The sequence below is a fragment of the Coturnix japonica genome, chromosome 1 (assembly GCF_001577835.2).
Source record: "Coturnix japonica isolate 7356 chromosome 1, Coturnix japonica 2.1, whole genome shotgun sequence".
NCBI classification, from domain to species: domain Eukaryota; kingdom Metazoa; phylum Chordata; class Aves; order Galliformes; family Phasianidae; genus Coturnix; species Coturnix japonica.
This window is the reverse complement of record NC_029516.1, coordinates 93,483,696-93,616,910: the sequence shown is the minus strand read 5'-3', so window position 1 is coordinate 93,616,910 and position 133,215 is coordinate 93,483,696. Positions and strand designations below refer to the sequence as shown.

Below are 133,215 nucleotides of genomic sequence, written 5' to 3'. Positions count from 1 at the left end.
GGGAAGGCTGAAAGGTGCACTGTCAGTAATACTCATTAATAGGAATGTCATTATTACAAAATGTTAACAAAGTGTAACCCTTTTGTTTACATAGGAATCATAGAATTATGTTTGTACATCATTGAAATTAAATTAAAAAGATAAATAAATGGGCACTGATCTCTCTGAGGTGACAAGCGATATAACCTGAGGGAATAGTACAAAGCTGCATTGGGGAGGTGGGTCAGATTGGGTGTTAGGGAAAGATTCTTCATCAGAGAATGTTTGGATCCGGAACAGGCTATGGGTCATGACACTGAGCTTACTTACACAGATCAAGAAGCATCTGGACAATGGTCTCAAACATGGGATCTGATTTTTGGGTGGTCCTGTGTGAAGCCAGGAGTTGGACTCACTGATCCTTACGGGTCTCTACAACTTGAGATATTCTATGGTTCTATGGAAACAAAAAAGAAATTATGAAACACGCTGTCTGTCCTGCCTTGTGTTTACATGCCCTGTAACTTCCACAAGCTCCTTTTTCAATGGATGCTCTATACTTAGTTTCAGCCTTCCTGAGAATTTTGGGGCAAAGTTCTTTCAGATATTACTTTATTCCTACACAGATTTATACCCAGTTTCCGGAGAGTTACCATGAGAGTTTGGTGGCCCTGCTAGGCAGGGGGGTTGGAACTACATGATCCTTGAGGTCCCTTCCAACCCGGGTCATTCTGTGATTCTGTGATTCTGTGAGAGTGATAATGATAATCAAATTCTTCTCTATTTCCACACAGACATGTGAGCTGGTTCCATCCCCTGCCTTTTGAACTGAGGAGAACTTGAACACCAAACTGTTTAGTTTCCACTACAACCTAGAAAGGAATTTTTCAGTGTCTTTCTTCAATGGTCATTACACCAGATTAAAACTGATAACAGACAGGAAGTCCCTGCTCTTTATTGATTCATTGTTTTTATTGTTAGCTTAAGAGTGGGTTCTCAATGGCACTTTTTTGTTCGTTTAGTTGTTTTTTTAGGTGGGGAGTGGTTGCATTTCACAGGCAGGTTCTGTGTTTCCTTGTATACTTTCTCCAAGTCTTTTAGCTTCTGCTTTGAAAGGTTTACTTTATTAGGGTTTGTTTTTCATCAGTTCTTTAGGAGAAATCTTCCTCACCACCCAAATAAAAACCTGAAGCACTGCAAAAGTAGATCTGCAACTACAGCTGGAATAGCAGTTCCATGTTGCTTATTCAAGGGTTCCCGATTGCTCCAGCCCTTGAAGAACTGCAGTATTTACTCTGTAAACTCTGCATGCAGGTGCAAAAGCCTGTGAAATAAAAACTGCCTTTTCCTTGATGGACGGCCTTTGAGATATGTATTAACACCTTGTCTAGATTTGCACCAGGTGGAAGTCAGTTTGTCTTTTTGCTATAGGTACATAAACTTTAACCACACTCCAAAGCGACACACCTTTCATTTTACTTTTACTTGTTCCTGGATTCTTTAAGAGTGTTCAACGTGGGCCAAGTAATAGTTGCCATTTGTAACTGATAACCACACAGAACAAACAAAAGCAACTCGAACAAACAATCTACTGTATTGTCTGTACATGAGATTTAATCAAGCAGTGCTTTCTCTGAAAGGCCGGCAGCAAACAGAAATATGTTCCTGTATGAACATCCACACTAATGGCCAGATTTTCATTATAAAATAGCACAAGCTATTTATTGGCAAAATCTTTCAGAACAAGCATTTTATCATTATATCCAAATAGCATCTTGACGCTTGAGATGTGAGTACTACGAGTTCTTACATCTTAAATAATAATGCTTTCTGAATCTAAGTTTTTCTCCTTGTTCTTAATGCTTTGTACAATGACTTGTAGTTCTCACGCCCTTGGACACATTGATAACTCCCAGTCCCCAAGTGCTCAGACACCAACCAAGCAGCTTTAAAGAACCATTTGGAACTCTTACTTTGGCTTGAAAACTGTCTACCGAACCTTGGACCGCACCCGCCAAGGAGGGATCTTCATCTCTTGTTCCCAGTGCTAAGGATGACGCAATGCTGAGTTCCCACACAATAGCAAAAGAAACGATGGTGTAACAGCTTGTTTCTCACTCACAGCCAGACAGAAGAAATGAATAAATACTTTCCTTACTGAAATTAGACGCAACTGGAAAAATGAAAAAAAAAGAAAATATATTTTTTTTTTTTTCCTAAAAAGGAGAAGTAAAACCAGCAAAAAGGAGATCTGGGAAGTAAGCCGACAAAATAAGGAAGTGTATCTTCCTGCAGATTAATAATGATAAAATCATTTTAAACACTGTATGCATTGAAATTACAAATGCTCACAGGATTTGTGAGCATGAGAAGAAATAATGATAAAAGGATGTAGTTAAAAGAAAATGAAGAACGACATCCCTTTTTCTGATACGTTTAAGACATGAAGAAGCGTAACTATCACTATCTTTTTGCTTGTGTCATTTATTGCATCAGACACACCAGTCTCAGCTCTTGCTGCTTTGTGGCTAGTTTTCACTATGCTCTGCTTTGTCTTTGTAGGGTAATGGCCCAGATAGATGAAAATGATGTAATTTGCAGAGTCAGGTTTTGGGTCAAACATGCACAGGCTAAAACAGTAACATTCAAGGGGACCTGGGCAACCTGGTCTAGCATTAGATATGGAGGTCAGCAGACCTGCATGTGGCAGGGGGATTGGACCCTGATGATCCTTGAGGTCCCTTCCATTCCAAGCCATTCTTTGATTCAGCAATTCTATCTTTAATATGTGTTAGACTTTTTCTGCAGTTGCCTTCAGCTCCTATGCTGAAGCTACTTTCATAGCGCTGAATCTTGGCTAATAAATTCTCCAGTTAAATTGCAACACATCCCAACACAAAAAGGTGAGACTCATCCCACCTATCTTCATCCATCATCTGTCTACTGTAAGAAATATATTTACGTTCCTGTTCAGTTCATGGAACCAGATAGGCATCTCCACAGGGTAATTTTCCCCTTCCTATGGCAGATGTCTGAGAGTGGGGTGATGAAACTCCTTTTGGAGTTTTGCCTGCCTCACTCCTCTGTGTTGGGAACAGAGATAACTGGGTTAGGTTCAGTGGATAACCCTCAGAGGACTACAGGTTACTTCAGTCTGCTCCTCGATCCACACTTCTGCTGGATGCTGGGATCAGAATATGCCAAAGGCATTGGAAAAAGTCACTGAGAAATGCAAATGCTAAGGACTCATCTGCCTTTTGTGTTCAGTTCTTTCTGAACATGACACTTGGTGTCAAAAGAGGGTTTCTGTCTCTGCCCCCATACCTACGTTGTGATGAAACAATGAGGCATATATAGTGTACCCAGCATTTCTAATCATGAGCCCAATGAGCAAACAGACCACCATAGTAAATCAGGTGTACTGAGCTTGTCCCAGACAACTACTTCTCCATGCATGGACTGAATGCACTGTACTGCACATGGATCACCTCCAATGCCTTCCTGGAAGCTCTCACCACAGTGCCGTAAGCACTGAAACAAATGGATGCATGCACAGCATTCCAGCATCTCCAGCAACATATTTCCCATGCATGCATGCAGCAGCTGTGCTGCACATGTGCACGGCAGGCATGCGTGGTGGCAGGTGGTGAGGGGACAGTTTACATCTGGGGCTGGCCTGGCCCCACCACAGTGTCAGTGCCATTGTCCCCCAGGGGGACCTGCAGGAGGTTGGTGCAATGGCTGGAGGCTGGGGCACACATCCACATCCAGTACGGCTTCTGCAGCAGCCATGCAGAACACCACGGCGTTCGCATTCTTCTAACTGCAGCCCCAACCACTCCCTCCTGTCAGCTTGCAAACGCAAAAGCTAGTTTTTAATCTACACTTAGATTACATTTCCTATCTGAAAATCTAGCTATCAACTAGCTAAAGTCACATGTAATGTATTTAAGTAAAGAAAACCCCCGGGCTGTGTCAACATGTATAAGCTGTATATCTGCCTCATACTTGAAAACTATTTTTAAAATCATTAAATAAATTCTTCTAAAAAGCCTTTGAAGTCTTCCTACATTTTCTCACCAGTACGTAAGCAGCCACGCTGATTTCTTTCCCTACTGTCTCTTGCTGTGTGTGGGGGGTACTGTTCTAATTCTTAAAAGCACACATGCTTATTTTTCATGGTTTCTTGCTTACAAAAGTCTTTTGTTTGTTCTGGGAAAGCCTGCTGTTACTCACAAGGAAATATCTGTAAATTCCCTGTTTATATGTTATATTTGTGTGTGTGTTGGGGAGCATCAGAGATCAGATGGTCTGAGGGAGGTGAATGAGGAGCCTGGCCTCTGCAGACTGCTGAAGGAGACCCATCCACGTGTTTAGCTTGAAAGAGGACAACAACTGATTTATTCATGAAAAACTAGATTTGCTTTCTCGGAAACTTGGAAAACAACTGTTAGTGGTTTTAATTTTTGTCTGACAGAAATGGTTAGTCTGAGGCAACTGGGAAAAGACCAGAAATGTTCAGGAGGTGAGGTGGGATGACTGCAGCCAGACTGCCCAGGCCACACATTATCACACATTGGCTCTTTTGAAGTTGGAGAGGAAACTCTGGTGTTTGTGGGAAAGGCGGTATATGTTGTCCAGAGCTTGATGAGTGTTTTCAGTCTCAAGTAATGCTGTGGCATAGCAGCTGTGTGGATTTGAAATGAATTAGTTCAGTGCATCAGGAAACCACGAAGTTTGAAACCTGCAGAGGCTGTTTTCAGCCAGATGTGGATCTGCAGTCAGATCTGTGGAAGTGCTGAGTGTTTGGGAAGATGCAGAGACCAGGTGAAACACCTCATATGGGGGTTCCCCTTCACAAACTATATACATAACACATCACATCTTTTTGATGTTTCCTTCTCCTGTGACCTCATGCTGGGTAAGAGAGACATCACCTCAAAAAAGGCCCTCAAGTGGTGCTAGAGAAAGAAGAGCCCATCTGTTTTCTTTAACACATGTTATAGTCTATTGATAGTCTCAGTTAGCAACTTGAATGGCTCCTTGGTTTAGAGGGGCTGAGAGCTGGTAGCTCATTCTCCCATATGTGTCTGGCTTGGGACGCTGTTGTAGCTCTTGCTCAAAGCTACTCTGACTGCACTGTCTGCTCTTAGTGCTGTGTTATCAGGGATATCTGGAGTACTGGGTTTGTTGCTCTTCCAGTAAAATGCAAAATCTCTCCCCTAGATTAAAGCCTAAGAAACATTCGCTATATCCACAGGAGGAGATACACTGAGTGGTCCGAAAGTGACAAAAGTATTTGTGAGTGAGACTCTGGAAGGTAGGAAAGAAACGGCTTCTCTCTCAAACACATGCAGATTCAAAAGATCTCCACAATACTTGAAACATTAAAACTTTGGACCGATTCCCTAAGAACTGTAGTCATACCCCTGAGAGGAGAAGGATGTTGAGTCATAGTGAAGAAAGGAAAGAAAAGCGGAATGTTTTTTCTATTACAATCGTTACAGAGGTCAGACGCAACCAAGACAGACGGATGAACAACAAAAACACTGGTTAAGTGATTCAGAAGGGTAGGTTTTCTGGAATTAGCCAGAAACATCTCAAGGATTCTGAAGAAAATGTGGAAATGAATTGTCATTCCAGTGTATCTGAGCATATGTGCCTTTCGACTCTAATGCCTGAAGAAGGATTCAGTTTTAAGTGATTTGATGGAAACCTTGTGAAGGGCTTTCACTTCAGCTGTCATGAATATGTCAGTAGGGGAAGTCATCCTGCCCCTGTACTCGGCATTGGTGAGGCCTCACCTCGAGTACTGTGTTCCGTTTTGGGCACCTCAGCACAGGAAAGACATGGAGGTACTGGAGCAGGTCCAGAGAAGGGCAACAAGGCTTGTGAAGGGCTTGGAGAATCAGACCTACAAGGAGAGGCTGAGGGAGCTGGGGCTGTTTAGTCTGGGGAAAAGGAGGCTGAGGGGAGACCTTATATCCCTCTTCCAGTACCAGAAAGGTGCTTACAGTGAGAGTGGGGCAGGTCTCTTCTCACTAGTGACAAGTGACAGGACGAGGAGAAATGACCTCAAGTTGTGCCAGGGCAAGTTTAGGTTGGATATTAGGAAGAACTTCTTCACAGAAAGGGTAGTTAGGTACTGGAATAGGCTCCCCAGGGAGGTGGTTGAATCGCCATCCATGGTTGTGTTTCAGAGCCATTTGGATGTGGTACTCGGGGATATGATTTAGTGTAGGGTTTTTAGAGTTAGGGTACTGGTTAGGCTGTGGTTGGACTTGTTGATCTTCAAGGTCTTTTCCAACCTGGGTAATTCTATTATTCTATGATCCTTTGCAGTGTGGTATAACATTGCCTTTTTATAAAGCAACTAAGTAGGCCACCCTTTTGCTCAAATAAGTTCTTCATTCTGATCACCCAGTTTGCTTTTGTTACGCAGGAGGATTGCAAAAGTGAGTGATGTATTTGAAGGCTTGGTTAAGACTGGAAAGCCTACCAAAATTAGGAAAGAACATCATACATTCAACTACTTGGCTAGGTTTTAATTTCACAACATGGTGTTGTTGCTGTAACCTACCGCTTCTATATTGATCATAGGATTACCTGCCAAGAAGAGGTTGACTGTTCAACTACTGTTACTGCATCTTTCTGAAATTAATTTAAAGAGGGAAAAAAAAAAAAAAAAAAGATTTATTTTTCTGAAGTTGTATGTTTTCCTATTTGTCATAACAGAGGAAAAAAAATTGATTCAGTGCCTGCTTCTGTTTAGAACTGCAAATTAAACTCCCCACAACAGAAGCCGTTCGGTTTCTGGTACTGATTACCAGGTTGGAGTCTCATCTGAGAAGGTGGAAAGATCGCAAGTCTGTACGTCAGTGTGGTGATCCAGTGGGAGGGGGCAGCCCGCCCAGACCCATCAGCCATTGATCTGGATTTCCTCCCGTGCTCAGGCAATTGGCCACTCAGTGCATGGTTCCCTTGGGTGTGACTGCGAGCCCTGGTGAGTCACGGTTCAAGTGCACAACTCATACCGAAAGGAAAATGAGGCCAGTTTTAACTCTGCTTTTAATTTTGTTTCCAGCTTAGTTCTGTGAAAGTCACAGAGAGCCCTGAATTGCTACATGCAGCAAAAGGTAACCCAGCAATGCAGAGAAGACACAGGAGTTACGACCACCAGCGTGTCAAAAGAAATACGTACCTGCATGTACTGGGTCTGCAGCTGTATTTCTCATAGGGCAAAGGAGGATCTTCTTGAAAGTACTTTGTAAGGGAGTTTACCTCAGGAAAACAGTTTCTTATCCATTTTTCTCTTAAAGAATCACAGAGAATCTGAGGCTGGCCAGCCCTCTGGGTCCATCTGGCTCAACCTCTGCTCCAGCAGGGCCACCCATCCCTCAATTATTTGTATACATTGATGAGACTCGTGTGAGTTTGTCCATGACTGGGATCAGCTACCAAAGAAAGGCTGAAGAAGGCCCAGCTGCTGAGTCAGTGACTAAGCTGATTTATCTATTCAGCAAATACCTCTGATGCAGTTTCTGCTACATTCTAACGACTACAACGTTTTTTGAGGCATGCTTTGGGTCAGAAAAATGTGTAAATGTTACAGTTAATGTCAGTGTAGAGCTTGGATTTTTGCCAGGCCTTGGACACCGTCCCATGCAGAGCTTATCTTGCCTGGGAGGATTTCAAGAGACTCTACAAAAACACCCCCAAAAAGTCATTGAATACTTATTTAGACATATTGGATCATAGTCCGGTATATTTCTGTATGTCCTGAGCTATTTGTTCAAAATCCAGACTGTACAGATGTATCTTAGGCTAGAGTAAAAAGCAGCCTGCATGTTGGTGATAGGTTCTGATGTGTATTTTGCATCTTCCCTGAAATGAACCCCTATCTCCTGCCTGCAGAGCTCACGCAGGGGCTTCAGTCTCCTGAAAAATACAGTTTGCTTCCACATTGAGTGCTCTACCTCTCAGAAAACATTCAGAGGGAGGGGTGTAGATTGCTCACAGGAGCTGTGCGCTGCAGGGTGGGTTGGACCAGCACAGTGCCTGCTTCTCACCTCCCCCACACAGGAGCCACTTGGAAAACTTGGGATTCTGGTGTTTGTGTGGAGTTATGCAAGTCACAGTCAAGCTGTTTAAATCTCCGTGTGCAGCCCCAGCAGAACACGGCAGTGTTTGGTGCTGATAAGATATGAGTCTGCAGTTCTGAGTGCTTGTTCACAGGCATTCCTACCACGTGAGAGCAAGTTCTTGCTGAAGAAAATGTGAATGCCTTGCACCCTGTGATGATGTTGCAAATCAGAAATAGTTGCAGTTACCTCATGCTAGTTCCCTCTAAGGCAGAACAAATCCTAAGGTTCCAGCTGGATGCTCATGAATCACTATCTTGGGAAAAAAAATGATACCACCTGTCACATTTCATCTAAGCTCTCAGAAAATGGGGAGAATGTGCTGAATGAGGCAGTTAGTGACGGCGTCGTACAGGGATTATTACTACATGGCACTGTGAGTTATGATATACTTAACGCACATTCCTTTCTAGCAGGGAAACAGCAGAAACTGCACAGTGTGAGGAGAAGAAATCTGGATGTCATTGTCTAAGTAAGAAAAACACGTAGAAAAACAGGTGAAGTAGAAATGAACACAAAGCAAATAGTTGCTATCAACTTCAAAAGTATGTGCAGAAGTTGCCTGTAGACATGCAGGAGTTAAACAGGGAGAAATGAACAAATGGTCCATGGATGTTGTTAAAAACACTTCTGGAACAAAGTAATAAATGGAAGATCAGAAATCAGGATGGCAGAAGCAGTGCAACTCCAGGTAAGAACACAGGCTTTGGGACCAGGGTTTGTAGTATAGGAGACTGCTTATGCAAGATTACCCAGCTCTAGGGCTGTGTGCTAAATACTGCAAAGAGAGAGATGGAATATAGTACACATAGTGTCCCTCCTCTGGTAAGACATTTAACATGTGTCATCAGGTAGATAAGTCATCCAACTGAGATCTGTATGATCAAGCCTTTAAAAATCTATTGGACATTTACACAGCTGAGTTACATGCCAAGAAATATGATTCTATTAAATACAATCCTGTGAAATATCAGGGGGTTTTGTTCTCCATTATTTTCATTTGCGTTATTCTAGCACTGCTTGGTGGGACAAATGCTCATCAATAACCAATAACAACCCATTTTACTGTATTTGAGTAACTTCATTTTTCCCCCCACTGCAGATCTTTAAATAAGGCTTCTAAACCTGTCCAAGTTCAGCTAAAATAGAAAACAATATATAAATAAAATACCGTTTGAGACTGCAGCCATTTTGTCTTTCCGCTTTCCCTGATAGAGATCATGTGTCATAACTGTGTTTATTGGTATTAGTGGCTGTCTTTCTACCGATAAGAAATGTGTAAGTGCCTTTATGTTGCTGGCAGTTGTATTGGTAAGGGCACGATGAGTAAGCTTCACATGATTCTATTAATACAAAGTTGCCTGTCACTGATAGCAGTGCTTGCTGTTGCATAAAGCAAGAGATACTGTCAGATAACCACTTCCACACTGCTGGGAGCTCCTCCAATGAATGCTGCTCCATAAGCTTTGTTCTAAAAGTTCTCCCTTGTGCAGTGCCACAGAAGGCTTTTTTCTGTCCGGACGTGAGCAGCTTTGCTTGTTTTTTCGTTATTTGCCAATTGCAGTGGAAATGATGCAGCACAAAAAAACTGCTGACCCAAGAGTCTGTTGTATTTTCTAGGTACTTTCTGGTTTTGAAATAAAACTTGAGGTTATCGCAAGTGCTGCAGTTGTTCAAATTCAGCTTCTGCCAAGTCTTCACACCGCTGGTGCTTCTAAGAACAGAGAAACCTACCTTAGAAGCTTCTTCACAACTTGTATCTTGCTATTTTCAGTATTAAATTTAGAACAGTGTCTAAATGAAATGTCTCATCAATGTGCTCCTTCTGGAGAGCTAGAAGATGTCAAATATGAACTGGAGAAAAAGGAGAGGAAGGAAGCTTCACACATCATCCAGCTGAAGTATTTTAAACACACTGTTCTTCTGGAATGGTTTTGGCAGAGTCATGAATAACAACATCATCAGTTTCCAGGAAATCCTCTTTCCAATAGTTCTCAAGGCTTTTTGTGCTGCTCAAACAGCTACTCCCCTGAGCAAATCACAAGGATTTTACTTCAATCCATGCATATCGTTTTAAGTGTATAACCAACAGGTCATTAAAATAGGCCATTAGCCATGTGAAAATTAACTTGGATTAAACAGATGCTTTCAGGGTTTCAAACAGCAATGCAGGACACGTGGCCAAATACGCTAAATAACTGCTAGAGTCAAGATGTATTTGATTTACTGGTTTGATAACACCAAAGCTTAGTCTGAGATAGTCCAGCTCCTCTGGGTTTGAAGGGGTTCAAGCAAGGAGGTTCTGTCTGAGTCCATTTTAAAAGTAGAATGTGTTACTGAGGGTCATAGTTAGCGGGCATGGTGGGGGTGGGTTGATGGTTGGACCAGATGATCCTAGTGGTCTTTTCTAACCTTAATGATTCAATGATTCTAATCTGAGCAAGTATTACAGGGTGCATATATTAAAAAACTACAATTAGGGAAAAGCTGCCCATCAAGAAAGTAACAGCCTGTTAATGAATTGAGGCAGCTACTATGTTGCTACCAATAAATTCCACTATTTCTAGCAGTTTTGGTATGGGCATGAAATTAGCTTTAACAGAGAAGAAGAAACTCTTGTACAAAAGCAGGGCTACACTGAGATGATAGACATTACTACCCTCATTTCTGCACATGAGGTTCCACAAGGAAACAGTCCTGGAGGGTGTTGCTAGGAAGCCCCAGGAAACCTATGTAAACTGTCACAAAGTTTACAGTGAATATCTTATTTCCTGATCTCTATTACTCTAATGAGATAGAATAAAAAGTCTATTTTCATACTGAGGTGTCATCAAAACCCTCTTTGGGTCAAAGAGTGCAGGAGAGTAAAGTTCATAGGGTATACTTCCTGTATTTCTTAGCTCCAATCACCCAGTAATTTCTTTCTTCAGCACGTTAAGAAAGCAGTGACCAATACCACCCATCTGCTGCCCATCTCCAGAATTTCCATTTGTTCCACATCTGGTCTGCAGGTCTTGAAGCCTTTTTGGCTGCTTTTCTTTGTTACCGAATGATGCCTGTAGAGCCCCGGTAACCAATGCTTTCTCTTTCTGTTCTCTGAAGGCCTCTCTTCTTCCTGCAAGGAGCAGAGCAGCTCCTTCGGCTCCACTTTCCCCTATAAAACCTGGAGGTGGTTCAATAAGGAAGGAGTCACACAAAATGGCTGCAATGTACATGGCACACAATAGGGCTTTATGTCAGACCTCTAAATTCAAGAGAGCAATAACTACAGCTGCAGAGACATACCAGAAGGATTTCAAGCTCTCTTTCATGTTTGTTTAGCTCTTACCCATGCCATACCTGCTTCTGTGGTGCTGTCAGAGCAGCTTATTTATATGTCTGGTTTCTGAGTGGGGGTTTTCAAATGAAGACAAAAAAATTAAGTGCTAAGGCTATTCAGAATCTGAGTTTTAGGTAATTTTTACATCCACATAGCATGACTCAGAGTACCAAGAGATTCATTCTCAGCAGTATTCCCAGAAGTGTTAAGTGCTGAGAGCCAAGTTTTCAGTGAATGAATGGCTCTTTCATACATACACAAGATGCAGTAAGTAAGAACCCTGTTGAGACCCATCTGATGGGGGACCGGACCCCAAGGTCCCCCATACAGTCTGTGGAAAAGTAAAAGACCACTGTAGGAGACACTTACCATTGGATAGATGCTATTGACTGTGTTCTCAGAATAGCAGCAGCCCCACTTAACAAACCATCTGATTTGCTCACGTCTTTTTTGAACCACAGCACTTTCTGTGTTGTCCAAGGCCCTCTCAGATGTCAGAAGAAATCTTCACATGACCTGAATTTTCCTAGATGAAGTCCGGCTTGCTGCATTGTAACATTTTTCATTTATTTAAAGAGATCTAACATTCAAAAAGTCCTGAGGTCCGGTTCCTGACAATGAAGCTGTGGGAAACTACTGTATGATGATTACTCAAACATTAATCAGTTTTCAGTAGTTGGCTTAAATTACATTGCGAGTAATCTAAGCCCATTGAGGACTAGTCCTCTTCTTCTAACCTCATCCTCTGGTTGGTATTGACTCTTGCAACCAAAATGGCATTTATAATCGCATGGCTAATTAAATGGGATCGGTAGTTCTCAATTATTGTTTTTAAATGAGCCCTCAGTAATGCTGCAGTAAGGCTGAGACCATCTGAATATGATGTGTTTCATAAATCCTCTGCTCATTTCAGACAGAGATTAAGTAATCCTTACTCTTGAAATAGGAAAGTGTGTCATCAGACAAAAAGCTCCGATGCTTAAGATCATACTGAAATAGTCATTCTGTTTGTTCAGCTGTACATATCATGGTAAGTCTGAGCTCACTGCCTATCTGTATTATAAAGGCACTTTACTTTAAATCGCTTATCTTTTCTAAGCATATGCTTAAGTACTCCTGGATAGAGAGAAAAGAAGAAAGAAGAAAGGGAGAGGGGAATGAAGGGAAAGGGGAGGGAAGGGTAGAAGGAAAAGATTTGCTTTTGAGTAATAGTGATCAGTGATGCTAAAACAAATCAGATATGTAGCAATGGGTTCTAACCAGGTTTAAAGACAGAATCTCCCTCCTTCCTAGACCCATCTGTATTTGAATGTGACATCTTCCTCCTTCACAATTCACAGTGACCAAAAGAAGGATATCAATAGCATGGGTAGCAAACCAGAAGACAAAATCACAAACAACAATATCTGTAGTCATGTGTACCAGTCTGAAATATGCATCTGAGGAGAGCAATCCATGTGCTGTACAGTCACAAAGATATCAGTCCTCTTGGGTTAAGGAACAAGTTCATCTAGAAAACAGGTTAGCTTCAGTGCAACATGCATACTGAAGATTTCTTATGCTTATTATAAAGCCAAATGTGAGTATGCATTCACGTGGAGGTCAGAGAACACCCCTTTATCCAGGCACCCCTCCCAACACCTGCATCCGAAGCAGAGGGAACATAGAGCTTCTCAGAGACAAGGGTGCCACAGTCACATTTTTTCTCTATCACACCCCGTCGAGAACAATTTCTAGATGTGTTTTTAGTGCTTTGTAAATATTTGATATCTTTTTTTTTTTTTTTCTATGTTTGCTTGCTTTTCTTTAAACTCATAGGTCCATATACTAACTCCACGGAGTCACACCATAAGCATTGACACAGCTGTAGTTGTGTAGTGAGAATGAGTATGACCACTGCCGGTGGGTGGGACCTACTCATCGCTTCAAGTAAGGTACATGTCTAAGAGACTTGTTAGATATGGACACTGTGCTCCACAGTAAGTGCAGTTTTGAGCCAAGGCCTAAATGTAGTTTGACATGTTGGGCCTTCTGGGCTTCGCTGATTACTTACGTGGCATTCTCACTCGCTTAGATGAGAACTCCTTCACTTCAGAATCCATGTTCAGCAATTTAAACCTACTTTCTCACAGTAAAAGAACAGTGATTATTCTCTTTTGGGTAGTAATAGAACACTCTCTTGGTAAGACTTTGAATTAACACTTTCTTGAGCTGAGATTACAAGATTAGGAGATCATCATAAACATCTGATAACACTGCATGTAAGGTCATATTAGGAGTTACACAGCAACCACAAACTACAAATAAAAATGTTGTCTGCTGCCTTTTGTAAAATACCGCACTGCCTTTCTTTATGCCTCCTTTTAAAATGCCATGTAACCAGAGTTTTATCCCTTTCCAGGCTTAGCCAGGTGAGGAAACACAAACCTCTTTTTCTCAACTAAGGAGGAAACGTGAAACAGTTATAGTAGCAAAGCAAACTTATTAGCACACTTTTTCCGCTCTTTTTCCTTCCAAAAACCTCCTGTGGATCCAATATTTTTCCATCAAATACGGCTGTTCAAATGAACTGTGGGCTGTGCAGGAGCTACCGAACTCATGGCTTGCAAAACAATCCTCAGATTCCAGCACAACCACTTTGTGTCATTGAAACTTGACCTGTGACTGGAACATTGCCCGTGCATGAGGGCTCGCTTCCTAAGTCTGGCACTTGGGATGTTCAGATTACTTATCCTGAATAAAGAAAGAAAAATAACAGGACAATATTGCATAGATATATATATATTTAACAAGTAACTCATGAAAACAATGCTGTATGTGACTTAGTTTACCAACATGAGAAATAATTAGTAGTTATTCTATAGTCTTCTTTAAAGTACATTTGAGTCTTAATTTTTCTGCTATTATATAAATACCTTTTGCCTAACAAGTCTGCAATCAATTAGTACTGGATAGTACTTTGTAAAGCTGTTTAGGCCAGATTTCCAGGCAGGAATCCACACATATCAATGTAAATCCAGCTGAAGTCGACAGAACTACTTTGGACACGTGTATGACATATAAGTACTGGGAACACTCTTCTCTAACATGCCAGGACTCATTCAGCTTGGGAGTTTACGTTAGCTGCTGTCCAATGCTTTGCTGAAACTGTACCCCTGTGTAAGTGTTTATAGTATGTCATAAAAACATTGGATATCGCTCTTCAATAGCTTCATGGAGCTGTGATGAAGTAGTGAGAAATTGGTATCCTCTCCTCAACTGGATAAAGTAAAGAATTAGTGGCTATAACTACTTAAATACATAATCAAAATTCCACTTGGATGAATATAATTATATAGTGAAAACATTTACTCAGATGTCCGTATCCGCTTCTCAAAGACATTGGTATATGTCACGATATCCACTAGAGGGAGCTCACACAGTCACATTACCTTCTGCAGAATTATGAGGCGTTATTTAAAAGGTCATAAATAGATTTAGGCATAATTTTGAACACATTTTAATGAATGGCTGGATGTAAATTAGTTTCGCTGGGAACTTTTATGCAGATTTCTTTCTTTTTTTTCCTTTGGAAGAATAGTCCTTTTTGGAAATCATTTCACAGTTTGTGTATTTCTTTTCAGTAGTAAACCAATCTTATCTGGCACTTACTGTGTTCAGAGTAATGCGTCGAATGACTCAGGCTGCAGCCGTTCAGTATCGCTTTCAAGTCCTACACTCAGGAAGTATGGAACCCAGCAACAGAACAAGGTGCAATGGGCACAAATGTAGCAAGTTCCATCTGAACACAAGGAAAAACTTCTTTACTGTGAGGGTGACAAAGCACTGGAACAGGCTGCCCAGAGAGGCTGTGATGTCTCCTTCTCTGAAGATATTCAAGACCAGTCTGGAGGCTTCTTGTGTTATATGCTGTAGGGAACTGCTTTAGCAGGGGTTGGACTCAACGGTCATCAGAGGTCCCTTCCAACCCCTATGATTCTGTGATTCTCATTCTCATTCTGGCTGCTGTTAGGAGCTCTCAGGGGTTGATGTGCTCCAACCAGCCCCACACAGTGGGGCAGCTGACAGGCACACGCCAGAGGAAGAGCTGGGAGCCAACTGCAGGGACTGGGCTGTGGAGGAGGGCTGTGCACTGGCAGGGAAGTCACAAGGCAGAAGTGGGAGGTTTTCCCTCACGGAACATCACATCGCTCTCTCTTCACACGGGTCACTGGGGGTCTAGTTAATACAACTAACAATAACACTGCACTTTTGAGTTGGTAGTGGGAAAAGCCGACTAGTGGGGATGGGTTTATTTTAGTGCCAAAGAGCTCTACCTTCAGAGTAGTTTTTGCTATATGTAGTTTGTAATCAAAGCTGTAATTTATTTTTAATGCAAATATATTCATTAGCATAGATACGTCTGCACCAGCATATACCGATGCTGGTTATTCTTTTTTTGTATGTGAGAACCCTCTGCAAAACTATAAGCTTTTTTACCATGGGTAGTTCTGCTCACATTAGGCATATAACATAGAAACAGTAAAAAAAAAGACACATAGCTCTTGCAGTGAGTCCAGAGGGGGGCCACAAAGATGATCAGAGGACTGGAGAACCTCTCCTATTAAGAAAGGTTGAGGAAACTGGGCTTGTTTAGCTTGGAGAAGGGAAGGACCTGGGGAGATCTCAGTGTGGCCTTCCAGTACTTGAAGAGAACATATCAACAGGAGGGGGAATGGCTGTTTATGAGGGTGGACAGCGATAGGACAAGGGGGAATGGTTTTAAACTGAGACAGGGGAGGTTTAGGTTAGATATTAAGAGGAAGATTTTCAGTCAGAGGGTGGTGACGCACTGGAACAGGTTGCCCAAGGAGGCTGTGGATGCCCCATCCCTGCAGGCATTCAAGGCCAGGCTGGATGTGGCTCTGGGCAGCCTGGTCTGGTGGTTGGTGACCCTGCACATAGCAGGGGGTTGGAACTGGATGATCATTGTGGTCCTTTGCAACCCAGGCCATTCTGTGATTCTATGAATATTTGCATAATGTAAATATTTGGAAGTAAATATTCCAGTGTAAAATATCCCAGTATAAAACCCCCAAGAAAAGCTTTTTTATTTTGGGCTGAGAATAACCATTTGTACACCCCTCCAATGCCAGCCATAAAAAGCAAGCAAGCCAGCAGTCAGAGCATACAGCTCACTTACCAGTTCCCCTTCTTACAGCTCTCATATCCCTGTGCTCACCCTGAGCACCCAAAGGACAGTCTTGCATCTGTCCACGCATTTATTACATCAGCACACACATCCTTGTTTCATTTCCTTAATTTATCTATTAAAGTTTAATGCACAATTCAGACAAATAACTAAATCCACAGATACTTGTTCTCATATTTTCCTAAATAGTTCAGAGAAGGACAAAGCACCTCAATGCCAGTGGCTGCAAGCTGGCTGAGCACTTTGCCGCCATGCCCCAGCACCCAGTCACAAAGTGTCCTACAACTGGAACTGTTGGAAGACACGTGACAAACACAGTGATCATCAGACCATGTCATGAGATCACCAGTCAACTGGATGTGCACTCTGGACTTTCGCTGTGTTCTCCAGAAGGGGTAAGGATGCATGGGCTATGGATGAGGGAACTGAAGGAACTGAGGTTTAGAAGTGGGGAACTGATGATGGTCACATAGAAATGCTGAATGACTCATGCTAAAGCCCTTGCTTTCTACAGCTTAAACCACTAGACTATGCAGTCTAGAAAGCCTGGGTTGAGGTATTTTGTGAATGATTGCAGTCTTTCATTCATACGGGTGTGACTAACACATGATACGCCTTTTAAAGAACTCTGAAGAATCTATTTCAAGAAGGTTGTGGTTTTTATTTTTATTTATTTATTTATTTATTTTTTAATTTTAAATGTTATTTGAACAGCTTTTTGTGCATCTGAAGCATCATCTCTAAATCAAGGCATCCAAGAGAGGAAACGATGAAGACCGCCCATCCAACTTTACCTTGCTTCCCTCTCTCCTCAGCCTGCACCTGGTCTGCTGTAGGATCCCAGTGCTTTGTCTTTCCTCAGGCAAGCCCAGCAGGATAAGCAACTGGGGGTAGCTTTTTGGTACTTGGTATTCTCCTCCTCATTCAGAAATGACCCCGGGGCTCCCTTATTGCACACCTTTCAGCGCTACTTGAAGACAGTCAGGAGTATCTGTATGGATTTTCCAAGGATATTCATAGAATCATTAGAGTTAGAAGGGATCCTTAAATGCCATATGATCCAACTCCTCTGCAATGAACAGGGACACCTACAGCTAGATAAAATGGCTCAGAGCCCCATCAAGCCTGTACTTGGGTGTCTCCAAGAGTGGGGCATTCACCACATCTCAACTCACTGTGTTCACCACTGCGTTATCGTGGGTCTCCCACATTACTGTTCCTACACTGCAAGATGCATTTATTTTCTTTGTATATATGTGCTTCCACCCCTTCTCTCAAATACAACTGAGGCACACAGATTAGAACACAAAGTGCCCGTTAATACAGCCTGTTTGAAGATACACAGAGTATGACAGACTGGGGCATTTAGCATCAGAGAGCACTTTAAGAGTTGTTAGTCCAGTTTTTGTGGGTATTAATGCTCACTGATTTGGGAAATTGGAGCCACAGTGGGTTCTGCCAACTTTCCTTATAGTCAAGCTGGCCAGAATCAGCTGTCCTCCTGCTATGCCTATGACTGAAGCAAAATTTCTCTCCCTGAGATCCTCTCCTTTAGTCAGTGCCCATTCTGCACTCTTTCAGGGGAAGACTGGCTTAGCTCCCCCCACCAGCAGCTCCCCTGCCCCTTCCAGTGCTGCAATTCTCAGCATCAAGCAAACTCAGAATGTTAGGTGGGGGAAAAATGAGCTCCATGTCATGGTCACAAGCACGTCGGTGGCAACAAAGCTTTTTAGACAAGGGAGATGATGCATTTCCAAAGATGATTAATCCACAAAAGCAACCAGAATAGAGAGAACCTCAGAAAGGGGAACATAAAAAAGAGAGAGAAAAACAAAAAAAAAAAAAACAAAAAAAAAAACTGCTGCAGGTTCTTATCTTCCAGACCTTTCACACGTAAAAGTACCATAGGATCTGGCTGCTTTGAGACCACGTGAGTCATATCCTTGCTAACTGGGATGCTTAAGTTAAGCTTGTTCAGCACTTGTTATGATGGAAGGAAGTTCATAATAATAGGAAATGGATAGCACAGGTCTTGTTTCTTTAAATTCATTTACTTCGCCTCTTTCTTAAGTGGTCTGAAGCAAATCTATTTGTCATTGTAGCGGCATGTTTATTTTTGCTAACCTGAGTAATAGCAAGGAATACACTTTCTCTGTGCAACAGACTGTATCTGCATGGTTTTACATGTTTAGAAACTCCTGCTATCTGAGCCTTTTCCTTAGAAAACTTCACTTGCCTACTCTCCTCTCTTTGAATCACGCTGTGCAGCCCGCTGTAGGCAACCTGTTTTAGCAGGGAGTTGGACTTGATGGCCTCCAGACATCCCTTCCAACCCCTACGATTCTGTGATATTGTGATCCCAGATTCCACAGCATCCAGTGCTCAAATCAAAATGCTGGAGCCTGCACAAGGTGTGTTAGCCATCAGAAAGGCTTTTCAAGCATTCCCACGTTTGACATCCCAAATGCTTTTCATTCACTATGGTATTTTTTCTCTCCAGCGTTCGCAACATGGAGTGCAAACTGGGTCTTCATATAGCAGTGGGTTCAGAAAGAACAGAATTATAGAATCTCTTGGGTTGGAAGGGACCCGTAAGGATCATCGAGTCCAACTCCTGGGCCACCTGAAATTCAAACGCTGTCTGAGTCCTTCTATAAAAACCTGTGTCCAGACATGTCTTGAACTCCAGCAGGCTTATGGCCTTGACCACTGCACAGTGTTTTACTGCTCACACAGTACACCAACAGCAAACAGGCACATGTGATTGCTGGTTACCCTTTACATCTCTGCTGGGGTGGGGTGACAGAACAAGTGCTGTGCGTATACACTGCCCTGGCATCCCAGATAGAGAAGTGGGCTGCACTGCCATGATCTCCTCATGCTCTCCTGTTGCAATGTGAAGCACTGGCAGCAAATCGGGGCCTACCTCCACAATGTGCTATGGGGAACACAGCTCATGCTTCAGTCTCTGCTGCCAGAGTCACTGGGGTGACAAAAGACTTCCATACGAAACATACAGATGAACTTAAAACCTAGGAGGTTAGTGATAACAGTCACACTTAAAGTTATGGCAAAAATCTTAGCTGCATAGTTTCCAATTACTAAGACATCTTAGAAATGACGGCAAATCTAGTTTGTATTGAATTCCAACCCCATGAAGACGTAACAAGCCGAGTTAACGATCCGAGTTAAAAAAAATACAGGGAGCGTTAATAATGTTCAGAACATAAAACATTTTTTCTATATTTGCTTTTAATGAAAAAAATACTGTATGAATAGAAATGGAAGTATAACAAAGAATTTCAATTGAATTAGGAAAATACAGGGATAAATAGAGCAAGTAAAACAAGCATTTTAATTCCAGGTTATTTGTGTATCTCAGAACTCTTGTCTGTACTTATAGTTACTTACGTTTCCAAACAGACCAGAAGATGAGAACAAAATACCCTCATGGTACGTTTACTGACATGTTCTCAGTTACAGCTATGATGGTAGCTTTCATATGTTAACTTTTCATTTCTCATATGGCAAAGAGCACGATAAAAAAAGACTCCCAGGTCATCTACATTTGGGGAAGGAAAACCTGATCTCATCTGTTCCTTGCAATTTCAAAACTTGCATGTTATTTGCTGTCAGCACTCTCACTTCATAACTAGCGACTGGGTTAACTCAATTTTAATGTACAACTTACCTGATTTTATACCACAGCGCAAAGCTGACACGGGATAATAAAGTCTAGTTTTTAGCCATGAGGAGGTCCATTTTAAGATAACTTCCAAGCACTTTAGGCATGAGGAAAATAATTTAAAAAATCTTCACCAAACTAAAATTAACATACGCGTATTCCATATATTAACATTGTCCCTGCTGTATGCCTTAGTATGGTCCAAATTCCCAACACAGAGACTATTTATATCATTTTCTAGTGTGTCCGTATCTTCTTAAATTGGAAGAAATATGTTTAGAAAAGAAACCTGATCTACTAGAACATATAATGGGGATAGATTAACTTCAATTATGTTACTTGAAATAAAATATCCATTATATAATGGATGAAATATCCATTATATTAAGCTACTGGCTGGCAAGCATTAAATTAAATATAGACTTCTACATACTCTGTATCTGTAGTAAAGTATTATAACATATTAAACAGACCTTTATTTTAAAATCTCTTTCCAGCACAGGATCAATCCTGTATTAACTGCCTGACATAAGCTAGTTGCGAGTTATGAGGATCCCTGCCTTTTTTGGTACTGTATTCTGAGCTTTTCCAGTTGTTCTACACACTGCGTCTGGGCCAGCTTCAGTGTTCGGTTCTCCTCTGTCAGTTCTGCATACTCCTTGGCCAGCTGAGCAGCATCCATGCTTTCTTTTTCCACTTGTTCCAGTCTGGCAATCAGCTCCTTTCTGGCAATAATATCAAAAAGAAATCCACAAGGATTAGAAATACGTACTGTCATAGGTTAGGAGAAAGCTGGAGTACTCCTTGTTGGTACAGAGTTACCTGAGCTGCTGTGAAATACACACCTAGGAGATCAAACCTGCAAAAAGCTGACAACCTACAAGCAAATATCTCTACCTTCATTAAGAATTCACCACACAGCCGTATGGGGAGGACCGACATCTTAGAGACTGAATGCCAACATTCTGCCTGTATAAGAAGAGCAGCAATTTATTTCTCTCTGCCATGCCAAATATATTTGAAAGCCATCAAGGATTTTTGATGTTGCTGTTGTCCAGCCTGCATATCCAGTTGGTATATTCTGTGAAGCATGCCTTGTTTTGCTTTCTCTACTACAAAGAAAAAGGATACCAGCTAACACTAGGCACACAGATCTGAAATAACCCAATTGCTTCTTTTCTGTTTTCATGCTCAGACCTTACTTCTGCTGCTGAAGCATGGTCACCAACTGCAAACCTGACCTCTCCTGGCCTTTTTGAGAGCAGACACTCAAGAATTCAAGCTGTTGCTCCATCCCAACTGGAGTCACCTGGTGCTCTGTGTTCCCAGATTTGGCCAGAAGTTGCAATTTCCTGTAGACCATCAGCTGAAATTCTCTCCACAGGAGTTAAGATAGTGGAGGCCTTAAAAAAAAACATACTGAGTGAATATGGGGTATCTAATCGCACTCCACTTAGTTACCCAGCAGATTAGTCTGACCTCTGTTTTATTTCCCTTTCAGTCAAATCATTTTTCATCTCTGCTACAAGAAGTCTCTTTTAAAGGGCTCTTGGCTCTTTTGATCACTCTATCTCGGAGATTAGTGAATCTTTTTTTAACTCTTTGGAGCCCTGTGACATTCTCACTCACGCCAAAACAATGCTTGCAGATCTTCTGTTGGAAGATGTAATGCCATCACAGCAGTCTGCTTTTTCTGTAGTCTTTGAAGGAGTCCCCTTTCTTTTGTACAGGAAATTCTTACATATTAGTGATTCCTCTTCCATAGGTAAGAGTATTCACAAAAAGATTACATTTCAGTATTTGCTGATCGCTTGCATTACTTACACCTGTAAAACCACACCACTTCTAGCAGTAAGATTTTAGGCACCTGGGTTTTCAAGCAATTGTTCTATCTGACCTTCTTTTAAGATTAATTTAATCTTCCTCTCTCTTTACTACAGCTCTGAGAGATAGCATCGTTTACCCAAGGCTTTGCTGATTGTTTACAGACACAGTTACTGCAGTTCAATGAGTTGTAAAAGAGCCATGGCAGACCCATTTCTCAAAAAAATGCTTCCCGTATAAAAAAGAAATAGGGAAGAGTTAGCAAGCTTTACAGCACTTTAAATCATCCCTAAGTTGCAGCATATAGAAGCCCTCCTGTAGCTATGTTTCAGCTTTGTTTTAGACCACTGCTGTAATGCACAGGTGCTGCAGTGGCACAGGCTGCCCATGGAGGTGGTGCAGTCACCGTCCCTGGAGGTGTCCAAGAGCCGTATGGATGTGGCACTGAGGGATGTGAGCTGTGGGCATGGTGGGGGTGGGCTGATGGCTGGACTGGGTGATCTTAAGGGTCTCTGCCAACCTTTAGTAGGATTCTGTTAACATTTGGCATGATGTAGTTGTAAAAATTTTAAAAGCAGCAAAGCCATTAACAGATTATTTTTTCCTTGTTTAGGTTGTGCTCTATCTACTGGTCTTCATATTAGGCTAGATGAACTGATCATGCCACACAGTTTGACATTCCAGTTCCTGTCAATGGCGCTATTGAACACACATAAAAAAAATGCAGGTAAGCTTTAGAGAGTGATAAATGTATTTAAGGGCAGTGAGATTTTGCTAGCTTAATCACTTCAGACCTGTCATCTTCCACTGGAAGATTTTTGTCTCTTAGGACCAAAACAGCTTTAGCAGCACTTTCTTGCAATTATCCTACTGGTGCAGTGCAGGACGGAAGGATTATATGACTCTTTTTTGAGCTGCAGGCTGCTGACTGAGAAGTCTTCTAAACCAATTAATTTGGAATAATTATTTTCTCACTCTTTATTAGGTTCTTACAGGGAGGGGCGGTGAACACAGTAGTAAGTAATCAGCAGAGTAAGAGCAGATAAACCTTTTCCATGGGAAATTTTAGCACTTGTGAAAGAAAGGTACTGCCTACCCTATTTGGACTCGAGCCAGAAAGCGGCACAGACAGACAGTGTACAAACTCAGACAGCTCTATTAATGAATGCCAGTCCTGATTTGATAAGGCTGCTTGCAAGCATGGTTTTCATGCTGCTATCTAATAAAAGTCAAGCGGCATGGATTTATTTATTTATTCATTGCAGAGACTTTGCTTTGCTGTTGAAGAAAGCAAAAATGAGTTAAAATCAAAGTAAACTCATTTCCGTAGTCCAGACTCTAGGACCTCCCTTCCTTGCCCTGAGGTAGTAAAATTGCCTTCTTCTGAGTCAGCAGAACCTACTTATTCCCTTCCCATCAGGATCAACACCTGTTTACAGGGTAGGGTGATGTTTCAGGCAAATACTACCAGCCTGCCACAGAGATCTAAAATTAGAGTACCAGGGAATTGCTAAATGTTATGAATGGTGTGGTTTACGAAGCTTACAAAGGATGAGGACAGTAACTAACATTTGCTTCTGATCTAATCCAGGATTTGAACTTAGCTCTCAGAGGTTAAAGAACACCGTACTAAGCTCTTGCACCATCTAGCCTTTGTTATGGATGCCTAATAAATAGATTTATCATTGTGTAATCTGAGTTTGCTGTTAATGGTTACCCTGTGTTTAAATATTAACAGCACTTATAAGGTTATTTTCTAAAATGGTGTTGATGTACTTGAAGCTCCGAGACAATCTGTAATGTGCACTTTAAGTGTTCTTTTCTGGGGAGGGGCTAGGGTGGGAAGAGAAGACCAGTGCGATTTGCATCATAAACCAATAAACCATAAGCAATAACGGAGAAGCAAAAAATGAAAAGAAAATCAGCATGATCTTAGGGAAATCATTGCTTTAGTCCCGGTCTTAATGACTGCCCATGCAAAGAACAGAATTACTTTATGGTAATATTCACAATGAACAAATACCAAAAGTGATAGACAAAGCAGATATACTTATCTCCAGATAAAACTATTGGCAGATAGACAGATAAACCAGACTCAAGGAAAACAGCTTTCACAGTGCAAAGACACAGGCTTGTCTCTCTGCAGTTGTGAACAATGTATTCAGGATCACGCACGTGGTACAATGCACGTCTTCCCAGCTGACGTGTTCTGGTGGCCATAAGGTCATTTACTTTTCCCACATTTGACACGGCTTTCACGTCAGGAAATCACGAGACCCCCGTATGGTAACTGTTGACTGAGGAGACTAACCTTGCATGTTTAAAGTCCAGTAACTAATTTTTAAACAGTGAGATAGCCTGTTTTAATGTAAATAAAGCTAATTCTCAAATATCAGCAGATAAGAGGTACGTAAGTATTTCTTACTACAACAGGGCAAGTTGTGGTTTCTCTTTATATTTGAAAAGCCTTTTTTTTTTTTTTTTTAAAATTTTCTACTGATTTGGCAACTTAACAAGTATTTTGGATGCATGTAAGTTAATGAAAAATCAAGTCTGGATCAAAAGAAAAACAGAAAGATAAAAGGTTGTTTTTATGCCTTTTTCTGCAGTACCTGGAAGTCTGATGAGGACTTTTCTTAACAGCACACATCAAAAAGTGTACCTGGAGGAACTACCTGAATTTGAGACCTTACAAACACTCCAAGGTCACAATAACACATTAAAGCGCACAGAAGGCTCGCACAAAATTCAGTGGACATCTCCACTACAGTAGTGTAATATGTGTAAAGGAAGGAAAAACAATCATAACCATGGCAAAGAAGAAGTGTGATCCTAAACCAGGTGGTGGTCAAGTGATATTTTCTGGACACTTATATTAGAATTGTCTGGGGGAGGAAAAAGAGAAAACCAGCCAGAGCTAAGAATATAAGATATAGCTAGCAACCATGGCAACTCTAATATTTAACTACATAATCCAGGGTCATTATCTAGTAATAGCTATATAACAAGTGCTCAAAATAACCAGCTATCCCATCCCTTTCACCCAAACTTAGATACCCCAAAACATCTGTTATGGAAATACATGTGTGTTTCTGGAACATAAATTAAATAACATTCTGTGACCTAAATGTGGTGTGTTCTCACTTCCCCACCCTTTTCTTTCTTTTCGATCATGTCTCCCATTCCAGACTGATTTTGTCCCTCCTACTTCATATCGCTGGCATAAGAGGGAAGAGTCTGAGCGAAGACTGCAAACAGAGCTATGATGCATTATATTAGCGAAGCAAATCTACTTAATGTTCTCTTAAATTCTTTCAGTTTCTTGCTTCTTTTTGTCCTTTTACTAACTTCAGTCTACCTTCTCACTTGCTCTGCCCTCCGATTATTCCATTTTTGAACCTGCAACCTCCCTTTCACATTTCCCATTTTCTTATGAAATAGTTGTCATCTTCTCTGTCACTCCTAGTCTAGTAGATTCTCTTTCCATCTGGACTGCACACAAAAGAGAGGGGCAAATAAGCTCTGTTCTAGCTCTGAAGAAAAGCAACCCCAGTCATTTCACAGTACTGCCTTTCAGTACTCCAGCCATGGATAATCCACGCACTACAGGGAGAGACAAGTCAAACTAAGAATTGAAAACTATTGAAAAGTTTCAAAAATAGTAAATAATTGTTGACCATTTTAAAATAATTTTATTAATCTTTCTTTTTCTTAAAGATGCTTCCTTTAGAAATACACCTTTTTGTTTTGTTTCTATACATAAAATGTTACTCTGAACTTTAGAGGCTGGAATAAAACCACCAAACCACCACACCTCCAATAACTCTACAGACTCAGGTTGATTTTTCTTTCTCCTAGCCACCAAATTAAATTAAGAAAAAATGGTATTTTCTGCTTTGCACCTGACGACCAGCATCGATATTCTGCATGCACAGTGTTACCAGTAACATGTGCCAACATTCCCAGGTGGGACTCAACACTTGAGTTCCACGGGTGAACTGACTTGTGAAGAAGAAATTCAGAACAGTAGCAGGGCCTTCAGCCAACAGCACTTCTCATTGTCTTTGGTAAAAATGGAAGCTGAAAGGCACTGCACAAATTATTTGTCGATATTACAAAAGATTCTTTGTCCATTTTATCAAATGGCTATTTAAAAGATATAGGCAGGTGTATTAAGCAAATGTGAATCTACACTTCCATACATTCAAATTCAAATTCAGAAAATTTAGATGCCTGTAACATTTCCTGATCTGCTCACAGTTCAGAAAGCTACAAGTCTCCACATTTTCCATTTGATAACTGTTCTTTAGTCTAAAATCTCTGCATCCCACTGGGCTTCGTTTAGAAAAGACATAGCATCCTTCTCTTCTGAGAAAGGTGTTCTCAATATGCATGTCACCCTGGCCATCATGATCCACTCTTAACATCTTCAGTTCAGCATATGATAACCTATAAATTTCTTTTGACTTTCAAACTGTTACTATTGAGAACAATTTTAGATTCAAATGACTCACTGCTAGACAAAAAATTTCATGTATGTCTTGCTTATCTCTACGCTCATATCCCTTTCTGCATGGTTTTACACAAAAAATAAATGTGTTCAGGTCATGCATGGTTACATGTGTGTAGAAGTGTATTTCCTAGTAACATTTTAATACACCTTCCAACTTCAACCAAACTTTACAGGATAACAATGTCTCAGTTTCTCAAAGGTTTAAAAAACAAACATACTGCTACTGAAAAGAAAGACACCCCAAGGAAGAAAAACAATACCATGATCCCTCCTCCAAAGCACTGAAAGATGGAGATCTATCTGGAAGGAGAGAGGGACTTCATAAATAATTCCCTGGAGAAGAAGTTTTAGTTGGTACTCGCAGCTTTTTAAACCACAAAACCAAATACCTACAGTGCACCTACCAGTAGGAAATAACAATCTTTGATCCTAATGCTTGTTGGTCTATTTAGATTAAAATATTTGAAAGGTAGGGAATGGTGCTGCATGGACATCTTTCATGTCCAGGCACTTCATGACTACACAGCATGTGAACACCTGGGCCACAGATGTGCAATTAGGAGGCTCATAAGAAGGATCATAATAGAATGATATTTGCTGTCATATTCAGCTGTTCTTGTATTACTGTATTTTCTGGAGCATGAAATCTTATGTCCACAAAACAAGTTCAGCAGAAGTAGAAATATGGAAACTTCCTCACACTGTTCCACTGCTCGCATCCACTAGTGAAATGAAAGGAAATGGCAGCTTGAAGCCCTTTAATTCATCCAGAATTACAGCAGCTGAGAAACTGTCTACTGGTCTCAGAGGCTGATTAGGATATTTTTTGAGCTCAAGTAAACAGTTCCATGCATGCATCTGCCATTTTCAAGGAGAAAATATTTCTAGTGTAGCTAGTACCTAAGATTGCAAAAATGCACTCAAACAGCATTTTCTTTTTCATTCTTGCAAATGCAGAACATTTATATTAGTGTAGTTTTCAAGAGTCTCAAGACAACTTCGTAAATGTGCAGTGCTGATTCAGTAATGCATCAATAACAACTCATTTGCATTGGTGGGCTCCAAAATACAATTAGTCTGCGGCTATAATTTGAGTTTATGTCTGAAGTTAAGCACCTAAAACTGCCATTTAATATTTTATACTCAGCTGGCATTTACAGAAAGGATAAAAACATACGGTTCCCCCTGATTCCTTTGGTTATTAAATAGACACGTAAACAGCTTATATTAGATGATCAAATTTGACAAATCATTGTAGATTTGTTTGAACTGTACATCTCTCTATGTGTTTGTTTTTTTTTTTTCAACGTCAGTTACTTTCCACTGACCAAGTTTAATTAATGTTAAATCAAGTGCAGTCACTGAGAGAATGTGGTGTTAAGATTCTTCAAGTTATCATTTCTTCTTTTTTTAACTTCTGTGCCAATATGTTAGCAATTGAGTGCCACGCAGATGCTGCAGTTGAAGAGGATTCTGTACTGGGAAACCTCATCTGTTCCTGGGACATTAGGCAACAACTAAGCAAATTTTGTCTATAGCCATCAACTAACTCTGATAAAGACAAGCATCACTTTCTTACTCTACAAAGTTCGGTTTCACAGTGATGTCTCACTATCTTATAAGACCACAGGAGTTCACCAGTTTCCAGTTTGCTTTTGCAGCTGCAGACTCCCACAGTTGCAAACGTGGCTGAACTATATGGTCAGCTGGTGCCAGGACTGCTGTGACACATCTAGTATGGTTTCTCCTATAATCAAAACCCTCTCTGCTAGAGCTAGAGCATGTTCAGAACTATAGCCTTTCTTTCACCTTTAACTACAGCAATCACTAAACCTTCATGCAGCATTTGGAAGAATGGTTCTGTGGTTTTATTTTCCCAAGAAACCTCAGATATCCACACGGAGGCAACTCTCCTTGAGGAAGGCAGCACTTCTTGAAGTCACCCTCAATGTGAATGTCAAAATAAAAAAGCATTTGAAGTAGAAAGTCTTCTTCGCAGCAGCTGCTATTGCTTTTTCCTCCCTCACAGAATACCTTTTGTCAGTTTCTTGTGGAAAGAGCCCCAGAAAACCCACTCTGTCATTTAATAGTCATGTGAAGATGACAGGGCTATGAATAGAGGCCATAGACAAAAAATTACAAAATAATTTTAAAGCCTCCCTCCAGCTTAAGCACTCTGGATGTAAGCATCTAAAACGTGAATGTACATAGATATGACACACAGAAAAAAATTTACTAACACTGTCAAGTAATTGATATCAAACTGAGGATCCATTATGCTTTTCATTAAAACATATAAAGTTACATTGGAAAAAAAAAGCAACCAACCCTAAAAATAACAAGGTAACTGCTCCAGGTGAACTAGACTGCTATAAAGTGTCCCGATGCTGCCAATGAGGGTTTTAAGGGATTCTGTATAACTGATGGCCCAAAGCTCTGACAACTCTGTGACCACAATGGTCCCAGTTAATCCTAACCAAGGGCCTGTTGTGCTGCACTGTGACTGTCACACAGAGGAATAAGGTCACAAAGTGTCATCTAGGACCCCTGCATTTAGAATGGGATTTCACAAGGAGAACATACAGCAACAAATACAGTGGGAAAGTTACTCACTTTCTTTCTTCCAGCAGCGCAATTTCTTTTTTCACCTCATGATACTCTTCTGCTATTTTGCAGTGTTGCTTGTACACCTGCATTGATTCCTTAGAGTCATGACATGGAGGCAGAGGCTTTACGAAAAGAAGAAGAAAAAAAAAAAACTGCTTTTGAATGCAATATTAGGAATAAACACGTGCTTCGAAAGACAGAATCGTCTGTTCATCTCTGGGAGAATATCTGAGAACGAAGTTGAATACTTTGAGAAAAGCTGCTATATTGAAAATAAAATGAGAATAAAAGGTGTGGAAAGTTATTGACTAAGCACCTTTTTTCATAGAAGCACTGCTTCTTCCAGCTCATTATTAAAATGGACAAGGCAGTCAATTGAGACACTAGAGCTGATTCTGCTAGATTCACAAGGAGTTATACTGGTAAAGCCAAGATCTCATGGTGTGTGTGACCAAGCAATACCTCAGTCTCTAAGCAGCCTGCTCAAGACTGTAGGCAGTTTCTCTGCATCTCTAGTTCCTGTAGAAGGGGATATACTTAGGTAGCAGTTATGAGAACATTGGCAAAGTGTGTCCAGTTTCCACAAGAGGAGCATGTGAGATTCAGAGTAGAAAGACGACAGGAATTAAAAAATCTGATAAAAAAATACATAGTGAAGTTATGTAAAAGCATTGTACCTCCTCACCTGTATAACTTATTATTATTAATAACAATACATTATTACAGAAAGATTTGTTGTTGTTGTTCCAGTGCATACTAAGTACAGCAGATTATATCTCCCTGTCCTAGGTCTCCTCATAAGAATTTCAACTAAGAACTTGAAAATGCAGTGTGGTTAAGTGTCAGTGTATTTTGTTCCTTAAAAGAGTACAGCTTAATTTGGGCCTCAAGCTTGGCTGTCACATCTTGACCACAGCACTTTCAGGAAGTGTATTATTTTTAAGTGATTAGCCATGAATCAATTGACTGTAAATGAAGTCCAAATAGCATGCTTGAGCCACCTGTTTGAAGCAAAAGGAAGCACTTAAAATAGTTCCTTCACTGACCAGTAAAGGAACATCCAATGGCCTTTCACGATATAAGCAGATTTTTACTTCTTGTCATTCTATTTTGGCTCTTATTTGTAGCGTAATATTCCTTCGAGTGCATTCTTAGAAAAAGACAAGCACAAGTCTCCAGACATTTCCTATCTATGATCTCGCAATCTTGTGTTGTAGCTAAACTGGAAATGCATATTTTATCAAACATAGTCAGAGATAAACATGAAAAATGTTCTTATCAAAGAGGCAGATTGTGTTGGCTTGAGATGTATACCAGTGCAAAAATGTCACCAATGTCTGGACCTCTGAAAGTATTTGCAGATGGTATGTAGTTCCGCATTGAAAATTTAAAACAGACAGTCATTTTCCATGTTCTAAATGTAAGAAATGCCACAGCAGAATAGTTTTCATGGCACAGTTCTGAGCTTGGAGAATTTGGGACCCCAGGGAAAGGGCAGTCCATTGCTTGGTGAATGCGGTCCTAGGAATGGGCTTTTAATTGCATTTCAATGTGGATGAGCAATAGCACCATTCATACAGTCACCCAAATAATAACCACAAATTTAACAGGACAGAATATAGAAGTCTCGGCGCTCTAATCCAAGAATGCAAGGGTGAGCCAAAGTAGCATCTCTGGTATCTACCAGAGATCAGCAAACAACAAATGCATCATAATAAAACAATCTTGAACAATACCCAGTGGGGGAAAGTCCCCAGAGTGATACTTCAAAGAGGAAGAAACCTGATTTGGCTTTCAAAATAGTTTCCGCAAAACTAGCTGGTTTAAATCAGTTTAAAAACTAAAACAACATTCGGTCTCTGTATTCCAGCTTCCCACTCAAAAGATATATTTAGAGAGTTAAAATTATCAAGTCATGCTGAGGCTTAATATCTAATTCCCACTTAGAACCAGTTGCTGGCTTTCAAACTCCTACCATTGTTTCCTCTTCAGTGCCATTTTTTTCTTACATTGATATTTTATCACTCAAAATAAACAGACAATAAAAGACACAGTTTACTGGAATTCTGTTCATACAGTTCTGTTTCAGCGTTGAAGGATGCTCTTACACACTAAATCAATAACTTTAGTTCTAATTGTGAAAAGATGCCTATTTGGTACATAAAAATTAAGGCAGCACATTTTACTTTAAAATGTAGATTTGATAACACTTTCATATGACTGGATATTTTGGTTTGCTCTTTGGGAAAAATGACATTTCTAAGAATGGTCTTGGAGATAATACCTACAGTTCCTATGAATAATTTCTGGGCTGTGGTACATAAAACTCAGGCTTTTGCATCATTACTTAGCAAGCAGCTGTACTGTAATCATAAGAGATGTAGAGGAGCAACACTCTGCTTTTTTGCTGCTCACTGTAAAAGACAAAGCAACACATAAGCACAGGGAAATTATTTTAGCCATGTCAAACAGCCTGCTTTTTGCCACAAACAAGGGTACAGGGAATTAATGTTCCAAAGGGGCACCTCTGAATTGGCTGAGATTTACTGTGCTGAAACATTTCCATAGAAAAGAAACGAATAACAGCAATGTAGCAGTTACTGGACTTGCCCGCAATCATCTAAACAAGACTGGGAGGAATGTGCGAAGATCTGAATCCAGCCCCGTGTTATCAGAATCAAATTCTGCAGTCCACGGGCATGTCATGTTGTTAGAGCAGCTCAGGTCCCCTGTCTCAGCCAAGGGTCTGCCCCAGAGCTTCCACAAGATTAGAAATTATTCTGTTCTTTCCAGTTCTGTTTTGCTGAAGATAAGTTTGCAGTTTTTTCATTACGCCAGCACTGGCTTTCATTCAAACGGTGCTCCTTTGTCCTGCCTATTCTACCCCTGTGATGTGCTTACAGAGAGCTCTCATTCACTTTCCAACCCTACACCCAAGCTGCACTCCTCTAATCCCTCCCAGACAAAGCTTTATCCTCTAGCTTGTCCTAGCAGTCTCTGCTCTCTGTTCCACCTCCAGTGCCTTTCTGAATGCCTGTGACCAGGCCACATGAAGCCTCACAGTGCCTACGCTGAGGGCAGTCCTCTGGCAGAGAACTGACTTCCTCATTCTAATCCATGAAGTCTGTAGGCTATTTTTTGGTAAGAGCTCTCTAGCTTCCATAGGTGACAAATGACAGAAGTCCTTTAAAAAGTTCAATTTACAGTAAGGTTTGGTTTTTTTTTTTGTTTTTTTTTTTTGCATTCTGATACTTCAGGAAGTATCTTGCCAGTCCATAATTAATATATATAAAAGCATACCTGCTACATAAGCAAAAAAACCTCCTGCCAAAGAAAGTTATATTTAATGGCAACAGTTGCTACTTTTAATCCCGCTTATTTCAGGCTTCAGTGTCATCCACCCTCATTTTCCTGCGTTGGCAAAATATGTGCACACAGCATCTCTGATTTGGTTTTCAAAGCTATTACAAAAACTATAGCTCACACTAATACTGATGGTCTTATCCTGCCATCCCTAATTTTCAACAAGGTCTGATTTTGCTTGTATTTTATGGAATGACCCACCTTGACAAACTTTCTACAGAACTCAGCAAACAGACACTAAGAGATCCTACTATAGGCTATTCTGTTACTGCACATAGGTGCATACATCTGTACTGGACATCTGCAATGTCTATTTAGGTTTTCATTTCAAATGCAGATACAAAAGGCATTGAAAGATGATATGTAAGGATAGTTCGTGAAAAGACAGTTAAGAATTCGAGCTTTCTGCCTCAGACAGACTGCTCTAATTACCTTTGCTGAGCAATTGTTTAATTTAGTTTTGTGCATTTTTACCATGATTTTTTCACTTTACAAACTACATTTTCTTCCTTGCCAAATGAATATCAGCATTCTAAAGTCACAGAAGTTCACAGCCAAGTGAGTAGTCCATGGTGTCAATATAGTATTCAGAAACTTTAAAAATCCATTTTTTTATGCATTCATCTTTGTTTGTATTTAGTTTCTTGTTGTTGTAGGTTCTTGAGAAAGAAATCAAGACTTGTTTCTGGGAGGTTTAAGGAAAAAGATTGTGTCATGCATTTTTACCAGCTGAGCATGCAGACTCAACCAGAAGGCAATCTCTAGCCCAGGTCTGGAGTGCTGTAGAGCTGGTAAAGCAAACCCAGCTAAACCATTCTGGAAAAAAACAGAAAGCCCAATGACAACATTTTGCATGTGGCCCATTTTCATTAAACGGCCTTGTACTTTCATGTGATAGCTGGACATTGCAGTTCCTTTTTGGTAGCAACTGCAACTCTCCAAGCAATTTCAGACAGCTAGTCTAGGATATATCCAGTCTACTCTACTTTTACTACAGAAATAAGCAGCTCCATTTCTTTCAAACAATTCAGGTCAGCTGGATGGAAGCAACTGAGAGTTCTGCTTTTGTTGCCTCAAAGATTTTCTACACTTTTCCAATCACAGACAAAATAAACATGGTTTCTGATAAACGCTTGTGTCACATCCAAACTGTCCTTTTCACAACATTTTCCTCGCTTCTTTTGTATAGGCATTTCCTTCTAAAGCATGACAAACTACCCCTTGACTTAACAAGCTGATATTAAGAACATTTGGAGTCTTATCTCTGCCACGGGAAATTTTATGGTCATTCAACTCTACTGGATTTCAGGAGATTTGTCATACAAAATACGATACAAATGCTTGTCTCAAGCTCATGATTTCATGAAGGATAAAGAGCTGCAGAGAATTTTGTGTATCTGTATGGGATTCGTCTTCCCTATTTAGAATCAAACACCCAGATGGAATAAAGGGTTTCTTGGAGAAGATGAAGATGAACCACAGGAAATGCTGGAGCAGGACAGACAGCAGACAGGGCCTAGCAATTTAAGTTTTTACTACCAGATACATTCATCTACATTCTGTGACCAGAGCAACAAGGCCTTGCGTGCTGCTGTAGATGTCTAAATCGATTCAAAACCAGTAGTGAAATGTTTGTCAGAGAGGCCACGACCACCGTGCTGTTGATGAAGGCCTGGTTTAGCTCTGACACAAGGCAAAACATTTCCCAGCAACAAACCAACAAATGCGGCAAGCATAGCCTCCATTCACCTTTGACTACACTGCTTGTACAGTGCAGGGAAGAACACAAACCCCAAGCCAAAATAAGCAAGAGCTTTATGATCAAAGTGTTGCTTTTCAGTGGGAAGACAATACATTCCAATACTGCAAACAAAGGACGGCCAAATTAAGAACTTATTAATACGAGTTTTGTTTCATTTTAGCATATAAGGAACTTCTTTATATATTTTATTATAATAACGAAACTCCAAAAAAGACTACTTTTTTCTTGTCTATAAATTGCTCTGTTCTCATATATAGAGCTACCGTGTCTGATTGGCCATACATAATACTTCTTTTTTTTTTTTTTTTTTTTTTTAAGGGCGAGGAAACAAGAACAAAACTTTTGAGTTAGAGAACTGGTACCGTTTTCTTACATGTTACTTCTTGAAATATTTTCATCTCACGTGAGTGGAAAAAGTACCATTCAGAAAGGTAATTGGAGAAGGTAACATTTTTGTCTGAACATCCCTAGTTGATCTGAACACTGGACTGACCATTTTTATTCTTCAGAAAGCAGCTCTGACTTTCAACTAGCTTCTCCTCCAGTAAGAGTTCTTACGGAGCATTAAGTATTTGCAGTTGGCCTCCTAGAAATACCCTTCCTCCAGCCAATCCTACCTCCACCTCTGCATAGCTGGCAGCAGTGCTTGGACAGCAGGCACGATCACCCTGCCAGGGGTGGCCACACTGAACTCTGCCCTGCCATCTGACACCAGTGCCCAGGCAGGAGGCATGGCAGGACTGTGGGAGGAAAAGTGGGAACACTAGGTAATTCTGCTCAAACAGCCAACATGACTGCCAGCGACAAAGATAGAAAGGCAAGGGCTTGAAGCCCAAAAGAGAGGTGCAAATTGCTTGGTACTCAGGCTGTGGTCTGCTGCCTGCATGCATAAAATACTAAGGCACTGATTTTCCAAGTGGCTCGGTGAACTTACATATCTTTCAAGCTGCTTTCAAAATCTAACCCGAAGATCAGTTAATTTGGGCTTTTCTTTTTAAAGGTTTCAAGGTCTCTCCAGTTTTCAAAAGTACACAGACAGACTCATTTTTTTTTTTTCCTTTTTTAAAAAGTTCCTAGTGTTGTATAGACACCTACCCTGCATATATAGTCTTTTTCTTTAAATAAAATACTAATGCTTTTGACTGTATTCACAGCATGGTGATGAAAATCTTGTGGCTCTATATGTGATGTTTTTATTATACAAATATGTACCAACATTCTTACAAACTCAAGTATTTCAGGCAGCTACGCCATGGTTGATTAAAGGGCTTGCTGAGATGTGTGCTGATTTATACTAGCTAACTGTGGGATACAGAAAAGCACAGATAGGGTGACAAAGGACACCACCATTCACTAATTCAGTACTTCTGCAGGTCACGGTGAAGTCCATGTGGTTACAGTTTGCTTCTGCAGTATGGGAACTACCTGTTTCAGTGCTGGCAAGGTTCCATTAATTGAAATTGCAAACATATGCTCTTCAGGGCAGACATACCCTGTGCAAATTGGATCACACTAACTGAAAAATGTAACTAATAAGAATAGTAACTAGGTTCATTATAACTTTATTACACTCAGTATTAGTTTGGAATTTTAAAGCAATCTAAACCTATTTACATTAAATGTTTATAGCTTTGTGATCTACATTGATGAAAGCAAGGAAAGTAAGGTATGTGTTGCTAAAGCTGAATGTACAGTCACCTATACATAGCTCAGAACCCCATGATAACTAGCTGCTACCAGTTCAGCAGTAAGACATCTAAATATAAATATGCACATAAGCTTGAAAAGCTAGTGGGTGAAGCAGTACCATTAACTTTATAATACTGAGTGCTTAGATCAGATATTCCTCTTAAGGCATTGTTTGAATTACCTCTGATTTATCCCTAAAAACAGTTAATAAAGGATAATAAGAAGAATACAACCTGAATCAAAGCCTTCAATAGTTCTTTGAACTTGCTGTCATCTTGAAATCATGAGGGCAAGGGAAGTTTCTTTTGAAAACAAATGTTAGTTACTTAGCAGACCAAGAGGATGCACTTTGTGGTATTGCTGCAGAGTGTCCTTAGAAAACTTTCAGTAAAGAAGTATTATTTATCCAACACACTTGAATGCTTCCAGTCTATTTCAGCCTTTCATAAAATTACACATTTAGAACACATTACTTACTCCAGAAATGGGCCGTAAAAATCCTAATAAAAAATAATAACCTGGCCTTTAAAGTACCTGCATCTAACACTAGTAATTTTGTTTTTAGGTACCAACAGCAGTAATGACAATCATACTTTGCTGTTTTAGAGCAGTCTCCACTTACTGATTTCATTGCTCTTTAACTTTCTTTACAAGGAATTTAAAAGTTATTAACCTCACTCCACAGATCAACAGAGGGATGAGGCAACTTATCCACGATCACACAGTGTGCCACTGACCGAAAAATAAAAGCAGGTCATTGACTTTCTATCCAATGTATCTGCCACAAAACAATACAGATTTTCTGAAATGGAGTTCTTCTGAGGGAAGAAAAAGTTCAGTTGTCTCTGCTGCCCTTTTCAGCTCAGACTGTAAGGTGCTATTCATTCATTTAATCTTTCCTAGTTATGCCCAAGCAACCTGTCGCTATTCCCAGGATTAGAGGGACAGAACAAGAAGAGTCTCTGTCATCCTCCATTCCTTCCTCAGTCATCCTTTTGATGAGAGCAGCAGGAGAGAAAATTCAGTCCTTTAAGTCAGCAGCCCTCCAGTGTTGTCTCACTCATTGATGGGGACAGGAAGGATGACATCATTGGACAACACGGTCTGCTAATGCCTTTCTCAATTTACACTCAGGAAACAACTGCCTTCATATTGAAATATCAGAGGAAGTCTAAATGCTCCTGGGAAACAGATGATCTAAAGTAGCTTACAAAGGCCAACAAACACTCCAGAACTGCCAGAGAGGAAAAGGAAATAATCCCTGGACACGGAGCTGGCCCTGCGCCTGGCAGACCATGGAGCTGCCATCAATTGCTGTCTGATTGCCCAGCAATCAGGGCTCCACTGACATCATACATCAGAGTGGACACAAAGGAGTTCACCTCTTCGGTCTTTTACTACCTGCAGACATCTTCCAGGGCAACTGTGTAGCTTGCTGGCCATGCAGTATAAATTCAGTAGTTTTGACAACTGGCCTTTATTACCCAAGAATTGAGATGGGATGGCACTGCAGAATGCACCTTTGTGTTCTCCTTGGGATGCTTCAGAGAAAGCTGATCACCAGCCTTAGCATACTGTGTGCATCCATGGCTCATTTCCTTTCCCATCAAAATCACAAAAACTCCCCCCATTGCTGTGCAGTGGTACATGCTGTGTTTTGTGAAGGAATTGCAAAAAATAGAACAACAACAACATAAAAGCATATGAGACTATTAAAACAGTTATTTCCCTGCAATTGAATTAAAGACGCTGAATCGCTTTTCTGCAGATCTTAAAAAGACAGTTTATTCCTCTATGGAAATATACAGTCTGATTAAATGTTCATAGTTTAGAGAAGCACCACTGAAAACTTTCATCTTAGTGTAACATCCAGAGTCTTTTAACAAAACAAATCTAGTCAGTGTGTAGTAGAACTGCAGTCAAAAAAGAAAAGGTTTACCTGTAGCTGCTGATCTAGTTCTGGAAATGCCAAAGGGAAGGAGTTTTCAGGAGCATCATCATCTAGAAAGTACAGATGACATTAAAAGCCAGTATCAACCAATAAGCAGCATTTCAAATGATCTGTTCAAAGTAGTTCTAAATTGCATATATTCACAAACATCTCCATGTATATGCTTATCTTTCTATACTTGAGATAGTGGATTCTTTGATAGTATCAGTGGGTGGGAAATAAGGAAATGTTTGGGTTCTAGAAAAACAGAAACCCTATTTTGTTGTGTTGTAATCAGGAAACAAAACAAAACCAGTTACAGAAGAACAGTAAGACAATTTAAGAACAATACATTGAAACAATCTTAGTCCCTTAGCTATCAATTGTAGTGCACAATAAAGAACCTTCCATAAACAGGATCCTTACTGTGAAAGAGTTCATCACTGGAATGAAAGGGAAGATACCTTCCCTATCACAGTATGATGACTTACCAGGGCTAAAACAACAATAATAGAAACCTTTTCTCCCACCATCCAAAGACATCAGTGTGAACAAGAAAATAAAACTGTCACACCAGTAAATAGAAGATAGTTACCAACACAGATATGACTAAAGTGAGGAAGCGCCACAAACTTCTCCATACTGTAAAGAAATGTCATTACATTAACCTGTGTATTGTAATCCTTCCCTACTAGAGTTAGTTCATTCATGACAATGAGCTGAACTTTGTTTTTATTTATTTCTTTATTTTTAGTACAGGCTTCACGCAAAGGTGGGACAGAGTGTGCCAGTTGCGTCAGTGCTGTGGTGTGGACACCTGCCCACTAGTAGCTGGACTGAGATCAGAAATATGAATCATACTACGTAGTGTCACAGCTAGCCACCGCAATATTTCTTTCTCAGTGACTTTCACACTATCAGTTTTGCATTGGATTGTGATGACGGTTTATGTATCTTACTACAGGTTATGGGAGGTGAAGAGAAGGTTACTATTAGCCAACTTACAGAGTCGGTTATTTGCAATGTGTCAATATAAAACAAGGACGGCTCTCACTGGAGAAAACTGCTATCATAGGTCAGATCCTGTAAACTGCTTTATGCTGACAAACCTGCACACCACAAATCCCCAAAGGAATTTAAAGAACTATATGTCCAAACAGGTTTGAATTATTTTTTCCAATACTGTTATCTCTTTATCCTGCCATCAGTGGTCATACAATAAAGTAGGCTGAGGAAGCAAGTAAACTAACCCTCTATACCCAATGAAGAAACATACTGGCTAACAGACAGACAGAACGTTACTTTTAACTACCTCGGCCTGAGATGGACACCGCTAGGAAGGAATGCCCAGAGGAGGGCAGGGAAGAAAAATACAGCGATGCAGAAAGGAAAAGCAAACATTTATGAACCTCTGCACGAAACAAAGCAAAGAAGTATACTTTGATGGGGTAGGTGTCTTCCTCATAAAGTCACACCCACACACACAACTTCCATTTGTGCACCATGTCCCATATGTGCCTGTTATACAGAATATTTAAATGGCTTTTATTTCAGAGTTGTATCCTGATGATATGCAAGTGTTTATCTTTAATTTTCTGTTGCTTTCTTTCACAATATTTAAAAATAGACCAATACTCTAAAAGAAGAAAGATGAATCATATGACAGAGCTAAAAGGAAGGACAGAATAGGACTCAGTCAGACGAGGGGTACAGCTGCTCTACAGATATTTGGCCGAATAGCTGTTGAATATTCTGACAGAGATACTGGTCCAGAGGAATGGTCCTATTTGTTTTGACAATTCCAGTAGTACAGCTTCAGTACAGTAGCAGTAAGGAGGGAACTCACACAATTTTATCTTAAGGAAAATCAAACAAAAAGTCACCTCAGAAGAAGAGACATCAGCCAAAAAATACTTTTTCACTGAATCAGATATTAATAAGAAAAAAAATAATGTTGTAGAATAATAGAAAATATTTTGGATTGCCCTCAGGAAAAGAAACAAACAAATGGTAAATAAGGTTTGAAAATATTTTAGAAAGGATTGAAGGAGAGAAATTAGTGTAGAGGAAATCCTTTCAATAAGCAGATGTTCCGTACTTATTTTCTGAACTCAAGTGACTGAGTCAATGGTACTAAAAATGGAACATATTGGTATCCTAACCATTAAGGCATACCATAGTACATTTTATAATGGGCCTGCCCTAGCATCTATTGAACAGCTGCTAGGGTTTTTTTTAGTTATGCTAGTTTAAGACTTGTTTAAATCATCCTCTCAATGATGCTCACCACAGCAGATAAGCTGGGGACTTTGGTGGCTTGAGATTTTTCTGAGTTCCTAATTCTCTTGGGCTCCTATCAAAATTTTCAGCTTAAGTGTTTAGCCCACAAAACCAAACAGATATCTCCACAGCTAACTGCAAGCTCGTTTTCCACAAAAACAACAACAACAAAAAATTCCCCATAGCTTCCAGTGAAATTAATTACTTCTTCAGGTTGGTCTGTATTTCACTGTTGCCAAAGTAACAGCCACAACAACAAAAATTACTTGGTAAAAATAAAAACACATTCAGATTTCACAAAAGAGGAAAGCAAGTAACAGCCATTATTCACTTCATAAGATTCTTTTAAGGATATGCACTGAAAATCAAGAAGCAAGAAACCCTTGCAGTTTCTTCTAAAATAATTACTACTGCCTCAGTGCACAGGGGAACAGACTAAATCACATTCCTTTTGCTTTCCATTCAGTTGAGCTCAGACAAAGCATCAAAGCCAACTCTGACCATTCCTATAGCAAAGCCAGTAACGTAATAAATGAATGGCTAAGCTGCTCAACCTCTGTTGTCCAGGTGAGCTCTTGTCTCCCTGCTGATCACATCTATTCATATAAAGGTGATGATGGATTTATTATAATGGCACAGAGATTCACTCAAGCAATCGGATTTAGAAAGCTGAACTATATTAAGACTGACTTTCTTTGCACAAAAGGTGTATTACCTATTAGTGATGCATTCAGTCCCCCAACATACACTTAAATGCACAACACACACATACAAATGTGCATTTAAGAACAAATCACACTTTCTGGAAAGCTTATTTAACCATGTTTTGGCCTTCTGGAAATTTCAATACCACAGACTTCCATGGTTTAGTCTGATAAGTAAAATCCCTCACATTCTACTGTCTGACTGACAAAATGCTTGTTACAATGAAGAGTAACACTCCTGTCTCTTCCTATATAGGGATAACTTTGGGATATATATATGTATATGTATTGGGATATGGGTGACATTTGATGAATAAGTACTTAAAGAACAACATCTGATTTGTTTGCAGCATGAACTCACAAATTACAGTATCTCTGGGATCTTCACAGGGATAGCCAGAAATAGAACATAAACACTTAAATGTGTTAAAAGCACATTAAGGTTGCTAAATCAAGCACTCAAAATTTAGGAAATGCCAATCACAACTCTGCTTCCTCGAGTAACTGAGTTATGATCCAGCCTTTAATTATACAATCAGATACTAATTTTCTCTCCTACATGTGTGGGCAAGTGCATTCAGATCTCTTCCTCCTAAATTAAAGAATTAAATTGGTAACATAAGCAGGCTGTTATCCTGTAAGTGGATCAGTCCTTGCACAGGAAAAGTTCTCAAACCTGACTGCAACTGACAGTTGGACACCACTGGAAAACTGTGTTACAGGGGGTCCAGCCTTGGCCCTTGAGGGCAGTGAGGCCCAGTAGCTACAGTGCTGGTTACTGACAGATGAGCACAGACTGATTGGGTTCATCCTGGAAGGCTGTGTGGCTAAGTGACTGGGACTTGGCACCACTGTGTGAAACTCCCTGGGTTCTATTCACAGTCCTGCCCAAAGCGACCTTACGCAACCCCTCAGTTACCTCACGCATAAAATAGTGAGGAATGGTCACTGCCTGACCCAGGAATAGGCTATGAAGGCTTGCTCAATAATAAGAGTTGCAGAGCTCCCAAAAATAGCACAGCCCATAACACAAGAGGTAAGAGCAAAACCCTCCTACTCAGTATACCTTCAACTGAAGCCTAAAGTGTCCTATGAGGAATGTACGGCCTCTGTCCCATTGAGGGTATCTCACGTAGGCTCCTAAGTTCCCCAAAATACAACAAGTAGGTACTTCCTATCCTAATACGGTCTTGCACATAGGGTTTATTAAACATTTGGGGCTGCAAAGACATGCACGAGCCCAAACTAAAAAGTGAATGTGGTGCAGTCTTCTTATGTTGTTGCCCTCCAATAATTTCTTATTTATATCACAAAAATGCCCATAAAACAAAACAGTCTTACCAAATCAACTATAAAAGCAAAAGAAATTATTTATGGTCACTAGCAAAACAAAGGCAAAAAGATGAATAAAATAAGTCATTTGCTATGCTAGCACAAACACTGTGTCTTTCCACTGTCTGTCAGTTTTATTAAAAGAGGTATATTTTGCCTTTGTTATTGGTGATTTTTTTCCCAGAGAGTGCTATCAGATGTAGAGCAGTAATTTATGACCACATCGCTACCAGAATTCTTCTGTTAGATTCAAGCTTTTATTCTGGAAGGGAAATTAAAGATATATTTACCTACACAGTTTTTGTAGAACTACCTTACAATACATATCCAGTACACTACACTTAAGAATGTTCCTGTTTTAATGATATGATCAGTAAATAAGATTTAATGACATAAATTAGGATATACTGAATTTCATTGGTTTAAATAAATTGTTGTTGATAAATTAAAATGAACTTTCTTTTTGGGGCCACTTACTTAAATTTTGGAACATCGTATTCAGTTTAACTTGTATAAGTTTCTCAATTGATATAAGATAGACTGATACTACATGTCTCCAATCTGTTAATTTAAAACAGTACCTTAAATCAAACTGTTGCAATATGGTGTGCAGGCATACTCTGGGAAACCTACATTTGATGCCAGCTTAGTGAACTTGAATAAAAGAGCCAAACATAGATATCTATATATACAGTAATAAGTGATACACAATAAAACTGTCATCTTATATAGCACCCAAATCAGCTGCTGCTCTTGGGACTTTTAAGGAACTGGTTTGCCAACACTCATATTAACATGTTGCACAAAGCAGAAAGCAAGGTGTTGACTGACAAATAATATAACACAATTAAGTTATTTCTTGTGTACTCAAGATAGGCAAGCTCCCGTCTTGTAGGTCAGTTAACACAAAGTAATCTCTTCTCATGAGATGAGAGCAGTTTCTCCTTTCACTGCTCCTCACACCCAGAGCTTGGTTACAATCCTAGCCAGTGAGATAATCACCACCCAGAAGAAACATTCCATTTCCCCTTTTTATATCTAGTTATGCTGCAAGTTCCTCCAAGTAAGCTGTGGTACAGCCCCTGGAAGGATAATACATCATTACTTGGTGAAACCTATCACTCTGTCTTTCAAATGAGATAAAACTCAAGGAAAAGTTTAAGTCAGGGAGATTCTGTCACAACTTAGTCTTGGTGAAGGATTTCCTGTACGTAACCATCTCATCTTAAAAAATGTGCTACATGGTTCTTTATACTATCTTGATCTGACTATGGTTTATTGTGAGTTTGGAAACCTTACAAAAGTTTCTTAGCTTTGCCTTCTTTGAATATATTAAACTTAATAGTATTTAAGAACAGTAAATGTAATAATATTTATAACGTAAAAGGTAATAATATTTATATGTTACCTCTAAAAGAAGGAGTAGAAATCTTGTGATGTAGTAAAACAGGGTTGTCAGTTTAGACCTCTTACTAGCCCCCAAGAAGGTGTCATGCAGAGAAATATATGGCACTCACTTTACTGGTTGCTATTTAGTTTTATCCCTACACTAAGATTGTGGATTGCATATTGCTGGAACACTTGTCTATATGTAATAAATGACTCAAAACTATGGAAAGTTTTAACAGAATGTAACAGAAAAATATTACCTTTCTGCAACTGAGATTCCTTCTGTAAATGTTAAGAGAGGCTGAAATTGTTAGCAGGATAGAGAAGTAAAAAATAAATATGATGCAATGTTAAGGAAGCTAGGCTTCCTGCCTTTCATGTCCCTCTTCTTCCAAGCTATTCACAACCTTGTTATTTCCTATTGCCGTCTCCTGTCACAAACCACTCTACCCTCTTTGATTTTCCCATGGTCTCAGCTTTCCCTGACTTGCTTTCAGTGTCTCCCATAAGCATTCTCTGTCCGTAATTCATAAGATCACTCCCCTTTCTTTTCAGTCTTTCTCCAAGACCTAGATTTGACAAAAATCTTGTAAGACATGTACCATGCCACTATATCTTCAGGGGTGAGAAGGACTCATTATTACTTTCTGTAATAAAAGTGTAATTAGCATGTCACTGTCATTTATGAAAAGAGGGCACATAGACAGCCACATCTATTTCCTTATATTTCTTCTCCCAATCTTTGTGGGTTACTCATCTTTATAAACTGCAAGTTATGTGCAGTAATAGAAATGTTTGTTTTGAAATCTTCTTGCATAAGGGATGATATTTTATTTCAGACTTATCACTGTAAAATGGTATTATGCAATAATTAGCTAGGGGATATAAAGTATATTCTACAATATTTTTTAAAATGAGAAAATGATATCCAAGCTAATACTATTCTCAGAAAGCTCAGGAAGAGACCTCACATATTATCCTGTCCCATAAGGCACTCGTCAGCAATGGGTTTCAGTTATCCTTATCAGAGATCCTTAGATTTCACACCATCAACAAATCTCAGACAGTGACTCACCTTTATCAACAGCTCAGTCAACTTTATTTAAGATGCTTCCTAGCTTCCATTTTACATTGTCACACCCTGATTTTTTATTGCGTTTCAACGGCTCTCCAAATCCTAACAGTATTTAAGATACAAACTAAGAATATTTATTTATTCTAAAGTCCAAAGGAGCCACTTACAGACAGAGCATATCTGAAGAAATTAATGCTCAGTCAGCACTAGCTGACAGGATAAACATCAACAAAATTTCTGCTGCTTTCTCAGAGAACATGCCATGTGGGGCATCCGTTTCCTGAAACCTTTCACCAGGCTGGGCACGTGTGGCACTTTCCAACCTTCCTGTTGAAGGGAAAGTCTCTTCCTGTTCTACCCTCACTGGCAGTACAAAATGTCCCTTTTCTTTTATTATTTTAAAATTGCCCGAAAATCAAGCATACTGTAAACACAAATAATTTTGATAGTTAATTAAAATCTTAAGTCTATCTTCCTCAAACCACTGGGAAGAAAATATGTATATATATATATACACACATATGTATATATATATATGTATGTATATATATATATATGAAGTTTATGTATATACATACATAAATTGTCAGTCAAACACCCTAGTCTAATGAAATTATTAACAGAAACATTAAAAGCCACTGGTCAAGAAAACTGATCAGACACTATCACTCAGGAAGAAAATCCAGCCATAACTCTGAACTTCATTTGATACTGTAGACACTCATAAAAACATGTAAAAAATTAAAGCAATTGCTTCCTTGTGGTTTAATCTGTAAATTAAATTGTACCTGGGGATTCATCCAGGCTGAAGGCAATTCTTACTGGCTTATCAGCAGGTACCCTGGCGGTGGTGATCATGTGGGCACTTGAGCCAATGCTTTTACTTGTTTGTTCCAGCTGCAATAATATAAACAATACATTTATTACAGAGCATATGATTTTACTCATTAAATTCAGTAAATGAGTTTTAATGCTTCTCATGCATTCATAGCTACCATTCTCATTCTAACCAAGCAATGTTTAGAATCAAAGCCAAGGGAATTCCATTTCACTTATCCATTCAAAAAGGATTCAAGTGCAGACTGCCCTTCTTTTGCTATTTGCAGATTAGAAAGAACAATGGCAAAGGAATCTTCCCCTCTCCTCACCTGCTTGCTCCCCGCCATTGCCCCTTCAGCAAGCCTTGACTCGTGGCAATGCTGCCTGGTTCTGAAGGTGAAGAAGGAAGAAGGGGTGGGGAATTGAGAGTAACATGACCCCAAGCCTTCCATGTGATTGGAAACGTGCACACCACTCCAGATGGTGTCAATGAGGAGGCACCCAACCTCCTACCTTCCACCCATACTCCCCCAGTCAATGGACAGAAAGTTAATGGCTTGCCAAACCTTGGTGGTGGTTCTTCAGCGGACCTCTGTGCAGATGTAGGGGTCTTTCTGCATGGGTTTGCCTCCTGGATCAGGACCTTACACAGTCCTTGGTATTTCTTCTGAGACCAGCAGCTCCAAAAAGTGGTTTTAATGAGATGAGACCCTGTCCATTAAGAAAACTGCTAATTCACTTCAAGCAGAGCAACAAAGAATCGTTGAGTAACAAAGAAGTTTTTTACTACTGATCTGCACTAGTATAATCAAAGTATCTTCAAACATCCAAAAGTTGTGCTCACAGTTCTGGTGAACTGTGAACTAGTGAACCATTAAGCATTTGAATGAATGGTTTTGATTGAACTTTACCAAGTAGATGAATGCAAACTTGATCTTCTCATATAACTAGCACAAAGCTGCTGAAATTCACAGATATTAACTTTCTGATTAGCTCCATATGTGAAGAACATGAAGTCAGTGGGACCTCATGCATGCAAGAGATCTGCCCATAAAGAAATTATTATAGGACTGAAGACTATGCTATCCAGAGTGCATTGTACTCATACCAACAATGTGGACAAATAATGAGAGTAGCTTTTAAATTTCCATGAAAAACTCCAGGGTCAATTAGAAACCAAATTTTTCAGGAAAATGAAAAAAAAAAAAAAAAAAAAAAGCTAAATGTTGTACCATATATCACTAAGAACATAGCATTTAGTAGCGAAAACACAAGCCAATTTCCTAAGCCAATAATATTGCAGTTTTTCAGTGAAACAGTGATTATATTGCACTGAAATCCCAACAACCCATTCCAATTTACACTTAATTATTTGGCAGTCTCAGAAAGTCAATAGAACAGAATAATATCACAGGATTACAATCTTCCTTGGTGATGCATGAGTGAATCAAATTCTTCCCTGGCATCACTGCCTTGCAGTCAGTGGAAGAATACCAAATTTGCATTTGGCCCATTAATTTCAGCCTCCATCTGCATTAATATTTAGCTAACATATACAGTTACTCTGTAGCAATGTTACACAATCATTCATTAGAATTAACTGTAATCAAAGAAATTGTTATTTAAAAGCTTTAATTTTTCTGAAAATATTCTAATATCATTAAATAAACCTCATTTGGAGGTAAGATTTTCTTTTTCTGCTGACACATGAAAAATACCAGGGATTATTCCTTATTCCCTCTTACTATTCATCAAGACACAAAAATTTGAACTGATATTTATTGGGTGGAGATGAACAAAGGTCAAATAACTGCCACAGCGTGTGGTTGTAGTCTCAAAGATCTCTAGAGTCAATTGAAATACTGTATTATATATCTATCATAAATTACGATCTTTTTCTCTTCTTCTGGAAACACTTTGTGAGAAATATTTGAGACATTTCATTTTCTTAAAAGTCAACAGAACTGCTAATCCAAAAGTGTTCGATCTTTTTTACCTTCTCTACTCCCCAGTATAAGAATAAGGGGGAAAAAAAGAGATTTTAAATGATAAGCACATCCTTGAAACAAGGCTACTCATCAGTCTTTATCATTCCCCTGACATCTACTATCAAAAGTGGTTTTCCACTTCACAATTCATTATAATAGCCTAAGAAACTAAAATGATACATTCTGCTAGAGGATTTAAACTTCTATAGCAATACTGTTTGGAGTAAATTTGTCTTATCCAAAATGCATAGTCTGTGGTCTTCAGTATCTTTAAATTAGCTCTCTTAACCACTTAACTGTCTGAGGGCAAGAATCAATACCCTTTCAGTAAGTAATGGTGATTTCTGTCATGACACAAAAGAAAGTTTTCATTTTATTCTAATTCACACACAAGCACACAAAGGAAAAAACAACAACAAAAAATCACATCTTTATACAGAGCAATTACTCTGCTATCTGGTTTCTTATATCACATTTATACCTTCAATCAGTTTTGTGCAGCATCCTCAAGCTCTTCATCACAAAAAGCAATGAGAGTACAGAGAGAGGTGGAAGCATTCTATGTGCAAACGAGGTGATGCAGGAAACACACAGCCTGGCTGCCCCCATCCCACCCGCCTTCTCCACACATGATGAACAGTATCGCTGTAGACAAATGAATGTGAGTGGGCAACCTGGAATTTAATGTCCTTTAATGAGCAGCCCCCTAGCTCATGATAATTGCCTATAGCACTGGCTGCTGATGCTTCATAAAAAGTCTATAGCAGAACCCAGATAATCTAAGTGTTGTTACAGCCCTATCAGTTTAGTTCAGTTTTCACACCTGTTGCCTTACCTCACTTACTGGAGTGTCTGCACTTGTATAATCCAGAGCCAGCCACTGCCTTGGCTTGTCGTTGCCTTTATGGAGTAAAGCTTCAATAAAAGAAAAGGCTGCACCTGCTGCATAGCAACAAACTGACAAGGTCTGAGAAGCTGAGACAGCTGTCAGGGCAACATGCTGCTACCTGCACTTCCCATGGGCTTTGCCGTCCCAGAAGATCACCCTTTTCCGCTTTTCTTCACAATTTCTCTTTTCCTTCCTTTCCTTTCCAGTGGCGAGGGGTTATGATGCTGTCATGCTTCAGGGAGGAAAAAATCCTTCTGTCACAGGCATTATTAAACAGCAAGCTGTGGCGAGCTCAAGATTTTTAATTCATTAGTCCTGGCAAACCTAAAATACAAACAGACTTGCTTCATAGGACAGGAATGTTTTCAGCATGACCCAATCAGTGTCTGTGTCTATTCCAGCAAACTGGCAAAGATAGCATGACTCCAGTCAGCAAAAATGTCTGTGGCTCCAATCAGCTTGGGGTGACATTGCCAACTTGGACCAGCTACAAGCGGACTATCAAATGATAGCAGCAACGATCAGAGCTAACAACAAGGGATGGGCTCGGTGTTTTGGGCTCGGTTTGCGCTGGCTGCGGTGAAGTGAGGCTCAGCTAATAGCAAGCAACGGCACTGCAGCTCCGGAGAGGCAGCGGCACTTTTCAGAATGCGTGCACCGTGAAAGCAGATGTATTTATAGATGAACTGATAATGATGGCGATAACCGAAGCTGACTAAATCAGAGACTTGACTGAACTCAGAGATTTCCCAGTGTGATTTCTGATAGCATTTCTCAGCTTTGAAACTGCAGGAAAGTAATTCAGAGAGAAATCTTGAACCATCACAAAAGAGAAAAACTCCTTCCACTTCAATTTATATCAGGCATGTGTACTGCCTACATAACTTTATTTGATTGACTGCTACCACTGTAATTAAAGAAATGGAGAAAAAATGGAAAACAATTACAAAATGAGTACACAGAATATTATCAAAAAAGAGGTTCTTTATATATCTGTATCTATCTATCTATATATCTATATATATATATATACACACACACACCTGTACACACACACACACACACACACACACATATATATATATATATGTATGTATGTATGTATTTCAAGTTATGTTTTGAAGGTATATTAATCTCTAAACTCCAGATGGAAAAGGTTTATCTAACCCAAGTGGAGGAATTGCTAGATTCTTCTGTTAGCTCAGCTGAGACTCACAGAAGTTGCAGGACAAGTTGAGGTGTAAAGGCTCTCTGAAGTCAGATCTTCATCTTCAGCCTCCCACCCCTCCTCAGTTTCTGGCTTCAGCCTAGAATTGCTCTAATCATTGTAGATCTCAGGAGCTCATCAGCTGCCCTCACAAGACTTTTTTCATACTCCGAAATGACCAAACTACAGAGATATTCTATTCAAATCACCCTTCCACCAGCAATGATCCAGAAGGGTATCAAGGAACCATGCCATTTGTTACGTGTCTGGTGAGGCAATCTTCTGACCTGAACCGTGATTTCAGAGCAAGCATTAGGCTCTGATAGTCAAAACCAGAAATACATCTCTGACTATGCTCATCCTTTTCTCTTTATCTTGATATATTTCTGAAAACAAACAAACAAACAGACAAAATGATGGTTCTTCCCTGCATGTCTCCTTTGGAAGGGGAGGGAGAGATATTTATCTGCAGTAATAATCACTATTTCTAATAACTTTCTACAGATCAATAGCATCAGCAGCTAATACTGGTCTCCAGCTCTGGGACTAGCTATTGGGAAATTATTTGGAAATACAGAAAATCCTCACTTCACTGACTTTACTAAAAATACTTTTTTTTCTGTTTCCACAGAGCCAAGGTTTCACTGATATCAGTCTGGGGCTTCTCCACACAAAAAAGACATTGAGTCCCTAGAGTGTGTCTAGAGAAGGGAACAGATCTGTTAGGGGTCTGGAGCACCAATCTGATAGGGAGAAGCTGAGGGAACTGTATTTGTTCAGTCTGGAGAAGAAGAGGCTCAGGGGTGACCCCATCATTCTCTACAGCCACCTGAGAGGAGGCTGTGGCAAGGTGAGGGTACTTCTCCCAGCTAACAGTGATTGGATGAGAAGGAACAGCCTCAAATTGATCCAGGAGAGATCCAGGTTGGATATTAGGAAGGATTTCTTCTCATCAAGAGCAGTGATGCAGTGGCACAGGCTGCCCAGGGAGGTGGTGCAGTCACCGTCCCTGGAGGTGTTCAGGAGCCGTGTGGATGTGGCACTGAGGAACGTGGGCAGTGGGCATGGTGAGGGTGGGCTGATGGTTGGACTGGGTGATCTTAGAGGTCTTTTCCAGCCTTAATGATTCTATGGTCCTATGTAATCTCTTCTGCTTATGTGGAGTGATGACATTTAGATGGTACAGGTGCCCTCATTACATGTCATTATGATAAAGCCTAAAAAGGCTCTCTGCATAAAACCTTATGACATGCAAGAACTTCAGTAGTCATAACAGCAAGGGTGTTGACCAGAAAGTATGGCTGAATAGCTCAGGAATGGCTTTTCCAGACAGCTCTGACACTGCACATTTCCAGACTGACACTTCAGCTGTACTCTGTTTAAACAGCAAATGTATTTGAAAACTGAATTCATAATCACGTTTGGAATCCATTGTACACTTATTTTTAAATGTCAGTGTTTCTAGTTAGATCTATATTATTATATACAGTTTACAAAAGCAAATGGAAACACCGGTGCTTCACTGGATGTGCATCCCCCTAAGTTGGGTTCTTCTCCAGAAGACTATTAATCATGAACCAAGATATCAAAATTGTACAAACCAAACAGCCCGTGATTTAAATTCATTTCAATATCAGTTCTATGCTTTACACAATGCTTAGCCACCTGGAATTACTACTTCTTGTAAGGCAGCGTATTTTAAGAATCTGAACACATTGTGGCATTCTATATAAAGGACATTAAATCTGAAATATCAAGTTGAATGATTTTACTGTAACCATTTTGTCATATATTTACTAATGGAGTACTACAAAAAATAACAATATGGACTTTAATAGCACATTTTGAAAGGTTTTTTTTTAAATTACTTTACAGCAATAAACCAGACAAGAAATCCATTTTTAACAACAGGGAAATTGAAATTCAGAGTGCTTCAGTACTGTAATTTGATGAAACTAGTAGTTGAAGACATTATAAATCTGGGAAGGAGATGCATCCTGCTTCTCCTGTTCTGTAGTCTGACTGAAATCTACACATCTAAGGTAACTATTCACCCATTTATTGCAACACAAAGAATACTTCTTTATAGCAGTCTGCATATACACCTTGTTGGCATATATGTGAAAATTTCAGGATGCCTATAACTCTGTTATTTTATTTTATTTTATTTTATTTTATTTTATTTTATTTTATTTTATTTTATTTTATTTTATTTTATTTTATTTTATTTTATTTTATTTCATTCCATTTCATTTTATTTTGTGCAGGGCGCAGCCTGCCCTATTTCCTTTCCAGCATAATCTTACACATCAGACACCTGGTACTCAAAATTTTGTTAATGCTTTATCACACTGGAAAACTGGAGATAAGCAAGAAGAGGATATCATCAAAAACATCTTAAAGAAACATACACTAAATCAGGGACACCGAAAGTCACTGATGCTCAGTAGCAAGGACATGCAAATTTGTAACATTTTTAGAATGAAGTTATTCTACAGATGTAAAAAAAAAGCCAATATCTGCTATCTAATAAAGCACCTGTTGCCTTTTCTTTTCTTAGCTGAGCTACTCTCAATTCATCTCAGCTTCCTAGTATAAGCAGTATTTTAGTAGCATATGATCTCATTCGTGCTAAAATGGTTTTTCACAGATTGTCAGTCACTATTTAAAAATACACTTTAAATATTCCATCATATGGAAGATGTCCCAAGGAGAAATGGAAAAAAAAATAAAAAATTAAAAAAAAAAATAAAAAAAATCCTTTGCTTAAAATTGCTCCTACAGCAAAATCTTCATTTTACAAATTCCTCTGAGCTCAAAAAGAATCTGTTTTGGATATTTCTGATTTTGCTGCATGTTATTGCTGTAGCAATAAAAATGTTAAAAGAAACCTCTGTGGGAGACATTTGGTCCCCTTTACTTAGACTGAGGTTGTAGCTGCTCCTTGCCAAAGAGAATTGACTTTAAGGGCATAAAAACTGGTGAGTTACACTTTTAGTTGAACATTACATGTAGAATTAGGGAAAACAGCAGTAACAATAACAACAAAAACCAGAACACCTTGATTGTAAAGCTCAGGATTTGCCAGACATTAAAAGCTGGATAGTATATTCCATTTTGCCTGTCATGGTAATTGAAAAAGTGCCTTCACACCTCCCACGGAAATAATATTTCTTTATTGACTCAGTCTCTTCTATAAGGGTAACCATTTCAAGTCAGCATGGAAATGAGTAAAGAAGTGGTGTGGGTTTTTTTTTTTGGTTTTTTTTTTCTGTTGTTTTTTCATTTGTTTGTTTTGTTAAAGAGAAACTTAAAACATTGGCTTAGTCAAGGTAATGTGGAATGACAGGAGCTGGCTCAACATTTTTTCACCTGCCTTATGATCGTCTGGAAATAACTGCAACTTGAATCATTTGAAAGTCTGTCTATTGAAAAGCTCCGGCAATCTGTAGACAAAAACTGTGGGAAGCTAATGATGCTGACAGGAAGAAAACATAAACCTCTGAGACAGGAAGCTGCCAAAGGTCCTCGAATATTTATTGGATGAAGATGTAAGATGAAAGCTGAAGTTAGAAATATTACTGGAAAAGGATCACTGTTGTCAGAAATTAACAGGTGCAAACATACACTCACATCAGCACAGAGATGCAAATAACCTTTAGAAATTAAATACAGGAAGAATAGCTGCAGGTCATCTGAATAGGGAATGATGAAGAGGGATATGGATAGAGAGTATGCAGCAATGCACTGGTTGATTAGCAGACTAACATTCAAAGCTAGCACTGGCTAGAAAGAAACGTTAGCACTTTCCTGAAAGCACTACAACACAAATACATCAAGTTTATTTAGTGATTGTGTCACTAAACCATAACAAACTGTCCTAGGACAGAAGTACAACTCTCTTACAGTCATGTAAAAGTTATCACTCCACTTCAATTGGACTTTCCTTGTCCTAAGGAAATGCTTAATTTATCTTGCTAAAGAGCTTACCCGGAGGAAATACTGCAGAACATTATAGACTTACTTGATGATGGCTGAGGTCATCCTGGTCCCGTAGATACAGCTGTGAGACTTTCAAATCAATACACTTCTTCATCAAACTTTGTTGCTGTCAGGTAGAAATCAGCCTCCAGAAGAACCTCTGACAGAATCCCCAGCAGCAGCTGATACTCTGTGCCAGTGGTTTCCACACTTTAACTGAAATATATCTGCCGCAGGATTTTTAACAGTATTAGCAGTAATGATTCTCAAACATATTGAATAGCTTTGAAAACCCTTATTTCTAGACAACAGAGAATAAGAACTGGTTTGCTAGTCCCTGATTTATACTTACCTCAGATTATGAATGGAAGATAAATACCTGCTCTTCAATGCTGCCCCTTAGAGGACACATTTAAGAAATTCATCCATCTCTTGTTAAAGAGCCCTTGAAGACAATACAAAGAAAACTGCATCAAGACAGCACAACGTTGTGCCTTTTGAAACCTATTAACAGTTTTGATTCTGCTCACCATTACAGTATATTAACATGCCAAATTCCTTAACCACTTCTAGAAAATGCCTTTGCTTCAGCACTGTTTATATTCCCCATACCACTTTTGTGTAAGTCCTCTAATGACATCCCAGTTTTAACTTTATTATTTTCTCCACATAGTCATACACAGTAATCCAGGAATAAAAGGAAATCTCCAAACTAAACATGTACTCTTCCTTTTTTTAATTCTTGTTTTTCTTTTTATTTACTTCCTTTTGTTTAGTTCTGTTGTACCAGCTGATTCTCTGAACACCATGAACTTTACCCAGGCTGCCATAGCTTCTGCTTGAGATCTCTCAATCCTGATTCTCTTGTGAGAGCATCAAGAATGCCACCTTAGCAGGTAGGCAGCAGGGAATACTGATCCTTAGATTATCTGAATTAAAGGATCCTCTTAAAAATGCTGAATAATCCCATCTTTCAAGGTACAGAAACTGTGTGTGTGAAGCTCAATCATACTTTGAATTCCACTAGATGTGTGCAGTTAGGCTGTAACATCTGGTAGCCATCTATTTCAGATGAAATGTTGAAACATCATGATACGTAAGATTGAAGACTCAAGTATTCTCCAGTGGTATCAAAGCAAAAGCTGAAAGGTAGGTGGGGTAACACATTTCTGGGGACATATTGCACATTCTGGGGAACAACTCAGATCATCACCCTGTTTGCCTTTTGAGTATTATGTCTTTAAACACAGCATAGAACTAAAGAAATTGCTATTGAAATAACTAAAATGAAAATTACTCCTGCCTATTCACTCCATTCCTACATTTTTATAGTCATAATAAAATGTCACTAGTTTAAAATTAACAAAACCAGCTATCAGTACAACCCATGCTCCTTGAAGTGACAATTCCAGTACCAGTAGTACTAAACAGCTTGTATTGCCAGTGCTTTTCTATGAGTCTCTGCAACATTATGCTAAGGATTCACTCTAATGAATTAAAGGGAGAAACACTAGAACTATGTATCTGGAACTCTTTAGCCCAGACTCCTAGACATAAGAATTTATTGTGTTTGTTTTAAAGTAAAAATGCTGTGGATGACACCCATAGAAACACATACTCGGTGTTTTATTATTTTAGTTTGGACTGTGATCCCTGTATGTATAATCAATTGTTAGCTCTCAGCTTCATAATCTCATATAAGTCTCATCAGAATAGCACCTTTTCTTTTGAAGTTCTTCCATATGCGTCAGTGGTAACAGAAATTCAAGATGAACTACCACAAAGGACTAGAGGCATGGAGGCATAATGAAGTACCTCACTAGGTGTTAAAGTTCAAACTTTCAAGCTGATAGCTTGAAGGACAGACATGAGACTGCCTAAGAGAGCAAAGGGAGTTACACATATTTCTTCAAAACCATCATAAATAGAATCATATATTGCTGAATGACTGCTTTGGGTTTTTCATTCCAGATGATTTCTTTCTGGATTCTATTCCCCAGTGTTTTTCTGAGTTCATGCACAAAGTGTTGGGGTGCTAAGTTGTCTTTGCAAGGATTTATGAGTGCATACAGTAGTTCTGAGTAGATGGAGTGTTCTAGAATAGCTGAGTTAGGCCTGTAGGTTAAGAGTTAGTGGGTGGGGGGTTTAGGCAGGTGTGTGTATAGGTTGTCTCGTGTGCATCGGGTTTTGCGTAGCGGGTGTACGCATCTGCGCGGGATTTAGGATGGTATATAAGGTGTGTGACGCAGCAATAAATTGAGAGAAGACATGGCATCCATATTTGTGTCTCTCTCCCCTGGACAGTTGAGGTCCTGGGATAAGTTGGGTTAATTGGCGAATATGTCAACAAAACAAGTCTAATTGTCAAATGTCTTATTTCTAAAGCAAATGAAGTTCAAATGAAGCAAAAAAATGTAACAGTGTGGTTCAGAGTTCTGTAGAATCTACCTTCCAACACTTCCTTCCATTGAAGTGGTGTCTTATGAGCCAGCCTATCCAAAACCTCCGTAAGTGATCAAGCAAGCCAATTGTTCTCTCATAGTTTCTGGAGTTGTTAGGAAAATAGATTATTTCTGTCTATATATGTGGCATGCTGATGTTCAAAGTGAGAGAGCAAGTGATGGCATGGAGTGCTACTTCAAGCACTGGTTTAATGTCTTCTGCTTTTGTTGCCAGCTGGCTGATAAGAAGGACTTCTGCTAGGGGATCAGAATAACCAATGTGAAGTTTTAGTATATTTTTGGACCATTTTCACCCAAGAGACTGACTACTAAAAAATTCACGTGTGGCACTTCTAGGCTTCACAGTATAAATAGGTTCTTGAAAGCATCCAGAGGAAGGCAGCAAAGCTGGTAATAGGGCTGGAAGGGATGGCCTGTGAGGAGTGGCTGAGGACACTTGGATTGTCAAGTCTGGTCTGGAAGAAGTCAAGAGTGCATCTTCCTGAGTGAGAATATAGAGAGGGAGGCATTGATCTCTTCTCTCTGGAAATCAATGACTGGATGCATGAGAAAAACACAAAGCTTTGTTGGGAAGGCTCAGGCTGACATTTGGAAAAACTTTTTTGCTGTGAGTGTGGTCAAACATTGGAACAGGCTTCCTAGAGAGGCAGTTGATGCCCCATGCCTGTCAGTGTTCAAGAGGCATTTGGATAATATCCTCAGTAATATGCTTTAACTTTTGATTAGCCCTGAAGTGGTCAGGCAATTGGACTAGATGGTCTTTAAAATGTCCCTTCTGAGAAAACTATTATATTCTGTTCCATTCTGTTCTTTTCCAGTACACATCACAACACTGGTACACTCACAATTATCTGTTCTGAAGTTGTTATTAAAAAATGTTTTTTGCTTATTCTTTAGATTTAAATCACACTGCTTAAACGATACTTAGGCAATTGTCCATATACGATATTTATCTAACTACATACATATAGAAATACTACTTTTCCCCTACTGTGTCACTTAAATACCAGTAGTATATTTTTTCATCTTAGCAGGTTTTTAAGTGGTAGGTGATGTGACTACTGTTCAGACACAGGATCACAGTTTAGGGATTTAACACGCAACATTGGAATCAAATCTTGTGATATGGTCCCAGATTTTGCCATTGATACACTCTGGGGCTTCTGGAATGACACTAAAGCATGATTTCCTTCTTTATACAATGTGGTACCATATCTCCTACTTTGCAGAAGTGCATAGCATTTAGTTATCAATATTTCTTTAAACACTTAAGGAATTGTGTAGGAAAGACATATTTGTTTACATCTATGAAAGTTTATGCAGGGCAGAAAGGACTGCAAAGGTGTCCTTTGAATTCTTTTGATTCACAGACAAGCATGGAATGAGTCCAATTGCCCAGCTGCTGGCAGATACATGGGGCTGAAAGAGCAGCCAGGAAATAACGGGATACACGGAAGTTCCCCAGGTCATGCTGGTGGGTCACAATCTATGCTGGCAGCAGGATGAAGAGAGCTCTGCAGTCCCTGGGCCCAATGCCCCATCTCCAAAACTGTTCTAGTCTAGATTGGACGGGGCTTTGAATAACATAACCTAGTACGAGAGGCCCCTACCCATGTCAGGGGTGTTGGAACCGTATAAACTTTAAGGTCTCTTCCAATTCAAACCATTTTGTGATTCAGAAACAGCTGGGCCAGGATACCACTGACCAAAGTTCTGGAGACTTCATGGGTTTCTCAACAGGTGTATTCTGAAGACATAGATACAAAACCTAAGGTCAATCCCCAAATGAGAACAAGGGTAATACAAGAAAGAAAATTTTCAGTTCCTTGAACAAGGTCTTTAAGATTATTTCCGTAGAGAATTTAGGTATTAAAAAACCAAAAAAAGAAAAAACTCTTTTTTTTTTCCCCCTAAGGATTTAGTATTGATTTAGACTAACACTCAGAAAATTCCAGGTTTTCCTCTGAGTCAAGGCAGGACACAGTGAAGAAAGATCTCGGACCTCAATGGTTCAATTGCCAACTAACCTAAGCTGAGGTCTTGAGCTCACAATCCTACCTCTTAGCTATATTTGCTTTATTTAGCATCAGCAAGGTGAAAGAAATGCAGATCAGATGTGATAGTAGCTTGTTTTTAGGAGTCTGCAAACAGTTGTGATTTCTTTTACTCTTCATGACTTTAACTGAGCGCTATTTCTGCAGAAGTCTTCGGCTATCCAATCCTCAGCCCACCATCCTGTTCCAGTATTTCCTATCTTTTGAAAGTACAGCCTAAAATGACTTTCCCCCACTCCTCAGTTTGATGTTCTCCAAGTTTCCACATCCCATACATGCTGATAAATTCTTCCCACCTCCAACAAGAGCAGCCAAACATAATAGCATCTGGTTTGTATTTCCCAGATACTGTGCAATGCACTGGAGAAAAAATTCACATATCACCATTTCAAAAACTGAAGAGAGATGATTCCCGAGGCCTTAAGTGATCCTGGATTTGGCTTTCTCACAGAAAACAGAACTTACCATCTACATCAGTTATTTTTACTCAAAAAATCTTTCTTATGTTATCAAAACCAGAAAGAATCCAATGACTTTGCTTTCTCTCATAATGCAGATGTTCTTGGATCGTGTTTTAGTGTGTAGCATTCTTGTGACTCATTGTGATTTTATAACTGAATAGTACCTGCAACAAAAAATAGTTCAAACAGCATCACTTCCATTCTGAGACCATCAGCCTTTTCAATCTTGTTTGATTAGAAAAACTTTTCATCTCTTGCCACACATGCAGAGAGAATCAAACATTATGGATCCTTAGCTCAGTGAAGGACTGTGAACGCTATTTTAAAATAACATTTTCAAATAATTTTATCTCATGCATCCCCCTCCAAAATCCCTGGAAGTGGGGACTTTAGGAGCGACTAGCTAATTGGATCTGCTATAGCAGAAAGCTCATATATTGAGTTAAAAAATACACTAGTGCTAAAGAAATCTTTCTTTCTTGACTTGCTTGTACCAGCAAATGAGATAAGCCCGGGATGCAAGTAGTGTTTAACCCAGGAGCTCTGCACCAATAACCTAAGAAGTACTCATAGCTGATTAGAGCACTCCTCATTTTGTGACAGGTGAGATAAGCACAGTCTGGAAAAAGATTAAGTGATTTATGGTTGCTGTTACCAAGAGAATAATGCTCATCTTGAATGCTCAGTCCTATTTGGTTCACACTTCTGTGTGTCACATATAAGTGTGATTCTCTGCAAACTAGGTGTGATCCTCAGGTTTTCCTCAATATGGCGCTCACATCTGTTCATTGGCCAAACGTCAGCACTATTTGAAAAACACAATCAGATATTTTACTCACAGTCCCACCAAACACTTTTCTGTCCCTTATTTTCCAATTTCTCAGGTTCCCACTGTGGAATAAGTAAATAGATTCTACGCCCTTTAACATTCTGTCCTTTGTACGAACTTCCCAAGATCCTGTTAAATTTTACCATCCCAGAATTTGACAAACATATGCCGACAGATAAGTTGGGGATTTCCATGAGTACAGTAATAGATTTGGGCTGTTGAAAGGGCAGCCAACTGCCAATAGCCAACCCTGTGACCTTTGGATGGTCCTCCAGCATGGTGATGTCTGAGCAGAATATAAATGAATAGCTAAAAAAAGATCAAGGCCAAGTCAAAGTCACAATTAGACACTGAGTCCCAAATACCTCCTGATTATAACAGAAAGAGTATTTTAGTAATAGAGTTCAATAGAGATTAATGTATACATATATATATATATATATATATATTCATAATAATGTACATATATACATATATATATTCTAGATTTGGTAGTATTCTGGCTTAAAAAAAACATAGCTGACATAAACTTCATGGAATACATTGGACCAAGAGAACAGTTCCAGAAATAACAGGAGATAGCACAAGGCAGCATTGCCATAGAGAGACTGCTGCCCAGTTCCTTTCTTCCCTCCTTATGAGCAGAAACAAACATTGAATAAAATTAATTCTTAAAAATAAATGAATAAATAATAATAATAAAAAGATGCCTAGACTGAAGTGAAATGGACAGCTGAAGTGTTGAACAGTAATAAGGTTTAAACCACATGCTGCTTACTCAAGTAGAGTTGACTTAACCAGGTGCACCATGCAATGATCCAATTCCTGCTGGCCTGCGTGAGCTGACTTTGCTTTTTTTGCTGAAATCCCATCATATCGCAAACCACATTTCATGTATATATCCATAGAATCATGGAATATCCTCTACAGGTAAAGCACTTGATCCTGAAGAGCAGGATGTGACCTTGCAGAAGCCGTGCTGTTGAAGACACAGAATGTGTGCAAGCAATGGCGACCAACTGGGAGAAGATCGCTATTCTGTTAGTACTGCTTGGGAAAGTGGTGCCCACCCCAGTCTGGAGAACCAGAGGGACATCAAGGAGGCCAGAAGGGATCAATTGGAGGATAACACAGGGAAGGGGAAGCGAGGTCTAGGTGACGAGTTATCCTCTTCAGACACAGATTTGTTTGCTCCTTGACTCAAATGACAACATCCGTGGTTCTGTGCAGGACCAGCAACAAGAGTGGGTCAGCAATGCCCGCTCTGGTTGCTGCGCCAGCCAGGCCTTGGGCACCATGTGAAGATGTCATTGTGATGACACATGGGTGCCATGGTGACACCTGAACATCTCCCAGAGAAACCCCGACAGCTCCATGGGATTTTGCTTGCCAACTAGTAGGGCAAAGAGTGGCTCCTCGCAAAGATGACTGAAAAGTTGGTCAGGCTGAGACAGGAGATACTGCAAGTCAGCCATCTGTAGCAGGAGCCTCCTGTTTGGGATTTAGAGGAGCTGGCTGAGACATCGGGCTGCCCTTCTCCTAATGCTCCTCAGGATCAAGGAACAGCTTGGGCTGCTGCCAGAGCACTGACAGAAGAAGAAAAGGACTCACAGCATTTTACCAATGAGCAGGAAACAAAATGTTCACCTCATACCTCTTCTGAGGAGAGCACTGGCAACACCATTGTCTTCACAGCCCTCAGCTTTCCAGAGAAACTTCAGGCACTGATGGGAAGTGACCAGTTTGAGAGTACTTGGTGGGGTCAAAATGAGAACTGCACTGTAACCAATGAAGAACTGTTTCAGGTAGAAGCCCTGGGAAGGAAAGGGCCTTTCAGAGTTTGTGGGACAGAAAGCAGGAAAGGCTTCATTCTTCAGATTAATGCATGTGGATTTACCCCACTGCAACGTGACTGCCTAAGACCTCCCTCACTTTCCGCATTTAGGGTAGAGGAAGAGGAACTGCTGCTCTTATGAAGGTACATCAGTTGCTCCACACCAACTCACAGCATTCTGGTGGGATAATAGCGGGTCCGCTAAAGTAAGCCTTACTAATTGAGGGAATGGCGGTGTTCTGACCCTAACTTTTTCCTCTGCCATTGCAGATACTTTAGAGGTAGCACTACAGAGTAGTAAAAGTGTGAATTTGGAAAAGTTTGGATCTGTGGAGCAGGAAGATAAACGAGGATATGATTAGTCTATTTATTTCAATGCATTTACAACATATTTTAGTCAGCCTTAGCTCTAGGTTTGAACTGATCGACAGAAATTTTAATACTCATGTTTGCCATCAGAAATTAAAAGCCTTAGTTCCTGTACCTTGCTGTCTTTCAAGCGCAAGGTGATAACAACTGACTCTTTCCCTTCCCTATGCATTTGAATAATAAACTTCTTTAGTTGCTATGTCCTTTTATTTAGTTTTTTTTAATTTTTTTTTTATTTTTATTTTATTTAATGGCAAAATCTCAGGCTGAATTTGTATTTCTTCTCTCAAAAGGGAGTAGAAACAACAGTTCTTGCATCAAGGTAAAGTTTTTCTGTGGCAATCAAGCTCTAGATTCTTAGCTGTAAATGGGTAACAGACTGGTTGATGTTTTCATACTGCATATGCTGAGAATGCTCATCCTAATGATGTCTTCTGAGAGCAAATTAGGAGAGACTAATTAAATAACAGCATTTTAATGATTGAAGACTCAGAGAATGTCACCTTCTTAGTAGGATGACTGCTCACAAGGTGTACAGTGATGTATAGTGGCAATAATGCAAAAATGGTACAAGAGAGATGGTAATAAGTATCCAAAATGTTATTTAAAGGAAAGACTCACCCAATAGAGGCCTTCAGACTGCTAGAAAATGCTGAAGCAGTCTCCATCAAGGAGCAGCCTCAAAGAGATGCTGCTTCAGTGGTGGTCAGCCCTTAAATGAGGCCTAGAGGGGGTGGAGTCATACTCCACCCCTTCCAGGAGCACAGCTGAATTACCCTCACCTGTGTTCCCACAGCTGACCTGAAAATTGCGTCAGCTGATTAATCAGAGGTTCAGGTTGTGATTACCAGTTTCCCATACACAAGGTATTGTTCTACACCGTCAGTCAGTAATAACCCAACTTAATTTCTGAGCTAACGTTTACCAAGTTTGTGAGAAAGCATGTGCCTTGGAGAGGTCATTCCTTAACAATCAGACAGTGGTGTTCAGACGTTATGAAAAGATAAATATTTGGCCTTTCTTGTTTTAGAAAAGTTACAATGGATGTCACTTTGAGAGCTGTTTTAATTAGCAAAATCCCATTTCTTTAACACCTTAAATACCATTGCATTGAATCTTCTATTGTCTATCTTGGTGAAAATCAAGCAAGGATAATAACAACAGCGTATATTAACAAGCTCAGAAATATTTTTAGTACACATCAGTAGTGTTTGGGGCATCACAATTTAAATCCAGCTTGGCACTCCACCTTGAATGATGTAGTGCTGAAAAGTGATCAGACCCTACGGAACAGCCACAGGAAACTGCAGAATTTTCAGGAAGCATTTCAACATTTAACTACTATGTTTCCTATCTGGAAAAAAAGTAAAATAAAATAAAACAGAAAAAATTAAAATAAAGAGTACTCATGTAAGTCCTGCAATAATGAGGAAAGTCCAGATGATAGCATAGTACATGTAAAACATACAGTAAAAAAGTGAAAAAAATCTTGAGTTGATGAATCAATAGAGACTTGTCTGAAGGTCATGCAGGATAACCTCTTATATCTCATACAGAGAACTGAAAGTCATCCCGTGAGTTACTGCTTAGCAGTCTGATCACTTGATCTCTTCTTAGTCTGTGCCCTAAAATGGATATCTCTAAGTAGAAGCACTCAACTATTAAGACCCCTGACCTCATGCTTCTGACTATGAAAAGTCATCTGCATTGACTTAGAAGTATCTCCTCCAAGGCTAAGAAAAGATTACATATGTTACTTTATAAAATGCAATCTCATCTGTAGGATAGACAGGATCTCCTTCTTCCTAAGCTTCACTGTGATGCAGATACACTGGAAAGGAAGAGAGTTAAGTGGAGTTGCACCCAATATGCCAAATATGAGCAGTTCCTTTTGCAGTGCCCACAGTCCTTGATCACAAGAGATAGGGCAGAATTGGTTCCCTCTACTGGCTTTAAATTGCACCAGGGAAGGTTCAGGTTGGATATTAGGAACAATTTCTTCTCATCAAGAGCAGTGATGCAGTGGCACAGGCTGCCCAGGGAGGTGCTGCAGTCACTATCCCTGGAGGTGTTCAAGAGCCGTGTGGATGTGGCACTGAGGGATGTGGGCAGTGGGCATGGTGGGGGTGGGCTGATGGTTGGACTGGGTGATCTTAGAGGTCTTTGCCAACCTTCATGATTTTATGATTCTATGATAAGTCCTCTAACGACTTCTGGCAAAAGCTCACACAGTCTTCTGAAGTTGGTTCATGGAGCGCCTTATTTTTATTTTCTATTAGCACTCCTTATTACAATGTCATGATAAGTTAAAACTGATGACATTTTAAGAATTACAGGGTGGTAAAACTAAACGAAGAATGTTCTACTGAGGATGCTTAAACACCACATCTCAAGTGATTTCATTAAGCTGTAGATGGTCTACTTACGATGCAGAGGTGAAGCAACTCAGTCCCTGTTAGGCTACAAGCTTATTGACTGTGTGGCCTAAATTCAGCAATATTATTTCCCTTCTTTTTCAAGGTATGTGTTTTCCACAGCTTTCTCCTGGAGAAACTGTCTGCTCATGGCTTTCATGGGTGTACTATTCATTAGGTAAAGAACTAGCTGGCTGGCTGGGCCTGAAGAGTTGTCGTGAATGGAGTTAAATCCAGTTGGCAGTGGTCACAGGTAGTGTTCTCCAGGGCTCAGTATTAGGGCCAGTTTCGTTTAACATCTTTATCAGTGATACTGGTGAGAGGATGAAGTGAACCCCTCTATAAGTCTGGGTAGTACTGTTGATCTGCTTCCTATGCTCTGCAGAGGAATTTGGATGGGCTAGATTGATGGGCCATGTCCAATTGCATGGTTAAATGTCAAGTCTGACACCTGTGTCATAACAACTCCGTGCAATGGGGTTGACCAGCAGAAAAGGATGGGGGAATGCTCTTTAGCAGCCAGATGAACACGAGCCAGCAGCGTGCCCAGGTGGCCAAGAGGGCCAATGGCATTCGAGCTTGTATCAGAAATAGCGTGGCCAGCAGGACTAAGGCCATAGTGAGCAATGGCAAGATGACACTTCGAGTGCTGTGCTTAGTTTTCACAGAATCACAGAATGACCCGGGTTGGAAGGGACCTCAAGGATCATGTAGTTCCAACCCCCCTGCCTGGCAGGGCCACCAAACATACACATTTACTAGATCAGGTTGCCCAGGGCCCCGTCCAACCTGGTCTTGAACACCTCCAAGGACGGGGCATCCACAACCTCCCTGGGCAGCCTGTTCCAGGGCCTAACCACTCTCCTAGTGAAGAACTTCCCCCTAACATCCAACCTAAATCTTCCCTCTTTTAACTTAAAACCATTTCCCCGTGTCCTGCTATTGTCAGCCCTTTAATGGCTGTCAGTTTTGGGCCATTCCCTACAGAAAGGGTGTCAAGTTGTTCAACTGCATGCAGAGAAAACAAATGAAGATGGTGCAGAAAAACAGTTAAGAGGAACAGCTGAGGGAACTGAAGCTGTTCTGTCTGGAGAGGTGGAGGCTGAAGGGAAGCCTCATAGCTCTCTACAGCCGCCTGAAAGGAGCTTGCAGTAAGGAAGACAGTGTTGGTCTCTTTTCTTGAGTGCCAAGAGACAAGCGAGGAAATAGCCTCCAGTTGCACCAGGGGAAGTTCAGACTGGATATCAGGAAAAAGTTATCCACGGGAAGGGCTGTAAGGCAGAGTCCCCATGCGGTGGTTTAACAGTGGCTTTGTCAGTTAGGTAGACGGTCGCTCTCGATGATCTTAAAGATCTTTTATATTCTAAGGCCGCAGCCCAAGCGCCGTCCATCACCGCGCTGTGGAGAAGCCGTACGGCGCGCTCGATCTCCCTGTCAGCGGCTGGTTGTGTCTGCGAGTCCGCCTCGCTCCCCGCGCATGCGTGCTGCCAGTCCCAGCATCCTGAGGCGCGGCCGGAGCGGAGAGGAGCCATGGCGCTGCACGTCCCCAAGGCCCCGGGCTTTGCCCAGATGCTCAAGGAGGGAGCGAAGGTGAGAGCGGCCGGGTAGTGAGCGCCTCCCGGGCTCCCTCCTTTCCTCCCCTCTTCCCGCTGCGAGGAGGCTGCGGGGCGTTTGGGCATGATGGGCGGGGAAGGTTCTGGAAGGCCCGGCCGCTCCACGCGGTCTGGGCTCTCGGTTGCTCCCCTCGGCCTGTGGGTGCCAGTGCTGCTGAAGGATGGAATAGAAAGAAAGCAGCTTATTGTAGGTGGAAGAAAGGAGTGAAGTTTTGCTTGTTGCTGGTTAATACAATGGAAAATAAACAGCTCAGCCCTAATTTTGTTCTTTTTTGGAGGCTTCCTTGGAGAGAAGGAATGGTTTCTTTCAGAGGTGGGGGAGAACAGAGTGCCATAGATGCTGGTACTCTAAAAGCAAAGATCGATGATAGAAAGAGCTGTGTTCTACTGAATGAGAAGGATGTGTTCTGAGGTGCTTGTTCTGCATGTAGAGAATAAATAGTTATTAGGGAGGTGCATGCTTATGGTGGCCTTCCAGAACCTGAAGGGACCTATGGGAGAGCTTTTTCATAAGGGCATGTATTGACAGGATGAGGGGGAATGACTTTAAACTGGAAGACGGTAGATTAGACTAGATATTAGGAAGAAATTCTTTACTGTGAGGGTGCTGAGACACTGGAACAAGTTGCCCAGTGAAGTGGTGGATTCTCCCTGCCTGGAGGCATTCAGAGCCAGGCTGGATGGGGCTGTGAGAAACCTGGTCCAGAGGGAGGTGTCCCTACTATAGCAGGGGGTTGGAACTAGGTGATCCTAAAGGTCCCTTCCAATCCAAACCATTCTATGTTTCTCTCTTCTGGGAGGCATAGACTATGGCTTACCTGGTTTACAAGTAAAGCCCTTTCAGGAGATCCATTATTTCCATTTGAAGCCAGGCTGATCAGCTTCTCAAACACCAATATTTCCTGAATCATAAAATCATTTAGACTGAAAAAGATGTTCAAGATCATCGAGACCAGCCATGAACCTGACCTGAGACTCATGACTAAACCATGTTACTTGGTGCATGGGCATACACACTCCAACGTGTTAAATTAAGTCACTGAATTAAAAAAATACACAGACTGACTACTTTTAAATTTTTAAGCCACTCATTTCAATGTGAAACTGAGTTACATGACTCTGTGATGTGGAGTTATAGGTAAAAAAGCAAAACTCTGTTGCATGTCCCCAGTCCTACCTTCTTTCTCCAGGCTGCTCTTGGTTATTTTCTAGCTGCATTTGGTATGCCATTAATATTTTAGTAGTCTTTTGGCGTATGAAGGGGGGCTATAAGAAAAGAGGAGATGGGGAAATGGTTTTGAACTGAAAGAGAGACTTAGATTGGATGTAATGAAGAGATTTTTTACCATAAGGGTGGTGAAGCACTGGAAGACGTTGCCCAGAGAGCTGGTAGATGCTCCGTCCTTGGAGATGGTAAAAGGCTGGATGGGGTAAAAGGCACCTGATGGAGCTGTGCATGACCCTGCGTATTGCAGGGGAGTTGGATCAGGTGGCCTTTAAAGTTTCCTTCCAATTCAAATGATTCTATGATTATTATTAGTGCCTCTTTGAGAAGTGACTAGTTCTGAGCAGTTTTGTCTCATTTGTTTTTAGCATTACTCGGGACTAGAGGAAGCTGTCTACAGGAACATCCAGGCATGCAAAGAACTTGCTCAAACCACCCGTACAGCTTATGGACCCAATGGTAAGTAAATCATAGTATCATAGTATCACAGTCTCGTGCGGGTTGGAAGGGACCTTAGAGATCATCGAGTCCAACCCCTGGGATTTGAGCCCATGTGTAGCAGAGCAGCACTTCTACCACTTGTGCCACAGGGGGATTCAAAGCTGGGCCCTCCGGTGTTACAAAGCGGCATTCCTACCACTGTGCCACACTGAAGCTGCTGTAGTTATTTTGATCAGAATGGTGCGTCTGAAGGCTAATCTTGCCTTGACAAAGAGGCAATTAATTGTGTCTTGAGAAAACATATTGGACTTGCTGTAGGACTCCAGATAAAGTTGTTGTGTCTGGTTAGTTCTGAAGCTATGCAGTATGTACCTTCTTTTGCTGGGGTTTTTGTGCCTGTTTTGCTTCAGTTACTTTGTCCTCTTTGCTGTCTGATTGCTGTATGGAAGACCTGCAGAACTTAGAGGAAAGATGGTAACTCGGTAGATAGTCAAGATTAATGTAACCGTACTGTATTCTGATAGATACACTGTATTCTGATAGATACACAACGACAACAGTGTTCTCCGGTGCCAATTAAATTATGCACCAATGTTTCTGAAAACTCCTTGTTCAGAAATAATGAATTCTTGATAATGTAATGCATTCCCAAGTGTTATTCACAAAAGTACATGCATCTGAAGTTATAAATAGGGCTCGTGTTTTAATGTGTCAGGTGAACTAGAAAGCTATGGAAACAATATATCTGTACAGTGCAACAGTTGCCTAATAAATACTTTTTTTCCCACTAGGAATGAACAAAATGGTTATCAACCATCTTGAGAAGCTTTTTGTTACCAATGATGCTGCTACTATCTTGAGAGAGTTGGAGGTGAGTTCTCTTAGAGTGGGTCAGTTGGAAGAGACCTTCAGAGATGAGAGTCCAACTGCTTGACCACTTCGGGACTGAACAAAAATTAGATCATGTTGCTGGGGACACTATCTAAATGTGTCTTGGAACACCAAAAGCCAAGGGGCATCAGCCACCTGTGCAGGAAGCCTGTTACAGTGTGTGACCCACATAGTAAATTTCCTCCTGATGTTCAGTCTGAACCTCCTCAGTACAGCTTTGCGTCATGGTCGTAACCCAGCGTTCTTGTTAGCGTGGGCCACTATGGATCTGAACACTGATAGGAATTTTATGTCACCCTCCCAGATTATATATGCCATTTTGTGTTTACATTTGTCATTGGATTTGAGTAAAGTAATGGGCTATCCCCAGCATGAGGAGTTATACCCAGCATGAGTTACTCTTCTGTAAAGCAGCATCAAGCAGTTGCAGAAGATGGTAATAAATGACTACTATTTTTCCTCCCAGACCATTGTAGATTTAGAAAAGAGTATGTGTAGACAATAAGGTGTTTGGAAAACTCTGAATGAAATAGCTGTTGTGTTAATCTCATGGTGTTGATGGTTGCAATGTCGTTCTGTTTGCTTGGAATATGATAAGTGGATTTATGAAGTTGGAGATCTACCAGCACCCACTTCTAAGTGAAGTGGGCAAAGTAAAAGAAAAGACTTTGGGGAGGCTGACATATGACTTTTTGCTATCAAATGTGTGATAGAAATGATACCTTACTGAGTTCTACTCTTAATTTTGTTCTAGAATAATTAGCAATAAATAGTCAATTTTGTCAACTGTAGAATAGTTCCTTCAAACCTGTATAGTTACTGGTGTCAGTGACAATGACATGTACCTTCTTTTAAAGGTCCAGCATCCTGCTGCAAAAATGCTTGTGATGGCTTCGCACATGCAAGAACAAGAAGTTGGAGATGGAACAAACTTTGTCCTTGTTTTTGCTGGAGTCCTTCTGGAGTTAGCGGAAGACCTTCTGAGGATGGGATTATCAGTCTCAGAGGCAAGTTACATTGTTAATACAGTTCATATATCCTGAGTTCAGATTGCAGCTCGTCAGTGTTTTTGAGTCACAGAATCACAGAGTGACCCGGGTTGGAAGGGACCTCAAGGATCATGTAGTTCCAACCCCCCTGCCTGGCAGGGCCACCAAACATACACCTTTACTAGATCAGGTTGCCCAGGGCCCCGTCCAACCTGGCCTTGAACACCTCCAAGGACGGGGCATCCACAACCTCCCTGGGCAGCCTGTTCCAGGGCCTAACGACTCTCCTAGTGAAGAACTTCCCCCTAACATCCAACCTAAATCTTCCCTCTTTTAACTTAAAACCATTTCCCCGTGTCGTGTTATTGTCAAGTCATAGTGTGTGAACATAGAACAATGTACTTACCTGAATTAATTTTTAGTTAGAAGCCTTTTGTGATTGCTGTTTGTGATTGCTTGTTTCCCTGGTAAGCATTTTCATCTGTATATTTTAGTGAACTTTTAAAAGGAAACATAGGCAGTGTGAATGCATAATAAGGTAAAGTAGTAAATATTTGCTGTTGTTGCACAGGTGATTGAAGGATATGAAAAAGCATGCAAGAAAGCTCTAGAAATTCTTCCGGATTTGGTGTGCTGTTCTGCAAAGAACCTTAGAGATGTTGATGAAGTGGCATCTCTGTTGCATACTTCAGTGATGAGCAAACAGTATGGCAACGAAGGCTTTTTGTCAAAGCTTATTGCTCAGGCCTGTGGTAAGTTCATAAGAGAAACTGAATGTGTTTGCTTGTGATTCTTCATGGCTTGTTTAGTTTGTTAGGTTAATTTAATGAAATACAGTAGCCTCTGAGATTAGTATAAGGTTTCTCATGTTGAACTCTTTATTGGCACTGTGGCTTGGAAAAGCCCTGTGATTTGCTTACTACTTCTGCCTTTTTATCCGTCTTTTGTAGCCTTTTTTGACATTAAACGGGATACATTACACTTCAGAAAATCTGTTTCTACTCTCAGCCACAGAACAATGATAGCAAGACTGCAGTTGTATTGAGCTGTTGGTTTCTCCTTTTAGACTTCAAAGTAAAACATGTAGTTTAAGTGCTTTCTAAAAATACCCTGGGTCAGGCTTCATTCAAACATAAGTTTCTAAATGGATATTTGGACCTCATTCAGGCTGCTCAGTTGAAGTAACGTTGCTTTCTGATTACTGCTACATTTTAAAAAGAATTTAAAGCAGGAAATGTAATTTCCTTAAATTAATTAGGCAGTTCAAACCATGGAATTCTAGTACTTGAAGAAAATCTCTATGTTTGTTTTATTTATGGTGTCATAATCTTAATCATTAAGCAACACTAATATATTCTTTTCTTCTTTTAACCAGTTTCTATTCTTCCTGATTCTGGTCATTTCAACGTTGATAATATCAGAGTGTGCAAGATTGTGGTAAGTTGAGTATAGTTTTACTGTAAGCATTTTACAGTTTAAGGAAAGGACGTAATTTTTAGACCTTCTGAAAGTGCCGCTTCTGTTCTAATCTCTCTTGTGCTGTAGTACGTATGATAAGCTTTGGAAATTGGTCTACACATTCCTTGTTTATGGCCCGGTAGCTGATTTCAGAAATAGAAGTTGTTGAAATTTGCATTAAGTTAGATTTTAATCATCTACAGGCACTGCTGCTTTGTAGTAGAAACATAGAATTGTTAAGGTTGGAAAAAGACAGCTAAGATCACCCAGTTCAACCATCAGCCCACCTCCACCATGCCCACTGCCCACGTCCCTCAGTGCCACATCCACACGGCTCTTGAACACCTCCAGGGACAGTGACTGCACCACCTCCCTGGGCAGCCTGTGCCACTGCAGCACCGCTCTTACTGACAAGAGATTGTTCTTAATGTTCTTAATGTGATTCTGTGATGAATATCCAGTCTGAACCTTCACTGAATTCACATGGGTAGGCTGAGGTGCACACTGGCAGAGACGTAGTAGTATAATCTTAATGTTTTTGCTAAGTGGGTCTTTAGGCCATGATAGAATTGAAGCAAAGATTTTCCCTTTTCTATTTTTCTCCTTAAGTCTTACCTTCTGTTTGTGTGTCAGTGGGGATTGGTAAGTTCAAGTAGATGGAGAGACTGCTTTTGGAAGGTGTAGTGCAGCTTTCTGACAGTAAGTGAAATGATGAGTGATGTGACTTCTGTTCCATCTCTTCTACCAGGGTGCCGGTGTCTCTGCTTCATCAGTTCTACATGGCATGGTTTTTAAAAAGGAAACTGAAGGAGATGTTACTTCTGTCAAAGATGCAAAAATAGCTGTGTATTCCTGCCCTTTTGATGGTATGATAACTGAAACTAAGGTATGTAGAAGCTCAAAATAAATTATGTATCTGTATATACTTATTTGTGGCTCTTAGCCTCTTATTTTTAGACTTATCTATAAATATTTTTGACACTTGGTGATTAAGATATATTTGTTAAGACTGAGTTCATTAGTCTAAAAAAGTTTGTAGAAAACTTCTGAACCTAATTTTGCTTTGTAGGGTTTTTGATGGTGTGGGTGGGTCTTGTGGGCTTTTTTTGTTTTGTTTTTACCCATTTTGCCTGGAAAGCTTCATTGTGACACAACATGCAGAACTGAGGTTTATGGATAGATTGGGAGCCAGTAATTTGTCTAAAACTTTGAGAGGTTTTTAGTTGACACTGAATTGATGTGTGTATGTGTTTTACTAGGGCACTGTGCTTATAAAGAATGCTGAAGAGCTGATGAATTTCAGCAAGGGAGAAGAAAACCTAATGGATTTGCAAGTCAAAGCTATTGCTGATAGTGGTGCAAATGTAGTTGTAACAGGTGGCAAGGTGGCAGACATGGCACTTCATTATGCCAACAAATACAATCTTATGATAGTCAGGTAAGTGCTAGTAGATATAAGACATTTGCTTCACCAGATTTATGGAAAGCACTTGGCATATTGTCTCTTGCCTCTCAAATAACCTACAATACAAAGTACTGCAGGCAGTTTTTCTAGTAGGTAAAAACCTGAGATGCAGACAGGTGGTTTCCTAGCTTATGTTTCTTGACCTCTGCGTAGTAACTAACTGGGTACTAATTAGTGTATATGGTACAGTTACTCTGTCCTATGAGATTTTACAAATCAATTGATTTTTTTCTTTAGAGACATGTCCACAAATGTGTGTTACTACCATGAGGGCTCTTCCTGGTCAGTTGTCATGTGAAACCTCATCAGTGATGAGATGCATCTTTGTGCATCACTCTTACATGGATGAATGGAAGAATAATTCATACATACATACACATTTACTACATCAGGTTGCCCAGGGCCCCATCCAACCTGGTCTTGAACACCTCCAAGGACGGGGCGTCCACAACCTCCCTGGGCAGCCTGTTCCAGGGCCTCACCACTCTCCTAGTGAAGAACGTTCCCCTAACAGCCAACCTAAATCTTCCCTCTTTCAACTTAAAACCATTTCCCCTAGTCCAGCTATTGTCAGCCCTTTCGAAGAGTTTATTCCCCTCATGGGTGTAGGTTCCCTTCAGGTATTGCATGACAGGGGATTATTACAGAGGTGGTGTACAAATCAGTTTAAGTATTATACAGTAGCAGATTAGTAATTGCCAAGTATTTGGATTACTTGTTTTCAAACTATTAAAAAGTCATTTGTTCTGGGAAGTTGTAAATAACAAGACCACTTTTGTTTTTGAAAGGCTGAACTCAAAATGGGATCTGAGAAGACTGTGCAAAACTGTTGGTGCGACAGCCCTACCCAGACTGGTATGGAATGTTCATATAAGAAGCAGGTAGCATAGCACTGTTGAGTACGTTCATTTCCTGACTGTTGTTTTTCTTTCCAGACCCCTCCTACTCTAGAAGAAATGGGTCACTGCAATAGTGTGTATTTATCAGAGGTTGGAGATACGCAAGTTGTTGTGTTTAAGCATGGTATGTATGTTCTATAGGAATTCTAATTCTGCTGCTCCATAAGGATGGTACTCATATGTGTTCAGAACTGAAAACTTAGTTCAGCAATAAGCATATCTCTCTTAACAGAAAAGGAGGATGGTGCTATTTCTACTATACTCATTCGTGGATCTACAGACAATCTCATGGATGATATTGAGAGAGCAGTGGATGATGGTGTAAATACTTTCAAAGTGCTCACAAGGGTAAGTACCCAGAATGTCTCAGTTATTAAAACTGAGCTATGGATCTGTTTGCTTTGGGCTTAATTTGTCATAAAGGCATTAATTGCCCCTTCCATTGTCAATTCAGGAGCATTTTTGATAGGTTGAAAACGATGTATAGAGAAGACTGCTGCCAGTGTACTCACAAATTTGATGTATTTAAAAGCACTTAGTTGGTACTGAATTCACTTTTTCAGTCCTTGTGGAGTAAATTATTTTCTTTTTGGAGGAAAAAGGAAATGTTTGAAAATGTATTTGGAAGATGGCATGCAAAAAGAGTAAAAGTTTGGACACTTAATGTCCTGCATTCATGAATATGGATACTGACCATGGAAACACCCATAAACAGTACGTTTATGGCTGGCTGTAGATACAACTTAGGTTGATAACTTGTCTGTTTAGAAGATGGAGGGATAGTGAATGAATGCCAAAGGGTTTATTAAATTCTTGAGGTTTTTTTTTCTTCAAACAAAACTGTTGTGATACCTCTTGACATATTGAACTTAGTTTGAGAAAACTAGTTCTATGCATATTGTTTCCCAAATACTTAACAGTTAATGGAAAAGGTGGGAGAAGGAGACGGGAATTCAACCCTCAGCTTATGAGTAATTGAAATGATTTCTATGAGGAGAACAAAAAAACCTGCATTAATATCTTTCTTGAAGGATATTTGGATGGAATGATTAAAATCTGGTAAATGTCTCCTAAAAACTAAAATCCTAGAAGCTAAGAGATGAATGTGACGCTTTCTGCTTTGGTATGGTCTGTTCACAGGACAAACGTCTTGTTCCTGGAGGTGGTGCAACAGAGATCGAATTAGCCAAGCAAATCACATCTTATGGAGAGGTATGCCTGTTGTTAGTTTAATTTTCTTTTTCTTATATATATATATATATATATATATATATATACACATGCTATTAAAAAAAAATACTTATTTACATGTACCTACATGTAAATCGGTAGAAAAATGTGTAGAAAGTACCTCCCTATATTACTGTTGTTTAAAATGCCTGCATGGCGTTCACTTTAGACTTGTCCTGGGCTTGACCAATATGCCATCAAGAAGTTTGCTGAAGCATTTGAAGCCATTCCTCGAGCATTGGCAGAAAATTCTGGAGTAAAGGCAAATGAAGTCATCTCCAAACTTTATGCTGTGCATCAGGAAGGCAACAAAAACGTTGGATTTGATATCGAGGTAAGTAGTTTCTCACATTACTTACTGCTCAGCAATACTAGGTTATATTTAAAAGTACTTCCACTGGTAGTACTACATATTTATAGATGAATTTAAATCTTTGAAGCTCAGTATTGCACATTCTAGAAGAGAATTTAGAATTCTAAAACTAACGGGGTTTTTTATTTATCAGGCTATTAAACTGGATGTAACACAGTAGCCTCCTGTAGGAGGTAAAATGAGATACTATCATAGATCTTTAGTGATTATTTGTCCTCCTGTAATGGGTTTTCTGAAGAGAGAAGGGAAGAAAATGGTAACCTTGAAAACTTAATAACTTATCAGGTAGCAGCCTGTAAAAACTTAAGAAGTTCTTCCTTCTATTTGAAAGGCTGAAGCTGCTGCTGTGAAGGATATGTTAGAAGCTGGCATCTTAGACACATACCTGGGAAAATCCTGGGGTATCAAGCTGGCAACAAATGCTGCAGTTACTGTCCTACGGGTCGATCAGGTAAGCTTAAAAATACTTTGTGTGCTAAACTGAAACCTCTGCTATAACTCAGTGTTCAGAACACTAAAAGTATGAGAGTGTTCTGGAATTACAAGGCGTACAGTTCACAGAATCACAGAATTGTAGGGGTTGGAAGGGACCTCTAGAGATCATCGAGTCCAACCCCCCTGCCAAAGCAGGCTCCCTACACCACGTCACACAGGTAGGCGTCCAGGCGGGTCTTGAATATCTCCAGAGAAGGAGACTCCACCACCTCCCTGGGCAGCCTGTTCCAGTGCTCCATCACCCTGATCTGATGTTGGAAAACTTGGTTTATTTAAACTTACTCTCAAAAATGAGGAATTTGTTTCTTCAGGAGCTCATGGTTTGGGATATGAGTGGAGGTTTTTCAGCTACCAAACAAGTGCTGTTTCATGTTACTTTAACATTTGGCAACTGATACTCACACCTAGAAAGAAACCTTCTATAGGAACAAGGATTATCACAAGAAACTTTTTCCCATGTACTATTTTTACATTAAAATCTCATCTTAGGAAAATGTTAGTGATCTTAATGGTAATAAAAAAATGCTTATTTCTGTATGGAATTCTAGCAAAAACATATTTGCATGTGAAATTTCTGTAGATTATTATGGCAAAAACAGCAGGCGGTCCAAAAGTCCCTAAACAACAAGGACATTGGGATAAGGATGACTGGAGAGATGAGCCTGAAAAGTAGTATGAGTAAGCTCTGTCAGAGAAGTCTCAGTGTGTGAGAGCATGCGAGAACATACTGACAATCACGTGGCGGATCTGCTTTGTTCTTGAGGGCATGTCACACTGCTGTCTTATGTGTGCTGATTTCTTATTTGTGCCATAGTGAAAGGAGTCTATTGTTCAAACTAAACTTTCATTGAAGAGACTATGAGTATAGTTCTAGGTTTACCTGCCACTGGAACAAGTGCAGAAAATAAGCCTCTAACAAAGCAATGCTAGTGGAACTTGTGCTTTAAAGGGTGTATCTTGGCTGGAGTTCAGAACAATAGCTCTAATGATTTTGCTCTGTGTTGTGTGCAACCAGTAAAGCAGTCACTGCTTAATTTAAACACTCATGTTCTATTAGACTAACTTATTTTGCATGCAAAACTAAGGTAAATGCATTTTGTATGTGAGGGCTCAGCTTCTGCCTATATTCAAGAAAAAATACGAGTTTCAATAGGATGAATAGTGATTGTGAGTTTAAGCTCAGAGCAGGGAAACTGCATAGCCTAGGAACTGTTTTCAGTCAGCATCACAAGGCTATAAATTAGAGGGGGGAGAAAAGTCAGTCTAACTTTTTTTTTCTTTCTACTTTCCCATTGCCTTCAAGATCATAATGGCGAAACCAGCTGGTGGTCCTAAACCTCCATCAGGAAAGAAAGACTGGGATGAAGACCAAAATGATTGAACGCTTTAACTGTACTTCTTAGTTACACGATTATGTGAGTTTTGTAATATTCCAGTTGGAACCTGTCACGACGTTTTGGTCTCTTGCCTTTAAGTTATGAACTGTATCCAGTAAAGTGCAGAACTTTGACCGAACACTTCAATAAACTTACTACTACTAAACTGTTAACTGGGATTTTATTTGGAATTACTGTGATACAGTTCTTCCCTGCTGGGCAGGCCCCTGTGTCAGGCAGGGGGCAGCCATAGCCTTCCCTTGTCCAGGAGCTGAGCCATCCCCCTGCCCCTGCAGCTGAGCCCAGTACACAGGAGCTAAGTGAGGCTGGCTGTAAGTCTGCTATAAGGAGCACAACTGAAAGCACAGTCCGTAACCTTTGCACCTCATTACAGTCCTTACCCCTCTGCCTGTGTAAAAGTTAACTGAGTTTTGAAATAATTAAATACAGCAGTCATGAGGTAGTCTGTAGCTATGCTTCATGTCATTACATGTGTCTCTTTCATCCTCACGCATTCAGAGGCTCTGTGTGCTCCAAGTGTCAGCCAGACAGTGGTGAAACACATCTCATTCTAATGGCTTGACAAATGAAGAGGTTAGCTGAGAAGTTATCAAGCATGTAGATGCACAGCGCTAGAAATTTTTCACATGCATGTAAAATTTGAAGTCCTGTGTTAAGTTTCCTTGGGGAAAGTCAATAATATTTATGTGCCTTAAAGTCCCTTGAAATTCAAGCCACTTCAATAATTTATTTTTTTTTTATTACTCTTGTCTATACTCCTTCACAGCCAGAAGGGAGTGGACAGCTAAATCAAGTCTGGAACTACTGCATGCCTAAATAAGGTTGCCATACAGCAGCTAGACCAGAGCTTGCCTTACAGTTGGTAGCTGGCATGGCTGAAAAACTCAGCAAGTTTTTGGAAGGACTGGCATACTGATTTCATCAGCTGCACAAGTGCTACTGCTGATGACTTCAAGGGTAACAAGAACACATGAGAGCACTCATTTTCTTAGTAAGGGTGTTGTGAAAAATGCACTGAATGTAAACAGCTGCTGCTCTAGCACAAGGAGCCAAGACTTTGTGTATGTGAACCACTGCAAAGCCAAGCCTGAGGAGAAGGACAAGCTTTCTTAATCCTCCTGAACAAAAATGCTTGTACTAAAAGCTGTGATCACAGCCTTGTCAATATGCTGCAGTAAGGTGCTCGCACTTCCTAGAGAGTTGGCAAATTGAGGGCATTGCTGGAAATAAACCAACACCACAAAGACAGCCAGTGCAGAATCTGTCTTGGCTCTAACACACCTAGAAGGTTCAAGAACACATATGGAGTTAACAGGTAACTGTAGTTCAACATTACAGCTGGTCTCTATGAAATGAAAACAGATGCTTGTTTGTACCAATGTAAAAATACTCAATAGAAACATCAGGGTCTAATTTTGAAGGAAAAAAAAAAAAAAAAAAGAGAGAGTTCTTTATTTATAAGTAGTGAAAACACTGGAAAAAGTATAAGTTAACCACTTGTCAGTGTGTCTAAGAAGCACAAAGTATATTCTTGCACTTGCATACAGTAGCTCTAACATGTTAGTACGGTTTGCTTGTCCCTGCTTTCTTTTAGGTGGTTACAGACCAAGACTTCTTGGATGAGTTACAGCAGTCGCTCGTAGAACAGCAGATAGGCTTGTGAGCTCAGCACTTTTGATGTAGACACAGCTTGTACGTGGGTATCGCTGATGTGGAACCACTGTCCTTTTATTGGTTCAGTTTCTAAAGCTATGGAAGTAAAGTAAGAATTTCAGAGCAAACGTTATAACCAGAGATTAAAGCACTCAGTCCTGTTTGGCAGTAAAAAGCAATTTGTACAATACAGTTGATTATTTACCTTGAGGAAACTGTCCTTGAAGGACAAGATCAGGAAGATGGTTGTTCATATTTCTCATCTTAGCATAAGCAGTGTAGTGCCCAGACCTCATTGTCCCGCTGTGTTCAACAACTCCATAGAGAGAGTATAATACTTTTGTATTCCCTTCAGCCACGTTCTACAAAAGTGGAAGATAAGGCATGTCAGTGTGGTACTGGCTTTTGAATGAGGCTAGAATATAATCTCTTCACTTGGATTTGTTTACCAGTGAAAAAGAAGATGGTCACCTGTGGTAATACACTGGCATTCAAGTCAGCTTTTATGTGCCACTTGCACTTGTCAGAAAAACATAACTTGATAAGCATTCAATGCAGATTCTGCTAAGCAGCAGGACTGTGAAAACACATTAAAATATGAGAGAATGTGAATGTTATTCCATTACTTACTTTACATTTAGCTGTACAGAAAGGAGCCAAGTCTATCACTTCTGGAAACTTGATGTGCCTGTTAACCTTCCGTAAGTTAAATCCAGCCTTAAACAGACAAAAGGTAGAAGGAAAATCCATAGTTTAAAGTGTAGCGTATTAAAACTATGTTTAATTACTAAATACTTCAGGTTAATCTTTTAGCCATGCAAATTAAATTTTACATTGGACAAGATTATAAGGAGGCAAAACTGTTTCTTATTTTTCTCCAGTGCCCAAGGTGTTCTGTCTGGCATTACCTCCTTGCCCCTACAGGCTGCACAAGTTAAGATGGCTCTTCTTAAGCTCCCTCTTATGGTAACTTAATGGTAGCAGGAGAAAACGAATCAACTCAACATTCACTCCTGTAACTATGAAGACATCTCTTTCTTGTAGGTACTGCAGTATGCCTGAGGATCTAACTTTAGGTTGTCAGAACTGATGGAAATTCTACTCCCACCTTACTCAAATAATCTTCCAGTATCAAACTGGAAAAACAAGGGAGAAGATGACAAATGTTATTCCCTTAATAGTACAATTATCTTTAGGAATGCCCTATACATTTGCATTTTCTCTGTGGAATTGCTTTTCATCTACGTCAAAAAGTCACCTCCCTTCCTTTAATTTTCAGTCTTGAAGTATTTTGACCAAAATTTATATGGCTTTAAATTGAAAAAAAGACAATACTGCCTACTCTCCTCATCGATTTCCTCTTCCCTTTCCCTTTAAAAATTTAAAGCCCTAAATGTAAAGCTTTTCTAAGCCTGTCTGTTAAATCCTCTTAGTGAGGCATCCTGTTATCTGTACAGAAACATAAGAGTTCATCAGCTGCTGTGGTAGCAGGAAACAACGTTAACATATTGCACTAACAGTAGTGAAGGAAAGAATATATTGCAAATAAGCTCACAACAAGAAGTTGCTTAGAGCCCTATTAGAACGTTCTGGTATTTTTCCCTCAGCAAAAACACACCCTTATCACCACTCCTTGAGAAACAAAGAAAAGCCCAATGAAACAAAAAACAACCTTTGCATGTAACTGCCTCCCAAACACTGGAAGAGGAAAACAACAACAGAAGAAAGATTAGAGATAAATGGAAATATGCTACCATCAGGTTTAAGTTAAGCTACTATGATATCATAGAATGGCTTCAGTTGGAAGGGACCTCAAGACCTCAAGGATCATCAAGCTCCATACCTGCTGCTGCAGGCAGAACTGCCAACCTCCATATCTAGTACTAGACCAGGCTGCCCAGGGCCCCATCCAACCTGGCCTTGAACACCTCCAAGGTGATTATGTATCTATACACATTAAAAATGCACATTTTTAAAATAACTGCTGTTCATTACCTGTTGAAATCTCTTTAAGTGAAGAGTTAAAATTGGAGGAGCAAGAGAAATCAGCATTTGCTTTTTGGCATTAGTATAAACGTGCTTTTCATCTGCAAGAAAGAAAAAACATCAGTGATGAACAAGTAAATCCAAGCATTTCACCTTAACATGATGAACTGTAAAACAGCCGCCACTACAGAGCTCTCAGATCACAGAATTACTAACTGCTCATACTATGTCTGATCAGCACACTCTGGATGAATTCTTGTTCTCTGCAACCTCATAATCTGAAACTGCATGCTACTTTCACTGGTCTTTTGAGCTAACACCAACATGATCTCCCTATGAGTGTTACAGAAGTCCCACACTTGAGAGAAGAAAGAATAACCACTTCATTCATCCACATTATGAAGTTTTAGATTGAAATGACCCTCCTGAACAAAACTCACTCCTCTTTGACCACTCTTCTGTTCCAGTCCTCCAGCAATCTGTACTGAAGCTTGTGAGCGCACCGCCTTACTTGTATCAGTCTAGACAGACAAAGTTCTCACAACCTACACTTTAAATACTATTCTACTGATCCAAGTCAGGTTTGAAGTTACACAATCACTCTTTACAGAACACCCCCCATCAACCACCCAAGCAGCAATCGAGAAGTTTGTTCATTTAAAAGATTAAAAAAGATATATATATAATCAGTCATACTTTTTGTGTTGTTTGGTCCATAACGTCTTTGCGTACAGACATCACACAGCAGTTTATTGTTCTCGCTAAGTTTCTCATTACGGGTAAATTGATACAAACAGTGATGGATTGAGTCTTCTTCTGGGTTCAGTTCTTCCCTGTTGGCAAGAGTACAAAATGCCATTTCTGCATCTTCGGTCAATATTTCGCATGTCTTGGCTGGAACACTTTGAAGGTCATCTAAGATGTTTATATCAGATTCAGCATTGGCACCCAAGTGTAGCTTTGAGAAGTCAGTAGCAAGCCCTTCCTCATCTTCATTTTCTTCATCCTCATCTTTCAAAGATACATCGTCAAGGCCATTGACAAACTCTACAGGAGAATCTAAGTCTTCCATAGGGAGATCCACTATTGACTCCTTTTCTTGTTCTGGCTTTCCTGTACTTTCATGCATGCTCTGAACTTCTGTACTATTTCCCTGTACATTTAAGTCATTTTGAGGTAAATAGTCTTTGCAATCATTTGATGATTCCTCTTCTTGCTTCACATCAGGAATTTCAGAGTTAATTTCTGCCTCTCCTTCCTGGTCACACACAACATCTTTTTCTGACTCTTCAGTAGCACAGATATCTGTCAATTGAAGTACCTTTCCCTGGAGTTTTTGCTGACGGCGCTGGCTCTGCAAATTGGTATACATAATATATCAGCATGGAAAAAACACAGAACCATAGAATTGCTCAGGTTGGAAAAGACTAAAGATCATCAACCACGACCTAACCATGCTACCCTAACAACCCTTCACTAAATCATGTCCCGGAGCACCACATCCAAACAGGGTTTTAAACATATCCTGGAATGGTGACTCAACCACCTCCCTGGGGAGCCCATTCCAGTGCTTAAATACCCTTTCAGCAAAGAAGTTTTTCCTGATATCCAACCTAAACCTCCAGCAGAGTAAGTTTAAATGATACTTAGCACTTCATGAAATTCCTTGCTGCACCTCATATCTGGATCAAAGGGGAGAAAAATACCCACTATTCAATGATCTGATGTCAGTTTAACTAACACTGAATTTATCCTTGCTCAGACATCGCTCCACCCACTGCACCCTGTTGCATGGGATCAAGGAGGTACAAAGGAAATTGATGTATTTTAAAGACACTTTCTTAAGCCTGTATGTTTTGTGACTATCTCACAACCAATGAGCCTGACACAAGTACATTGCCCATCCAAAGAAGGATTAATTCCACATTCCTCTGCATATTTACTCATTCCCTTGTACAGCAACTCTTAATAGAACATAAAATTTCTTTATAGCAATGTTGTACATAGAAATGGTCTTTTTTATTGTGCACTGGACTGAGGAGAAATTCTAAGTTGTCCCCTCCTCCTCCATCTGAACAGAGGAAGCAAAAAAGAACTTTTTTTACCCCAAGTTTCAACTGCTTCATTAGTACAAATGAAATACTTATCAAAACCAACCTTGGCTTGTTTTTTGGCCTGTTTCTTTGCTTTTTTCTGAAGGTGCTTACTTGTACCAGGGGGTTCATCTCTCTGTTTAATATAATAATCGTTTTTATCCTCTTCTTCTTCTTCAGATTCCTTTCCTTTGTTTTTTTTTACATTCCTCTCATTTGTGTTTTTTATTTTCTGGTGGTAAAAAGAAGAGAAAAGCCACAAAACAATCACAGAAGCAGAAATGTTACTGTCCTGACTAATAAAACCGCATTCCAGAGAAAACTATTTGAGTTCTGAGCCCCAGACATAACATTTTAGTGATTAATGTACAACCAACTCATTGACACCAGCCACCCTAACGCTTAGAGGAGATGGATATCACTCCAGATGAAACCCATGAGAAACGATGACTTGCAAAATGAAACAGCATGAAAGATTCAGTATATTAGACTCGTATTCTGGACCCATAAAGGGACAACCTTTTCCTCTAACAGATGTAAATCACATTAAATTCGCTAAAGAGCAGTATTTCATGCAAGTAGAAACATTTACAGTTGAACTGCACACCACACAATTTGCAGCATTATCGTTTATTTGCTTCTGCTGAAACTAAATTCATCGCAGAAAACACATGATTCCTTTGGTTGTGGAGATCTCATTTCAATATATATTCATTAGTCGGGCAGCGCTATGTGGCAAATCTGAAATACTATACATGATGATTCTCAATTTGAAGCACAAAGCAAATCAAGTATTCTGAGTGTCAATTTTTGAGAGCAGGCCAATCAAATACGTATTCAGACACTGCTCTAGTGATGCTTCTCAATGTCACTCAATATCCATTTAGATTATGAGAAGTTTTATTGTACTGATTGTAGAAAAACGGATGAAATGAATCATGCAAGTATACCAATAGGCAACCATCACTGTCAAGTCATTTAGTTCATTAATGACAGCGAAGGCAAACTGGTGAACATTGTTCATTGCAACTCAGTCTTCCACAGCAGTGAGACAGCATTTGAATTTAGTGGATAATTCCATAAGTCGAAGTCTAAATCAGAGATATTAACTGACAGTGCAGCACGATCACCAACAGAATATCACTAGTTTTACAAAAGCAACTGAATAACCATAGCTAACTGGAGTAAGTCTCATTAAACCCTTATCCTCTGCCTTTTTGAGGCAAGATCAGTGTTTTAATATGCAAAGAAGCATTCAGAAAGACGCATATATTAATTCCCAAATGATTATATAATATAGATGGCTTCACATATGCTAAAAAAATTAAGCCAGGTATCAAGCACATGCAGGTCCTTACCTGGTCATCTAGTACAGGAAGCGACAAATCAAGGAAAGGTTCGTGGACCAAGGTTACCTTTAAATGAACATTTAAGAGTTCAGTTTAAATTTCTGGACATGGCTGGCACTCTGTCAATAAGCTTATCTGTATGTATCCTTGTTGCATTCAATGGGGTTTTTCCCCCCCGCTTATGCATACAAATATAAAACACAGTTTATCTGAATTCACAAAGAGTCTTCCACAGTCAAATTCTACCAGTCCTATTGCTACAGAAATAAGAATTTCCTAGAGCATGAGAATCCAGCCTACGACCTACGAGATTGATTCTGACAACTGCCAGGACACTCATGTAACCCACTCACTAACGACCATAATGAGCCCATTTTCAGGGTGCCTTATCTCCACAGTGTCTTCTTCCTTAACTATTTTCCTAGGAACCCCATGGTAATTCCCATGTGGGAAAGGGAGCCCATTAACTGTCTCATGAAAAAGAGAGACCCTTGTAGCATACTGCTGCTGGTAGAAGAACAATTCATTCACTACAGTTTGCATTACTGGAAGGCATTTACCTGGAATCTGATGATAAATTGTGTTGGTAGAGGCAGCTTGCTGCTGCCACCCTCTTTTTTTGGAACTCTTGAAAAAGAATGGAAGATTGGCTTTCTAGCATAAAGGAAGACAGACTTCCAGGCAGCCATGCAGCTCATAGAAGCGTATTAACTGAAGAAAATCTCTCTAATTGCACTCATTTCTATAAAATTACTTTAGGGTTCTTCTCAAAAGGACATAAAATCATACACTCCAGGGTATTCAAAGCAGGTACTTTACTCACTGTTCTGCATTCCTCACACATAATCGTGCTGGTTAATTCTCCACCAAAGATCCGATCTACAAAACTTTTTATTCCCTTCTTCTTTTCATATTCTGAGAATAGACAAAGTATACATTACAGTTAATAATGTCGCATATAATATACTGGCAACCCATTTAATTGTGTCATACCAAACCCCCCAAAATCCCACATAAGAAGTACATGGCATGAGTCAGCCTGTACTAGTCTACTCAGGAAGCGCAATAAGACTCTTACAATAAGATCCTTTCATATATGAACGGAGCAGGCATGAAAATACATTTGCAAACTTCAACTGAACAGAAAACTTTACCACTTTCTCAAGTCAAATGCATGCTTTTATTTCTTAAGAATTACCACACCCCAGTAGGAGTCTCTATTTTCTCTCTGGATTTACCTCAGACAATTGTCTGAAGCTAAAAATGAGTAACAGCTTCCACCAGAATAACACCACGATAAACAAAACCTATTTCCTCAAGTTATGCTGCCACTGTAGCACATACCGTCTTACTTCACTATAGAAAAGAACACCACTAAGGTCAGCATGACTTTTAAATACATCATTTAATGTTTTCAAGTCTTATGTTCTAGACAGACACATATTCAAGACGTGGCATTTAACACGTATCCTTTAGCGACAACTGTTGGCGTTAGAATGAAAAAGAAAAATCTAAGCTATCACAGTATCAGCAACACATTCTTACCTTTAATTTTCTTTTTCAGTTCTTCTTCATTTTGTTTGTCTGAATCGGTCAGAGCCTTCAGTATTCCGATACTTATTCGCTGAAATTTTCAAAAGAAACCCACATTTTGCACAATTTCTTAAACAAATTCAGTTAGCTTCATAAAATGTCTCAAATTCAGAAAAAAAAACCCTATCTTTACTGTTAAAAGAAGCCATACAAACAACACAATTGCCTGTAAAGATAAAAGAGAGCTCCCACATTTTGATGTTAAAAAAAGTAATCAGCCAACCAATCAAGAAACAAACTTGCAATCATAAAATCACAATTAGTATATAAGAAAATAAGTCCATGGCTTAAATACTTTATAAAATTAAAACTTGGCAGATACACTATGAAAGTGTTCTGCCATATTTTTCAGAAAGGAAGTCAAAAAGACATTCTTTAGGATGACTGCACATAGTCCAAACCCCTCTTTTTACGGTAGTTTTAGACAAGTCAATCACCTTTCTGAAGAACAACAGATGTTTATATGAAAAGTGCTCAATCAACTCAAGACTCTTAGAGCAAACATAACTGAACTTTTCTACTTGATTTTACCAGAACAGCAGAAACAAAAAAACCCAAAGAAAATATCACTGCATTTGAAACTTGAGCAATGTGTGCAACCTGGAAGAGATACAGGACAGTAACAGGTTTATTTATTTGAATATTCTTTTCTAAAACTAGAATAGCAACACTCGCGATGGTCTCTTCACATCAGTACCTAGAGGCTGCTAGGTTCTACAGCTCTGCTGCCAATCCTCTGCAAGTAAGTGCTTATGGGCAGCACAAACCACTTTACAAAGGGTTGACCTCTTTGAGAAAGAACGCATTTTCTTCCCTTGGCAGAGATGAAAGTCTTGATCTGAAGAAGAAAGTTATATGCAACTACGAAACTAACACTCACTTGGATTTCTTCTGCTCTCATTCCATCAAGTAAGTACCGAAGCAATTCCTGACTGTCTTGCTGCTGATAACCTTTAAATCGTATTGCTCTGTTAAAGGAAACAATAATTGTGAAGTATAGCTCATCATAGAGATAAAAGAGTAAAAACAACATGTTCCAGATACGTAAGTCCAGAATCTCAAGCACCCACACATGTAAGACCACTAAATATTTCCATATGGTACTTCCTAAATATCAGAGTCTAGCAAATCAGAACATACCATTGTATCACTGAAAATCTTATTTCTCTTTGCTTATATTTCGCTTTTTATCCTTTCAAAACTCTAAGTACTATGGTAGTTTTATACACGGTGATGAAAGCTCAACAAAAAAAAGGAAGAAAACTCATCTTTTGTTTAAACAGCACTCCCCTCTCCCATACTCATTATGCTATGCAATTATATAGATACTCACTTTTTACAAACCTGAGCAAAAAGTTCCTTAGGAGTGACTACCCCCCTCTTTGTCTCTTGCATTTCAGTAAGGAATTGATGCATGGCTAAAGTCAAAGGACCAGGCTGATCTAGTTTTACCAGCTGAGGTTCCTGTTTTAAACAACAACAGAATTGCCCCTTAGTTTGGTGACTGATCCTTCTGGATTAATTTTTTTCCCTGTCTGATCTCTTGACTTCTTGAAAATACCCTTACAAAACAGAATACACAAAATTTCAAGTATTAAGAACTGACAAGAACAAGCAACAAATGGTTTCTCATCATGTGATATCAAAACACTGACCTGAGAGTCATTAACTATTTTTCTTACTCAGTTGCAACTCCATATTTCTTGCTTTTATGTAGTGCTTTAACCTTCTTCCATTTTTTTTTTTTTTTAAATATTTTTTTTATTTTTTTTTTCTCCCCCCCATCCAAATCCCCACTGGGTTTATGCTGGAGACATTTTCTCATTCCCTATTTTGCCATCAGACAAATGCAGAAGTTACACATCTTCATTACTTGGAAAATGAAAACCACTACTGACTTCAGTAGCAGCTCTGCTAAATTCAGCAAAGTTCACACTGCTTTTACATTTTAATCTTGTTAATAGTTAAACAGTTTTTAAATCTAGAGAAGAGAGTATTGCTTTTTTTTTTTTTTTTTTTTTTTAAAACTTGAGGAAAACAAACAAAACCACAATGAAGGCTGAAACATATATACCATGGATAACTCAGGTGACTCAATCTTAACTGTTGTGTCAGGCATTTTAGCTTCTTTAAGCAGCTCCCTCAGGACTGGGGTCTGTGATAAATTCTGCAGACGACAAAGTAAAGAAAAATAGCCAAGGAACAATAGGAAGGGAAGTTCCACTTGCCACGTGTTAACAACAAGATTAACAGTAAGTTGTATCTGCCAACCACAACTAGAGTGTTAAGTACGACCTTGGACACAAACCTGGAAATTCTATAAATGTTTAACTGCTAAAAGTAAATCCCACAGAATTAAGGTGATTTGCAAATATCTTCTCTATATTCTCATTGGTTGTAGAAGCCAGAGGTGTATTCTTCTTCTACAGACTGACCTTCTGACAGTCTACTTACTAGTGTCTGTTTTAAATCAAAAGGTTAATCCAGTATACATATTTATTCCCTTGGTTTTAAACATATTACAACATTAAATTCTACAGGTGCAATGTGAATTTTGCTCAAGAAAAGTGAGGAGCCAGGGAGTACAAGGTAACACGCAACTTTTAAAACATTCAGAAGAGGAAGCTTATTTAATCTATGCACTTCTTCACTAAGAAAGACATGCAAGATGGCAACGGAATATGCTGATCCAGTTAATATTTTCCTCTATTTGATTTCCTGCTGCTTACAGCAAGTATTTTGTTTCAGTAAACATCCACGGTCTTTGGGTATTAATGTCATATTCTAAGAGGTCAGGAAGGGTAACATACCAGGCTACTTTACAATGTATTTTTACATTATTACTAAATTAGGATGTTGGCATGCTTAATCTCTATCAGTAAAAGATGCTGCCCCTCAAAGGCAATGCAATTGGTTAGATCTCCACTCAGTGCAAGTCTGAACCTGCAATGCCATTCCTTCATATTCCTCTGGGCTAATGCACTATTTTTAACATGAACCCATCATTCTTGGCAGATAAAAATCATATTTTAGTGGTTCCATTTCCTTGCTGATTTTTTAAAAATTATTATTATTATCATTTTTACTTTTTAAGAACAGCAGTAACTACTGTACCTGCATCACAGCGTTAAAGAAACACGTATTCCCCAGGTTACTAAGTCCTCTCACAGTCACTTCAGAGCTGGTACCGGAATGAGAACTCTCTTTCAGCAAGACTTCTTTTTCTTGCTCATTTCTGCTGTCTTTTTCTACCTTTTTATTTCCAATGTCTTTGTTTTCTTGTTGCTTTTCTGCTGAAACAAATAAACACGTTAATCCAGCAACAAAGAAGTGGCAAGGATGAAGTTATATGCATGACATTTGAAACTTAAATACATGATAATTAATTCTATAATCCTAGAGATGCAAGGTTCTTAACTCATATTACTTAGACAGTATAAAACAAACAAGAAACTCTCGAAACACTGTTTCTTATCAGCTTAGCACTTAAACAGGACACTCAGCCCATAAGCCATTCATGCCAACAATCTCTGAAACTCAGCATGTGTTATCTGAAATTTCATTCCTGTTGCAACATCCTCTATGTTAGGGGTTTCTACAGCACCCAACAAAGACAGAATCTGACCTTCTTGATATGGCATTATTGTTTGAAATTAAACTCAAAAGGATTCCCACTGTGAAAGAATCCTCATGTTTTCTTTGTTAATATAAACAGATGAAACAGAGCGATATACATTCTTCAAGACACATCAAATATATTTTCCCCCAAATTACCTTGGTACATAGCTCAAAATTCCAATGACTTGTTTAACAAAACCATAAAGGAACACCGGGTAGTTTTCAGAATAACACCTACACCGGTTCTACCAGTTTGGCAATCTCCTTTTGATAAGGTTTCTGACAAATAGGGCTGGGAGTCAAGGTAACTTTAAGACAATGAAACACCAGCTCAGAGAAAGCAAGAAAATGGACAACATTATATTTGTTGATGAGCAAGGAAAGAATAACTGATGGAATTTTTGAAACAGGCAACCATGGGCAGGTATGAAAAGAGCAGCCTACTTCAAATCTAAGAACAAATATTCCAGCAAGAAATCTAAGTTCAAATATTACATGTAATGGAACCACTTATCTGGCAGAGACGGAACAAACACGCCCAAAGATTCTGATCCCCTTTGGGAAAAGCTCAGCTGATTCCTGAACAAAATATTCAGAGACAACTACTTGGCGTTGCTGGTTTGGGCGTGATCTGTTTCCAAAAGGGGCTATGATGTGACTCAAGTGTAGGATGATGTTGGAAATTTTGGTAGGAGTTACAGCATTTATTTTGCTATGAAAACTCCTCCAAGTGGAAATGCCTTGCAGAGAAATAGTTTTGCAGAGCACAGCACTTTGTGCAAACTAGAGGGGTAGGTTGGGTTTTTTGCTTTTAAACAATGTTTTGAAGGTAGAATGCAAAGTTTTCAGTGCTTTGCAGTAACATATACACCCTCAGAAAACAAATCTCATATCCTAATGGAAGGAGTATACAAGCTACAACAGCTGAAGACCTAGCCATTCCAGCTGATATGCCTTAGAATGTCTACATAAATATATAAGAAATAAAAATCAAATTACCTTTAAGCAGTAACAATTTATTTATTTATTTATTTTGTCCTCAGATCTCAAGAGAGACAGGACCTTCCTTAGTAATAAAAGTCAATTATTTAATGACAGTACATCCTAATAACATACTTAATTTCCTGATATTCTTTCATTTTTTGGGCTATAAAAGCTCACAAGACATTAGGAAAAATCTGGTCCAATTAAGTCTATGGGCTAAGATATTCTGCTTTCAGAACTAACAAAGAAAAACAAAGTTAGCCATTTAAATTATCATAAGCTACTCTCTAGTAAGAAAAGAATTACTGAACATTCTTAACTTACAGAAATATTTGCTATATTTAAGGGACTTTCTGATTTACTCTACGGATACTACAGTTACTTACCTAAACGTGATGAGTTGACACAAACTTGTTTTTTAATGTAATCCACAGTCTGGCCCAAACGTGTTGAAGTACTGTATGGAACTTCATTATCACATATGTAGCACCTGTGGTGACCCACCCACACCCCCCAAAAAATGATTAAAAAAAATTATTCCTATTTTTTTTTTCCCATTATAATTCCTAACTACTTACTCGTTTTTTCATGCAATTAATTACACAGATAAAATTATAAATTATGGGTTTTTTTTTTTGTTGTTTGTTTTTGAAGATTCTGAAGTCTTATAGAAGACTGCTCAATTTATTTCTGATTAAAAGAAGTCAGTAAAGTGATCTACAAACAAAAATGAGACCTTTAAAAGATGCGCATATAAACCTAAACTGCATGCAAAGGAAGTGCTGGGCAAATTTTACCCAAATAAAGGAAGATAACACACCTTATAGGAAGTGGCCTTCCAATCTTATAGTAATGTAAAAATCTGATTATTTTTGTGCTCCATTCGTTCTGCATGCTTTTTTTCCCCCTCTTTTGTTACTGACATAAATCTATTTCTCTGTTCACAAGCAAAGACGTAACTAACCACAAGTACGTGGTTAGACCACTGATCTGATTTCAACAAAGTTTTGATAGAAATTACAGTGATAAAGGCTTGAGTAAGAGTTAATTTTTGCTGGAACACAGAAAGCATATGGATAGTTGTATGTAACAATTTCGTAGTTCTAGTCAATCAACTATTGGAAGAGGTCTTAAAAGGTATTGATGGGAATGCAAACACTTCTGCACTTTGAACCATGGCAATTACAGTTATTAGGCACAAATGCATTTAGCAGATCTCAGGATTATCTGTAACTTTCTGATCTCAAAAGCAGCAGAAGCCTGCAGTAAACTGCTTCCCTAAATCTCTAGCATCTTTAGTACTAGCTGTGATTTTCCTATTTTTCTAATGTTTCATTAAAAACAAACAAACAAAAAACAACAATAACAAAAAACCCTGGCTCTACCTGAGGGATCCTTGAGTATGTATTTATTGTCAGTTTGGTTAATTGTAAAAATTGGCATTCTCACTCCTGGAATAACAGATGATAGTTACTTCCGTGGGCAATTTTTAACACAATAACCTTTCAATGATTATTTTTATAGGAAGTCTTGAAGAAATCAGGAGATTGAAATTAAGGCTTTGTCAGTGATGCCAATTTAGCTAATGAGTGAAAACCATTTTTAGATCCAACTGCTATGTCCTATTGCAAATATGTACAATAGCATCTCCTGTAAACCCTAAACAGCAGAAGATAATGAACTGCTAGAACTCTCCTCTTTCTCTCCACATTCAAAACTATTTTTGTAACTGCTTACAGGTATTATTTGAGCCAAATTTCAATCCTGTACACATACACGCTTTATACATTAATTCATAAATTCATAGCATTAACATATGCTGATTAAAATTGCTTTCGACTTATTGATTTTATGTACTAAAATCACTGTGAAATAAAGTTCAAGACTGTAGTCCTGATTAGTAACAATACTTGAAGCCCAATACACTGTTCTCTGATTAACTCCTTATACAAGTTTGTACAAGAGAAGAGAGCAAATATTTTGTTTAGACAACTTCTTCTCATTCAATAGTAAAAATAAAATTAAAATATTAATCATAAGTGTATGTGCCAAATATGATCACGTAAAGAGACAGTCTAATATAAAATTAATCTAATGATAAATAATGAGTTAAGAAAAAGGTGACTTTAAGCCCAATCAAAACTATGTCAGATACCATACTTCTACACAGCACAGTTAAGGATGTTACGATTCTCTATTACACACTAATGTACCGTTCCTTTAAAGAGGGTATTACCAGGAGGACAGAATTCGTATTAACTGACCCAACAGCATCTTTTAATCCTGCAGCTGTGCTTCTTGAACAATGCATCTTTTATTAAGAGGCTATCATTACTTTTATTTTCTCAGTAAGTAAGCTTTTCATTAAGTCTGCACCAGAAAGGAGCTTCTACCAGGGATTGAAGTCAAGATTTAGAGCTATATAACATGTTTCCATGTGTCAGTATTTTCACCAAGCAAAAGCAGTAAAATAAGAAATCAACAGCACTTACTGATTGGTCACTTCTAAGTTCAATTTTAAAAACATCCTTGTTGGAGTTTTACAAGAGAGTAATATTTACTGAGCAGATCTTAATAAAGACTAATGTGTGTGGAAACATTTTACATATTTCTAAAGAACTTCCAGAAATCACAAGGAAAGCACAAATGATATCCCAGCCTCTGTTGCCCTCTAGCTACATCTTTACTGTTTCCTGACAAACTCACCACACACTCCAGTTGTCCAAACTGAGAACCAAACAATGGGGATCTGATCTTGGCGTTGTGTAATGCTTTAAAGCATGCTGCTCTTGAGAATTTCTGCCACAGCCCTATAATGTTGATAACCAGAAGCGTCACAAAATCCAGTTGACTATCAATGAAACACAAAAAGAGTCAGAGTATAAAGAAAGTATTTAAATGAAAATAATTCAATTGAGTTCAACCAATTAGGATGAATAGACAGCTCTTTACCTCAAGACATTTTTTTCTGCAGACAAAAAAGTACCTTACTGAGTGCAGAAGAAACACAGAGTCTTTTGGGGACTGAAAATCTAATTTACAAATCCTACTTTGAACAGCTCGAAGAATGCAACAGAAGAACAAAAAACAAGCAAACAAAAACAAAAGCAACCAATTGTTTGGCATGCGGAGTTCTACCCTCAACAAACTAATGTTTGCACAAGATATGATAGTGCAAATACAAAATTTAGGGCATTAGCAACAAATTAATTTTTTTCTTAGAAAAATAATTTGGACTGTCATAGAAAGTAAATCCTCAAGATTGTGTTTTAGCCTTAAGTCTGCTAAATGCCTTTGTGCCAAGCTTTGAAGTACTTCACGTGCAATTCAGAGCAGGCCTTTCTCATAAGACTAACATATATCATATCACTCACGTGGCACATTTAAAACAATAATAAAAAGGTGTAGCTGTTTAATTAAAGCTCTATCGTTCCACTCTACTATGAGGCACTGAAAGATGTTAATAGAAATTAACAACAAAACAAGAGATACCCTATGGCCACATTTTAGACATAACCATATTGAAGGGCTTTCATCAGACTCTTCCTCCGACTTCTCTTGTGTTTTGTTGTCTGTCTTGCAGTCCTGACAAACACGCCATTCCACACCCATCAGTGCCTTCTTCAGATGACTTTGCTCCAGTCCTTTACGAATATGCTTGCATGCAGGCTCTATAAAACATAAAGCACAAGAATCTTGTAGGTACCATAATGAATGTAGACGTTTGTGGGTTTCAAAGACACAGGGTATAATCCAGAATCGAGTCCAACCCCCCTGCCAAAGCAGGCTCCCTACACCACATCACACAGGTAGGCATCCAGGTGGGTCTTGAATATCTCCAGAGAAGGAGACTCCACCACCTCCCTGGGCAGCCTGTTCCAGTGCTCCGTCACCCTCACTGTAAAGAAGTTCTTCCGCACATTCGTGCGGAACTTCCTATGCTGTACTTTCATCCCATTACCCCTAGTCCTGTCCCCACACACTACTGAAAAGAGACCAGCCTCACCACTATGGCTCCCACACCTCAGGTATTTATAAACCTGGATCAAGTCCCCTCTCAGCCTTCTTTTCTCAAGGCTAAACAGACCCAGTTCCCTAAGTCTCTCCTCATAGGGGAGATGCTCCAGGCCCTTCACCATCTTAGTGGCCCTCCGCTGGACTCTTTCCAAGAGATCCCTGTCTTTTTTGTACTGTGGAGCCCAGAACTGGACACAGTATTCCAGATGAGGCCTCACCAGGGCAGAGTAGAGGGGGAGGATCACCTCCTTCGACCTGCTGGACACACTCTTTTCAATACACCCCAGTATGCCATTGGCTTTTTTGGCTACAAGGGCACACTGCTGGCTCATGGTCAATCTGTCGTCCACCAGGATGCCCAGATCCCTCTCTGCAGAGCTCCTCTCCAGCAGGTCTTCCCCCAGCCTATACTTTATGCTTCCCCCAGCATAAGGGCATTCTGACATTAAAGAGTATTTGAGCCTTCTCCAAGGTTAAAACATCCTGTTTTCCTCTTCAGAACTGCTGACTTCTCAGAAGAAACATACCCACTATATCTGCAGACTCATCATCCTGTGCAGTTTTGCCTTTGGTGCGTTTCTTTCCCATATTTGTAGCCTATGATTTTCTTCACATCCAACAGTGACCTAGCAAAGAAAAAAATCAGAAATTGGGTTTAAGTTTTATTTTTTAGTTACTAAACAATACATTGTTTCAATGGCTGAGACGTTCCTTCAGGAGAATTTAACTTGCAGTTCAACATTCTCAAAAGAAATTACTTATAATTTAACAGAAGCCACTATAAGTATGGGAGAAACAAAGATGCCAGTATGAATTATTAAAACTGATTTAAAACCTTAAAGCAAAAACAATGCAAAGGAGAACAAGGTGAATTAATTATGTATCAAAAATCCTACACAGTATCAGAACTTGCACTTTAAGTAACTAGTAAAACAGAGATTGCAGGAAACGAAACTGAACTTTTCCCCATTAAATCTTCAAGCCTTGTGCAATTACAGCCTTTCACTTTTGTTTTCTGTAAATCCCATGCACCTTTGACAAGGCCTGGGATGTGCAAATACTCAAACAGATTAAAAAATATACAAACAATGGGAATTCTGATTTTTTAATGTCTTTGTTAGGGGAAATTTATCACTGCTTCCCAACATTACAAGAAAATACAAGGGCTGGTGTTTGGTATGGCCATTAACCCTTCCAGAAAAGCAATCTACCACTACAGTGCTCTGTGCCAAGAGGTTCCCTTCTAAAAGTTTGGTGCTTGTCTAGCTCTTAGTCTGGAGTTGCTGCAAGGCTCTGAGACTTATCTTACAGATGTCAGAATTGACATTTGCAACGATGCAAACTGAAAGGATGGAACACCATCCCTGCAAGGACAGGCTGTGAGAGACGGGACTGTTCAGCCTAGAGAAGGCTCTGGGGAGACCTGAGTATGGCCTTTCAGTATCTAAAGAGGAGCTACAGCAAAGAAGTGGACAGAGTCATTAGCAGGGTCTGCTGTGACAGGACAAGGGAAAATGGTTTCAAGCTAAAAGATGGGAACATTAGCTTGGATATAAGGTAAAAGGTTGTTGGTTTTTGTTGTTTGGGTTTGTTTTTTTTTTTACAATAATAATGGAGAGGCGGTGGAACAGGCTGCCCAGAGATGGTGGATGCACCATCCCTGGAAACACTTAAGGTCAGACTAGACAGAGTTTTGAACAACCTGATCCAGCTGTAGGTTTTCCATTCGTTATGGGAGAGTCGAAGCACATAGCCTTTAAAGGTCCCTTCCAACTCAAATGATTCTATGACACTGTGAAAAAGCTCATAATTGAGTCCCTGAAGATTCATGCATGCTTTGCAAGCTGGCCTGGTTCTGCTCTCCACCCTTCAAGTCAGCTGCAGGTAAATGCGTAAACACAGAACTCGGTCTGACTCATAATATCCATCCTTTCAAAACCATTTCTAAGCTTGGAATCAGCACCACACCAACAAAACAGCTGCCTGCTTGGTGCTGCCACAATCAGAAACCAAACCAGCCTAAAAGAATCATAGAGTAACTGAGTTCAAGAGAGCTTAGGCACAATATATACAAGACCTTTCAGTATAAAAAACCTTTTAAGAAGCATACTTGTAGAGCTGATAACTCAGATGTAAAATGAGAAGTAGCAGAATGGTTAAATGACTTCAAGAACAGTTCCTGGAGGTGCTCAAGGCCAGGTTGGATGCGGCCCTGGGCAGCCTGAGCTGGTGGGAGGCATCCCTGCCCATGCCAGGGGTTGGGGCAGTGTGGGCTTTGATCTCCCTTCCAACCCAGACTGTTCTGTGATTTTATGATCATATTCATAACTACGCATTTGCTTCATTCAGAAGAGTTCATCCAAATTCCCTCCATAGCGCATTTATTATTATTTTTCCACAGAAAATCACAATGCCTGATTTTTCACAGTCAGTTCTAAGCCATTACAGCCCTTCCCAAGCTGACTTAGCCTCAGCCAGGCTGCCAGGTCAGCACCACGCTGTTCATATAACCTGCTGCAGTCAGCCAGACGTGTCTGACAGGATCTCTGCCAGCAACCTACGCTGGGAAGCTGGTCACAGAGCCCATCACCTAACTCAACAAAACACTGCGTTTGGTTTCGAACAGGCTGCCCAGGGAGGTGGTGGAGTCTCCTTCTCTGGAGATATTCAAGACCCACCTGGACACCTATCTGTGTGACGTGGTGTAGAGAGCCTGCTTTGGCAGGGGGGTTGGACTACATGATCTCTAGAGGTCCCTTCCAACCCCTACAATTCTGTGATTCAATTCACGACGGCTTTATTTTTCAGCAATAGCCCCTTGAAAAACACTAAAAGCGCAGGGTAATGCCCCCAGGCCTGCCTAGCCCAGCAGTCCCGCCGGTCACCTGCTGCCAGCTGGGAGCTGACACCCTCATCCCACGGCAGGAGCCGGGCAGGGCCTGAAGGCCTCGGGGTTGGGGTTGGGTTTGGGGTCGTGGTGGTGTCCACGCCGCTTCACTCACCGCGTCCCGCTCCGCTCACGTGTCGCCCGCACGGCCCCGCTCCGGCCTCTCCGCGCAACAGCACGAAGCTCCGCCCCACTCGCTTCCAATTGGCCGAGAACGCCTCCGTGCTTTAACTGACAGACGGAGCAACCAATTGGAAAAGGCGAGCGGCGGGGCTGGAGGAGAGACAGCGGATCGCAGGCAAAGCGAGTGTCGGGATTGAGGTAGCGGAGTGCCCGGTGCGCTGCCGCCACTCACCTGATTGCGGAGCAGCGCGGGCGGCGTGGCGATACATGGCTCGGTACGGGGCAGCCGGCAGCTTCACCTCATCACGGGGCAACGGTCTGACCCTGCCCGGAGTACTTCCGGCACGCTGCATTGTGGGCCGGGAGGGCATAGGGTGGGCGGTGCATGCGCGAAGGTGGCGGAGAGACGAGTGGGAGGTTGGAGCGGGCGCAGGGTGGGGCTGGGGGGGCTCCCTTCCAACCCAGATCATTGGGTCGTCTGCCATTATAAATTAATGAGGTTGTCACGCGAGCTTCGTGCTCTGCCCAATATCTATGAATCAGTTGGTTTTAAAGATTAATGTGGGGGTTGGATGATTGATTACTTCGCATATTCTTTTCTCATTCATGTATTCCATGTGGGGAGTAAACTCTTCAAAAGGGCTGGCAATAGCAGGACACGGGGAAATGGTTTTAAGTTAAAAGAGGGAAGATTTAGGTTGGATGTTAGGGGGAAGTTCTTTACTAGGAGAGTGGTGAGGCCCTGGAACAGGCTGCCCAGGGAGGTTGTGGATGCCCCGTCCTTGGAGGTGTTCAAGGCCAGGTTGGACGGGGCCCTGGGCAACCTGATCTAGTAAAGGTGTATGTTTGGTGGCCCTGCCAGGCAGGGGGGTTGGAACTACATGATCCTTGAGGTCCCTTCCAACCCGGGTCATTCTGTGATTCTGTATCTTTTTTTCTCCTCCCTTACTTAGGAAGCTGGAGAAATGAGTAGCCGAGAAGAAGCCGAGATGCAAATATCAGAGTTAGATTTACTCTCTAGCATGTTTCCTTATGAGGAAGAGTTTGCTGTGACCGACCAGCTGGCTGTGGCAGAACTAAAGCACTTTGTTGAAAATGAGTCTGCAGAGATGCCCTCTTCAAAGATTCAGTTTATACTGAATGTGAAGCCAGAGGACTCTCATGCCTCTATGGTATTATAATAATGGTATTTTTTTGCATGTTTTATTTTGGAGAGACTGTTTATTATGATTTTTCTTCCCTAAGATGTTATTGTGAGACACCGAGGTTTCCTTGAGCTTAACGTGTGCTCATTTGTTTCTAGGTAAAGTTTACTATGGTCTGTGCTTTACCATTTAAATATCCATCTGTTCTACCAGAAATTACCGTGAGGTATGTTATTAAAACTACTGCTGATAAGAAATACTCAGAAGCCGCTGTAATGTGTGAATCAAGATCTAATAGCAGATGTAATATTTTATTTTTGCGATTTACTATCAAATTATTCACATCGGTTCATTAGTCAAATTTAGCCAGGTGGACAGCGCTACTGAAGAAAGTCATATCTACAAGAATTTGGTTGCGTCAGTCACCTTGGCTGATAAGACAAAAATGGGGGTAGTGAGGAAGAGTCCCACCTTCTGCATAAAGGGGTTATGTGTACGTACTGTTCATTGGTCTGATGCTCAAGCAGAGTTTTTACAAGGATTAACACTCTTGAAAGGAGTGAAAAGTTACGCTCTGGTCTTAGTCTTTCTTGACCAAGTGCAGCTACTACCAGAGCTCAGGTTTTTGGGTTTTTTTCTTGAACGTTTCTCACTAAAAAGGTATTTTCCGTCACCATGTTACAGAAAATAAATTCAGCCACCATTCGTCCTCCTTATGTGCTTTTTCCCTTGATTCTAATTTTTAGTACTGTATCTGTATTCAAGAGTTAGCATGATAATTGAAAGCTTTTTATGACATTTATATCATAGATGACTTAGTCAGATGACTTAAATGTCAATAGCGAGTGAATATGGCCTGATTGGTTTGGTAGCCTAAGTAAACTGTTCGGAAAAAAATATGGTAATCTGTAAGCATATTACAACTATTTTTTTTCTTTCTTTTCCTTTAGGTCACCATTATTAAGCCGCTCTCAGCAAGTCCAGCTGAACTCAGATCTAAAAGCATATTTGATGCAGAACTGTAGTGGTGAGCCTTGCGTGTTGAGTGCCAGAGAATGGGTTAAAGAACAAGCAGCCACTTACATTGACAGAGAACTTTCACCTTCTTCAGTGACAACGCCTAATGCTGTGCGGTCAGAGGACATGGTTTTCACTAGATTGTGGATCTATAGTCACCATATTTACAACAAACAAAAAAGGAAGAATATTATAGAATGGTCCAAGGAACTCTCTCTGTCAGGATTCTGCATGCCAGGGAAACCAGGTGTTGTTTGTGTAGAAGGTCTGCAGGGTAGCTGTGAAGAGTTCTGGTCAAGGTTAGCTTTCCTTTATAATTAAATGCCATGAATAAATAGAATACTTTGGGTTTTTTGTTGTTGTATATATGGGTAGAATATGTAACTGCAAATATAGGTTTTTGTTGCTTTTTATTGTTTGCTCTTTTGTCATAATGTGCTTGCAACAATATCCACTCTACTGGTGGTTATAGCAGTCCAAACTACTAATACTGCACAGTGCACATATATTTCTGTTTTTATCTTGCTCTGTATTTCAGAGGTATAGCAATGGACAGCAGTATTCCATTCTTGTTAGATATGTATATGGTTATATTGCTTTATGTTCATCGTTTATTTTGCTTCCATCACTTGCATGGGTAGTAGAGACTGATTGTAATTGTTTGACTAAAAGAATTTGACAACTCATGGTAAGGATGTTAGAATTCTTAGCACAGCAAGGCAGAAGTGAGTACTGAAGTTGAAGCCACACCTTCATCAATTATTTAGTGAGGAAAAACACATAAGGGTTTTTGAAAGTGGTGAAGCAAACTACTGCCATGTGAGCAATATTCCTATAACCAACTAAGGAAACATTACTTCTGTCCAGATGTATGCAGGAAATAAATTTGTTGACTTTTGTGATAGTTATTTCATACTATTTTCTAAAAGAGCCTGTATCTTTTAGATTGATATCTCTCCATTTGCTTTCAGAATAAGAAGATTAACATGGAAAAGAATACTAATTCGGCACAGAGAAGATATTTCTTTGGAAGGTGGAGGTCTTGCTGAGATTCAGAAACAAAGAAAGTTCTCCACTTTGGAAGAGAAATGTTTCGATGCACACGGTGCTAGAGGAAATCATATGGATTTGGGGCAGCTGTATCAATTTTTAGAAGAAAAAGGATGTGCTGACATTTTTCAAATGTACTTTGGGGTTGAAGGGCGTTGAATCATCACGGGTCCAACTGCCTACATCTCTAACTTAAATCTCATGACAGGTTCTTTTCTGCAACAGTTGATCAAAGAGGAAATTGGTGTTTCTTAATGTAACAAATCCAGTTTTCTAAGAAAACAAGCATTCAATGAGAACCGAATAATGAAAATGACTGAATGATTGGACACTTGGATGCTTTCCTTTGCGACCTATTGTAGGGAACTGCTGTAGCAGGGACTGGACTCAATGATATCTTGAATCCCTTTCAACCTGTATGATTCTGTTATTACAGCTGCTGATTTTAAGGACCTTTGCATAACATACTGAATTACAAAAGACTGTTTGGTAGCCTAATAGGTAGAATTACAGAATGTGGGATTGTAGTGAGTGAATGTATGAATAGGAAGAAGAGTAAAAGGTGTGTGCAGAAGTAATAGTAGTAATAGGAAGAAGAGTAAAAGGTGTGTGGAGAAGAAGGTTGTTTGCATGATTTTATACTGTTTACATATACTACATCCAGACTTCTTTGTTTTCTATTGATTTCTACATGAAGCTGTGAGATCAATACATTTTTCTTAAGAAGAGCAGACTCAGAAAAGCCTCATTTGTGCAGATAGAATGAGATCGGACATCTTTTGTAGCGATAGCTTGCAGTGATTTTGTTCGATACAAACAAAATTCCGCGGCTGTGGGTATGCAAATCGTGAAATCCTTTTAATTTGAAACAAAACACAGCGGCTTTGTAAAGGCCCCAACGCCTTCCTCGTTCAGGCGTGAGGTGAAGTGTGTGTGGGGGGCAGAGGGCTCCTAAGGGAGGCGGGACTTCCTCTGGCCCCGCCTCTCCCGCTCGTCCTTCCGGAATCTCCGCTCCTCGGCCCGTGTTGCTGCCGCAGCCATGGGGGGCAAGAACAAGCAGCGAACCAAGGGCAACGTGAGGGTGAGTGCTGAGGTGTTCCCGTCCTGTCCCCCTTCGTGGGGTCGTCTTGCTCAGTCTGGGTGTGCGGCGGGGCTCGGCCTCGCTGTTCGTGGTCTCGGCCACTGAGGCCGCCCTTCACCGTCCGTTGCCGTCGTAGGGGCCGTGCCTCTGGCGGTGGGCACCGCAGCTGGGGCTGCGGGACGGCTCTTTGCTGGACTGGGGTTTGAATCGCCCGGGTGAAACTTTACCGAGATTGGGGGTGTTTTTATGTACTTCTGACCCAGCTCGCCGTCTTCTGAGGGGGTAAAAAGAGGCACGTCCCTGTTGCTGAGTTTTCACGTGCAGGAAAATTGTCTTACTGTGTTTCTAGAAAGGTTGGGTAGTGAGTCTGTGTATCACGTGTGCCTGAGGGGAATTAGGAAAGTAGAGTGAACTTCAGTAAGTTGTCCTTACCCAAAAACGAAGTTAACAATCATTAGGAATTAAATTTGGTGTATATTAGGGTAGGAAGGTGCTATTGAGGGATCTGGGTAGGCTGGACCAGTGGGGTGAAAGGAACCCTTTGAGGTTCAGCAAGACTTAGTGCTGGGTCCTGTGCTTTAGCCACAACAACTTCATGCAGTGCTGCAGGCTTGGGGCAGAGTGGCTGGCAGGATGTGTGAAGGAAAAGAATGTGGGGGTATTGGTCATCAGCCAGCAGTGTGCTCAGGTAGCCAACAGCATCCTGCTTTGCATCAGTAATAGTGCAGCCAGCAGTACCAGGGGGGTGTTCATCCATTGTACTCAGCACTGGTGAGACTGCACTTGGAGCACTGTGTTCAATTTTGCACCCCTCACTACAGGAAAGGTGTTGAGGACTTTGCCTTGAGTTCAGTAAAGGACAGCAAAGCTGGTAAAGGATCTGGAGCACAAGTGTAATGGGGAGAGACTGAGGAAACAGCCTCATCTCTCTACCACAGCCTGAAAGGAGGTTGTAGTGGGGGTCAGCCTCTTTTCTCAGGTAATAGTGATAGGATGAGAGGTAATGACCTCAATTTGTTCTGGGGAGGTTCAGGTTGGATATTAGGAACAATTTCTTTTCAGAAAGAGTGGTGAAGCACTGACACTGGCTGCCCAGGCAGCTGCTGGAGTCACCGTCCCTGGAGATGTTCAAGAATTGCGTGGATGTGAAGGATGTGGTTAGTGGGAGTGGGCTGATGGTTAGACTGGATGACCTTAGTGGTCTTTTCCAACCTTAATTATTTTATTGTTGGATTCCATGATACAGTATTACAGATAACTTTAAAGCATCCCTCAGTTTCAGTCTCTTCAAAAGAGCATACCTGAGATAAACATGAAGCCATAGCATGATCTAGATGCTGGCTTAACTGGGGCTGGTTAGATTAAATGCTCAACTCCAAACCACTCTCTGCAGCCTGATGGGATAGTGTTACATTGGCTTACATGTGTATCCTTTTGCTTCATTCTTTTAAGTTGTTCTTGACCCTTTACTTTGTTGCTGGTTCCTTGTTAGGTGCGTGGCTAAGTTTTCCTCCAGGCACACTGAGCTTGCCATGGGAGCTGTGCTGGTTCATAGGCAATAAAGTGAGAAGAACTAGGAAAAACATGCCGTCAGTGTTCATGGATTAAAGTCATAATAAGGAAATTGAATGTTGAATATAAAGATGAAAATAATTTTCTAGGTCAGATTTCAATGTTTAAGGTGTGGATGTCCCTCTATGTTAGACTTTCTTTTAAATAGAAGGTTAATTATAAGTAGTATCATTATTTTGAATGCTTGATGTATGCAAAATTAAATAAGTGATTGATGTATATAGCTGACTGATGTCTCTGTCCTTTGTTAGCCTTCTAGCAGTGGCCGGGCTGCAGAGCTCCTTGCCAAGGAACGCGGGACAGTGCCTGGGTTTATCGGCTTTGGAACATCGCAGAATGATCTCGGTTATGTTCCTGCAATTCAGGGTGCAGAGGAAATAGACAGCCTCGTGGATGCTGATTTTCGAATGGTCTTAAGAAAACTCTCTAAAAGGGATATCATAACAAAATTAAAAGTAGGTGTATACTTTCTCCCCAATACAAATTCATATTTGGAAGAGTGGTCTTGGTTTTCTGAAGGTTGGGAGAGGAATCTATTAAGCTATCCGGTCATATGGTCATACCAGTATATTTATTAGAGCTGCAGTACAGAAGATACTTTGGAAGACTTCTAAGGCTGCCTGTCAGGCAGTGCTGACAGAGCATTCATAAAACTAACTGTATGGATGCTCAATCTCAGGAATTAATTTGAGGAAGAGAGTTGCAGTATCTAGTAAAAGCTGATAAACTGGAGACTGTGGCTATGTGACAGTTCTTAAGTCTTGCTGTTGATGTCTTTTTTTTAGGCTATGCAAGAGTTTGGTACGATGTGCAAAGAAAGAGAAGCAGAAGTTGTTAAAGGTGTTCTTCCTTACTGGCCAAGAATTTATTGCAAGATCTCGCTAGTAAGTACAAAACAATATACATTGGAAATTTGGAAATTTCCCTGAATATGTCCTGGAAAAGCACTTAATGCCGTCTTATTGATATATCTGTCTTTGAGATTGTTGGCTTATTCCAGGAAAAAGAAAATGAGGGAAAGTAGCATTCGTTGTTAGTGAGATGATTCTATATTGGCAGTGGGGGAACCTTCAGCTGTTGATGTCTGGGCTCTTTCTGCCATTTGGACCTTGTCATTCTTTAATCATGATACCTCCATCTGGAATGGCTGCTATTGAAAACGTGATATTGATCAGAGAAAATCATTAGAATCCATTAGAATAATTCTTGATATTTCTTTTAGAAGCCAAGGGCATAGAAAGTCATGATGTAAATTGATATACAAATAAACATACTCGTATAAAGAAACTGCAAGTAAGTGTGCCATTTGTGTAGGCTTATGGTGGTTTCAATTCATAATGTTTTCAAGGCTTTCTGTTTTTCTTTCCTCCCGTATTTCTGTTAAACACTTGTATAAAATAGGAATGATGACTGTAGTTATATATATCTGGGAAAGATAATGGTTCTGGATGTGTACTATATCAGGAGTATGTTGGTGTTAAGTTAGCAGTCTCCTTTATTTAGGGGTATTTAAACATTTTTAAATCTACATAGCTCGATTCATTGCAAAAAATGGCTGAACTGAGAGAGAGCTACTTTTGTTTCTCTGCGTATGTGTAATTTCTTTGAAATGCTTGGCATCAAAAGTATACTTTTTTTGCTTCAACAGGATCACGATCGCCGTGTTCGAGAAGCAACTCAGCAATCTTTTGAGCAACTGATTCTTAAAGTGAAGAAACACTTGGCACCTTACTTAAAAAGTATCATGGGATACTGGCTAATTGCACAGTGCGACACTTACCCTCCTGCTGCTTCTGCTGCAAAAGAAGCTTTTGAAAAAGCTTTTCCTTCAAGCAAACAACCTGAAGCCTTAGCATTCTGTAAAGAAGAAATTCTTAACGTGAGTTGGTATTTCTTTAAGGCTTTGTGTGTATATGTCAACTTCTATTAAAAGTTTAAAACTCTTCCTGTCTCCAGCTATTCATGGTTAAATTTCAGTAAGATAAATTTGTTTTTCACCTGAAACTGTGCTCTTACTAATGTGAAGAAAAGACAGATACAAAGGTACCTCTTATGTTGTTTGACATGTTGCAATGACTGGAACCACGCAACCAGAAGAATTAATGAAATGAATGTTACTGCATGCATTTCTCTGTAATGATGCTCAGTCATTGAATAATGTTGCTGACAGCTAGAATGATGCAGATTAGCTGCAATAGTAGATGATTAAAGAATGCTAAGCACTGTTTCAGAAAGCTCCAACTAGTGGTATTGCTACCAAGGTTAATACTACTCTGCTATTCATATGTGAAACTGAATTTAAGAAGATAAAGTTTGCATTGCTGGCCCATCTTACTCCAACTTAACCATTTTGTTTTGCCTCAATTTATCATCTTTCTTTTGCCAGAAACATGTCAGCATAGGACTGCAGCTTTATGACTGCAGAATTATGAAGTCTGGATTCAACAACAGCTACTGTGTTTAACAGGCATCATTAAAATTGTGTTCTTACTCACTAGTGTATCTATAATACATTTAAGAAACTCAGTTTAGGGATTTTCAACTTTTACTGTAGAGCTGTTTCTGAATAATATATAGTATTATTGTGTCTCTATAAGGAGCTAGGAGATATGGTTTAGTGGTATGTGGGTATGGTAATGGGAGGACGATTGGACTAGATGGTCTCCTTTCCAACCTTGTGATTCTATGATTATATTCTTGCGCGTGTGTATGTGCATAGATATATTGTGGGTTTTTTTCTTTCTCCCTAGGTTCTTCAAGATCACCTTCTGAAAGAAACCCCTGACACACTCAGTGATCCTCAGTATGCTAACCTACTTTATTAAGTTTAACTCTTGGTTTGTGTTGGGTTTTACTCTTCTTGCTGAGGTAGTGGATCTAGCTCCGATAGAGAGAATGGTTATGTGAGTCTAGATCACAGCACTTTTCCTTGGGGTTTGTGAAAGCATTTATAATTATCAGTTGCCTACTTTAAATACTAATTCCTGTTTCATATCTTTTTATGAATAGCTGTGGAAGATGGGATGACTTGAGACTCTAGTACTTTATAGAGTAATTTGGTAGCATTAGAGCATATGGAAATCCTGTTGATTAATTTAGGGTTCACTTTAATTTTGTTTTCTTTTTTTTTTTTTTTTTTTTTTTTTTTTTTTTTTTGAGAACTGTACCAGAGGAAGAAAGAGAAGCCAAATTTTTCCGGATTTTGACCTGTTCCTTATTAGCCTTAAAAAAGTTGCTTAGCATGCTGCCAAAGAAAGAGATGCATTCATTGGAGGAGAAATTAATGTCGCTTCTGTCTCAAAACAAATTTTGGAAATATGGTAAACACAGCACACCACAGGTAACTTTATTTTAATTATTTTGGTGAGTTTTCATTCAAGATAATGCATTGGATCTAAGCAGGTACAAATTTCTTCTATCCTTCAAGAATGAACTCCATATTTTGTTGAATTATATTTGAAACAGTTCTTAGACTTTTTAGACTGTAAATGGATAACGTTGCTCTAAATTTCGCCTAATAGGAGATGGACTCAAAGTGAAATGTAATGTTAGTAGAGTGCATGTTATGAAGGACCAAATTATTTACAAATTTTAAACGTTATTTTATTTTCATAATATTTAAACCTTTGCTGTTGTGCTAAAATACGAAGCCCGCCTTGTTGTTATAAAACTATGTGTAGCAATGATGTATTGTCATTTGCCTAATGATTTTGTTCTTCTGTCAGGTTCGTTCAGCTTTCTTTGAGCTGGCTTCTGCTTTTTGCCAATACTTGCCTGAGCTGGTGAAAGCTGAAGCGCCGAGAGTTTGTCCTGCTGTTCTTCTCAGCATTGATGACAGCGATGCAGTGGTGTGCCCTGCTCTTTGGGAAGCTGTCCTTCATGCTATTGCCACTATTGAGGTAACATAATAAGCCTAAGGTGCAAATGTCTTACTGGAATGCCACATTCAGTTTTTCATCAGGTGCCAGAGTTATTTGTGTAGAAAAAGGAGCAGCTTATCTGGGTTTTCTTCTTAATTAATAACATGAACTTATCAATAATTCACACTCATTCTTTCTCTTTAGTGTGTCAGTGTAACTTTCAAATCTGTTGTATCCAGCATAGGTAGTTTTATAAGTTTAATGAAATTAACCTGAATCTGTTGGATTAAAAGTAGATAGAACATTTTTCTTGGTTTGAAGAAGGTTAACAGTAGGACAAGCAGTGCTCCCCATATACATGATATATGCTAAACAGCTGTGTTGTAGATATCTTGAATGACGATAGATTAGAGGATGGAAATCTTTTAAGTTATGAGAAGGAAGTGCTGAGGTATTGTGATCATCAGATTTTTCCTGGAAGTTCTGAAGTTGTTGTTGCTTCTGAAGTTAGGATTTCGAAATCAATGTTTATTCTTAATGATAAGAGCAGAATTAAATAAACAGTTATGCTGATATTCTTTATGAAAGATTCTTAAGTGCAGCATCATTAAAGAAAAGTGTTTAACTGCAGTTTTATCACGATTACTTGTAAAAATTCACATCTGAAACAAGAATTTTTAAAATTAGGGGCAAATAAATTTAAATTTTCCAATAAATTGCTTCATCTGCAACTTAGTCATATAGATTAAATGTCTGAAGAGTTCCTCCAAAGTAACATATTCTCTTTAAATTTACATTAAGTATATTTCTTTCTCTAGGATTGTTGGAGTCATGTAAATGCCAGAAAAGGAGTTCTACCAAAACTGTGGACGGTACTTCGAGAAGGTGGACGAGGACTAGCTACGGTTATATACCCAAATATCTTGCCATTCATTAGCAAGGTACCTCCTGGTATCACAGAACCAAAGCTGGAATATTTCAAAACTTTTTTCAGCTCAATAATTCAAGGGTATGAACCACAAAATGCATTTATTTGTTACTGGTCTCTTATATTCAGTAAAAGGACTAATCTTTAAGTATTTAAATATAAGTAACTGTATCTCTTGGCTTGAGGATATTTAAATATGCATATCATTAAGTTTGAGGGGAAAAAAACACCCTCTTTGCTATGGTATCTGAAAATAACATTTGAAATTTGAACATTCTGTATATCCAGTGCTAAAGTCAATCCTTCACAGCTGTTCCTGTCCTGTTGAACCTCCTACGGGATTTTTATTACATATTCCTTACCAAAAGTATTCTTATCTTTCTTCGTCAGAGTTTTGTGTTTATTCCATGATAAGTTTTGAAAGGAAAAATGGGAAAAATAAATTTCAAATTGAGTTACTCTGGAGAGATCAGGTTCTTCTTGCCACCCTGGAGGTCTTGCTTTATTGTAGAGATTATTGAGGGTTAGCATTGTGGTTGTGAAAGCTACTGTGTACAGGAAGTTTAATTCTTATTATATTGATTTTAAAGGATTTTTACTGCTTCTGTATTTTTTCCTTTAAAACGTCAAAACCAGCTTCCTGTCAAATGTAATTTACACATTATGTATTAATTATATATTCAAACATACATATATCTGTGTCTTAAAGACTAAAATTATTTAAACCAAACTTACTTAAACCAAAATGAGTTCTTGATTGATGGTGAGGTGATCATTAGCAAAATAAAGCAGTAAAATCATAGAATCACCAAGGTTGGAAGAGACCTCCAAGACTGTCCAGTCCAACCATCAACCAACCAGCAGTATTTCCCCTCAAACCCATGTTACTAAGTAAAACAGCTAAACATTTCATGAGCACCTAAGCCTATTTATTGAGTACAGAAAGCTGCAGGTTAGCTTTTACAACTAGCCGAAACAGTAAACTGCATACTTGATTGGATAGGTTTTCTCAATTTACATAGTTGTTTGTTTTTTTTTTTTTTCCTTTCTATTTAATACGGAAACGATGAAAAAGAAATTTTAATGTAATTTGTATTACATGCCTAGTTTTATTGTTTTGACTCTTTAAACGTGTCCTCTTGAATTCATTTCTATCTGACAACTAAAAGGGTTTTGTCTGGATAAATGCAACATAATCAAGGTTATGCTGACGTATAACAGTGGGTTTCTCTGAAGCCTGGACAACTGACTGTTTCTACTCCCACCTCCCAATGTTATCTTTCAACAGGTTGTCAAATGAGCGAGCACTAAACAGTCCTTCAGAAAGTTCAGCTATTATATCTACTTTTATGGAATGTCTGCGCTTTGCCATACTACAGAAAATAGATGAAGATGAGCAAAGACAAGTGCATCAAATGCTCATATATGACCAGGTATTTGTTAAAACTACCTTGTGTTATTTGACGTGCACGTAATAGTTCAAAGTTGAATAAAATCATCAACTTCTGTGAGGATTTATGTCTCTATTGAAAGTCTTCCTAGATTTTATGGAGAAAAGTAATGTTACTAAAGTCATTCAATATTTTCCTTGCTCTAAATTCAGCTTTAATAGTTCTGAGGTTTTTGGTCTTGTTTTCCTGAATGTTTTTCAATATGATAGAACTTCCTGGTATTAGGAACAACAAAAAGCTTTTCTACTTGGGTCAATTTATTTTATTTATTTTTTATTTTTTATAGCTAATTCCTCTAACTGATGCTGTACTTCAGGAGCCCAGGTTACAAAATGGACCACTATTTTATCAACTAGCAGAAACACTGAGCTCATGGGAAGCTAAAGCTGAACTTTCCAGTGATGATAATACAAATGAAGTTTTCCAGAAACTATTGTCAAATTTTTGGGACCGTCTTTTAAAAATGTGTATGCTTCATGTTGATAAATTGGAGGCCGATGAGAAGACTTTGTTTGCCATATCTGATATGCTGGAAGTTCTTCAGAATCCAAAGACTGCTACAAAACCGAGCAATAGAAAATCTCTAAAAGTAAAATTTTCAGATGAGGATGAATCTGAAAGGAACACGGAGAATGGAAAGATCACAGAAGTGAGGAGTAATAGTGACTCTGAAATACAAGCTGACCTACAGCATAGTTCAATTCTACGGAAAGAACCTCTAGAAAATCTAGTCTGCAAACTAGCTGAGCTGAGTATTGTGTATGTCAATGAACAGAAGTCAGAGCGGCATTTGAAATTCCTTTCTGCCCTCCTCAACTCTTTCTCTTCAAACAGAGTTTTTCAAGTACTTTTAGAGCAGGGAAGCAACACAAGTTGTCCTCCTGCTGAATCCCAAGAAGACATAAAAGTTCATTATGAGAATCCATCTGTACAGTTTCTGAATATGAATTTAATAACTTGGCTTAAAGAAGACTGGAGGAAAGACATGCATTTTCTGGTTGATATTTTGTACAGTGTGCTTAACTGTTGCAATGGTAATGATGAAAGGAAAGTCATTCTTGATGATTTAACGAAGGTATGTTTTGTGTGTTTTCTCACTAGATTTTATTGAAATTACTATTTTTTATTGAATGTGTCTGTTTAATCTTTACATTTTGGGGATGTAGGATGAATTATGTTGTACGTGAAGTTGTTCAACCGAATATAAGTTGAGCTAGAAAAGGTTGACATTACAGTGTTGGAGTTATATTTTAATTTAAATATATTTTTTAAATTGTTTACATATATATTTACATATATAAGTAGAGGTAACATCAGAAGCTCTCTATTCTTCTTCATACAGGGTGCTTTTATGCTTAGTCATGGGAGGCCTTTTAAATACAGACCTTTATTGGTCTAGGTACTAGAGAGAGACTTCGGAGGCAAAATAACTGATAAATAACTTTGTTAACTGAAACTTAACGACTTGTCTTTATCACTTGCAGAAAATCAAATTTTGCAACTAACAGTTAAAAAGATATCAAATACTTCTATTTCAGTAAATGCTTTCTGTTGAATTTTCTGGAATTTTGTTTTTCTTCTAGATGGATCTGAAATGGATTGTTTTTCTCCAGATAATTCAGAAGGTACTTCTTTAGACTTGTTTTGTTGTTGTTTTGCTTAGTTTTTATTGTTTCTTTGGTTTTATCTTTGAGATTTACATGTGTCAGACCCCTTTTTCTTACTTTGTTTTCCAAAGTAATGGTAAAGTGATGCAGCAGTACTTTCAAAGTGTTTGTTTTAACCCCATTTAAATCTAGGGCTAGTCCTGGAAATTATAATTTAAAAAACAGAGAAGAGGAACAAAGCCACGACAACAGCCACAAAAAAATACCCACACACATGCACACAAAACCTCCATGCATCTTTGTCCCTTCTGTTTTTTTATCAACTTGCCCTTTGAGCCAGAGGGCTCATTCATTTCCAGTCATCCCTTCAAAGCTAGAGAAAACGGAGCTGGGTGTTAGACTGATTATTTTCAGATAATCACCAATGCTTGTGTTATCTTTCTCTGTTTATTACCACAAAGTTCATGTTTACTTTGAAAATACGCATGTTAGAAGGTGTCTTGCTTCACTCTGACGTAGAAGCCTGCCCTAGCAGTAAATTGCTGTCTTGTCTTTAGCCAAAAAGGAAACTAGGGGGACAATCACAGACATATTTACTTAGGGACTCGTTTCTGACACAGTAGGATTCCTTCTGTGCTTGTGTAGGTTTGATTTGTGGTTTCTGCATATTAATCTTATACTACATAAAAGAGGATAATAACTTCAAAAGATAATTACAATTATTTTCTTTTTGTCATTCAGGCATGTTCTAGCACAGCAAAGCTTTCATTAATCTCTGAGTGGCTGAAAGGAGATATGCTTGGGGAAAGACTTGTAATGCTGGCAGATGATCTGTGTCACCTGGATTTAAAACCAATAGCAACCTCACCAGAATCATCTTCTTCAGAAAAATGGACCATCTTGAGTTTGGTGTTGTCTCAACACGTTAAAAATGGTAAACATATTTCATCTTTGGAGTTTGTGAATTGGAAATACTGCACTTAAACTTGGTTTTTGTTGCCAGAATTCTGGAAGTTTAAGTGTAGAGGAGCATCAGGAGAACTCCTGCCTCTCTCCAGACAGAAACTTTAACTTGATTCCTTATGGTTCAGTGGTGTCCTAGGGCTGATTTCTCAGTGAGCTGGCTGTTTTTTTACTTGTAGAACTTGAAGGTACTGGTGAGCTCAAAGCATTCATTTAGTGTTGGGTGCTGTGTGACCTGTTTTACTGCGCGTTGGATGAAAGTCAAGAACCTTCAGGTTTACTGATAAAGTAGAGTGTATGACTTTCAAAAAGATTTTTGATGTGTTCTCTCTTCTGAATTTCTCAAGGTAAACTATCATGAAGCAAAAGGAAAGGCTTTTCATGGGTCAATAAGTGATAGGAATTAAAAGGAAATAAGGATGAATTGTGAAAGGGTGGTAATTATTTCTAATAAATTATTCAGATTAATCTAAGCTAAAATGCAGGGATTTGTAGCAGTATGAAAAAACAAAAAAACAACAACCTGATGTTTGTGACTTATAAAAAGTAGAATATAAAAAGGGAGAACTTCATTGAAGAGAGAAAGTCACAATTAACTTAAAATTCAGGAAGTAGGAACTGCTCTGAGGAAAAACTGAGGACCAATGAATGTCATTGTTAGCACTAGGATGTCAATATCTTGATTAGTCTGTGGTTTTGGTCACTTAAATGTTTTTTGTTTTTTTTTTAATTATTTAATTTATTTTACTTTTAAAAGTTGCAATAAAATCAGAAAATATCCAAAGAATTTGTTAGGCAAAAGTGATGGTTTCTGTTTAGAATCAAGCAAATGAGAACTCTTCAGCTTACAAAGGGGTTTGTTTTTGATAAAGGGCCATAAAGTCCATAATTCATATCAAAAATGCAAATGGAAAGGATCTTTTCATTATTTTTTAAAAGAGAAGAACCTGTTGTTTCTGCGTTTAAAGCCTGAGGAAAGACATATGTATGCTGCTTCATACAGCTAATAATTATTGGAACTCAGTGCAACACTATGCTGTGGAGTTTGAGTATAAATGGAAGTAGCCTACATAGATTCAGCCAGAAAGGACCTGGCATTCATAGAAGATAGATTTGGCTGGGTTAATTATATCCAACGTCCGGGTGGAATCTCTAGCTCTCAATGAGTTGCCAGAAATTAGGAAGACAGGGAAGAGTTAAAGTATCACCTTGCGTTTGCTCTGATCATATGTCTTTTATCTAAGCTGGTTTAGATAGAGAAAGGATATTTGACTATATGGATACTTGGCTACATGATCCAATATGGTTATTGAATAAGGATGAGAATTTAGCTATGCATAAGACTGAAACTGCTTTGCACTTGATTTTTGCATGCCATATTATTAAATAAAAAGCATGTAGGTGCATGTTGATATCATGTCTTTGAGATGTCGTTTGTCAAGTTATCAAAGTTCATTGTTCTTTTCCTATTCCTAATAGAATCTTTGATTGGTGAAACTTATGTTGAAAGGATTATTGATAAACTTCAAGGAGCTCTGTCTAAAGCTAAGGATCTTTCAGAAGCTGGAAATACCGAACCATCAGTGTCTTTTATCTGTGACGTAGCCTCAAGCTTTTTCAGTTCAGTTAAAGGATGTTTACTAATGCCATCCTCAGAAGACTTGCTGCTTACCATTTTCCAACTGTGCGCTCAGAGGCAGGATGCTACACATTTAACAGGTGATCTGAAAAAAAAAATTATTTCGGACCATGTCTGGCTTTCTATTGTTGTGAGATGGATTATCAGCCACAAGGGTGGAAAAAACACACTCTTAACCTCAGATAAAATATTACTTGTGTATGAGTTAATTTAAAATTGTTCCACAGCTAGAAGTTTACATATTTGCCCATGACAGTGATCATGTGTATTAATGTAGAATTCTCTACTTGCTCTAGCACCATTAGCCATGTGATCATTGCTTTAAGATGCAACTTTTTATAATTTTTAAAATAGATTTGCTTGTATGCAAGTTAAAGCACACATGGATATCTGGTGTAAATTCACTTGTCCGCCATCTTCGGAGTATGCAGAATCAGAGCACCTTTTTGCATAAATCTGCACTGTGGATCAAGAATCAGATTCAGTCTTCCTCTTTGGATGTCAAAAGGTAATTGTGATGTGCATGTCTACATCATAGCATGTTGTTCCCCCCAAAAAAAACCAAACCTATGTAATTCCATATTTACTTGGCATCTGCATTACTTAGAGTTTTTTAAGCCTGTCAGAGGTGGGAACTATGGCTTAAAAACTTAATTAAAACATTGCACGTAAATAGTATTGTCTGTTATTTAAAGATTTTGCAGTATATAGTGCCAAACTTGTTGATAGCATTTCTTTATTTTTCTCAGCCTTCAGGTTTTGATCTCTGCAGTCAGTGATTTATTGTCTACACTTCTGGAAGCTGACAGACAGTCTGGATGTCTGGTGGGGTCTTATGTTGAGCACGTTATGCCCAATAGAACAGAATGGGAGACACTGCGTGAGTCACTTTCTGCTGAGGTATGAAAATGATAATTGACTTTCACACTGTACTTAACCTTGCCTGTCTCCAATTGCATGACACTTCTGGTATGATTATATATATCAGCACGTGTTCTGTAGTTCTTTTTGGCCTCTATTCCTTCTGTAGGACAAAATCTGTATGCTTATGGCCCCATCAGTACTGCTGGAGGCAAGCAACATCTACAAAATACTTTTCATCGTGATACATTGGCAAATTACTTTCCAACTTTGAAATTTTGTCTGACAGAATATATCTTCTGAAGATATTCTATAAGTAAACTATAAGATTATTTCTTGTGAGACACTAATTTCTGCAGGGTAACTTGATGTGCTGATCGTAAACAAAATGCTGGTATGACTAGATTGAGAGAGAGAAATAATTTTCTGTCCAACTCTTTAGTAACCCTACTATTTTTTGTAAGCTGTATAGTGTTCTAAAGTTGTGTTTATCTCTGATGCAATACTGCAGTCTCAAGGAACTGCTGTGGATTTATTTCTTATATACCTGAGAGGGTGATCCTCAGTATTATGCTCTTGGTGTAAATTTTTATCTTCCATGGTTATTTTTTAATTGTTGTGAATTTTTAACATTAAACATTCATCTTCTGTGTATCATTAAGATCTCAATCATTTGTTCATAAACTTTTTTTATGCATGTATTATAGTGGATGCACAAACCTCTTTTGGAAGGAAGGCTAAGTATGAATTGTGAACATCTGGGATCATGTGTTAAGCTATGTGGCACAACTAAGCTTCCAGGACATCTGTGTACTTCAGCCTTATTAAGTAAAATGGTGCTACTTGTACTGGAAAATGATATGGTGAAGGGAAATGAGGATGCTGAAAGAAAGAAAATTGACAATATAAGTAAGTTACAGTGGTAAAACTTAAAGGAATTTGACTTTGTAGTAGTTCTAATTGTCAATTCAGGTTGATTTAGAATTGAATAATTAAAGTTTGGCATATGAGTATCAGAAACATGTAAACATATATGTGTGTGTGTATAAATATATACACACATGTACACATGCATATACATATGCTTGTGTTAGGTTTCCTTTAAAAGTATGAGTGTGTACTTACGCTTTCAGGACCTTTTGCTTCATAAACATGCTATCTCAACAGAACTTGAATTTTAGAGAAGATTGGATTTACAGTGAATCTCAAAGTTATTTCTTGCCAAAGCACGTATGGTGCATTGGAATGAGTGGGCAACAGTCAGTGTATCCATGCCATCAAATAAAAGCCTTTAGTGTTTCTGAATTCTGCTTGATGAAATTTCATTTCCTTTGCTTTAAAAAAATGTAAGATCAGAAGAAAAGTGTAATTGTTCAGTGTAGGTTGTTATAAGCCAATTTAAGAAAATAACAACAACAAACCACATGCTAGCTATCTATTTAGTTGTATTTTTGTTTGGGGTCTAGATTTAGATCTTGATTGCCTTGTCTGCAAGAAATGTATATTAAAAAAAAAAAAGTTATGGAGAGGATGTAAAGTTCTTGTTGTGCTTGATTTCATTTAAAACTTCCTGTACATCTGTGGTATAGTTTATTCTTGCTTTTTCTTCTTTTGTGTTTTATGATGTAATGGCAGATAACGCAGTTTGTGCTCTGAAGGGTCTGAGATTGTGTATAAACACTGTTATCGTAATGCATTACAAAAATATTAAAACAATCCAACAGCAATAACAAAAAACAGATTTCTTACTTATCTACTGAATATATTCAGCAGTTGCTTTTGTTGTTTAATTAGTTGCAGAACTGTTGTATTCATTAAAGTGGATTGAAGAACTGGAGAATCCTCCTTTTCTGCTCCTGGAATATCTTCATATGTTAGAAGAAATGCATATCACATTTGAGAAGTTCAGTGCTCTCAGTAATACAGCTAACCTTCAGCAAACAATATTTGATAGGTATGTAAGAAGAAAAACCTCAATCACAGTACAGCCCTTAGCTCTGTCTTTATACTTTGCAGTGTGTAGAGAATTAACTGTTAAGCAATTCTTTTAAATGCTGTAGTATTTCCTTCTGTATATTCACTCACAGGGGTTGGACTCAATGATCTCTAGAGGCCCTTTCCAACCCCAACAACTCTGTGATTCTGTGATTCATATTTCATTTACATGCTTGTGTTGCAAACTGTTTATGTGTAGTATATTTTAACCAGGGTCTGTTTCCTTCTTTTGAAGATCAGAGGAACATGGAAGACTCTGGTCCTTAACCTTGGCCAAAGTGATTCGTGGAGAAAACACTGTATCCTGTGAGATGAAAAAGCTTTTTAAGACAAGCGAAGGGTATCTTAAATACTGTTGCCTTTAATCTCTTAAGCAAAATCTGCATTGCAAATATTGATGTTAAATGATAGTAATTCTGATGATCAGCATCTGAAGACTGAACATTTGGTCGTATATGTATGTGATGTGTAAAAATGAGACATTGTATGTAGTGTGTGGTATTAGTTACATTCCAGGATATTAAGTGGCATCTATATCAATACGAATCAGTTATCATTTGTTTACTAGTTAAAGTATTGAGTTTATTTTTGATGTTCTGCTTGTTTGAATAGGTTTCTGCCATTAACAGAGGGCAGATTGCATACACTTCAGTGCCTATCACCCTTTTTAATTGAGGAAGAAAAGAGAGAACTTGTTTTTCACTGCGTGGCCAAACTTATGACATGTACACAGACAGAACTCTCCAGTACTGATGGTCAGTATGGTTTTCTACCTCAGCGCACTTCACTATAATTGAAGAACATTATTTTATAATAATATTTGCTTTTGTATGAATTAACTATAGTCATATCGATTTTACTAGAAATTAGTGTGTCTGCAGTTTGCTTATTTCTTCTATACTGTTGGGCCTTGTGGTTTTCTGTCTTTTTAAGGAAGTACAGCAATACATGTGTGGTCCAAAATTAGAAATTAAAGATTAACAGTATCAGAGAAAAGAATTTTGATACAGCCTTCTTGCTTGCTCTATCTGATTTGGACACTTTTGCAAACATTGGAGTTTTCATTTCATGGTTTAGGCTTTACATAGCATGCAAAATACTTCTCTTGTTTACTGGTAGCGTTGTTACTGGTTTCAGTGAGAAATCCTTTGAAGCTCATATATAGTTTTTTGAGTAATTCATATAGTGAATGCTGCGTCATGTGCTGAATAAGAACTGCTGTACATGCATCTCTAACAGCTTTTGAGAAATTACTTAACGTGGTGATTAAGATGTGTTATAATTGCTTTGAATGTCCTGTAGAAAAAAATGATTGTCCTCAGATGTTTTTAGATAAGCTCATTCAAATGAATGTCCTTGAAGTATGGAAATCTTCAGTGTAAGTTTCATGCAGCAATTGAAGAGAATGCTTCTACTGTTACCATTCCTATAATGCTTGTTCTTCAGGATTAGTTTGTTGTGAATCTTACAGGAGTTTTTTGGTTCTTGGTTTGAGCATTTAGGTTAGTTGTAGTACTTGTAATTTAATAATGGCATCTACAGATTAAGTGTTAAAAGAAAATAGCTTAGCTGCTGTCCAAACTCTGTTATGATATTAAGTGTCCAATCAATGCACTTTCTAATGTTTGTCCTTCTTTGATAATTAATGCCTCCTGAGAGATAACATTTTTATTCTGTTGTAGGAGCTTTTGGTTGCCTCTCCATTTTGAATTCCTGCTTGAATGACAAAAGTTTTGGTTGCGATCACCTCTTACCTGGAGTACTAAAAATCATAATGTCTTGGAAAAATGATAATGAGGACAGCTTCCTCTTTAGCTGGTGGGTGCAACTTTGAGATAATTTCATTGTTTCTTTTCCCCAGTTTCTAAAGAGTTTAAAAATACAGGGTAGTTGTGAACTCAAACAGAACCAAGAAAATAATAAAGCCATCATCCACCATTTTAGTACTATATTTTTAAGTTTTTGTTGAACTGCATCTTGCAGTTTTAGATAGCTTTGCGTAAGTATCTAATAAGTCATACAGAAGGGAATTACCTGAAGGTAAGCATATGTAAGAAAGTCAACCTGACAGTAATTCTTTAAACTAAGCTGGAAAATTAGGAGCATTTTTAGGTTGTTTCCATAGCATACAGGACTGACCAGTTTTGTAGGTGTAGCTGAATGTTCAGTTCAAAACTGTGATTGCTTAAGATAGGAGAAAGACACTTAAGTTTGGTATCAAAGTTTTCTGGACCTGACACTGAAATTTGGAGAGCTAAACTTCCAACAGAGAGTTAAAATGTACCAGTATTTGTTTGAGTAGTGAGATTAATCCAGGCAACACCTTTTGTAAATAATTTACAACACTGGGACTATTGAGGGCTTATATTTTAAGTAAGTTATTAATTACAAAAGAAAGCTATTTTTCTTGCACTGATTTTTGTTGAAATTGCTACATTTTGTTGCTTACAGTTACAGGAATCTGTTAAAAGAACATACAAATGAGCAAGTACTTCTGTTCTGTTTTGTACCTATTGACTGACTTTTTTGAAGTTAATGTAGGATTCTTGTTTTGAAAGACCAAGTGTTTAAAGCACATAGTTTTGTATGAGGTTCTCTGCCCTAATGTGTCCTGTGTAGAGAAGCAAAGGCAGTGAAACTTAATACTTGCAGTAACAACATGACAGTATGTAAGCTTTAGTTGTATTTTTATTTCAGCAATCTGAAAGAAACAAGTGCTCAGTTGCTTGGTTTCAATATAGAGATGATGCGCTACTTTCCCTTATTGCTGAAGTATTCCACAACTCCTTTGGCTGATAATGAATGGGACTTTATCATGTGCTCCATGCTGGCTTGGTTGGAGGTAATATGAAAGAGTCTATTACTAACCATTACATCGTCATTTATAATGTAATCTTTTTAATGCTCTTGGAACATAATAGGTTAATTTAGGCAGGAGATGGGGAGCAAGGAAGGAGGAATTTCAAAATTAGACTGGGAAACAGCTACATTCTTATACGTTTTCTTTCCTGCCATTTGGAAATGTAGGCATGGTGTAGGTACAGTGTAATGTTTGGAAAAGTAAGATGGTTTCACATTGCATCTTTGGCTCACTTGGCTGCACAAGTACAGTGTAAAAGCTACAGATGTATGCATTTCTTTTTGAGCCCACTTGGTGGCAGTTTTAGACTATAATTATAAAGAACGCCATGTAAGAGAAGCAGTCTGGAATTATAAACTTTGGTGAGACTTAGAATTTCATTTCAGCATGTCTTATTAAAATACAGATTACATTTTCAAGCTTTTAAAATAGTTTTAATATAGTCTTTGCAATTGAGTCTTCTGTGAAATAGTACTTCGGGCTATAGGGAAGGAATGTAAGACAACAACTTTAAACCAAATGTTATTATTATGAAATCTTCCTCTTATTATTTTCTTTTCTTCCTAGACAACATCAGAAAACCATTCACTCTACCATGTCCCACTTGTGCAAATTTTTGCGTGTGTCAGCTGTGACCTGGCATCTGCCCTCAGTGCTTACTTTGAACCCGCAGCTCCTAAGACTACTGAAAACCTTCCAGTGAACTTGGTCAGTGAGTGGAAAGAATTCTTTTCTGAAGGAATTCACAATTTGCTGTTACCTCTGTTTGTGAAAGTCACAGGTGAGTATATGGTAACTGGAAAGGAAGCCGGTGGTAGTACATAATCAGGCTATTCTGAAGTAGAACATATTCTTAAATAGTATCACGTTTATAGAAGTAAAATTGTATTTTTCAATGTATGCTAGTTAGTAAAGTAGTTGTATTGTGTTGATTTTAGGGTAGATTCTTATAAATGCAGTCTGAGTTGTTTCTAGTTATGCTTGTTTATCATAGTATCCATACACCGTGCATTGCAGCTTACCTGTCTCCTTTTTATACAGGAGAAACAAAAACTGCAGCTGAAGGCTCTTTTCAGAACTCTGTAGTAACGTCTTTGGGTGAAGCTCTAACTTACATCTCGAAGGACCAGTTATTAAACCATAAACTACCAGCAAAGTTTGTTGCAGGCCAGAAAACCAATCTTCCAGATAACCTACAGACTCTGTTAAATACATTATCTCCGTTGCTGCTTTTCCGGGCTAGATCTGTACAGGTTTCAGTCTACCACATGTTGTACAAGTAAGTCAACAAAAGTCTCACTCTCTTTACTTCCTTCTCCCTTGTTTATTTATATTTAAAATATGATCTGGAACGAGTACTTAAATGTTTAGCAAATTGATATGCCACTATGGGGACAAAAAATGCTTAACTGACAACTTGTAGACATGTGATGTAAGCCACAAATGCTAAGCTTAATTGTCAAAGTAAACTAAATAGATACAAAGAAGTTTTACTGCATTACATGAAAATAAATGTTATTTTCTACGCTATGGTTAAATATGTATTGTTGCAACTGTAAAGTTATTTATTTTTAGCACTTGCTTCAGTACTCTTAAAATTCCAAAATGTAAACTGAAGCATTCCAGGTTTGATTTGGATACCACAGTATCATTAAATAGTCTGACCTTCTTATTTTCACTAATTTAGATAAGAAAATGAAGAAAGTAAAGAAAAATGTGTTATGTTGTGTTCTTGTGAACTTTCTTTGATATCTCTAATACAAAAAGAGTGAGTGAATGTAGAATTTAAAGATTGCTATGTGCCTTTGACTGTTCAAAATACAGACAGCAAAACAACTGGAGGCCATTATTCCAAGACATTAAGTTGTAAGAGCTTTGTTCCGAGATGGAGATGTTTCTTTTAGTAAGGCTTACGTGCCCTTTAGCTATTGACATTCAGGAACCAACGCTGGATGACATGACTTAAAGATTTTATGATGTTATTAAAAAGAAATTGCTTGATTTTTACTCATTGTCAATAGTATTGACTTTGATAATTAAAAAGCTATGCATTGAATATGTTAAAAATAACTGAAATTAAATCTGATTTCTTTTCCATTTTTCTATAGGTTAATGCCTGAATTGCCTAAATTTGATGATGAAGATCTCAAGTCCTATGGTGATGAAGAGGAGGAATTAGCATTGTATGTGTTTTTTCTTCGTGTTTTTTTCTTTTTAATACTGTTTTCACTGTTGTTATTTGTTAAAGAGTTGAGAACTGCAGCACTATAGTTGCCTTTCAGAAGCTGTTAAAATGGAAAAAATGACATGCTTATGACAATATGGGGTATAAATATTGAAAATCTACAATATAGTTGATTACATCTATATTTTTACTAAAACTGGAAGCAATATTTATAATTGCTTTCTGGATCCTGTTACTAAAGTAAATGGACCATATATGTTCTATTGTATAATCTCAAGAGATGTTTAAACTTGATTGTTGTATTGAGAATATTTCTAGCTGTACTAGTAGCTTCAAATTCCGTAGTTATTCCTTTTAGATAGATTTATCCACGTAACAAATTAAAGATGTCCAAAATTGGAGATGTTTTATATAGATTGAATCTGAAGAAGTCAACAATTCAAATATGGAATAGGGTAATTGATATTATTTACCACAGTGCAATGATTAATAACATGTTTTAGAACTGAGCTGCAAAAGGTGCTTTAATCCATTGTCAAAACCCACACCCATCACATTAGTTGCTCCATTGTTGGTGTGACTTGAGTAAAGAAAAATATTTAAGCATTCCATGATGGAGTTTAAGTCAGCTCAGCCATAAACCAAATTCATCCTTTCAGAATGTGGAAAGCAGTCAGTTTATATCCTTCTTCTGAGATGGTGAGGGACTAACTATTACTTACAGGAGAAAGAACTACTAAGATGTAGCAGTGGTATGTGAATTTGAAAATGAGTTTTCTTGTAATGAAAGACCCCTTATGTGTTCTACATACGTTGCTTTATTTAAAGGATGCTAGGAAGGTCGTGAAAATAAATTAAGATAACACTCTGCTGAAGTTTTCAGTTTACTATGCCAGATAATGTTTTTTCCATAGATCACCTCCAGCAGCTCTTATGTCTGTCCTTGCCACTCAAGAACTCTTGCTAGAAAACATCCTAGAATGCATTCCAGTTGGGGAGTTTGCAGTTATTCAACCCCTGAGCGATGAGTTCTGCCTTGTTCTAGGATATCTTCTCACTTGGAAGTTGACGTTAACTTTCTTCAAAGCAGCTTCTTCTCAGGTATATGCTCAGTTTCTTTCATTTCAGTTTTTTTTTTTTTTTTTTTTTTTTGTTTTTGTTTTTGTTTTTTTTTTTTTTTTAAGTGTGCTTACTTGATTTGGGTATTGAGATTTTATTTGGTCTCTTAATTGTATGTTGTCCTACTTCCTTTGGACTTAGTGGGATTCTGTTCCAAAAGCATTAGTAGGTCTAGATGTCTGTTGGGGATGGCAATGTTAGAGTAATAAATTTTAAAATTCATTGATATAGGTTTGGTTGTTTTTTGGGTTTTTTTTTCTGGCTTTAAACAAGCTTGTGACATTTTATGATCTTCAAGTAACTAAAAATGTTACTAAGAACTAAATTACTCTTCTAAATACTCATCCTGAATATCAGAATGGCTTTTCCTCCATGTAGAAACATATTCGTATTACTTGCAGAGTAAGCGTTTTATTCCTATTTTTGATTTTGTTGTTTATCTTATTGTTGTTGTTTGTTTCTTTGTGCAAACATCATCAGCTGCGAGTTCTCTATTCCCAATACCTTCGAAGAACAAAAAGCTTGAACAAACTGCTTTATCACTTGTTCAGGCTTATGCCTGAAAACCCTGTCTTTTCTGGGCTGACTTCAGAAGTTCCAAATAAAGATACTAAAACCTTCTTTACTGAAGAGCTTCATTTAGATGTCAAAGGTTAGTAAAAATTATATTTGTGAGAGTTTTGATGATTTTCAGGCTTTGAAAAGGAGGGAAAAAAAAAAAAGATTTTGCCTATAAAATAGATATACATGCGTACATGAACAGAAATGTGTATTTATTTTTTTTCCCCAGTAACTTCCCATTTGACGCTCAAGGGAAGTTGAAATACATAGCAGAAAAAAAATTGAAACAAAACCGGGAAATGCTATTTAGTAGCGATGTATTTTTTTTTCTCTATGTATGCAAAGATTCTGGAACATGAAGATATGTGATCTGGAATTTATCCATTGTTTCTATATTTTTTTCATGCTAAATTGATTTTTTTTTTTTCCCCCTCTATGTGACTATGTTAAAAACAAAATCAAACATGTATTTTAATATTTATTTTAAAATATTTTAAGTTTTTGAAACATAAAAGTTGTCCGTGTTGCTTTTACCACTGTGTTGAGAAGACTCTTGGTTGATCAGTTATAGTACGTTGCCAGTTTTTCTAGCTAAGAAACATGGAATCATAGAATTACCCAGGTTGGAAGAGTTCTTGAAGATCATCAAGTCCAACCACAGCCTAACCATAGCACCCTAACTCTAACAACCCTCTGTCAAATCATATCCCTGAGCACCACATCCAAATGGCTCTTAAACACATCCAGGGATGGCAATTCAACCACCTCCCTGGGGAGCCTATTCCAGTGTTTAACTACCCTTTCTGTAAAGAAGTGTTTCCTAATATCCAACCTAAACTTGCCCTGACACAAGAGAGAAACGGTTTTGAAAGCTGCTTCATTAAAAATGTTTTTTTCAGTGTTCCTGTATAGATGTTATTGATACATCTATTGATGTTCCTACAAAGATACTGAGATATAATTTCTTAGTCTTGTGCTTGAACATCACTGTATGTTGCAAAGCTGTTTATCGTGATGACAGAAAGGCAGAAATAGGGTAGTCCAGGGAATTAACAACACAATGTTTTGAGAGAAAGATTTCCCTCATCACAGAATCATAGCATGACTTGGGTTGGGAGGGACCTCAAGTATCATCAAGTCCCAGTCCCCCTGCCACAGGCAGGGTTGCCAGCTTCTAGGTCAAGTGCTGGATCATCTGTTTTGTACACTTCTGTATAGCACTGCCAAACTTCCAGGGTACTCCAAACATCACTCCAAAGTGAGCAGTTTGTAATTTCCAGAATCTAAAATTATTTTTGATTTATAGGTCTTCTGCCTAGTGTTCATCCTCTAAAATCAGAAGATGCTTTTCTAGCCATTAAGTGTTACTCCAAGAAACAAAGAAACAAGACAGATTGAGAAAGGTGTATTCAAACAAACAGTAATAGTAAGAAATAGAGAACTAAACAGAATTTCAGTTTCCACATGTAGAAGAACCAGCATTTGTGAATAATACGTTCAAGTATTTTAACATCCTTTATTTTCTCTCATAGGGACAGGATCCTTGTCATCCCAGATCCCGCATTTGGCTTGTTCTGTGTATCATATAACACTGAAAGACTTGCCAGCCATGGTTAGGCTTTGGTGGAATAGCTGTGAGAAACGTGTTTTCAATGTTGTGGATAAATTTACAAGCAAGTATGTCAGCGGCGTGCTTTCTTCACAGGAAATATCTTCTGTTCAGACCAGCACACAGCTATTTAATGGCATGACGGTTAGTAAGACTTCTTGTTCCTTTTTTTATTTTACTTTTAGTAGAACATGAATGAAATTCTGTTTCTTAACTACTACAGTATCTTACACAATTGTGTTTTAATATTCTACATGGCTGATGAGAACATAATTTAGCTTGCTGTTGATATAATAAGTGTCTATGAGCATTCTGTTTTGAATGAGTTCAGAAAGAATGGGTTTTATGACTGTTGGTAAAGTAGAAGAGGTAAGTAGAAGATTTTGTTATCAGCATATTACTTTTTGGTTTATTAAAAGTATAGTCGGCCATTAGATTAAAAAATGGCTGTTAATTTCTTAGATTGCCAAGATACAAGTAAATATTTTCTCTTTTGAGAAAATGTTTTTCTAGTCTAAGAAAATTATTTTATGTTTGTCATGCTTACAGGTCTTATATTTTAGAAAGGCCACAGAAGGACGTGCGTCTCTGATTGTAGATATATTTGTTATTATATTTTATGTATTTTAATATTTGCATTTTTTTCACAGGTAAAAGCTCGGTCTGCTGCACGGGAAGTCATTGCTACTTATTCAGTTGATGATATATTTATTGAACTAATAATACAGCTTCCATCAAATTACCCACTTGGGTCTATAACAGTTGAGAGTGGAAAGAGAGTTGGTGTGGCTGTTCAGCAATGGCGCAACTGGATGTTGCAGTTAAGCACGTATCTGACACATCAGGTGAGTTTAGAGAAAGCCTCTAGTTTTGAAAGCATACGATAATATTCCTAGTTATACACTATTTAGATTCATGTAATGCATCTCTTCAGATCTTAAGCTTCTTTATAGATTTGGTTACTCTTACCATCTGCTTTTTTCCAGATGTTAAAATGAAGAGGGAGGTAAAATTATCTGTGTAAGTTAGTCCTGAATATTCCACAGCCAAAATTGAGAATTATAATGTCTCATAAGGCATGGGCCAGTATTCACAGCATGTGGCAACGCCATCTCAACTGTAGTTAGAAAAATATACATGTATACCTGAGATTGGTCATTGCTGAAGTTGCATCATTCAAGTTTAGAACAAAGAGAAAACAGTGAATTAAGGCTCTGCAATCCAAAGTGCAGGTTTTTTGTTTGTTTTTTGTTCTTTTTTTTTGGTGAGGATTGCTTGCAGTTTTAAAGATTAAACAACTACCTGTAGTTCATATGTTGGTTTTGTAAATTACTTAACTGCGCGTTGCCAATAACTTGATTTTGGAGACTTCAGGTTTAATTTCCTTTATGTACTTAAGTATAACAGTAAGAGTATTCTGGAGGAATTCTGTAATAGTAATAACTATTTTTCTTCTGTTAGAATGGAAGCATTATGGAAGGCTTATCTCTGTGGAAAAATAATGTGGATAAACGTTTCGAGGGCATCGAAGATTGCATGATCTGTTTTTCAGTCATTCATGGTTCCAACTATTCTCTGCCCAAAAAAGCTTGCAGGACATGCAAGAAAAAGTTTCATTCAGCTTGCTTGGTAAGTACCTATCCTAAATCCTTCTGAACAGGTAAAGTATCCTTGAATAGTCTGAGAAGGTAGTTCTACTGCAGTGCCATCAATTCTCCACTGTGTTGCTGGAGTATTTGGGATTAAGTGAATTCAAACTAATTGGCATGAATTCTATGCTAAGATACAATGAGGGAAGAATTCTACTCTGAAGAGTTTTAGTGTTCACTAAAATGCAAGTCATTATATCTGGCTTGGGTGTAGCAAGAGCATCATGATGTTCACTAGCTTGAATAAATGAAAAGAAAATGTTAATTTTAATTTATACAGCATGCTCTTCATCTGATCTGCTAATCTGGATAATTAACTATATCCATAGTGTCTTAGGCATTTTTGTATGGGTTACTGAGTGTGTTGGAGCATGTTGACACATGTATTGCCATGCAAGAGAGGAAATCCTGGTGCTTTGAAAACACAACTTCTGGCTAAAGTTAGACTGGGCAGGATTTGCTTTGTGTGTGTGTTTGCTTTTTGTTCATCTTTAGGATAAAACTTCTGCACAAGCAGTGTATGTATATGCACACACATTCAAATGTATATCTATACGCACACACATGTATATATGTAAGGGGAAAGGGCTTTTTAACTGTTTTTTGTGTTGAATGTTTTGGTAGTTAACTTCATCACTAGCGTAATACTTATTACAAGTGACAAAACAATGCTCTTGATACTTAGCTCACGTTCATATATTAATCTGCCCTATTTCATTTTCAGTACAAATGGTTCACATCCAGCAACAAATCCACCTGCCCGCTCTGTCGAGAGACATTTTTCTGAAGTAAAATGGTCTGCCTTCTTTCTGTGAGCTAAGTAATACGTGAAGAAGAGGCAATAAACCGTGTGTTGAAAGAAGCAAACTACTTGGATAATAATGTCTATTACTTAAAAATCTTGACTGTTGGGATATGACACATATTTACCTCTGGACTGTTTTTTTGTAAAAGTTTGAAGAGGCTTCTTTGATATAGAGAAATATATAAGAATAATTTATTTTAATTTGTATATTTTTAAGGTATGAAGATATGTTACAAATTCCTAAGCGATGTAGAGTTACGTCTGAAAAGTGGTGTTTAAGCCACAGCATAGTTGATTAAAAACTCTTGTTTTCAGTGTCACGGTGGCATGCGTTTGGGGCCAAATCATGCCTATTAATTTAACAGGTGAATTTAACATCGGTGGCATAAAGACTTGATTTTTTTTTTTTATTACAGTATATGTGGGTTCACAATAGTTCCTCTTATGGGGGAGATAAAAATAAATAAATAAATAAAATGCTGCAGTTAAACAGCGAGGCATGGATTTACGGCAATAACTTTCTGTTAAAGTGTAAAATTTAAACATGGCATGCTTTAAATTAACATTTATTAATTGAGTTTTCACCTTTAATTATGTTATTTTCTGAAAAACCCTCAGCCACCCAGCACCTGAAAACCCTGAAGTTGAAGGCAGTTGAGACAGCACTATCATTCCTGCATGACAATGAGAAACACTGCCCATTTATTGCAGATTGGCTTTTAAGAAGACATGCGCACCAATCAGTTCTTGTACTGTCATTATTTCAGTTAATGTCTTCGTTAGCTGAGGCATAAACTATGACTGAATTTACCGTGTAATTCCAGTGTCCCATAATAGTAAGGGCTCTAAATGAACCTGATAGATGTGTCAGAATTTAACATCATCTTCATTCCATTAGTCCTTTTTCATGTTGTTGTTTTTTTTTTAATAGCAGTAGCATACAATTATACTCCAACTTGGATGGTGTTGTTCCATGGCAGATTCCTTGGAAAACTCAATAAAAGGAGAGGAATGAATGAATGTTGTTAGTCTGTGTAGTTTCTGGGTTGATTTCTCTTTCTATGTGTGTTAATCTTCCAAAAATTAATAGCATAATTTTTCAGATAATTTCTGGCGTGCTCAATTGGCTGTATCTCAGCAGCTGATTGATTAGGGGCTCTGTTCACTCAATGTCGGTCCCTTTCGAGATGACAACTTTAGAAGTAATTTTTAACTGCAAAGTCTTTAACAGAAACCACTGTTTTATCTGACTTAAATGCAAGTTTGATAACTGTTTTGAAGGCCAACTGATGTTTACTAGGTATTGCTTGAAAAGAGACACATCAATTTACTCATTCAGACCCAAACTGGCAAATTCTCTATGAGTCTGATTGGTTTAATTGTGTAGTTTGTCTAACAGAACCAAGAGTGGTCTTAAGGATGAACGGCACTACAGCTATAACACAAAAACATAATTTGGCATAAAAGCAATATCAGTGAGTAGAGAACCTCCTTACAGTGAAGGAGACATAAATTGCTTAAATTCATCACTAGAAAGAGACTATGGAATTATGTAATTTCACAAGTGGTCACAAAGTTTCATCTCAGCTTCTTACCTCTGCTGTTCCTTAGACAAGGTATTCTGAAGTTAAGAATCAAAGATGACTGTAGCCTCACCTCAGTCAGTGAGACTTTGTTATTTAGGGATTCTTGTACTTAAACATCAGGTAATATCCTTGACATAACTGAATCTTCTGTCTAAATGCTTCTGGGTGTTCATGCTCACATTCATATTAATCTACATAAAAACCACACTGACTAAAATACCCCACAACAAAACACATTATTTGAAAGGAATGCATTAGCTGTGCTTGAATTGAATTGCAGTGTTTGTTTTTCAGTAGTCTTCAGAGTTGGGAAGTAGTGATCTTAGGATGCAGAACAATCACCACTGTGTACTGCGTGCTCTTCAGCATAGTACAAGGAAAATGTCTCCTCCTCAGCTGGCCTATCTAGGTTTGTAGTTGGACATTTCTGCTAACGTGCCCTATGCTTTTATTTCTTACATGGTGTTCAGCCTGTCCAAAGCCTTTCTTCAGTCTCCCAGATGAGTGTTAATGGGTAGTCATATCCAAACACAACCTTCTGAAGTTTTAACCAGCCAGTTATACGTTTAGCTCTGAAGTCACACAGAGTCATTGTTCTAAAGCCTCAGTATCTGACAAGAAATAAAAACAAATGACCCAAACTTGTGGCTTTAGTCCCCATGAAAAGAGCTAACTAATCATTTACAGTTCTGTTCACGCAGAACCTTAAAGATCAGTTTCTACGAGAGCTGTGCCTTATATTACATCAAAATGAGTAACACCGATACCAAATTTTCACTTAAACCCAACAGAGGAACAGATTAGCTATTAAAATGGGCAATGTTACATCACATATGTCCTTTTAATAAGCCACAAAAATAAATACACAAACTCCTTCTTGTAAAAGTAGTGAAGTGCAAAATGTGATGTGTTATGGTATCTTCCAGTTCACTCGTTCTGGCCTGCAGTCACCTGCAGGTAGCCAGAATACAGCTGTAGCTGACAACCAGATAAAAGCTGGTTGACATCCAGAATAAAAATAAGGAGAGTCTTGATCAGTTCCATTGCAATAATTAGGAAGTAAAGATGCACTTTGTCCAATTCTGACTTAGAAAATGATTTGACTTCAGTATTCTGTATCCGACCTTTGGCATGCCTAGTATATGTAATAGAAACAGTTATCCAGGCTTCCTAAATTTGAGGATAGTAAGCATCTCTTGTCCTGCTCGTCTGGAAAGCAGCTGTGTACCTTCTAAGCCATATTTCTTCATTGTTTCCAGAATTTCATCTATAATAAAAAGTACAGCATTAAATTAAGTTTGTAGAGAAGTCAGCTATAATAAGCAATACTAAACTCTAAGTGTAAGCTGTAATTGTCATTTTAGACAGTAATTCTTAGGCAAAATAGCCTCCCACCCTGAACAAATAAAGTTTACATTTTGTTAAACAAAGTTCAGTATTTTGGTATTAGTAGTATCAACTAATAACTCAAAACTGAATTACTGTTCTTCTCAGAACCCCTTCATAACGTACAACCCATTAAGCATTAGGTCAGAAAGAGCAACTCTGACCTGTGCAGAGAAAAGATTCAGGTTTTGCCTCTAAGTCCACAACATTAAGCCATCAATTCAGAAAATGGACTGCAGGAAGGCATCAGGTTATATAAAAGTCACTCTGTTTTCAGTCAACCATACAAATATGGAAGCAAGAGTCCACACAGATGACATGCTATGTATGCAGCGTGCAAATACACCACTGCATTTCTAACAAATGGCCTACAATACCTATTTGAATTTCACTCCATGCCATTTCTACAATAGATTAAACTTCCATACTACTTTGTTCTTGTTTGCCAAGTTCTGATAGCCTCCAGGACATTATCGTGAGCAACGATGTGATTAACAGTGTTAAATATGGTTTGGAATAAAGGGGTCCAAACAAATTGCTCACCTGGATTATTTTCTTTAATTGTGACCAAGTAGAACAATCCTCCTGTTGCAAGCAAGTCTGCTACCAATGGAAAAACTCTGTCCATTACTTCTCTGCCCTTTTTGCCACCAGCCCAGGATGCCTCTATTCCATGGCTTTGCACCTAGAAAGAAAGAAAGCAAAAAACCATCTTTCTCAAGACAGAATGAGAGAAATGTTAGAGGTAATGAAACGATTACAGGCCGAGTTCTCAAACCTCAGCTGATTTGATTTGCCAACTCCCCGAGAGCACAACCAGCACATTTATTGTGGATTTTACATCTATTTTTTCCTACCTCTTCAGAAGGTGTTACCACATACGGTGGATTAAAGAGCAGTAGATCAACCATCCCGTTTAATCTTGGTAACAGTCCTGTGACCTAGAAATGAAATTATCAATTCCTTTGTTAGTATTTTTGGTTTCTTTCTGAGCGAGGTACACTGTCAACTTTAGCTTGATTCCAAGCACTGACTTACCAAGTCAGTAATGACTGGCTGAAGGTGAACATTGTTCAGCTGAGCTGTCTCCAGTGTACAGTAAGCTGCCATAGGATTGACATCTGTACATCTTAAAGCAAAACACTGTAAGTTACTGGTTACTTATCTTGTATCTACAAGATTAACGCTGTAGACTCTGTGCTGACTAAGGCAATCTCAAGAATAGCCTTTACAAGAAATAGTGACAAATAGCTAGGAAAACATACACAGTGTATCAGCAGCTACACTACTCAATGCTGTACTGGAGGCCAGACTTGGGGAGTTAACTAGATGACCTTTAAAGGTCCCTAGCAACTCAAAACAATTCTTAATGACTGCCTGAATGTTGAAGTATGTGAAAATAAGCATTTCAAATAATATTATTTTCAGTATCAGCTCTGTATGTAAGTATATATGCATACACTCCCTAGTAAATCTCAGTTACCACCTACAACCAGGTGACTTAATGTTGCATCAACATCTAAGGAGCAGGAAAGCTGAATTCACAGAATCACAGACTGACCCGGGTTGGAAGGGACCTCAAGGATCATGTAGTTCCAACCCCCCTGCCTGGCAGGGCCACCAAACATACACCTTTACTAGATCAGGTTGCCCAGGGCCCCGTCCAACCTGGCCTTGAACACCTCCAAGGACGGGGCATCCACAACCTCCCTGGGCAGCCTGTTCCAGGGCCTCACCACTCTCCTAGTGAAGAACTTCCCCCTAACATCCAACCTAAATCTTCCCTCTTTTAACTTAAAACCATTTCCCCGTGTCCTGCTATTGCCAGCCTTATTCAGTGACTCAAGTCATATCTCTGCCTAATGAGTACGCAATCAAACATACAAGGCTCTATTCAGACTGACTGTCGTCTCTGTGGAATTGATGTGATATTTCTCTATGGGAAGGGGAATCTTCAAAGCGAGACATACACACGGCGAGCTGCAGGCACTCTTATTATAGCAGTCTCACTGTTATACTCACAGGTAGAGCGCACCGGCTCCAATGATGGAAGCTAAGAACGCTGAAACCACACCAGACCCAGCCCCTATTTCAAGGCAGATGTCGATCCTAAAGACAGACAACACTGAGTGAGTTTTTTGGTGATGTACACGAGCCCGTCCCGCAGCAACAGAATCAGGGCAGTGTTACGACACCCGCCCCGCCTTCCCCACACAACAGCAGCTCGCCGCGTGTACCCCGCCTGCCGGAGCTGGGCCGCATCCCTCTCCAGAGCATCCAGCAGCAGGAAGGTGTCCTCAGCCGGCTCGTACACGTCCCGGAAAGGGCCCCCCGGCCCCACATGCTCGTACCGCGGCGTGGGGACAGACGGCGTTGCCATCCGCCCTATGGAGGCCACGCATGCGCCCACTCGCTCACTACGTCCATGGAAAGGGGCGGAGACAAGGCTCCGTATGAATACCCAGTTACAAAGAGCAGCTTCAGGGCAGAGATGGGGAGGAGAGCAGTTTTTGCTTTCCATAGCAAATAGAGAACATTTCCAGTCAAATCAGCTCCCTAGTCTACTCACAAAACCAATGCTTTTTCAGGTAGTCAATAGAAATTAGTGGGGGACGTAATTAATATAAGCAGAAATACACACAAGGCCAGCACGATCAGCTGGGAAACCCTTTTACCCCACACTTTCGACATAAGTCAATGCAATCAGATACCCAGAAATCAATAACCAGAAATATAAAGATGAGTTTATGACCCAAAGATCATTTTTTGCCCCACCACAGAAATGAAATCATCAACCTCTGCCTTAGAGTTTAAGTTCCTTACACCACAGTGTAGCATGTAAAACAGTTCTAGAAACTTCACTTGGATAATTTCAATTTCCATAGCAAATTTGTTCTCAATCTTATAATTTAAAACATTATTTTCCCTTAATTTATTCCATCAAATATATTTAGAAGTATTGTCATAACCCATCTCAACCTCTTATTTTTCTAACAAAATTAACCATTGTTTCCTTCCAGTTTACCTCCTAACCCTGGCTCTGTCCTGAATGTACTGTGGCAAATTACTTGGTCTTTCATCATGGTGACTGCACAGAGTATAAATGAGATCTCAGTCTGTGAGGTGGTACTAAAAGTTTCCTTTTCTGGAAGTTCCTTGACTGATGCACTGAAGTTGATAACTGTGCTAATTCTGTTAGAAACTCTTCCTATGTTTTCTTCAGTGATTGAGAAAGATAGGCTGCTCCAAGGAGCAGTAGTGAGCAGAGCCTGACTGGAGATGGCCCCGTGGTTTTTAATCCTTCATTTCATCCATCTTCCTAGCAGTTCACTTCTGTGCCTTAGAAACAAGTGCTTATAAAACATTAAGTCTGCATAAAATTCCATTACTTTGTTAAAACCAAAACCGTGTTAAGAA

General features: G+C 39.0%; 6 protein-coding genes and 1 long non-coding RNA gene across 18 annotated transcripts; 4 read left to right on the top strand and 3 right to left on the bottom strand.

Moving 5' to 3' along the window:
• Window positions 1–16,414: 16,414 nt before the first annotated feature.
• LOC116654290 lies at window positions 16,415–27,221 on the top strand. The gene is made up of 4 exons (XR_004309427.1): window positions 16,415–17,025; window positions 17,345–17,455; window positions 22,753–22,866; window positions 24,749–27,221. It is a non-coding gene; the product is annotated as an uncharacterized LOC116654290 (long non-coding RNA).
• Window positions 19,844–59,840, bottom strand: MAP3K7CL (MAP3K7 C-terminal like). Of its 6 annotated transcripts, none has more exons than XM_015881002.2 (8): window positions 53,711–54,011; window positions 48,598–48,711; window positions 46,169–46,313; window positions 45,932–45,992; window positions 45,572–45,680; window positions 38,013–38,074; window positions 29,266–29,381; window positions 19,844–21,040 (listed from the first exon to the last, which is right to left on the bottom strand). In XM_015881002.2, the coding sequence occupies exons 2-8, from the start codon at window positions 48,608–48,610 to the stop codon at window positions 20,860–20,862; spliced, it is 687 nt and encodes a 228-aa protein (XP_015736488.1). In that variant the 5' UTR covers window positions 48,611–48,711; window positions 53,711–54,011; the 3' UTR covers window positions 19,844–20,859. The 6 variants fall into 6 exon arrangements, with proteins under 6 accessions (XP_015736488.1, XP_015736509.1, XP_015736499.1 ...); XM_015881023.2 differs by lacking the exon at window positions 53,711–54,011 and adding an exon at window positions 48,426–48,505 and having other exon boundaries at window positions 48,598–49,023; XM_015881013.2 differs by lacking the exon at window positions 53,711–54,011 and having other exon boundaries at window positions 48,426–49,023.
• Window positions 59,841–61,307: 1,467 nt separating this feature from the next.
• Window positions 61,308–76,718, top strand: CCT8 (chaperonin containing TCP1 subunit 8). Of its 3 annotated transcripts, none has more exons than XM_032448594.1 (16): window positions 61,308–61,451; window positions 67,297–67,387; window positions 68,161–68,240; window positions 69,118–69,267; window positions 69,821–70,001; window positions 70,625–70,686; window positions 71,456–71,593; window positions 71,967–72,145; window positions 72,961–73,027; window positions 73,108–73,195; window positions 73,304–73,419; window positions 74,212–74,283; window positions 74,471–74,635; window positions 75,006–75,125; window positions 75,750–75,847; window positions 76,473–76,718. In XM_032448594.1, exons 1-15 carry the CDS (start codon window positions 61,446–61,448, stop codon window positions 75,840–75,842), a joined length of 1,608 nt encoding a protein of 535 aa, XP_032304485.1. In that variant the 5' UTR covers window positions 61,308–61,445; the 3' UTR covers window positions 75,843–75,847; window positions 76,473–76,718. The 3 variants fall into 3 exon arrangements, with proteins under 3 accessions (XP_032304485.1, XP_015736432.1, XP_015736442.1); XM_015880946.1 differs by lacking the exon at window positions 61,308–61,451 and adding an exon at window positions 65,547–65,680; XM_015880956.1 differs by lacking the exons at window positions 61,308–61,451; window positions 75,750–75,847 and adding an exon at window positions 65,547–65,680.
• Window positions 76,719–77,976: 1,258 nt separating this feature from the next.
• On the bottom strand, window positions 77,977–97,213 carry USP16 (ubiquitin specific peptidase 16). Of its 3 annotated transcripts, none has more exons than XM_015880917.1 (18): window positions 97,102–97,213; window positions 94,387–94,485; window positions 93,335–93,513; window positions 92,549–92,652; window positions 90,229–90,332; window positions 88,355–88,533; window positions 87,315–87,407; window positions 86,574–86,704; window positions 86,121–86,208; window positions 85,193–85,271; window positions 84,471–84,562; window positions 83,657–83,713; window positions 82,363–82,530; window positions 80,902–81,559; window positions 80,215–80,306; window positions 78,850–78,936; window positions 78,425–78,581; window positions 77,977–78,315 (listed from the first exon to the last, which is right to left on the bottom strand). In XM_015880917.1, the coding sequence occupies exons 2-18, from the start codon at window positions 94,445–94,447 to the stop codon at window positions 78,191–78,193; spliced, it is 2,454 nt and encodes an 817-aa protein (XP_015736403.1). In that variant the 5' UTR covers window positions 94,448–94,485; window positions 97,102–97,213; the 3' UTR covers window positions 77,977–78,190. The 3 variants fall into 3 exon arrangements, with proteins under 3 accessions (XP_015736403.1, XP_015736419.1, XP_015736409.1); XM_015880933.2 differs by having other exon boundaries at window positions 88,355–88,530; XM_015880923.2 differs by lacking the exon at window positions 97,102–97,213 and adding an exon at window positions 96,862–96,983.
• On the top strand, window positions 97,032–100,807 carry RWDD2B (RWD domain containing 2B). 3 transcript variants are annotated; one of them, XM_015880978.2, is made up of 5 exons: window positions 97,032–97,144; window positions 97,823–98,041; window positions 98,173–98,240; window positions 98,965–99,330; window positions 100,003–100,410. In XM_015880978.2, exons 2-5 carry the CDS (start codon window positions 97,835–97,837, stop codon window positions 100,238–100,240), a joined length of 879 nt encoding a protein of 292 aa, XP_015736464.1. In that variant the 5' UTR covers window positions 97,032–97,144; window positions 97,823–97,834; the 3' UTR covers window positions 100,241–100,410. The 3 variants fall into 3 exon arrangements, with proteins under 3 accessions (XP_015736464.1, XP_015736455.1, XP_032304489.1); XM_015880969.2 differs by having other exon boundaries at window positions 97,109–97,286; window positions 100,003–100,807; XM_032448598.1 differs by lacking the exon at window positions 97,032–97,144 and adding an exon at window positions 97,348–97,368.
• A 106-nt stretch (window positions 100,808–100,913) lies between these two features.
• LTN1 (listerin E3 ubiquitin protein ligase 1) lies at window positions 100,914–127,846 on the top strand. The gene is made up of 30 exons (XM_015880904.1): window positions 100,914–101,162; window positions 102,986–103,189; window positions 103,520–103,618; window positions 104,383–104,613; window positions 105,485–105,537; window positions 105,894–106,074; window positions 106,460–106,633; window positions 107,413–107,603; window positions 108,811–108,955; window positions 109,260–110,048; window positions 110,557–110,598; window positions 111,322–111,514; window positions 113,023–113,262; window positions 113,537–113,690; window positions 113,932–114,082; window positions 114,751–114,952; window positions 115,838–115,997; window positions 116,274–116,378; window positions 116,651–116,793; window positions 117,721–117,856; window positions 118,736–118,880; window positions 119,466–119,679; window positions 119,940–120,177; window positions 121,007–121,081; window positions 121,998–122,184; window positions 122,683–122,854; window positions 124,296–124,516; window positions 125,023–125,217; window positions 125,834–126,001; window positions 126,746–127,846. Exons 1-30 carry the CDS (start codon window positions 101,121–101,123, stop codon window positions 126,806–126,808), a joined length of 5,313 nt encoding a protein of 1,770 aa, XP_015736390.1. The 5' UTR covers window positions 100,914–101,120; the 3' UTR covers window positions 126,809–127,846.
• A 306-nt stretch (window positions 127,847–128,152) lies between these two features.
• Window positions 128,153–132,243, bottom strand: N6AMT1 (N-6 adenine-specific DNA methyltransferase 1). The gene is made up of 6 exons (XM_015880990.2): window positions 132,036–132,243; window positions 131,821–131,907; window positions 130,837–130,927; window positions 130,656–130,739; window positions 130,342–130,483; window positions 128,153–129,679 (listed from the first exon to the last, which is right to left on the bottom strand). The coding sequence occupies exons 1-6, from the start codon at window positions 132,176–132,178 to the stop codon at window positions 129,570–129,572; spliced, it is 657 nt and encodes a 218-aa protein (XP_015736476.1). The 5' UTR covers window positions 132,179–132,243; the 3' UTR covers window positions 128,153–129,569.
• Between the last annotated feature and the right edge of the window lie 972 nt (window positions 132,244–133,215).

Excerpts from the sequence above, each read along its gene's own strand:
- RWDD2B (XM_015880969.2), top strand. The coding sequence starts at position 97,137 with ATGGCTCGGTACGGGGCAGCCGGCAGCTTCACCTCATCACGGGGCAAC. Across the intron at positions 98,042-98,172 it reads AGGACTCTCATGCCTCTATG|GTAAAGTTTACTATGGTCTG; the intron begins GTATTATAATAA and ends ATTTGTTTCTAG. Across the intron at positions 98,241-98,964 it reads CTACCAGAAATTACCGTGAG|GTCACCATTATTAAGCCGCT; the intron begins GTATGTTATTAA and ends CTTTTCCTTTAG.
- LTN1 (XM_015880904.1), top strand. The coding sequence starts at position 101,121 with ATGGGGGGCAAGAACAAGCAGCGAACCAAGGGCAACGTGAGG. Across the intron at positions 103,619-104,382 it reads TTTATTGCAAGATCTCGCTA|GATCACGATCGCCGTGTTCG; the intron begins GTAAGTACAAAA and ends TTGCTTCAACAG. Across the intron at positions 122,855-124,295 it reads GCTTCATTTAGATGTCAAAG|GGACAGGATCCTTGTCATCC; the intron begins GTTAGTAAAAAT and ends TTTCTCTCATAG.
- N6AMT1 (XM_015880990.2), bottom strand. The coding sequence starts at position 132,178 with ATGGCAACGCCGTCTGTCCCCACGCCGCGGTACGAGCATGTGGGGCCG. Across the intron at positions 130,740-130,836 it reads AGCCAGTCATTACTGACTTG|GTCACAGGACTGTTACCAAG; the intron begins GTAAGTCAGTGC and ends TTTCATTTCTAG. Across the intron at positions 129,680-130,341 it reads AATTAAAGAAAATAATCCAG|ATGAAATTCTGGAAACAATG; the intron begins GTGAGCAATTTG and ends TTTTTATTATAG.
- USP16 (XM_015880917.1), bottom strand. The coding sequence starts at position 94,447 with ATGGGAAAGAAACGCACCAAAGGCAAAACTGCACAGGATGATGAGTCT. Across the intron at positions 80,307-80,901 it reads TGGACCAAACAACACAAAAA|ATGAAAAGCACGTTTATACT; the intron begins GTATGACTGATT and ends TCTTTCTTGCAG. Across the intron at positions 78,937-80,214 it reads ACTTAAAGAGATTTCAACAG|GCTGGATTTAACTTACGGAA; the intron begins GTAATGAACAGC and ends TGTCTGTTTAAG.
- MAP3K7CL (XM_015881002.2), bottom strand. Across the intron at positions 45,993-46,168 it reads GCTGAAGAACCACCACCAAG|AACCAGGCAGCATTGCCACG; the intron begins GTTTGGCAAGCC and ends CTTCACCTTCAG. Across the intron at positions 45,681-45,931 it reads CAATGGCGGGGAGCAAGCAG|CTGGAACAAACAAGTAAAAG; the intron begins GTGAGGAGAGGG and ends ATATTATTGCAG.
- CCT8 (XM_015880946.1), top strand. The coding sequence starts at position 65,621 with ATGGCGCTGCACGTCCCCAAGGCCCCGGGCTTTGCCCAGATGCTCAAG. Across the intron at positions 65,681-67,296 it reads TGCTCAAGGAGGGAGCGAAG|CATTACTCGGGACTAGAGGA; the intron begins GTGAGAGCGGCC and ends ATTTGTTTTTAG. Across the intron at positions 70,002-70,624 it reads GCTTATTGCTCAGGCCTGTG|TTTCTATTCTTCCTGATTCT; the intron begins GTAAGTTCATAA and ends TCTTTTAACCAG.